At 39.9% G+C, this 144,179-nt stretch overlaps 8 protein-coding genes and 1 long non-coding RNA gene across 18 annotated transcripts; 5 read left to right on the top strand and 4 right to left on the bottom strand.

Annotated features, from left to right (window-relative positions):
• Positions 1-11,684: 11,684 nt before the first annotated feature.
• Positions 11,685-21,235, bottom strand: LOC129769327 (1,4-alpha-glucan-branching enzyme). Its single transcript, XM_055771529.1, has 4 exons — positions 20,928-21,235; positions 20,332-20,501; positions 13,049-13,739; positions 11,685-12,992 (listed from the first exon to the last, which is right to left on the bottom strand). Exons 1-4 carry the CDS (start codon positions 21,011-21,013, stop codon positions 11,888-11,890), a joined length of 2,052 nt encoding a protein of 683 aa, XP_055627504.1. The 5' UTR covers positions 21,014-21,235; the 3' UTR covers positions 11,685-11,887.
• Positions 21,236-32,962: 11,727 nt separating this feature from the next.
• LOC129771192 (uncharacterized) lies at positions 32,963-43,101 on the top strand. 3 transcript variants are annotated; one of them, XR_008742311.1, is made up of 4 exons: positions 32,963-33,182; positions 33,302-33,404; positions 33,463-33,646; positions 42,976-43,101. It is a non-coding gene; the product is annotated as an uncharacterized LOC129771192 (long non-coding RNA). The 3 variants fall into 3 exon arrangements; XR_008742310.1 differs by having other exon boundaries at positions 32,963-33,240; XR_008742309.1 differs by having other exon boundaries at positions 32,963-33,404.
• Positions 43,102-44,280: 1,179 nt separating this feature from the next.
• Positions 44,281-51,020, top strand: LOC129769856 (succinate dehydrogenase [ubiquinone] flavoprotein subunit, mitochondrial). Of its 2 annotated transcripts, XR_008741985.1 has the most exons (4): positions 44,281-44,521; positions 48,597-50,345; positions 50,406-50,729; positions 50,805-51,020. XR_008741985.1 is itself a non-coding variant. In XM_055772358.1 (3 exons), exons 1-3 carry the CDS (start codon positions 44,477-44,479, stop codon positions 50,583-50,585), a joined length of 1,974 nt encoding a protein of 657 aa, XP_055628333.1. In that variant the 5' UTR covers positions 44,281-44,476; the 3' UTR covers positions 50,586-51,020. The 2 variants fall into 2 exon arrangements, 1 of the variants encoding a protein (XP_055628333.1); XM_055772358.1 differs by having other exon boundaries at positions 50,406-51,020.
• A 4,291-nt stretch (positions 51,021-55,311) lies between these two features.
• Positions 55,312-56,880, bottom strand: LOC129767930 (acyl carrier protein, mitochondrial). 6 transcript variants are annotated; one of them, XR_008741597.1, is made up of 5 exons: positions 56,562-56,880; positions 56,434-56,484; positions 56,210-56,335; positions 55,676-55,908; positions 55,312-55,605 (listed from the first exon to the last, which is right to left on the bottom strand). XR_008741597.1 is itself a non-coding variant. In XM_055769224.1 (4 exons), exons 1-4 carry the CDS (start codon positions 56,718-56,720, stop codon positions 55,729-55,731), a joined length of 516 nt encoding a protein of 171 aa, XP_055625199.1. In that variant the 5' UTR covers positions 56,721-56,880; the 3' UTR covers positions 55,621-55,728. The 6 variants fall into 6 exon arrangements, 5 of the variants coding, with proteins under 5 accessions (XP_055625199.1, XP_055625201.1, XP_055625204.1 ...); XM_055769224.1 differs by lacking the exon at positions 55,312-55,605 and having other exon boundaries at positions 55,621-55,908; XM_055769226.1 differs by lacking the exon at positions 55,312-55,605 and having other exon boundaries at positions 55,621-55,908; positions 56,210-56,332.
• An 18,920-nt stretch (positions 56,881-75,800) lies between these two features.
• Positions 75,801-77,355, bottom strand: LOC129769331 (WD repeat-containing protein 74). Of its 2 annotated transcripts, none has more exons than XM_055771534.1 (4): positions 77,156-77,355; positions 76,862-77,093; positions 75,968-76,732; positions 75,801-75,921 (listed from the first exon to the last, which is right to left on the bottom strand). In XM_055771534.1, exons 1-4 carry the CDS (start codon positions 77,241-77,243, stop codon positions 75,816-75,818), a joined length of 1,191 nt encoding a protein of 396 aa, XP_055627509.1. In that variant the 5' UTR covers positions 77,244-77,355; the 3' UTR covers positions 75,801-75,815. The 2 variants fall into 2 exon arrangements, with proteins under 2 accessions (XP_055627509.1, XP_055627510.1); XM_055771535.1 differs by having other exon boundaries at positions 75,801-75,910; positions 77,156-77,353.
• A 7,161-nt stretch (positions 77,356-84,516) lies between these two features.
• On the top strand, positions 84,517-86,342 carry LOC129769330 (CXXC-type zinc finger protein 1). The gene is made up of 4 exons (XM_055771533.1): positions 84,517-84,638; positions 84,705-84,826; positions 84,891-85,949; positions 86,014-86,342. The coding sequence occupies exons 1-4, from the start codon at positions 84,606-84,608 to the stop codon at positions 86,237-86,239; spliced, it is 1,440 nt and encodes a 479-aa protein (XP_055627508.1). The 5' UTR covers positions 84,517-84,605; the 3' UTR covers positions 86,240-86,342.
• A 31,226-nt stretch (positions 86,343-117,568) lies between these two features.
• Positions 117,569-118,081, top strand: LOC129766163 (uncharacterized). Its single transcript, XM_055766632.1, has one exon. It carries the CDS (start codon positions 117,569-117,571, stop codon positions 118,079-118,081), a length of 513 nt encoding a protein of 170 aa, XP_055622607.1.
• Positions 118,082-118,170: 89 nt separating this feature from the next.
• Positions 118,171-120,033, top strand: LOC129766162 (uncharacterized). Its single transcript, XM_055766631.1, has one exon. The coding sequence runs from the start codon at positions 118,171-118,173 to the stop codon at positions 120,031-120,033; it is 1,863 nt and encodes a 620-aa protein (XP_055622606.1).
• Positions 120,034-128,929: 8,896 nt separating this feature from the next.
• On the bottom strand, positions 128,930-143,871 carry LOC129769618 (DNA-directed RNA polymerase III subunit RPC1). The gene is made up of 9 exons (XM_055771999.1): positions 143,690-143,871; positions 142,671-143,631; positions 142,400-142,606; positions 137,130-137,495; positions 136,172-137,069; positions 135,668-136,103; positions 135,076-135,603; positions 129,303-129,810; positions 128,930-129,243 (listed from the first exon to the last, which is right to left on the bottom strand). The coding sequence occupies exons 1-9, from the start codon at positions 143,731-143,733 to the stop codon at positions 129,055-129,057; spliced, it is 4,137 nt and encodes a 1,378-aa protein (XP_055627974.1). The 5' UTR covers positions 143,734-143,871; the 3' UTR covers positions 128,930-129,054.
• Positions 143,872-144,179: the final 308 nt, after the last annotated feature.

Raw genomic sequence — 144,179 nt, 5'->3', positions numbered from 1 at the left:
ATTTTTTTGACGTTTTGTTTTACTACTGATTCATTAAAAAAAATTAAGCTTTATTTTAAAATGTTTTCTTATCCTGAGACTGGCTCACCAAATTGCACTGCTACTAAAACCGTAGGCTAACCTCAAGGAGATTTTTTGACGTAGGACTACGTCTAACCTTTCAATATAGAGGCCCATTTCAATGTTTCGGTGTGAAAAAGTGCTCAGTTTTTGAACGCTAATACCTCCTCAATTAATGAATGGATTCCGGTTCCAAATACACACATTTATAAGAAATATCCTCAGCAATTGTTTATATGCTATACACTACGGTTTTTCAGCTCATATAAAATTCAAATTGATGAAAAATTGGAAGAAAGAATTCCCTACTTTCCCATACATTTTGTCTGCGCTCCCGCAGCAAACAGCTATTCATTACAAGCAACCACGGGTACGGGCGAAACGTATGGACAAGATGCAGGAGGGAGACGAAAAAGAGATTATTGCTACAACGTTAACTTATGGCTATATAAAGTGAGCGATGGTGGGGCTTGGCCACATTCTATCATCGGACGCCAAGCAGGAAAGACGCTATCTTGAAATTGATTTTCAGCATAAGAGATATCGCTGCGTTTGCCGGGGATGTATGCGGTGCGATACCGCAAGAGTGAAAGACAGGAGTTTCAATGGGATGTGGAGCAGGAGAGCCTATCGGAGTGTGTGGCTAATCGCGCTCGATTTGATAGAATGCTGGAGTTTTGAAACGGTTTTATTTAGCTGTGACATATTTGTATGTTTATATGTAACATGTTTGTCTATGGCGATGTACCACATTAATTGAAATTTGACACCTTTCCTGTTGACCGGTTGATCTGAAATTTGGAACACATCTTTATCTCTGCAGTCATTATAAAACTGGCGGATTACATATTTTCTTAAAGCCCCATCAATATGGGTATCAAATGAAAGGAATTGACTAGTAGTTATTTATGAAAAATGCAAATCCAAAATGGCCGCCACCACAAAATGGCGGATTACATATTTTCTCTAAACCCCATCAACATGGGTATCAAATGAAGGGCTTGACTAGTAGAACACAGTTATTCATGAGGAGTGCAAAGCCCAATTATATCACGATACCAGACGGTAAATTCCTATTACCATATGCTTGCCATCAAGTGTGTGTTCATTGCCGGCTGAACAATAACCCCTACAACATTTGCACCGCACGACAAATTTTGACTTTTTGGTATTTGAATCTAAACGTTTGAGTGTTTGCTGAGTGTTGAGATTTTATTTTACCCTTTGATTTTTTTCTGTAATTTTGTACATGAAACGTTGATCATTGTAGGATCCGTGCTCCATGATATTCGAATAATGGACACCCCTTGGTGTAGTTCTACGTCTCTCCCGTTATGTCCCCGGCATTACCCACCCGTCTTTTTATCCATTTTCGGCGAATAATCAATAGAGTACCGTGTTGTGAAACATCAGAACAATAGCAAAAACAACATCACGATCATAAGGTGTTGGTTCGGTTATTCCAGACGACATTGGAATATATTCCATCCGATCATCTTTAGTAATATTAACGACCTTCAAAGGATACATTTATCTTGGGAATATTAAATTGATGTTCATGACTTCCAGTCGGACGTTTATCCGCTCTAATAATAATTGTGTGGTCCTCACAAAGCATATATTCCAATGCCGTCAGTTCACTTAAATTCTTCGCATACCGTTTTATGATTAGGTAGAATGTTAATAATCATTTTCTGCGATACCGATTGTTCCAACAGTATTTATTCGACAAAATGGAGATTGAATACCTGAAATTAACCAGATTCAACCAAACAAATCTGCGGACAAAGCAGTATGTACACTCAAGAGATGCAACAAGTTTGAAGGGATATGACAAAAAAAAACAATCGTTCAATAAATCTATTGCCACATATATCGGAAGTCCACGATATATGAATAACATATGTCCATACTAATTCATTACATTTATTTGCAACTAAAAACGTAGCCACACAGAATTGAATTAATCAAATATGTGATCCGTTTTATCTACAAAATAAAAAAGGATCTTAAATTCCATTGAATTCGAAAAGTGTTTTGTGAAATCACTAATTGGATTATTATTATAAAATTTATTATGTTCAGAATTATTGGAATCTAAAAAACGATTTTGGGCGGGATGAGATTCGCCCAAATCTGCTGGCAATAAAATTAATTATTTGCATCCATTTTCCTGCTGTTTATCGGGCGGGAAACGACAGCAAAATAAAACCGACACGAGACTGAGTCAGCTACTTACTGCGGTCAGTGCAATAGAGAATTAGAAATCCCTCGACGAGTGTCGTGAGATTTCAGTTGATCGTCTCTTGTACACTTTCCGATCAAGAACTCAAGACGAACAGGGTGGGAAAGATGGACACCTAGGTATTTAAATTTTAATGATGTTTAAACTTGCAAAACAGTGCATCAATACCTTCGACACTTAATTTGTACACCTAGCTGGCCGGACACTCCGTCGAAGGGAAAGACGAACATTTTGTTTTGAAAACAAATTGATTATCTTTTTCTTCATTATCTTAACTAACTGCGTATGCAAGAGCAACCATAAGTTATGGACGAACCATCGAATGAAATAGGTTCTAAGGCGTCGTGCACAAAATTCATTCGTCGACAATTTTCAGTTAGCGGTAGGAACAAGCGTTACATTACGTTTTGACTTTCGAACTGGTGGAAAAAAACTGACTGAAGCATTTGTTCAATGAACCAACTCAGTTGGCTCAGATGGCTGAAATACCAGCTCAGATGGCGGTTTTTAAAACGTAATCCGAATCTGTCATTCTGGAAGCCGGAAGCTATTTTAGATTTGAAAAAATTACGTGGCCATTCTAGTTGATTTTAGTCAAGCCTTTTGTTCAATCATTTTTAAGGCCTATATGAAATCCTGTGCTCCCGTGGCCGAGTGGTTAGCGTCATAACTAACATGCCGGGTGTTCGGGTTCGATTCCCGTTCTGGTCGGGGGAATTTTTCGTCAAAGAAATTTCCTCCGACTTGCACTGTGATCACGCGTATTCTAGAGCTTGCCACTCAGAATGCATTCAAGGCGTGTTATTTGGCATAGAAATCTCAACTAAGTACTAATAAAAATGACGCAAGTAATACTACGTTGAGACGGCGAAGTTCCTCTAGGAACGTTAGTGCCATTGAAGAAGAAGAATGAAATCCTCCATTTATTGAGTACATCAACTTGAATTTCAAAATTCAGTTTGATTTGCTTTCAGTTAGTGTCCATCTTTCCCTTCAAGTGTACGTCATTCCGGACTCATTCTTAGTTTTTCAAGGATGCCGGACGTATTCATTTTGCAAAAATGTCTACCTCAAAAACAAATTTTATTATTAAAAGACTTAGAATATCAATTTGTTGTGAGACAGCTCTATACTTTTTGTAAAATTCATCGAAAAAATCAACTTTTATTTAGGGGCCCGTCTTCACAACCCTTTCCTTGTAGTTACCGAGCAAGTCGATAGCGTCGACCGAGTAATAGCTATCGATGCAACTGTCAGAATATTTCGAGTTGTTCGGTTTGCTTGTTGCATATCTTTAGAGTATTATTTTGTGTTGGTTTGCGTTCCTGATATTTTTCTTTGGGAACGTTTCAGAAACGCTTAAGGCTATTCTAGTCTAGAAATTTGAAAAAAAAATCATTATATTTTTCTTTCATATTTCTGTAGCTTAGGCATTCAGGAATATACCGTAAAAAGGACTTATCCAAAATCCTATTATTCACCGAATTAGAGACATTTTAGTGATGCGGTATCTAACCTGGTTCGGCCATAACAATGAACACAAAGTTAACTACCATAACTGAGAATGCGGTCGTCTACCACAAAGGTAGACGACCGCATTCTCAGTTATGGTAGTGTTTGTAAACACAACTCACTTGGTCTGAAGACCGAGCATTGCTGATCATTCTATTCTATACCTGCGTGCGAATCGGTTGTCAGCACAAGTGGCGACGAGTTAAAAACGGTTTGAAGTCGGCTCAGAAAGCTCGTTTATCGTTTTATTCGGTACTTCGTCCCGCCCAAAATTTATTTTTCGTTATCACATTCACGTTTTCTTGCTAAGCGCACGTTCAAGGGTTCAATCGCTGAACTGTTCATTGATTGATTTTTCAATCTACCTTTTAAAATTACCTTTTACTATAGAATACCTAGTACTTCTACCAAAACTCGTCATTATAATATCAGATTAATTTTCGGACACAATTCTCGTTCAAGATTTTCCAACCACTTGCGAGTAACATGTTTCTCTGTTACAGGGAATAAATGTTTGATACAGAAAATATGATATAAGAAATAAAAAAACCTCCCCCTCTCCATTTCAGAGGAGGGAGGGGTGTCATACCACAATAGAAACATTTCTCGTATTCATAAACCTTCACATGCCAAATTTGGCTCCATTTGATTGATAAGTTTTCGAGTTATTCAGAAATTTGTGTTTCATTTGTAAGATAACCTCCCCTTATAGAGGAGGGAGGAGTGTCGATCCACCATAGAAACGTTATCTATCTCTAAAACCTCTATATGCCAAGTTTGATTTATTTGCTTGATTAGTTCTGGAATTATTCACCCCCCCCCCTCCTCTTTTTAGAGAGAAGGGCCAAACCACCATAGAAACATTTTTTGCACCTTAAAACCTCTACATGCCAAATTTGGCTATATTTGCTTGTGTTATGCACAAATTTATGCTTCATTTGTATGGCAACACCTTCTTATAGAGGTGCCCCCTAAATCCTTCACATGCCAAATTTGGCTCTATTTGATTGATTAGTTTTCGAGTTATGCAGAAATTTGTGTTTCATTTGTATGGCAGCCCTCCTTAGAGAGGGAGGAAAACTGTCGATTCACCATAGAAACGTTTCGTGCCCCCTAAAACCTCTAAAGGCCAATTATGACTCAATTTGCTTGATTAGTTCACGAGTTATGCAGAAATTTGTGTTTCATTTGTATGGAAGCCGATCCCTAAAACCTCTATATGCTAAGTTTAATCCATTTGTTTGAATAGTTCTCGAGTTGTTCAGCACCCTCCCCCCTCCTTAGAGAGGGGAAAGAAGTGTCAAACCACCATAACCACATTTATCGCCCCTTAAAATCTCTATATGCCAAGTTTGGTTTGCTTCTCTTGATTAGTTCGAGTTGATTAGTCGAGTAATATAGAAATTTGTGTTTCATTTGTACTGCTTTTCTGGATTACTGTTCGTCCGGGTCTCAAGCGTCTCATTTAGCTCCTTGAATCCACTCGTTTTTATTCACTTATTTAGCTCACTCGTTATACGCGTCCTCGCACTCTCGAACACTTGTCTGTCATCACATTTTTTCCGTCCTCCTACAATCAAGGTTCTTTCATCATCAGGTCAATTCAATTCGAAAGTCAAAGTTATTTATACTCCAGGTACGCTTTATTCGGAATAGCCTACACTACAGTGAAATTTCGGATGCTAAAGAAGGATCAAAGCGACTCTGTGCAGCAATAAAAATGACCCAAGAGAGAAACTGAATATATTGAGGTTGTGCACTGCGATGATGTAGTGCTTTATGGATTTTCAGTGGAATTAATTCGGATGTAGGATAAAACAGCGAAATGAAAAGATAGCGTCGAATCCACCATATTCTTTTCAATCAGCCAGATAGCAGATAGAGTGCGTATGCGTGTGAGTATGCTACAGTGTGGTGTGCAATCTTATTGGATTGATTGATCTATTGATCTATTGTTGCTCAGGGACAGTGATGAAGATTATAATATACAACTGTAACAGCTTGAGCGACAGCTTTTCATATCTGTTGGTTCAATATAATGACGAAACCAATACCAACAAAGCAACAGACGGTACTCGGGAGAAATTGTAGATAAGATATGTATACAACCGTTTTGAAACAATTAACGATGTACATGGCGAAAACTCGACTATCGTGGCTGATCGAAATTCATTCAGAAATGCAAAAAAGGGATCGTTTTAAACAAATAAAGAGAGGTTTTTGGGTGAGGGTATGTGAGGTTGTCTTGATTATATTTAACTAAATTCCGCTCGTCATACATGTACGTTAGATGAAGGCAGCGATATTCAGAGTGCTAAAAAATTGACCAGTTTTATTGATAGATATTCGTTGTGTCGGAATTAAATTCCCTGGTTTGGGATTAAATTTCCTGGGTCGGGATTAAATTCTCTGTGACGGTATTAGATTCCCTGTGTCGGGATTGGATTCCTTGTGTTGGGATTTAATTCCCTGGATTGGGATTAAATTTCTTTGGGTGAAGATTAAATTCCCTGGGTTGGGATTGGATCGGGATTGAATTCCCTGGGCCGTGATTAAATTCCCTGGGTCGGGATTAATTTCCCTGTGTCGGGATTGAATTCTCTGGTTTGGGAATCAATTCAATGTGTTGGGATTAAATTCCCTGGGTTGGGATTAAATTCCCTGGGTAGGGATTAAATTCCCTGTTCCGGGATTGAATTCCCTGTACTGGGATTGAATTCTCTGGGTTGAGATTAAATTTCATGTGTAGAATTCCCTGTGGTGGGATTAAATTATCTGTGTCTATAAAATGTTACATACTTGTTTGTGAGACCTAGCATCGTACAACATACCTCAGATTGAGTTTTCACATTTACCTGCATCAGAAGTTATAAAAGCATGGACTGGATGGATTAGGTGGTTTGAAAACGTTAGAGTTATAACCAGAGATGCCAACCTTCCTGATTTTTCAGGATTTCTCAGACTTTTTGGCTCGTATCCTGACATCCTGACAAACACTCGATTTTGTCTGATTTTTCTAAAATGATCCTGATTTTTCCAGATTTTTTAGTTTTTTTTATTTTATCACAATGAAAAGGATCCGTATGATGTATACCGGAATTTCTGTCAAAAAATTACTGATTGGAAATGAGAGCTGTCAGAATAGCCTACAGAAAAAACTCTCTGGTTCTCCCTCGTATACTGATTGCTCTTTCTCTCGATTATCATTTATTATTACATAATAACATTTATTTGAATGCTTAAAAAACGTAGTGCGTTTAATCCATCTGAAAATCCATTATGTTTTTCGCTTACAATGACAGAAAATGAAACCGTCTACGCCAATTGAATGAATGAAAATTGAGAATATTTTTGCGAGATGTTGTGTCAAGGAAATGCCTAAAAAAGGACAAGTGAAAGTTTGCTGAGGTATTAAACAAAGTAATAAAAGTAATAAAACGAAGATTAATAATAGACGGGGTACGGAAATAATGGAAAGGTTCCCTTATGTTTTCGCAGCAAATTCGGCCGCCGTTGATGATGAATAAATCGAGACGTTAATCAAGAGCAATCCTTAGTATACGCCAAATGAATTAGCAAATTCAATACAGATATCTAAATCATTGCTGAGCATCTGCTGAAGCTTGTTTACGTATTTCGAGACCATATGTGTGTTGCACAAAATTTGAATGAAATGCCTTCAATGTATTGTATTTCAATTTGCGGCTCGATTTATAAATGTAACGAAAATGCCATTTTGAAACAAATCGTCTACGTGATAGACGTCACCTTTTCATCAGGCCAACGCCAAACTGCATGTCTCGATAAATGACACAATAAAATATATTGGAATCACAATAGGAAATTCTATATCATCAGCTCTCAAACCAACCGGTTATTACACCCTCAGATTATCACAGGTTGAGGTTTCTACAAAATTCATTCAAGGGCAAGAACTTCGATTCTTTGGATAGCATAAAAAATATCTTGAACAGTTTTCGACGAGAAAGTGAACATGATCTGGTAAGATAGAATTTTAAAGCTGTATGAAACATGGCGAAAGATTGTGGAACATAACTGAGCACATAAAATTGAATAAATGTATGTCTGTCTAAAAAATGATGCCTTTGTTCTCCTAAAAAACGGCACAAACATTCCGGACATACCAAAATGACCTATCCTGATTTTTATTTTCATTTTCCCTGGTTTTTGAAAATAACAGTTGGCAACCCTGGTTGCAACAAACATTCTGCATGACCACAATTAGAAAGCACAAATGTTAGCTATAAACTGTACCGAATTTCAATCAGGGATCTATGGAATATCACATGCCGATATCGACAGGTCAGATGGATTGGATCCTTATCAGAGAATGGAAGAGAAGCTTACAGTTCAATTTTCCCCAAAACAACACGAAGGCTTTGAAAGATATCAATTCTGGTCGATGACCCCAGGAAGTGAAGAACCTATTGAGAAGTTTATGCTTCATGCCTAACAAAGAGCAGAGAAATGTTCATATGGCCAGACCGCACTAGAATACCGTCAGATTGCTATAATTGATAAAATGATCCAGAATGTTCCTGAAGATCTACGTCGTAAACTCTTGGAGAAAGCTCATTTAATTTTGGATGACACTACGAAAATCGTGAACACGTATCAGTCAGTTGAGTATCAAGCAAAACAGATGAAACACTAGCTACTACTAACGAAGTTAACCTACACTGGGTGCCTGGTCACTGCGGTATAGAAGGTAATGAAAGAGCCGATCTCTTAGCAAGATTAGGATCTTCAACTAAATTCGTTGCGCCGGAGCCATTTGTGGATTATCTACATCATGCATGAAAGCTGAGCTCAAAACCTGGGAAATATCAATGATTGAAGCCAACTGGAGGGCTCTATCAACACCAAAACAATCCAAATTATTCATTACACCTTGTAACAGAATAACGTGCAACCTACTCAGCTTGAATAAGGCAGATTTGAGTACATTATACGGTCTACTGTCCGAGCAGGTATCACATTAAAAAAAATCGGAAAACTGGCAGATGATAACTGTCGTTTTTGCAATTTCGAAACTGAGACTTCGGAACATTTACTGTGTCAATGCAGTACACTAATTCAGCGAAGACTGCGAATTCTTGGAATGGGCATTCTTATGCCTAACGAGATTTGGTCTGCTGAACCAAAACAGGTAAGGAACTTCATAAAGGAAATCATACCTTCGTGGGGAGATATGCCAAGTCCTGGTGCGACTATCACTTATTCCCTGAGTGATAGAACGAACTGACACTGCATACATAACAAACTGGAGTGCACTGGATCAAACTAATGGTCGCAGTGGTACAATGCTCCTACAGAAGAAGAATCAGCCAACGCATTCCAAAGATCCGAGCGCAGGTTCGTATTGCCAGACGACAGTCGTCCGTTTCTCTTTCCGAAACGTCATAGCAGCGTGATGTTTTTGACTTATCCGAGGTTCATGCGATATCGGAATATTTACTGATTCAAAATCTATTCGAATTTTTTGTTTCTGATAATCAGAAGAGCTGGAATCGTGTACACCATGACACAACTTTTTCGTATCCCTTCATCTCATCAGCTTGCAACTATTCTAGTTATGATGATATGATTCAGTTCAATTTTAGTTTTATCGTTAAAAGATAGATGAACAAATATGATATAATGGATAGTAAAAATGTGTGCACCCGTGGCCGAGTGGTTATCGTCTCTCATTATCATGCCGGGTGTTCGATTCCCGTTCTGGCCGGGGGATTTTTCGTCAGAGAAATTTCCTTCGACTTGCACTGTGGTCACGCGTATTCTAGAGCTTGCATCTCGGAATACATTCAAGGCGTGTTATTTGGCTTAAGAATCTCAACTAAGTATTAACTCTCCTGTACTCGCGCGCAAAATCGTAACACGTATACTCGCGCACGGTGTCACAGACCGAAAATTGAACTTCTCTGTAATGTTGCCATCGTGCATTTTTCAGGCTTTAATGGCATTTATTTGAAGAAGAGGGTATGATGGAATGAAAAAACTCCAAAACTTTTTTTTCTTTGTCTTTATTATGTTTTAATAGTCATCTAATTCAGCCTCATCAAAATAGAGTAATTTTTGATACTCCAACACAAATAACGAAATTCGAATTTTTCACTGTTATTAATTAAAAGTAAGCAACTGAATATAATTCATGGAAATATAGAGAGCTATAAAATAACATAAAAACGTATTAATCGATTGTGGTTTCATTGGAGTAAGAATCAGAACATAGCATAACTGCATGCTCGAAACGAACATATTTTTTACATTTCATGCAGTTGTTGCGTGTTTTTCGGGTCTTTTATCGAAGAGAAGAATGTATAACGACCTTCTAGGTAATCAACAGATGATAAATGTTCTGGAATATAAAATTTGCATATTTCTAATATTCTTTGTCTCTGTTTTCTTGGTAAACTAAGAATTAATGCCTTTTTTTAGATTGGGCATAAAAAATGATATAAAAGGATTTCTAGAAACTTCCTTTTCTTTTTCTTGTTTTCTTGTCGATTATAAAAAAAAATATCCCCGAAAATGTAACTGTTAAACATTACCATAAGATACCGATTAGTTTATAGTTTACTGTTTACAATTCTTCCACAAGTGAAATTCAGTCACAAGTGTGTATATGTATGCCCTTTATATTTAGCGAATAACTCTACGAAAGTCAAACATTTATATTTTGCTTTTGAACGTGAATCTAGCGACGAATATATCGACGAATAGTTAATATATGGATCCGTTCAATCCTGTTACAAAAGGGACTGAAATCAAATAAGAATAGACCGGTAATGATCTTATGCATTATATTTAATAAATATTCCACGTCACTAACATTAGTTTAAACATTTCATTCAACAATATTTTAGAATATGAAAAAAGGCACTTGTCCAAAAAAGTTACTCCTATACTCGCGTCGGTGTGTCAGACCGTAAGTGTTAAAAAAGTGACATATGTCCCCTTTGTACCAACACATGCGATACGCTAAACGATGACGAACGACGAATAACGAAGCTAGAGAGAAACGCAAAGTCGAAGTGCTGATATTTTCTGAGAAATGAACGAATTATTGATTTCTCGGTCTGACAGACCAATGCGCGAGTATAGGAGTGTTAATGAATGACGTTAGTTAATGCATACGGTGAGACGCCAAAGGTTCCACAGGGAACGTTAACGCAATTCAAGAAGAACAAGAAGATGTAAGTGGTCCTCTCGGAAAATTAAAAATTTCGATATATTAATTACATTAGGTTGAGCATTTCGTCAGCTACATACCACAATTATCAGATTTGGAAAACAACGTCAACAGCAGGAATCGAGATTGTTTTGAATGATCACAAGAACCCCTTAACTTCAAGTTCGGTTTTCTCGAAATCTTGAAAATGTCTGACTTAACACCTACCTTTACCACTGATATAAAATCTACTTTTATCTGCTCAATATTTTTACCTCCACGCTTCAACGTACTTCTTTCTTCTTCCTTTTCTCTCCGTGCTGAAATTCTGATAAAGCTGTGCGATCTCATCGCTCCTGACAAGGGGTAGGTGACGTCCAAATAGAACCCCTATTGAACTGATAGAAGCCAACATATCGAGTTCCCCACTGACATTTTCCCTTTGTTTTGCACTGAATCGGGTTCCTCACTGACAGTGCTGCTAGAGGTTTTCCTAACGACCTTCCACCAATCATAGCACCCGGCTGGTATGACACCACACGACCATTTAAGAGCATCATATACGTCCAATCAATAATTTTTAGAGTATTCAATCGTTATATATTCTCTTAGATGAATGGAATAAGGGCACATCACGGTATTTCGATATGTTAATTTGAATTAAACAACTATGACTTGACCTACGTTTATTTATTTTTATTATTTCAATTTTTTTAACATGTTTGATAAAAATACATCTTTCCTAAACACAGAATAATAGAATAACCAGCAATATAATCCCCCTTTCACAAGCCTTCTAAAGCATACCCCCACGGGAGGTTGCGAACTTTATTACCATTTCATGAGGCAGATTTTCAGTTCATCAGCAGCTAGAACATTTAATGCACTGCTAATATCATAGCCACTCGCGTCGGAATATATAGCTGCAAATAATTTTTCCGACCAGCCCAACCCTCCGGGAATGTAAGATGCTCAGTATTCTTGTCGATTCTATCGTACCCACCAAACTCCTTATCGTCACTGCAGAGCACTACTTTGTACTTGCCAGCTAGATCCACTCCAATGCGATAATCGGTGAAACTTTTCGAGGAGTGGAAGTTGAACACAAACAATAAATTGTTCCGTTCGAATGCGATCACTTTATCATCTTCGTGTTTCCAGCTCACGTATCCTGGGAGGCAATCCAACCAGTGGAATTTTTCTTCAGTATGGTGCATGGCGCGATCGAATTCATTAAGGAATCGATACTTTAACATTTGATCATCAACCAAATGCCATTGACGACGCGCATAATGGAAAGATTCGTTATTTCCAACCCTTGGGAAATCTAACCACTCAGGATGGCCAAATTCATTGCCAATAAAATTCAAATATGCCTCACCTCCCAAACCGTGTGTTATCAACCGTATCATTTTGTGCAACGCTATTCCACGATCGATAATCAAGTTTGGCTCTGACATTGTAGACATGTGCGTATACATCTCCTTATCCATCAACCAGAAAGCGATCGTTTTGTCACCAACCAATGCTTGATCGTGCGATTCGGCATAGGCAACGGTGCCCTCCTTCCATCGGCGATTGGTCAAAGTGTGTACAATATTACCAATGTTCCAATCTTCGTCAGCTTTTGTCTTGAGAACCTCGATCCACTTGTCCGGTATGGCCATTCCAAGACGATAATCGAATCCCACCCCACCTTCCTCGCAGGGACGACACAATGTTGGCATACCGCTGACGTCTTCCGCGATAGTGATTATATTCGGATCCATCTTGTGTAAAAACTCATTTGCTATGGCTAAGTAAATTAGCGCCTCAGTGTCAACATTGAGACCGAAATACTCATTATAGTCCCCAGAGAAACCCTCTCCTATACCACGAGAGTGGTACAGCATTGATGTGACCCCGTCAAAACGATACCCATCAAAACAATACTCATCGTGCCACCATCGTAAATTCGACAGTAGAAATCGCAAGACTTCATATCTGTAAACAAATATTTCAAAAAGTTTAGAGTCAAACAGAAATAGACGATAACTTACTCAGAATAATTAAACAAGCGACTGTCCCACAAAGAATGTTCACCACGGGCCCCATCGTGGAAGTAGCACGCATTGGTGCCATCGAACTGATTCAAACCATCTTGTGTGTTCTTACTGGCATGTGAATGGACTACATCCAACAGAACATAGATGCCAGCTTCATGAGCTTTATCAACCATATACTTTAGCTCTTCGGGATTGCCCGATCGGCTGGAAGCCGCAAAGAAACTCGTGACCTGATATCCGAAACTCGCATAGTAAGCATGCTCCATTATTGCCATCACCTGAATCGTGTTGTAGCCAAGATGTTTGATGCGCGGTATAACATTGTCAGCAAAATTTCTATACGTGCCAACGCCAAGCTCTTCGGTCGCAATTCCTACGTGACATTCATAGATGCGCAGAGCACGCGGCTTGGCCGGTCTTTGATGGCGGAACATGTACTTCTCGTGCGCCGGTGGGTGCCACACGCGTTGCTGATAGTTCACACCCATCGTTTTCGGGGGAGGGACCACATACTTCGCCCACGGCGATAAACGGTCCACCAGTTGGCCGTCTTGTTTCCGTACGATGACTTTAATCTCCGAGTGATGGTGAATGACACAAGATCCATCCGCGTTGGGTGGAATGATCAGTTCCCACTTGCCGAAAGGTAGCTGTTTGTAGGGGGTGGCTTCCCATTGCCAATTATCTGGAAGCATAATGTGATAAAGAAGAGATTAGGTTACGCACACATATACATATAAAGATAAATGCATTTTTGGACAGTTTTTGAATTCTTACGACTTGCATATGATCAGGACCAAAAGTACCGGAACTTCGTTCAAATTCTACCGCACTTTGTTAAAATTCTCATAAAAATCACACATATCTAGAAAAGGTGCAGAAACACATTTAAATACGAATAAGAGTACTAGTGAACCTCCAAATCGTGGAAAACATTCAATGTTTCAAGATTTTTTTAGTACTTAATTTTTTTGATACTATATCTCGATACACCATCGTAAGATGCACTTTCAGTTTTTGACGTAGAACTACGTCTTTCATTAAGGGTGCCAAATCAGAAAACAGGTCACATTTTTATGAAATAAAGTTAACGTTAATAACTATTTTTGCCGCGAACGGATTTTGGCGAAATCGGAAATTCCCTAAGATTTGTTTAATATGATATACATTCGAATCCCCTGGTTTGTAAATTGTTAAAATTCATGAAAACTTTAGGCGTTTCCATTTATTCTGTCCATTTGTGTGCTTTCCCGAAGAGAGCTGTCAATAACGAGCAAATTATCGACGACCAACGAAGGGGAAATCGTAGGATTTGAAGTCTCCGTGAACAAAAGAAAAGTAGAAGAATGAAGGGGAATATTTGCCTAGAGTATAAACCATTTCAGAGATTATTTTGCTAAGCAGTTGTTTCTAAAATTTCACAGCATTATATCCGAAGGTATAAATAAGTGACTTATATAAAATAACAGCGTAGTTCTACGTCAACAATGCGGTCGTATCTTGAACACAACCTCCTATAATTTTTTTTCCAAATTTTTATCTCAAAGCTATCGAGAATAGCCTGCAAAACATTGAAATCTACGTTTTTACTATAGATCCTTATGTTGAACCTCATAGGGGTTCGAAAAAATGGTCAAAATTTCTTATTTAGTACTCTATACAATATTTTCCATAGAGCGGGTGATTTGGTTTGGGGGCACTTTTTATTTCCTTACCCGGCCAGACCGTTTGCAATCTTCTTGCAAATTTCTCTCAGGAAGTATATACAGTAAATTACATCTAATTCGACGCACCGAGGCACGACTCAGCGTCGCATTAGAGGCGAGTGTGGCCTTCAATTATACATCATCGAAGACAGTGATACAGTGTCGACGTCTGGTGGCGACTTTCAATTTGGGTTCTTCAAACTCGATGTTTACAAGAATGTCCAATTAGAAGCGAACATGTACGATTAATCGTGTTGCACGTCATCAATCAGCTAGATGTGTAATTAAATGCAACTTACTGTACCTTCTTATTCTTGGGTGGCACTAACGTTCTCAGTGGAACTTTTGCCTTCTCAACGTGGGTATTACTTGCGTAATTTAGTAGTACTTAGTTGAGATTCCTATGCCAAATAACACGCCTTGAATGTATTTTAGAGTGGCAAACTCTAGAATACGCGTGGGCTCAGTGCAAGTCGGAAGAAATTTCTTTTACGAAAAATCCCCCGACCAGGAATCGAGCCAGAACCCCCGGTATGATGATGTGTGAAGCCAACCACTTGGCCACGGTAGCAATTACTGTGCCACATTTTCCGAAGAAAATCGCGATCGGGGCTACTTTTCATTTCTATCGGAATATCCGAACTATCGATCAAATATCTTTCACAACAAGAAATATTCCATGAATTAAGAAAATAAACGAAACAAAGCAACCAGAACCTGACGGAATAGCACCCGTATTCCTGAAGAACCTGGCTGAGGAACTCCCCCTCCCCTTACATTGCATCTTCAACATGTCGCTATAAATTGGAAAACGTGTAAGCAATATGGCTTCTTCAAAGGCCGTTCAACTGCAACTAATCGGTTGACATTTGTGACTTTTATTTTTTTACATCGACTTCAGTAAAGCATTTGACCGCATCGACATTCCATTACCACTCTTCAATCTGCAGAAAAGCAGAATGGAACTAAGACTCCTAAAATGGCTCAAATCTTATAATTCAATTCAATCTAACCAATTGTGAATAAATTGTTCATTTTCGAAGTTCTCTCTAAAACCAGTAAATTTTACGCTTTAGAAGTCCCGCAAGGCTCTCATCTTGGTCCTAATTTTTCTGTACGTTAATGACATCTCTTTCGTTTCCAAGCGTGTCAATATACTTGTGTATGCCAACGACATGAAACTTTCCGCGGAAGTTGGAAATGAATACGACATCGAAGCATGTAACAAAAATTTAAAACTAAAATGGAATTAAAAATGCGATTCTATAACATTTAGCAGAAAAAAATCATGTATTAAATAATGTCTTAAAAATCTTAAAAATCAAAGTGAAGAAAAATGAGAAATAATTAGAGATCTAGGCGTCGTCCTGAACTTTAAACTCAAATTTATAGAACACACTAGCTATTTGTTTTTGAACTTCAAACATTCACGTTTTCTTACTAAGCGCAAGCTCATGGGTCCAATCGCAAAACTGTTCATTGATTCATCTTCTAATCGACCCCGTTGAATTTACCATTTACTATAAAATTCCTAGTACTGCTACCAAAACTCATCATTATAATATCAGATTATTTTCAGACACAATTCTCGTTCAAGATTTTTCAACCATTTGCAAATAACATGTTTCTCCGTTACATGGAAAAACATTTATTGCATCCAAAAACCTCCATATGCCTAATTTGGTTCCATTTGTATGGCAGCTCCCCCTTAGAGAAGGGGAGGGGTCTCAAACTAACCACTATAGAATAATAACCTAAAACCTCCACATGCTACATTTCGTTTCATTTACTTGATTAATTCACGAGTGATGCAGAAATTTGGGTTTCATTTGTATGGCAGCCCCCCTATAAGAGAAGAGGGAGGAGTATCTAACCACTATAGAATAATTTATTGCACCCTAAAATTTCCACATGCCAAGTTTTGTTTCATTACCGTGATTAAATCTCGAGTAATGTAGAAATTTGTTTCATTTGTATGGCAGCCTCCCCTTAGAGAGGAGGGGTCTCAAACTAACCACTATAGAATAATTTATTGCACCCTAAAACCTCCACATGCCAAATTTTGTTTCATTTGCGTGATTAAATCTCGAGTAATGTAGAAATTTGTTTCATTTGTATGGCAGCCTCCCCTTAGAGGCTTAGAGGGAGAGGGGTCTCAAACTATCATGAAAACCTTCCCCGGCCCCTAAAACCCCTATATACCAATTTTCACGTCGATCAGTTCAGTAGTTTCCGAGTCCATAAGAATCAGACAGACAGACATACAGAAATCCGTTTATATATATGTATATAGAATAGACTAGCTGACCCAGCAAACTTCGTCCCGCCCAAAATTTGTTTTTTTGTTATCAATACCTTCAAACATTCACGTTTTCTTACTATGAGCAAGTTCATGGGTCCAATCGCGGAACTGTTCATTGATTGATCTTCTAATCGACCCCGTTGAATTAATCTTTTACTATAAATTTCCTAGTATTTCTAACAAAACTCAACATCATAATATCAGATTATTTTCAGACACAACTCTCGTTCAAGATTTTTCAATCACTTGTAAATAACATGTTTCTCCGTTACATGGAATAAATGTTTTATACAGAAAATATGATAGAATAAAGCCAGCACTAAATCGGACAATTCCTTTCTTCGAGCTCTGCTCTTTTCAACACATTCGGCGATAATTTTCTATTGGTATAGATAGAAGAAGATATAGGAGTGCGTTTCATCACATTAAAATCCATTTCCAGTTTCGAACAAAGATCAATTTCGCTAGCGCAAACATCAAATGGACTAACAGCACTTGTCGCTATATAATTGTAGAACATATGGGAATTTAATTTGCCGAATCTTCCCTTTTTTCTTCAGAGTTTTCCGAAAATTTTCAATTGTCATGTTTGGTTTGAATATTTTTGGTTGAAATATGTGTAATATTTTTATGGGACCCCCCTCCCCATTCCAGAGGAAGGAGGAGTGTCATACCATCATAGAAACATTTCTCATACCCAAAAACCCTCACATCCCAAATTGTACTTGATTAGTTCTCGAGTTATGCAGAAATTTGTGTTTCGTTTGTATGGCAGCCCCCCTTAGAGAAGGGGGAAGAGTATCTAACCACCGTAAAAAGATTTATTGCACCCTAAAAACTCCTCATGCCAAATTTGGTTTCATTTGTTTGATTAATTCTCGAGTAATGCAGAAATTTGTGTTTCATTTGTATGGCAGCCCACCCTTAGAGAGGGGGGTGGAGAGTCTAACCACCATAGAAACAGTTATTGCACCCTAAAACTTTCACATGCCAAGTTTGGTTTCATTTGCTTGATTAATTCTCGAATAATGCCGAAATTTGTGTTTCATTTGTATGGCAGGCCACACACCCCCCCCTTAGTGAAGGGGGAGGAGTATCTAACCACTGTAAAAACATTTATTGCACCGTAAAATCTCCATATGCCAAATTTCGTTTCATTTGCTTGATTAATTCCCGAATAATTTGAAATTTGAGCTTAATTTGTGGCAGCCTCCCCTTAGAGAGGGGGAGGAGTATCTAACCACCGTAAAAACAACCTCCACATGCCAAATTTGGTTTCATTTGCTTGATAAATTCTCGAGTAATGCAGAAATTTGTGTTTCATTTGTATGGCAGCCCCCCCTTAGAGAGGGGGGTGGAGAGTCTAACCACCATAGAATCAATTATTGCACCCTAAAACATTGATATGCCAAGTTTCGTTCCATTTGCTTGATTAATTCTCGAGTAATGTAGAAATTTGTGTTTAATTTGTATAGCAGCCCCTCTTAGAGAGGGGGAGGGGTCTCAAACTATCACGAAAACCTTCCCCGGCCCCAAAAACCCCTACATACTAATTTTCATGCGTATCGGTTCAGTAGTTTCCGAGTGCATAAGAATCAGACAGACAGACACACAGAAATCCATTTTTATATATATAGATAGATTAACTCAGTAATGAATCAGGCAAATAGTGTGTCAAGTTTTGTCAAACGCAAACATAACTTCCAGGACCCATGCATAATAAAATTATTATAAATTACGCATGTGAGACCTATTCTTGAATACTGTAAAATAGCGTGGGACCCATATATGATGGTACACGAAGAACGTCAAACCAGAAACAGTTTCTTTTATTTGCACTTGATAAACCAAAGTGGAACTCAGTTTCACTTCTTTCGTATGAAGCACGCTGCATGCTCATAAACATTCAATCATTCAAGCGCCAAAACAACGCCGGGAATTACCTATTTTCACCAGAAATAACAAACTCGATGAGACCTCCACGATATTTTGCCCAGCCCTCAATTCGTAACTTTGTAGATGGTATCTTGATAGTTAGGGGAGAATTTTCTCAAAGAGGCCTGGCTCAAATAGCTTCTCCATCAACACGAATAAACAGTCAACAGTAAAACGAAGAAGCTCAGAATCTTTAACTACAGTTTTTGCGCCAAACCCACCGTGATTATTGGGTATTCCAACAGCATAACGTATCAGTTCATAAAAGTCGGAGAACCATGGCATTGTTCATTGAAAATGGGCTTCAGATTCTAGACAGGGCAACTTGTTTGCCACAACAAAACACAACTAAAATCGTTATTAAATTAAAATTGAAAAACTTTCTTATTTCACAAGTTCAATTTATGTTCTATCATACAGTTATTCTGGGACACTGCGTTTTTTTTCGGGTTCGACTGAGTACGAAAATTAGTGAAGCATCATGCTACTGTGTATAGTTCTTAAAGCAATCCTGAATTGGACATTGAAGGAAATCGACACGTATCTAAGGCAGCAACAGCATATCGCGATGATTTGGTCCAAACACAAAAATGAACGTAAAATGACTTCAATTTGATTCAATCAGAGTATTATTCATTGATGAATAACATTCTTTTTCATCAATGAATGTTATTTCGACTGACTTAAATTTGCCACTCAAAATACAATCAAGGCGTATCATTCGACATAGGAATCCAAACCAATTATTTTTAATTCAAATACACAAGTAAGTTTATCTAAGAATGAACAATTTTGGAAGAAGTGCTGCTCTGATGAGCCCATGAAAAGTATGGAGATCTAACCCGACAAAACCACACATCGAACATCAACTTAAATGTAATGTCTGTTGTGGATAAAAACAAGGCGAGATATTTCAGATATTTATTTCTTGCCTCACAACTGGATCTCAAACGATGTGCCTTTCATTAGAAATCAATATGCACAGAGACTCGAGAACGTAAGAGAAAAAGAGATCACGCTGCAAGTGTTAAACTAAAACCTGGAAGCATAGCAATAAAGTCAGATCGGCTAACTCGTAAATCTCAACAAAGTACTAAAAGAAGTCGTTAGAATTGTGACAATGGTCATATTAAGGTAAAAACCAACAACCGTTCAGTATGAAAATATTTCACATCGGCACACGTCATGCGAGAGTCACGTTGCATAATGCTGTAGAATTCAATATACCGACAACAAATATGATCGAACAAGGATCACGGAATAAAACGACATGATGCGGGAAATAAACACAAAAAAAACTAATAAAAGAAATCATTGGTATAGATAACACTTACTGAAATCACCGGTCAAGTATAACTGTCTTGCACCCGGTGCCCACTCTCGTGCAATTACGCTGTTATCAGGCGCGATGTGCAGCCCATAGTACTTGTAACCCTGAGTGAACTCGTCCAAGCCACCTTCCAGCTGGTTTAGTTTGTTAATCCAGTTGCGCAGCTCATTATTTCTAAAAATAAACATTTATGTTAGTTATTGGTTTGTTTTTCATTCGCGTTGCTTTTTATGAAAATATGCTTCTTATTGCAGGAGATGATAACAGTTACATGCATTCTCAGTAAGCACTTGATCTTATCATTGATCACCCAGGAAACCGCGTTCAAAGTGAAACATTGCGACCGTTTTCAATTATCTAACCGGCAATGACCTTGAGTTGACATTCATTCCCATTGTCATTCAACAATTCTTAAAATTACTAATTTTATTCCGTACTCCACCGTTATTTAATTAATTCCAGCATGAGGTCTACAAATTCCGTTTATTTTGCCCTGAGTTCAGGTGAAAGTGAGATCAACTCTCAAATTACATAAACGAAATTCGAAACTTGTGGTTTAGCGGCTTCCTACTTAACATACGATAAAAGTTATAAATCTACCTCCGCCTGATTTCTTTCTCGTGCAGCTTGAGGTATGGGTCCAGTTCGAATAACTTTTCGATTTTTGGGTTTATTTCGTTGGCCATTATTCCACAGAGCGTGAAGACAAAACTTCCGACAAACTAAACAGACCGAAATCACCGCAAACACTGAAGCGGGGGAATGACGTTGTACGTTGATATATTCTGTGGGCACCGTAAAAGTTCTGGTGGTATTTAAGCTTTGCGTGACGTTTTTCGCCCATCAATCCAAGGAAGAGTCTGTGATCAGTTTATATAGAAAACCATAAAGAAATGTTTACATTTTTCCTGCTGCCGGCAAACTCACACAATGAAAGTGGTGATAGAAACAAAACACAAAACAAATCAGTACTAAAAAAACAAAGTAGTACTAAAAACAAATGTATCTGCAAATATCAGGTGCGAAAGAGCTAAGCAATTTATTAACTGTTAGGCCATCTACACATTGGGCAACCGCAACCCGATCTTTGTTGGCGATGCCAATCAGATCTCCAACTCAGCTCTGCACATTGAGGCAACTCAAACGTAATGAATTCGTTAAGTTTTCATCTGTCAACTGTATAATCGCTGGCAGAGATGTCATTTCTTCAAATAGCAAAATAAATCATATGAAGAGCGAATTATCTAACTCTAGCGAAAAGAGGAAAACAAAAGTACTCAATTTATGCAAACGACATCAAATTGAAAATGTGCGCAATATTTGTAAGCTACAATGAAATCAAAACGAGCAGTTTTATAATACACTATATGTACCCTCAACTGCATGAAACAGATAACCAGCACCATTAAAATTTTTTTTTGATTGCATGGAAAAGAAAAAAAAAATGACGCGCTGCCATTCGACAGTAGACTTTATTTAGGTTCCGCATCAATCTAAAACAATTGAAAAAATGGATCATTCTAGTAAACATATTCATGTCCAATATTCCGTCGGTCACGAGTTCGAATTTCTGCTAAATTCTCACAGTAATGTTGTATTGTTCTCTAGTGTTCCGTTATGATTCCGGCAATGTTTAAAGCAACATCAATTCAAGCATCACCCGGATTGTACTCAGTGGTCATTCCATTCTCTCTCTATTTCTGAGTATTAATTATTTATAACGTAACCGGCTCGCACGAATCCTTGACCACAATATGAACAAGTGTGAAGAGTCACTGCGTCTAGCTCCGGAATACGTGTCACATTGGTAATGTATGTCTGCTTGGAATAATGTGTCTCCCCACTGGTACCGGACCAACATATATCGTGTCAAGAACCTGATTGTACTCTTCCGATTCGGCTGATCCTACATAGACTGTTTATGAGTAGTAGCAGCTCCCCCAAATACAGGGCTGGTACACACGATTACATAATCGAGACGGCTGCCTGCTGGAGAACAATGAACTGCAAGGTCTACATCAGCTGATCATATACAGCAGGAATTGTGTATCCCACATGTGCGATAGGAGAACGGAAAAAACAATGTGATTTGCCGTTCTCTCCTTCTGGGATCTCATCACGAACGAAGCGGTCACGTTGGTGAATTATTCATCACTTCATCGTAGATTGGAGATCGTGAAATATGACACAGAGTAGGATCAACATCAACAACAACGCACAACAAAAATTGTAAATAGCGGAGCGAAAGTAGTCCGAGATGGTCCGCCAGTGGTGACATATAATTTAATAGATGTAATTTGTGAGGTGAAATACCTGTAACTGTAAATATAATGTAAAATCTAAACGTTGTGATATGTAAATATAAATTGAGTTTTTACATGTGAATTGTAATTAATGTGAAATGGAATTACACGGATGTTATATGTTTGTTTGTGAAGGAATGTCGTTAGCATATGTGATTGCACTTTGAGTGTTTACGCATTTGGATTGTCGTCGAAATTTGAGTGGATGTGTACTTTTTGTTTTTGCCGACGGTAGCGGAGTTTGTGTCTTATGTGGGGGAAAGGAAATTTTCCCTTCGATGTTGGGGCCTGGAAATGAAGCTATCGGAGTTTGAGAATTTGACGGCTCAATTTGGCTCCCCAACATAGGTCATTCTCCATTCGAAATCCTCTTTCAGTTTGTTCCACCTGATACAATATAAACCATATATAAAATTATATATCAAAATAAAAAATGCCTACGTTTCGTTCGTATTATTATAAACTGGGCAAATCTTGAAAACACTGTTTGTTATTACTACTGACAAACATTGAAACTCAACGAACGCAGAATTAAAAATGTCAACAGAAATTGAACGAAAAAGTTGCCAACATATATCGCGCGTGACTCGACATGCTAGGTTGAATCGAAAAAGTTGGTCCGACCTAAGTTGCCAGTTGCCTAGTGTGTATGCTCCCATTTGATTACACATGCTCTAAACTTTTTTGACATATTCGTTAAGTTGCTTTCCAACTTAGGTTGCCTAGTGTGTAGACGGCCTTAGGCCATCTACACACTAGGCAACCTTAAGGTTGATTTAGACGATGCCAGTCAGCGCTCTAGTTGAAGTATCCAGTGAATAGAGAACAGACACTCTGTTCAAGTTCGAGGCCAATTACATGTTCGATACTGGTACAAGTAACTTGAACAGAGTGTCTGTTCTCTGTTCACTGGATACTTCAACTAGAGCGCTGACTGGCATCGTCTTAATCAGCCTTTAGTTGGAAAGCAACTTAACGAATATGTCAAAAATGTTGAAAGCATTTGTAATCAAATAGGAGCATACACATTAGGCAACTGGCAACTTAGGTCGGTTCAACTTTTTCGATTCAATCTAGCATCAGGGGATAGTAACTTCAAGCAAAAAAGTGGGACCGATTCGAGATTGCTTTTATGTAAACAGTGAACTTTTTCTACACTCTAAAAATCGAACCGACTTGCACTGACAACTGAATGATATTGTCAATTTGTGCGAGATACCTCAAAACAGCTGGGAATAAATATTGTTTATATACAGTAAGTTACATTTAATGCGACGTTTAGATTATTGAACAGACCTGTAGTGTGACACGTTTAATTGGACATTTTTGTAAACATCGAGTTCGGGGACCAAATAATGGCGCCACATTAAAGTTGCCACCAGACGTCGACACTGTACCACTCACATCGCCAATGTTCAATTACAGGCCAAAATCGCCTCCAAAGCGACACTGAATGGTGCCTCGGCATGAAGTATTAAATTTAAATTACTGTATTATGTTGTTATTTATGTCATTTATGTTATAATGTCATAAGCAATGAACACACATTTATTTTCCACTTGCAACTAGTATCCCTTCGCATTAGAGGTGATTGGTCTGTAATTGGACATTCACAATGATAGTGGTACAATGTCGACGTCTTGTGGTGACTTCCAATCTGGGGCCATACTTCGGGTACGAAACTCGATGTTTTCACAAAATATCCAATTAGAGATGAAAAAGTCCTATTATTTGTATCCCATTACAGGTCTGTCCAATTAACTAAATGTCGAATTAGAGGTAACTTTCTGTACATGCAAGGTTATTAGGCAATACCTAATAACATAATAAGTCTGTTGTCATACGAATATACGTTTCATCACTGCCATAAAAAATGGCGGAATATAATAATGTAAATTGTTCGGCCCGGGGAATCACCATTTTTGTATGTATATAGAACCTTTATAAACATTATGTTTGTATAAATAGGAATTAATCAATTGACTTTCAGGGATATAAATGTTTGATATAAGTGGGGCCACGCTTATAAAATTGCTCCGATGGGATTTGAACTCCGGTTGTTTGGATTATCAAGCCGCAGCTATCTCGTACGGCTACCTGAAATATGATTCTAGGGCAATTAAAGTTCTTACATATGATACGAAAGAGTTGCACTCGGATACTTCATTCCTGATTGTTTATTGTGCTTTAGTGGAAATATCGCCAAATTTATATAGAAATAGTTAAATAAAATTCAGTACTACATGTTTCAAGTAATCAAATAACATGAAGTAAAAAATTTCATTCATATTTTAACAATTTAAAACTGCCTTCGGGCCTGCCCAGCAAACATTAAATCGTAAAAAAAAATCGAGGGATTGTATCAGAGACATGAACGCTTAGAACGTAGGACTACTCAATCTTTTTTCTTTTGAAATTTGATGGTTTATCATTTCGAATATTATTTGCGAATACGTCGAAATTTCATAAATAACTCTTTAGTAAAAAGTTCCGGGGAACCTGAAAATGTTTAATGGCTTGCGTAGTTTTGTAGACTCATTTCGAGAAGCAACGATCATTTTTTGCCCTTGCGAGAACAATACGCTATAATCATGTGACGCAATTCGTTTCTTTATATCAATGCACGCATTGAACTGAATATTAACGAGTGGCATCTTCCGTGCATCGCCATCGAAGACGAATGAACTCTCTGAGTATCAAGTGTCTATAATTCAAAAAAAGAAGAAGAAGAAGAAGTGCATCGCCATTCAACAAGCATCAAACACGCGTCTAACAGATACATACAGTTGCAGTGCCAAAAATGAAACATCGCAAGAATGACCGTTTATGAAAAATCGTTTCTCGACTCTCGGTCGATACCGTCAACAAAGTTTCTAAGTTGTATGTTTTGCGCAAGCTACACACAAAAAAAACAAACACTGATGTTTGGAAGCGACCTAAAATCATTTGTACTCTTCTCTTTTTTCTCCTGCTTTGCCATGCCTCGGATGGTTATGTTAATTGCAATACCAGATGCACTTCAAGTGAAATATTCACTAGCGTTCACAGCTCGAAGGGATACATTAAACACAAAACGAGCAGAATAAGTGACCTTTGTTGTTTCGGGCACAGAAATATTCTGAGAATTTTCCTCAGAGGAGATGCAATACTTATACGCTAGCGACAGCTTACATACTATGCAAGGGTGGAGTTTACTTCGCAATTTTTTTCTTTTCGATCCCCCTTCGTTGTTTCTGTTCTAGCGGCTGCATAAGTTACCCGTTATTGACAGCTCTGTTCGGGAAAGCACACAAATGGACAGAACAAATGTATGGAAAAATGGGAATGCTTCCATTTTTAATCAATTTAAACCATATACCATATACGGGATTGTAATGTATAGCATATCAAACAAAAAAAATCTTAGAAAAATTTCCAATTCGATTGGTATATAAAACGTTTAAGTCCGTTCGTAGCAAAAAATAGTTTTTAACGTTAACTTTATTTCATAAAAAAGTTACCTGTTTTCTAATTTGGCACCCTTAATGTAAGACGTAGTCCTACGTTAAAAATCTAAAATTGGAGGCGATATACATACATCTAATACCAGGGACAGACATACAGCTGTACTTGCGTTGTACGTGTACAGCGTTGTACATGTACCATCGTACCATGACAGACATACTTTGGTTGTACATTGTACCGTATGTCAAACTGACAATCAGATATTTTTCCTATTTTCACCACATATTTCAATGAAAAAGGTTTTTATTTAGTGTCTAAACTATCAAACACAACAAAAAAGTTTCCAATCTGAGTTATTAACTTAAAAGAAAGTCAATGAAAAGAACGTTTATCAAGTGATTTGATTCTGCTTGTTCATGCTACCCACCACTAACCGTCTATGGCGCTGCGCACAGTACAACTGTAGCCATGTACAGCGGTAAAACAGGTCGGTACAGGTACAGCGATTGTACCGAGTTGCTTGCATGGTTCTAGCGCTGTACATGGTGACAGACATACAATTTGCGAAGTACAACGGTAGTACAGCTGTATGTCTGTCATAAGTATAATACCATGGACAGACATACAACTGTACTAGCGCTGTTTAATGCTTGTTGAATGACGATGCACTTCTTCTTTATTTTTTGAATTATAGACACTTGAAACTCAGACAGTTCATTCGACTTTGATGGCGATGCACGGAAGATGCCTCTCGTTAATATTCAGTGCAATGCGTGCATTGATATAAAGAAACAAATTGCGACATATGACCAATTAGTGTATTCTTCTCGCAAAGGGAAAAAATGATCGTTGCTTCTCGAAATGATTCTACAAAACAACGCAAGCCATTAAACCTTTTCAAAGTCCCCGGAAGTCAATTGATTAATTCCTTTTTGTACAAACATAAAAGTTTATAAAGGTTCTATATACATACAAAAGTGGTGATTCCCCAGGCCGAACATTTTACTTTAATATTTTCCGCCATTTTTTTTATGGCAGTGATGAATCGTATACTCGTATGACAACAGACTTATTATGTTATTAGGTATTGCCTAATAACCTTGCATGTACAGTAGTGGGACACAAATAATTGGACATTTTCATCTCTAATTGGATATTTTGTAAACATCGAGATTGGTACCCAAAGTATGGCCCCAGATCGAAAGTCGCCACCAGATGTCGACATTGTACCACTATCATCGTGAATGTCCAATTACAGGCCAATCACCTCTAATGCGACACTGAGTAGTGCCTCGGTATGTCGAGGATTAGAGGTAACTTACTGTATATGCTATTTGGGCGCATCATATATCACACAAAATATCAGATATTCGATGCTCTATATACGATTTAATGTTTGCTGGGTTGGCATACTTGGCAGCTTGGTTTGTCAAGTTCATAATCTCATGTTTACAGTTTTGAGTTAAGTGCAATTGAATGACGAAGTTGAACTAATTTATTTTTGTCACTATGTTTATCAGAACGCAAAAGACCGGCAAACAGATAAACTTTCGTTCTTAAAAGTTAAAAATAAAAAAAGCAACTTTAACTTTCACTTTTCTTGAAACTGGAAATATTCGGACTTAAAAATAATTTTTAATGTAATATTCCAAACATGTATTTACAAAAATCTATAACAATTATTATAATTATCAAGAACGTTTTCCGCCATCGTTTTTTGATTGTCTGTAGTAAATCGTATATAAGCATGACAATAGTCGTACTAGATGCATGTATAAGTCGAATATTCATCCATCCAATCATCGTGAATACCCAGCAAACATTAAATCGCATAACAAGCGTGTATATAACATCATATGCCCTAAAATTTGGTTGGCATATAATGCGCCTAACTGGCATATGCCAATTTGGTTGGCATACATGGCAAATGCTTACCGAATTTGTTTGGATGAATATGCAACTTTGACCGGCTATAATAGCGATTATGTTGAAATTTAATTGCGATCTAATATGAATATATTCATGAATTGTCAAAGCACCAAATACGACTTTTGCCATACTCATATACGATTTATTACAGATATAGAAAAAAAACAAATGGCGCAAAATATTTTCGTGAAATGTTTATTATAGCCTCATGAATCGCCATTTTTATATATGAGTATTTATGTTTGTAGAAATAATAATTGTTTGATTGACTTGTGTTGGGAGTGGAATATGAATGTTTAAAATGGCACAGATTGGTGTTTGGTGAAAACTGCTCCGATGTGGGTTCGAACTCCGGTCGTCTGGATTATCATCCATCAACTATCTCGCGCGGCTATCTGAAATTTAATTCAACAGCAGTTAAAACTTTCGAGTGCATCAGCATTTCATTGACATTTCAATATGATGTAATATGTTTTTTATTATGATCTAATATGATTTACTGTTTCATGATTTTCTTCAGCATGCAACACGATTTACTACAGTACTGAATCGATTTAAATTATACGCTTATACGACACACAAACTGTATCAGCGTAATATACGCATATGATGCGGATTAAATATATTTTACGACAATGTACATCATAAAATTGATGTTTATTATACCGAATTGCGACTTAATTTTATAATGGTATATAAACTCGAGTTTTTACATTTTATGCGATTTCAAATATACACGACACATACTTTGATTGATATTATATGCGATTATGATTTATTCAGATTTCTTGTAAGACTTGGCACGTGCAAAATTATACGATTTAATGTTTGCTGGGTACTGTTGCAAGTGGAAAATAATTGTGTGCGTTGCTTAGGGTGCTCATACACTGTTTGACCGAAGCCAAATATTTGACTCTTTTTGACAGATAAAATTTGGTCAACGTGTACTGATCAAATATATTCTACACAAAACACGACAAGCAAATATTCAATTATTGGATGCCTAAAATATTTTTCAGTCTGTTCTTCAATTCTGTCGGTACATGGTTAGGTTACCTTGAATATTTCAGTTGATTTTTTCCATGTTCGGTGTTTGATATTGTTAACTACTGTTGAAAATTGAAGAGTGGCAAACAAGTGGTTTGTACAAATATCAAATCAAACCTTATCTGTCAAAAAATATCAAATATTTGACCTCCGGGCAAACAGTGTACGGCCACCTTTATGATGCGAACATAAATAAAAATATAATACAGTAATTTAAATTTAATACGACATGCCGAGGCACCACTCAGGGTCGCTTTGGAGGCGATTTTGGCCTGTAATTTGGCCAGTGTCTACGTCTGCCTTTAATGTGGCGCCATAATTTGGGCCCCGAACTCGATGTTTACAAAAATGTCCAATTAAACGTGTCACATTACAGGTTTGTCCAACAATATAAACGTCGCCTTAAATGTAACTTACTGTATATAAACAATATTTATTCCCAGCTGTTTTGAGGCATCTCGCACAAATTGATAATATCATTCAGTTGTCAGTGCAAGTCGGAGCAATTTTTAGAGTGTAATGGGCACCTTATGGGCACCTTAGGCGGCGGTGACACTGGATGCAGAGAAGTGATCGTACGAATTGTATGCAATAGTGAAAGTAAACAACCACATTGAGTTGTATTGGTGTGGTTACATTGCTTCCCCCTTGCTTCGTTCGAATTCGTCTGTTTCTATCGAACAAAATTGTTTGTTTCTATTCGTACAATCAAATTTTCGTGCGTACTCCTATCCAAAGTAACCTTAGCCTTAGGCCGATTACACATTATCCGGTTTCTGCCGGACCGGTTTGAAACCCAAATGGCAAATTTCGATCGGACCAACCTTTTCACGGCGCCGTGATGCAGCCGTCTACAGCGACTGCAATGTCCGGTGACCGGACAAGCATTATACGCGATGACCGTAGAATAGTGTCGACGTCTGGTGGAGACATCGGTTTGGGAAAGCAAATCATTCTCTATAAGATTATCACACCTCAAGACAGTTTTAAGTTGTTTAAATTTTTAATGAAAACTTTTACTTCATATTATTTGATTGCTCAGAACCTGTGGTATTGATTCTTCCTTAACCATTTTTGTATAGTTTTCTTGATATTTTAACTAAAACTCATCATTGTAATATACAATCATTATCAGACACAATTATTGTTCAGGAGGTTTCCCAACTTGCAAAAGAACGTATTACTTTATTACATAAAGAACACATTTCATGAGAAGAAGTTAATTTTCATTCATAGTTTTTATTTTAAGATATGTGTTTAATGCACCTGAAAATCCATTATCACTATCATTTCCCAAAAGCGGAGCACGAAACTCCATGCCATGAAAGCGAATTGACAGTTGTTTGTCATGTCTGTTAGTATTAGTACAATTCAGGCAATTTTTCGTCTAATGTAATAGTATGTGTGCACTATTGACGTTTATTTGTTGATTTTGAAACCAGTTAATAATAGGGCGCTTGCAGCGTGCATATGTATTAGTGATCTGTTGGGCAGGCAAAAGTGATCGCTCCATAGGAATTATATGGAGCGACAAGATTGAGCTTTGTTTAAATAATTATTTTAGCGAAATAGTTATAAAGATTACGCGCTAATCTATATGAATAACATGCGAATATATGTTTCTTCACATAAAAATATTTACTTTTAGCGTCAAAGCCATACACACGGGGAAAAATAGAAATTTCTGTTTTGGCCATGATTCATATCAATGGAAGCAGATTGATTATTCAAAAATTTTCACAGAAATAGTGCAAACTGCACATTGCGATTGTATAGCCGGATTAGGTGAAGTGTGCTCCCATTTAGGTTTTAAGCTTTTTGCTGGTCTCGTGAAAGAATAAACTATAATGAATATTCGTGTGCAGATATCCTTAATCGGCGGCTAGTTCCGCCAAAAAAGCAGTTGATTATGTTGAAATTAAGGACATTTTCAGCCTGAAATATCAACCAACTCTCAGATATGATTTCCGAGTACCCGAATGCTCTGCGGAGAAGCTAAATACGTTTATAAGAAAATTTATCGGAAACGGAAAAAATCCATCGATTGACCAATTCATGGAAATACAAGGAAGCATTCAAACGTGAGCTCGAGACTCTGTGACTTTGATCTAGGTGCGAAAATGTTGATAATCCTTTTTCTGCCAATTTTTCGATTCCAATCTAATGGGAGAGTCGCTCAATGAACATCGCGAAATAGGTGCTAGTAAACTAAATAATATGCGTTACACAAAAACTCTTGTTCATAAAATAGCTTGCCTAACTGTTTCACAAAGTTCATGTTAGCTCTATGCACTATTAGAATGACCGTAACTCTATTTAAATCATCTACAAGAACGCCGATTGATAAAAATCCGCTTCTGCTGCATAGACACTACGAATGTAAACAAGCGAATGTGTGCCCAACACATGCTCTGCATGTATGTGTAGCAAGAGCCCTATTTGCAAGTGATATGGATGCTGAAATTTTTATTTCACTTCTTCAACAACTACCAGTGTTGTGGAACTAATTCTGTGATGCAAGTTTCTGCTCAAAAAGAAGCAATGGTCACAGGTGCACGATGTCATCATTTAGCATATTGCCACGGACTGTGTTATTAACGGTGAGTGATGTCTTTTGACAAGCAGATCGAGTTATTTAATTGACTTCTATTTTTTGTTCACAGGCATCATCCCTTATCTGAAATAATTATTGAACGAGTTCGGGGATGTCAAACAAATCTTCAATCGGTTCATGGAGGGGCCAAAGCATCGGTTCTGTCAGAACGAAATTCCAGCTTATCTGATTCGGTCATTCTTTGCCCCGGATCCGCGTATTGATAGCTGTGATGCGAATTGGGCTCGAGAAGCTGCCCCTGCCCCAGGATTACGTGCTCGAGGAATTGCGGCATATGTTGAGCTCGTTCTTCGACGAGGATCAGCGGAAGCAGCAATGGAATAGTGTTTGAATGAATTATGTTATTTTATTCGTAATTTGTTTACTGTATTAATGAAATAAAAAAAAACTCTAGAATGAATGGATGTGTATACATTCTCTTGTAGGTAAATTCCAAAATAATCACAGGAAGTGAACACATTATACATATAAATAAATAGTGCCTCTGGCTTGTAACGGAATGTTATTATTATTGGTTCATCAAATTGCACTTTTATCTAACCGTGTTTCTGAGACTGTTGAAAAATTATGTGGCAACAGAGCGTGTGATATAATCATACTATTCGTGTATGCTTGGAAACGAAATAATTATGCGTATGAATGAATAATTAGCGTGCACCCGTGGCCGAGTGGTTAGCGTCTCACATTATCATGCCGGGTGTTCGGGTTCGATTCCCGTTCTGGCCGGGGGATTTTTCGTCAAAGAAATTTCCTTCGACTTTGCACTGTGGTTCACGCGTATTCAAGAGCTTGCCCTTCGGAATACATTTAAGGCGTGTTATCTGGCTTAAGAAATCTCAACTAGGTATTAATAAACGACGCTAGTTAATACATACGTTGAGACGGCAAAAGTTCCACAGAGAACGTTAACGCAATTCAAGAAGAAGAAGATGAATGAATAAACCGCAGCTGGACTAAAGTTAGTTTTTTAAACGTATTCTGAAGTGGGGCGGAAGTATTCATAGGTACGGTAAGAACGCCGTTATGATGCAGGATGTGTGTAATGTCCGTGAGGCCTGGTCTCACTTTGATCATGCTCATGGTGTGCTACACTCCAACATTCGGCCTTATGTGATTTCCAAGGAACATACATATGAGAACGCTCGTGGTTGCCGCAGCAGCTGTGGGTTTAAGGTTTTCCGTCTGCACTCAGCTGCATGTAACCGGAATATTTGAAGCAATGTTTACCTGTCAAATCCACATATAAATAAATGCATATATGTACTTGTGAGAGATGTACGGTTTTGTGTAGCGCGAGGTATCTTTCACATTGTTGTCCGGTTTTCCGTCCAAACCCAGCGGCGCTTTTTGAAACCGGTCCGGCAGAAACCGGATAATGTGTAATCGCCCTTACACGATCAACCGGATTGACAATAAGTGTCTTCAATATCGTGACAGCTAGGCTTTCAACATCTGATCTAACCTCAATCAATATTTTTCCACCTTACACGGTCAATATCAAAGTACGTAGAATAGAAGGTAAGGGATATCTCCTGTATATACACACGGAGAGCGCATGTGTTACACACACAACGAAGTTAGTAATAACAAATCCTCAATTAGTTCGAAGTACTGAAGTTTTTTCAATATTTTAAAAGTTCCAAAAATCTTGATTTTAAAAGTTCCAAAAATCCTGAAAAGAGACAAAATCGCAAGTCGTGCCGACGGTAAACACGATAATATACCGCTTTTTCAGTGCAAGTAAGTTTTTATGTGGTTTTTTATCGATTTCATACTGAACAGGTTTTGTTTACTTCAGCGAAATGTTGAAGTACCACGTCCCGCGATGCCGGAACAGAATAATTTCGAATGAGATAAACTAATCGGAGACGTTTTCAGTTATCCCATGCATTCGCTCCATGGATCGGGAACGGGAACGACACTGCTGCGATATAACCTCTCAACACATTTGTTTATCGGATTGCATTATTTTTATAGTACAGGTGCGATAATTTTACAGTTTTAAATTTTAAAATAATTAAGTAAACTGCTATTTCATCATTTCGAAACATTTTTGGAGACAGTTCTTGTATTATAATTTGAAAAAATGTTTAAATTTATATGGATTCGATCGATGGTTTATTACTATTTCTTGCTTTTTTCCTTTGCCTACCACACTTGAACAAAGCAGGGAGTAGACTACCTTCTTATTCTACGTACTTTGGGTCAATATCGCCCTCAACCCGAGACCAAAGTTCGTAGAATAAGAAGGTAGTCTTCTCCCTGCTTTGTTCAAGTGTGGTAATTTACATTCGGTTTTTCTTCTCAAAAATACATCATAATACTCGTTTCACAAATACAGACTGTTTCTTTCAGTTTCAGAAATGCCAGATTATTTTAGTTTGCGAAAATATATGCAAGTTATTTTATCTGCAAGCAAATGTTTTTATTCCATAAATGAGACTATGACAGTAGAAACCCGATTATCCGCGAGCGGGTGATCCGCCCTGCGGATTATTCATGACTGCGAGTTCCATAGTAAATCAATAGGCCTTTCCGGAATTTGTTAGTGAGTGGTTGTTGAAGATCACAGCAACCGATGATAATCCGAGGCTTTGACGTTCTGAATTTTTCAATAAAGATTCATTCCACTGTTAACTGTTACTAAAGACAGACGTGTTTGATTTTCACTCTACAAGTGGTTATGGGCCCAGAGCACGGAAATTTTTCAAGGTTATTTTAATTTGAAGCAAAAAAAAGATGTCCACGGCCAGAAGTTCGGTTCCCGGTGCTGGATCTGGAGCTGGAGATGGCAACGGAAGAGGCAGGACTGAAGCTGGAAACGTTCGAGTCGGTAGAAGTTCCGTTGCGCTGCCGGCAATTGAAAAGCTCAGAGGGAGGGAGAACTATTCGACGTGGTCTTTTGCTATGCGGATGATTTTAATCCGCGAAGGAAGTTGGTCTGCAGTTGATGGCGATGATGAAGGCGTTCCCGAGGACGTGAAGTTACAGGCTTTGGCCACGATTTGTTTAAGTCTGGAGAGCTATAACTACAGCCTGGTACAGGACGCAGTGGACGCGAAGGAAGCATGGAGGAAACTGGCATCCGCTTTCCAGGACAGCGGGTTGACCAGAAAGATCGGACTGCTCCGGAAGTTCATCTGCTTCATGGCTGATCAACTGCACTAGCGTTAAGGCATACGTGGACGAATTGATGACCACGAGCCACAACCTAGCATCCGTTGGTTTTAAGGTGGACGACTCCTGGCTTGCGGCTATTTTTCTGATGGGTCTTCCTGAGCAGTACGAGTCCATGATCATGGGCCTCGAGACCTCTGGAACGGCTTTGACGGCGGACGCAGTTAAGGCGAAAATTTTACAGGACGTAAAACTTGACCGCGGTCCGGTCAGCAGCAGCAGAGAAGGTGCTCCGTACAGCAGGGCAAGTCGGAAGAAGCCCACAGAACCAAAGGACGGTGGAAAAGGTGAGAAATTGTGTTACAATTGCGAAAAACCCGGGCATTTTGCAGCCAAATGTCCCAATGCCAAGAAGTCGACGGTGAAGGCAGGAAAGTCGAAAGGTTTGTGCAGTGTCTTCGCTATGGGAGATGTTAGGACCGACAAGTGGTATCTCGATTCCGGTGCCACCATGCATATGGCGCGGGCGGACCAGATTTGAAGTCTGGGATGAAAGCGGAGAGCTTATCATCACCGGAATAGAAGAAGGTGGTCTCTATCGTGTGAGCCGGTCGGAGAAATCGTTTTTGGTCAACAGCGTGGAGCTATGGCACAGACGTCTCGTCCATTTGAATGTCGGAAGCTTGAAGAAACTCAAGGAAGTGGCAGATGGAATCGACTTCAATAATGAAGCCCTCGCTGCTGCGAATCGTGTCTCACGGGTAAGCAGGCACGATTTCCGTTTCCTTCCAGTGACTCAAGATCGGAGGAATTGCTGGAACTGGTGCACTCCGATCTGTGCGGCCCGGTAGAGGTGTCATCGTTTGGAGGCAGTCGCTACTTCATTACCTTCGTGGACGATGCCAGTAAGAAGGTAGGCGTGTACTTTCTCGAACGGAAGGACCAGGCCTTAGGTGCGTTCCGGAAATTCAAAGCTAAAATTGAGAGACAAAGCGGAAAAAAGTTGAAGATTCTGCGTACAGATAATGGGACGGGTACATCAACCGAGGTTTCCGTGATCTCCTGGAAAGTGAAGGTATCCGGCATCAAACCACATGTCCATATACGCCCGAACAGAATGGGGTTGCGGAAAGTATGAACCGGACATTGGTGGATTGGTGGAGCACGATGTATGCTTAACGATGCCAAGCTTAGTAAGCAGTTTTGGGCGGAAGCAATCTCAACAGCTGCCTATCTGGTGAATCGTTGCCCGACACGATCGTTGGGTAACAAAACGCCGGAGGAAGCGTTGACCGGAAGCAAGCCAAATTTACAGCACCTGAAGGTATTTGGTTATCAGGTAATGAAGCACGTGCCGAAAGTAAAGCGGAGGAAGTTCGACCCCAAAGCAAGAAAGGTTATCTTCGTCGGCTATTGTGAGGACACCAAAGGCTACCGTCTCTATAATCCGGAGAATGGTGAGTTCGAAATCAGTCGAGATATTGTGGTCCTTGCAGAAGGTGCGATGGATGCGAGAGCAGCGTGTGACCAAGATCTACAGCCGGTGGAGTTCATGGAGCTTCAGTTTGAAGACCTGCTGGTACCACGAAGCACTGTGGGTGTAGCCGATGAAGGTCAGCAAGAAGTACAAGACCAGCAAAAAGCACCAGTTGGTGGAATTTCGGACGATGAATACCAGGACGCCGACGATACTATCCACAACGAAGAGGTTGCAGATGCAGCTGAAAATGCGCTTCCGCCGCAACTCGAAAGGCCAGCTGATTTGCAGCAAGGGCCAAGGCACAGCGGTCGGAAGCGCTGTTATCCAGGCAAGTACAATGATTTTATTAGCTATGGAGCATATTCTGGTGATAGCCTTTCCCCCCAGTTGCCTCCTGATCCAACCGACGGGGAACTTGAGATGGACGACCCGAAATCCTACGACGAAGTTCTGCAAAGGCCTGACAGGGACCATTGGATTCAAGCGATGAACGATGAGTTGGGGTCACTGAGCGATAACAACACGTGGGTTTTGGCGGATCTACCGGAAGGGCGAAAAGCTATTCGAAACAATTGGGTGTTCAAGACGAAGCGTGGTCCTGATAGGACCATTCAACGGTACAAAGCTCGTCTCGTCGTGAAAAAATGCTCGCAGAGGTCAGGTATGGATTACGACGAGGTGTACTCTCCCGTGATGCGATATGCGACGATTCGTTACCTCATGGCGCTGGCGGTCAGATACGATCTGGACATCGATCAGATGGACGCCGTTACGGCATTTTTGCAAGGAGAATTGAATGATGAGGAGATCTACATGATGCAGCCGCAGGGGATCGACCAACGAAATGGAAAGGTGTGCCGTTTGAAGAAAGCGCTCTATGGCTTGAAGCAGTCAAGCCGAGTATGGAATACGCAGCTGGATAGCGTGCTCCAGAAGTTCGGGCTGAATCGTTCTTCAGTTGACCGTTGCTTGTACTGGACGATTCGTGGAAACAAACTGATGTTCGTTACCATTTACGTTGACGATTTTCTGATCTTCACCAACGATCGGAATCTGAAACGGAAACTGAAGAAGTATTTCTGCCAGCAGTTCAAAATGAAGGATCTTGGTGAAGCCAAGTTCTGTTTGGGTATTCGAATTACGAGAGATCAAGCAGAAGAAAAGCTAGGGCTCAATCAGCAAGCGTACGTTGAGGAAATCATCGAACGGTTTGACATGAGCGAAGCGCACCCTGTTTTAACGCCTGCAGATCCAAGCGTACGACTGGACAAATCGATGGGACCAAAGAATCCGCTGGATGTCGAGGAGATGAAGAAAATTCCATTCAAGGAGGCCGTTGGATGTCTGACTTTCGTGGCTCAGGTGAATCGTCCGGACATTGCTTTTGCGGTGAATGCTGTTAGTCAGTTCAGTGCCTGTCCAGGTCGTCAACATTGGGAAGCCGTAAAGAAGATAATTCGCTACTTGAAGGGAACGTCGACGAAGAAGTTGGAGTATTCCAAGCAAGGATCTACCGAGCTAGTTGGCTACAGCGATGCCAATTGGGGAGGAGATACAAATACCCGGAAATCGACGACGGGCTACGTTTTCACGCTACAAGGAGGAGCTATACCGTGGAATGTTAAAAAGCAGCCAACCGTCGCTTTGTCATCCTGTGAAGCAGAATATATGGCCCTGTCGCGTACAATTCAGGAGGCCATGTGGTGGAACAACTTGAAGTCGCAGATATTCGAGGAACAGCATCCGATACCTCTTAATTGCGACAACCAATCTGCAATCAGCATCGCGATAAATGGATCATACAACTCTCGCACGAAACACGTGAGCATTCGCTATCACTTCGTGCACGATAGCCTACAGGAAGGAGTGGCGCAGCTGTCCTACGTATCGACGACCGAGCAGCCAGCTGATGGTTTTACGAAGCCCTTGGCCGTCCAGAAGCAGCATCGTTTTTGCGAACTCGGATTACTCGTTTTGGGTGTCTCGGATTAGGGAGGAGTGTTGAAGATCACAGCAACCGATGATAATCCGAGGCTTTGACGTTCTGAATTTTTCAATAAAGATTCATAGAACATAGTTTTTATGTTAAAACATCTCTTTTCGTGTTTGCATTTTTTTGTCCTTTAATGGGTCATCCCCGATTTTCGTTAATCGCGGTGAGTTTGCCCGACTATTCCGCGGATAATCGGGATTCTACTGTAGCTTGAATTAACACATAATGTTTTTTCATCTGTGATTTTCCCAGATCTTCTCATTTTCCAAATTTTATAGCGGAGTGTGAAGAAACACACAACCCGCTCACTAGCGCAAAGAATGACCGAGTTCAACGTTAAAAAATTCCTAAAACGTTGTTAAGTTTCATCCATTCTCTCACCATCACATTGTCAGTTTACTTTGAAGTTTTGATTTGTATCGTGAAAAGTACCGTATTTTGCTATTCAAAGTATCGGTTTTCCAAACCAAAAGCTTCCATTTATGATTCCTACAATTTCAGTAGTTTATAAATTTTTAATTTTAACAAAAATTAAATGTGCTTGCATATCTGGCAACTCAGTCTGGAAGTCCGTGAGGTAAAACGTGAACATCATGCATCCATATGAAATGTCACGATATTGATGCTCGAAAATCAGAAAATCCGGATTTCTGCGTCGTCGGCCATGTTCAGCTGTCATTATGCTCTCAAATGTCATCATATTGTCAATAAAGTTGACCGTGTAAGGTCCGCTTTATGTAAACAGTGAACTTTTTTTAAGCGGACCTTACACCAGGGGATAGTAACTTCAAGCAAAAAAGTGGGACCGATTCGAGATTGCTTTTATGTAAACAGTGAACTTTTTTTACACTCTAATGGGCACCTTACACGATCAAACTGATTGACAATAAGTGTCTTCAATATCGTGACAGCTAGGCTTTCGACATCCGATCTAACCTCAATCAATATTTTGCCACCTTACACGGTCAATATCGCCCTCAACCCGAGACAACGAAAATATCCGGGATGGCTAGTGGCGACATTCGTGTTTGGGATCCAAACTATTCTCCATCATATTAGAAGGCTAAAAGGCAATTTTCAATTGGTAAAATTTGAATGAAAATATCTACTTGGTATTATTTAATTAGTTGAAGCGCGTAGTCCTAACTCTAACTTAACCTATTTTCTATGAATTTTCAGATATTCCTACTAAAATTTATTATTATTATATAACGTCAGTTTCAGATACAATTTTTGTATGGGATTTTCTCACCACTTGCAGAAAAAAAGTGATTTGCATTCACATAGAATACTAAATTGATTTGGAAAAGTTAATTTTCATTAATAATTTACACTTTAAAACTCGTTTTTCCTTCTCAAAAACACATCATAATACTCGCTTCACAAATACAGACTGATCCTTTCAGTTTCAGGGATGCCAGATTATTTTAGATTGCGAAAATATAAAATATATTATCTGCAAGCAAATGTTTTTATTCGATAAATAAGACTATGACAGTAGAACCCTGATTATCTGTATCTGTATCTGTATCTATTTCTGTATTGATAAAATATAGTTTCTATGTTTAAACATCATCCCGACTATTCGTGGATAATCGGGATTCTACTGTAACTTCAATTAACACGTGATTTTTTTTCACCTGTGATTTTCCCAGATCTTCTCATTCTCCAAATTTTATAGCGGAGTGTGAAGAAACACACAACTTAGACCCCGCTCGCTATCGCAAAAAATGACATTCACTCTCTCACCATCACATTGTCAGTTTACTTTGAGGTTTCGATTTTTATCGCGAAAAGTACTGTATTTTGCTATTTTAGGTACAGTAATTTACATTTAATGCGACATTTTTCTAATTGGGCAGACCTGTATGCGACACGTTTAGTTAGACATTTTTGTAAACATCGAGTTCGGGCCCAAATTATGGCCCCACATTGAAATTCGCCGCCAGACGTCGACGCTGTACCACTCTCATCTTCAATGTCCAATTACAGTTCAAATCGCCTCCAATGCGACACTGAGTGGTTCCTCGGCATGTCGCATTAAATGTAAATTACTGTATCAGTTTTCCAAACCAAAAGCTTTCATTTATGATTCCTACAATTTCAGTTTATGAATTTTAATTGCAATCGCAAAAAAGACTAACAAACATTAAATGTCCGCTTGCAAATCTGGCAACTCAGTCTGGAAGTCCGTGAGGTAAAACGTCATCATCATGCATCCATATGAAATGTCACGATATTGATGCCCGAAAATCAGAAAATCCGGATTTCTGCGTCGTCGGCCATGTTCAGCTGTCATTATGCTCTCAAATGTCATCATATTGTCAATAAAGTTGACCGTGTAATGGGCACCTTACACGATCAACCGGATTGACAATAAGTGTCTTCAATATCGTGACAGCTAGGCTTTCAACATCTGATCTAACCTCAATCAATATTTTTCCACCTTACACGGTCAATATCGCCCTCAACCCGAGACAACGAAAATATCCGCGATGGCTAGTGGCGACATTTGAGTTTGGGATCCAAACTATTCTCTATCAGATTAGAAGGCTAAAAGGCGATTTTCAATTGGTAAAATTTGAATGAAAATATCTACTTGGTATTATTTAATTAGTTGAAGCGCGTAGTCCTAACTCTAACTTAACCTATTTTCTATGAATTTTCAGATATTCCTACTAAAATTTATTATTATTATATAACGTCAGTTTCAGATACAATTTTTGTATGGGATTTTCTCACCACTTGCAGAAAAAAAGTGATTTGCATTCACATAGAATACTAATTTGATTTGGAAAAGTTAATTTTCATTCATAATTTACACTTTAGAATTCGGTTTTTCTTCTAAAAAATACATCATAATACTCGTTTCACAAATATAGACTGTTCCTTTCAGTTTCAGAGATGCCAGATTATTTTAGTTTGCGAAAATATATGCAAGTTATTTTATCTGCAAGCAAATGTTTTTATTCCATAAATGAGACTATGACAGTAGAACCCCGATTATCCGCGAGCGGGTGATCCGCCCTGCGGATTATTCGTGACTGCGAGTTCCATAGTAAATCAATAGGCCTTTCCGGAATTTGTTAGTGAGTGGTAGGCCCATGCTCTTTTGTTGTGGTCATGGCTTTTACATTATTTAGCCACTGGTGTACACGACCTTATAGATGAATAGTTGATTGATTTCTGTATTGATAGAACATAGTTTTTATGTTGAAACATCTCTTTTCGTGTTTGCATTTTTTGTCCTTTAATGGGTCATCCTCGATTTTCGTTAATCGCGGTGAGTTTGCCCGACTATTCCGCGGATAATCGGGATTCTACTGTAGCTTGAATTAACACATGATGTTTTTTCATCTGTGATTTTCCCAGATCTTCTCATTCTCCAAATTTTATAGCGGAGTGTGAAGAAACACACAACCCGCTCACAAGCGCAGAGAATGACCGAGTTCAACGTTAAAAAATTCCTAAAACGTTGTTAAGTTTCATCCACTCTCTCACCATCACATTGTCAGTTTACTTTGAAGTTTTGATTTGTATCGTGAAAAGTATCGTATTTTGCTATTCAAAGTATCGGTTTTCCAAACCAAAAGCTTCCATTTATGATTCCTACAATTTCAGTAGTTTATAAATTTTAATTGCAATCGCAAAAAAGACTAACAAAAATTAAATGTGCGCTTGCATATCTGGCAACTCAGTCTGGAAGTCCGTGAGGTAAAACGTCAACATCATGCATCCATATGAAATGTCACGATATTGATGCTCGAAAATCAGAAAATCCGGATTTCTGCGTTGTCGGCCATGTTCAGCTGTCATTATGCTTTCAAATGTCATCATATTGTCAATAAAGTTGACCGTGTAAGGTCCGCTTAAGGTCCGCTTAAAAATTGCACCGACTTGCACTGACAACAAAATGATATTGTCAATTTGTGCGAGATGCCTCAAAACAGCTGGGAATAAATATTGTTTATATACAGTAAGCTACATTTAATGTGACGTTTAGATCTGTAATGTGACACGTTTAATTGGATATTTTTATAAACATTGAGTTAGGGGGCCAAATTATGGCGCCACATTAAAGTTGCCACCAGACGTAGACACTGTACCAATCACATCGCCAATGTTCAGTTACAAGCCAAAATCGCCTCCAAAGCGACCCTGTGTGGTGCCTCGGCATGTCGTATTAAATTTAAATTACTGTATTATATTTTTATTTATGTTCGCATCATGAGCAACGACCACACATTTATTTTCCACTTGCAACAGTATTCACGATGATTCCCAGCAAACATTAAATCGTATAATTTTGCACGTGCCAAGTCTTACAAGAAATCCGAATCAATCATAATCGCATAAAATATCAATCAAAGTATGTATCGTGTATATTTGAAATCGCATAAAAAGTAAAAACTCGATTCTATATACCATTATCAAATTAAGTCGCAATTCGGTATAATAAACATCAATTTTATTATGTGCATTGTCGTAAAATATATTTAATCCGCATCATATGCGTATATTACGCTGATGCAGTTTGTGTGTCGTATAAGCGTATAATTTAAATCGATTCAGTACTATAGTAAATCGTGTTGCATGCTGAAGAAAATCATGAAACAGTAAATCATATTAGATCCTAATAAAGAACATATTACATTACATTGAAATGTCAATGAAATACTGATGCACTCGAAAGTTTTAACTGCTGTTGAATTAAATTTCAGATAGCCGCGCGAGATAGTTGGTGGATGATAATCCAGACGACCGGAGTTCGAACCCACATCGGAGCAGTTTTCACCAAACACCAATCTGTGCCATTTTAAACATTCATATTCCACTCCCAACACAAGTCAATCAAACAATTATTATTTCTACAAACATAAATACTCATATATAAAAATGGCGATTCGTGGGACTTTAATAAACATTTCACGAAAATATTTTGCGCCATTTGTTTTTTTCTATGTCTGTAATAAATCGTATATGAGTATGGCAAAAGTCATATTAGGTGCGTTGACAATTCATAAATATATTCATATTAGATCGCAATTCAATTTCAACATAATCGCTATTATAGTCGGTCAAAGTTGCATATTCATCCAAACTAATTCGGTAAGCATTTGCCATGTATGTATATGGCCTCCACTTTTGCATGCATATGCCAGTTAGGCGCATTATATGCCAACCAAATTTTAGGGCATATGATGTTATATATACGCTTGTTATGCGATTCAAGGTTTGCTGGGAAAGTCCAGATAATTAATAATTGAAAAACTAACAAATTGAATTGAATATTAACAAAAATGTGTAAAAATAATTATGATTATGCAGCAACACGCTTGCAATAGATGATCGACTCGGCTCTCACTTCATGAAGCGTTTCATATGTATAAAGCTGAACATTTATTTCGATATATCGATTCTCCCATCTAGCATATATTGTATGTACGTATGTATGTAGTATCTCCTGTCAAAGCAACGCGATTTTCACAGTCAAAGCTTGAAGAGTTCTATATTTTTTCTCACTGTCATGGGTGATTTCGCGCTTTGCTCTGATTGGTTGACGAAGAAAAATCGCGCTCATTGTGGAGGATTGTAAATCCGGCATTACACACTGGCGACTATTTTTTCGAGATTTGCCTCTTGATAACAAAACACGTGCCATCAATGCGCGAAAACTTTGAGAAATTTAAGAAAAACTACCTGGCATCTCTGGCACTGGCACTCACCGTTGACAGTTGCATTGCCCACCCAAACCAAGACGGGTCTATGGTACTAGGTGAGGCCGTTTCGTCACTAAGTTTGGTAGGGGAGCGGTATATGAAAACAGCAGGGAAGAAAGCAGAAGGGGAATTATTTGCTTGTAGCGTGAAAGAGACTGATCACGAGCGAGCTTCGGCAATAGCGTATTGTGTTTTGTTTACAAACAAAACACAGTAGACTTCCAAGATGGCTGAAGAGTGGTTTTAGCAAGTTAGCCCACCTTAGTATATACTTCTAGGCGCCTTGACCCAAACATTCTGCCAGACGGCGGTTCTCTTTTCTCATTCATTGTCGTGGTCTCTTCGGGCTTGAATTGTATACACACACGCGTTTTGCTGCCTTTCGCGAGTTGGACTACGCGGTAGCGGATGATAATTTTAATTTTAAGAAGTATCGCGTGAAAAACGAAAATCGTCAATTGTTGTGTTTTGTACTTACGAACGAGTGAATACCACGAGCGGGATGTTACGATTACCCTCTTTGTTGACCAAGACCGCACTGTCCACGGTAAGTACCGAGATTCAACGCAGTGCTAGACAGATGAAAAATATCTGCAAATCTTATTTTCTCACGGCCTGCCGCGAGTCAAGTGATAAAAGTTACACAACGTCAGCCAATTGCTCTCGTTTGCGGTAGCTGCCTGTGCATTTTGGTTACATAATTCAGGATTATTTTTCTTGAGCATTTATGCTCAGATAATTGTAATAAGAAAAATTTGTTTCTCTTGATGGTTTATATGTCTGTGGCGAATACCATCGGATTGAAGACCAGATGAGTGAACAGTGAATAGCTTTGAATTGTTTTCTAGAGGAATTACCATATAAACAATACTCGCAGATAAAGGTAGCATAGATAATTTTATCACGTGGTTCCCATTTAAACAGATTCTGAAGGTATCAAAGATTTTTCTCGCATCTGAATCGACTACTATCTTACTACGTATTAGTGAGGTTTTATCCTTTCGAGAACACTAAGCGAATAACGAAATGTTGGGAGCCACTGCGGCGGAAAGCGAAACTGTTTCATGTTCTGCATTCAATCCAGCATCTAATCTATTTTCGTATATGTTGATCATATGATATTTCATATCAACAAAGGCATGTATCTATCACATGCCTGCGGCGTATCAAAATATCAGTGTACCAATAATTGAAATTTTGATATAGATAACGATAATATAGAGACGGAGGTGTGGTTTCATTGACACGTAGCTTAGATGACGATTAGGAGGATTAATTTCTTAGACGGTTTCATGCATTTATTGCAATATTTTTACGAACATAAAAACGCAGATAACGATAAGGAAATAATCAGCAAATGCAGTTCAGCTGCAATTTAAATGGTTTAGTCGGAAATTTTTTTAAAATCGATACTTCTTGTGGGCTTCATTTATTTTAGATAAGTGTTCAGTTTATTCTGTGAGTCAGTGGGTGGCTCTGTTTTTTATAGATGCTCAAAACTTTTGTTTTGAAATTTAAAGCCCATTCGGGTTGAAACTGGCACTTTAAGGTGGTATTCTAGTGTAGAGGCGCGAATTTCGGACCTACATTGAAATAATGCTGCCCAAGTTCAACATGGCAAACTAGCAAACTAGAAATCGGTCAAGACACCGATAACTGACGAGCTGAACAAGGAGATGTCACCAAAAACCCCTGACGAGACGAAGCGGAAGGCCAACATCCCGTATCAGGAAGCAGTCGGTAATCTGATGTATTTAGCCCAATATACCCGACCGGGCATTTTGTTTACCGTGAATCAGCTGAGTCGATATAATTCCAATCCTGGAATGCAGCGATGGAGTGCTGTGAAGCACCTGTTCCGTTACCTCCGTGGAACCGCGACAGTGGAGCTGACAATTGCGTAGTCAACATGTGAAGATTCCCATGATCGTTCGCATAGTAGCGGACACGCAACCCCCTTCTGAAAAACGTTGATTCCCACGAAAACTACACTGTGCAAAATATCAGCTCATTCGGATTTCATTTACTAGTGTCGCAAATGTCAAAATTTGAGTTTTTGATGCATGCAGTATTAAGACATTTGGCATTAATTTTTTGTTGAAACCCCGATTTCTTGTATTCCCATCTAGGGTGATTTTTCGGTTTAAAATAAAACTCAAATTATGACGTTTGCGACACTAGGGAATGAAGTCCGATTGAGCCAATAATTTGCATAGAGTGTTTTATTGTGTGAATCAACATTTCGCAGGAAGTCCAGTAAAAAAACGAGATGACTTTTTTCATTGGCATCCTAATCCATACATTTTACCTCATATTCCTAAAAAGCCAAAGAGATGAATTTTGAAAAAAAAATTCGAGATGACAGTACATTTTGACGTTTCATGTAGTTTGAAGACAATTTTTTTTTTTATTCCGTTTATTTTTACAGGCTCAGTTACATAAGTTTAATGGAGCCAAACTCTTAACTATATTTCAACTAGCATATATCAACATGTTGTTTCCTTAATTCTATGGTTAATGAAATAGGAAACCGATTACTCGCGGTCGACTCGAGTTTAGAAGGGTGACACATTTTCATTAGGAAAAGGATGGGATGTAAGGAGATGTGTGTTTACACTCGCACTCACATTCACATTCACATTCTCATTCACACTGACACTTCACACTCAATTCTTAAAACTATCCTTACAACTAATATGTATTTACAATTTAACTTATTCTAATGTTAGTAGGAAGGGAACCGATAGCTCGCGAAGGACGAAAAGGAGGGGAAAAGGATGTATGAACAATCACACTCGAAGATCGATAGCTTTAAGGAAAACATATATTTGGGACATGTAATTAAGGTCTAACCGAGCCAACACATCTCTCACTGGCACATTGGACTGCTTTCCTCCAGCCCGAAGGGAGTTTTCTAAATTTGATCTGGCGACAAGATACAACTCGCACGACCAAACAACGTGTTCGATGTCGTGGTAACCATGGCCACAACCGCAGAGATTGATGTCGGCAAGATTAAAACGAAAAAGCAGCGCGTCTAACGAACAGTGATTGGACATGAGTCGGGAGAAGGTGCGAATAAAGTCCCGATTCAAGTCCAGACTTTTGAACCATGGATTGAGGCTAACCTTAGGGATAATTGAGTGGAGCCACCGGCCTAATTCATCTTCGTTCCATTTGCGTTGCCAGTTAACGATGGTATTTTTACGAACTAAAGAATAAAATTCATTGAAGGCGATTTGACGCTGATAAATTTCGCCTTCAATTGCACCTACCTTTGCTAATGAGTCAGCCCTCTCATTACCCGGAATTGAGCAATGTGAAGGGACCCAGACAAAGGTAATGACATAACAGCGTCTGGATAAAGCACTCAAAATGTCTCGTATTCTCTCAAGGAAGTACGGCGAGTGCTTTTCCGGCCTCACTGAACGGATAGCTTCGACAGAGCTCAGACTATCCGTTACAATGTAATAGTGTTCAACAGGTCGTGAGGCGACGCTGTCCAGCGCCCAGTGTATTGCTGCCAATTCAGCAATATACACTGAGCAAGGATACTGAAGACTGTGTGAGGTGCTAAGAAGAAGACAACTGGCATCAACAATTTTTGTGACGATAATCCCAGCTCCTTACCGCCCACATTACGATCTGCTGCATCGGTAATTGTCACTATTAATAACACAACAATGGAAGCCTCATATCATAAGTCCAACTGTGAACATTTGAATAATATGAATATTCTCCGAAAAAGGGCGGCATGTAATGTATATGGATAGAATTGGAATACTCTTAGGCCTAAACAGCTACTGTGTAATAGATAAAAACAAATGTTTATCGATGAATAGGAATCTTACGCCTAAAAAATGGCTACAGTGTAATATACATCAATAGTTATCTTAAGATAATAAATATATACGAATAAATTCGGCTTTGTTACAGCTGAATTGCTGAATGAGCCTAATAAATAGATGGAATAAAAAAAAAGTTTTTGAGAAAGTTCCGTTTGAAAATTCGAGATGACCATTTTCATTGGTACTCTAGTGTACAAGTACATGTTTATCTTGTGTCGACACTTATCTATTGAGCAATTAGTTACCCCTTATTTTTTATTCTAGGTCCATTATTTCGGAACTTAGAAGATATATAGAGACGCTTAGAAGAAAACGGACGCGCAATCCATTTTTTCACAATTATTTGGTGGATTTCAATCCGTTCGATTTATCCGCTTTCTTTAACACTTTCGTCGCCCCGTCACCCACATATGGGTGAAACTTTCCTCTTTCAATTTGGATAGGATTTTTAAAAGGAATTTTATAGAATTATCACCTAATTGTAACTATAGCATATGTAGAAAAAAAAGAAAATTATAACAATATTATTATAATGATTATACTATTCTTTTTATTAGTTTATAGTACGGATGATTTGTACTGCAGTTTTTTGTGAAACCCATATAATATGACTTTGGCTTGTGTTATTGTTGTCAATTCATCTTCAAATTAAAGAAAATATTGCTAGAACATGTAAAAGTTGTCTACAAACCAAGCTTCGCATGAAACTCAGAAACGTCGAACGTGTTAATACCTGTCTGAAAAGTCCTCTAATACAAGCCTTCAATATTTCAGGTTCGCGGAATTTCGGCAAACACGTCCCAGCGGGGACTGCATTTCACCGTGGGTCAAAACAATGCTAGAGCAAGCCACGATGCCATTTCCAACGAATACCCAGTGGTTGACCATACATATGACGCGGTCGTTGTCGGAGCTGGTGGAGCAGGGCTACGAGCAGCCTTCGGTTTGGTTGCAGAAGGGTTCAAAACTGCCGTAATCACAAAATTATTCCCAACACGTTCGCACACTGTTGCAGCTCAGGGAGGAATTAATGCTGCACTCGGCAATATGGAGGAAGATGACTGGAAGTGGCACATGTACGATACGGTTAAGGGATCCGATTGGTTGGGAGATCAAGATGCTATCCACTACATGACTCGAGAAGCACCGAAGGCTGTCATTGAATTGGAAAATTACGGTATGCCATTCTCTCGCACTCCCGACGGTAAAATCTATCAACGCGCCTTCGGGGGTCAAAGTTTGAAGTTTGGAAAAGGTGGACAGGCGCATCGATGCTGTTGCGTTGCCGATCGTACGGGACACTCCCTGTTACACACGCTTTACGGACAATCTCTCAGCTACGACTGCAATTATTTCATTGAATATTTCGCACTGGACTTGCTGATGGAAAATGGACAATGCGTAGGTGTGATCGCGCTGAATTTGGAAGACGGCAGTATTCACCGTTTCCGGGCTAAAAATACAGTTTTGGCTACCGGAGGTTATGGTCGTGCATACTTCTCTTGCACTTCTGCTCACACGTGCACTGGCGATGGCACAGCGATGGTTGCACGCGCAGGCTTGCCTTCTGAAGATTTGGAATTCGTACAGTTTCATCCTACCGGTATTTATGGTGCTGGCTGTCTAATTACTGAAGGATGTCGTGGCGAGGGTGGTTACCTGATCAACTCTCAAGGTGAACGTTTCATGGAACGTTATGCTCCGGTGGCTAAGGATCTCGCGTCTCGTGATGTTGTTTCCCGTTCGATGACTATAGAAATCCGCGAAGGTCGTGGCTGCGGACCCGAAAAGGATCATGTGTACCTGCAGCTCCATCATCTGCCCCCAGAGCAGCTTGCTCAGCGCTTGCCAGGAATTTCGGAAACCGCAATGATTTTTGCTGGCGTGGATGTAACTCGTGAGCCAATCCCTGTGCTGCCGACAGTCCATTACAACATGGGTGGAGTCCCAACTAACTATAAGGGACAGGTCCTAACTATCGATTCGTCAGGAAATGACCAAGTCGTTCCAGGATTGTATGCTTGCGGTGAGTCGGCGTGTTCTTCCGTTCATGGAGCCAATCGTCTTGGAGCGAACTCATTGCTGGATTTGGTCGTGTTTGGCCGTGCCTGCGCCAAAACTATTGCCGCAGAAAATCGGCCCGGAGAGAAAATTCCTGACATCAAACCAAACGCCGGTGAAGCGTCTGTTGCAAATCTCGACTGGGTTCGTAATGCCAACGGTTCGTTGCCCACTTCGGCGCTGCGATTGAACATGCAAAAGACTATGCAAACGCATGCTGCCGTATTCCGCGAGGAGAAGAGCTTGCAGGAAGGTGTTCGTAAGATGGCTGATATCTACAAAACCATAAAAGATGTAAAAGTTTCTGACCGCTCCCTTGTGTGGAACTCGGATCTAGTGGAAACGCTGGAACTTCAGAACCTGCTGCTGAACGCAAACATGACTATTGTCGCTGCCGAAAATAGGAAAGAATCGCGAGGTGCGCATGCCCGAGAAGATTATAAGCAACGAATGGATGAATACGTAAGTATTGGTGTTCTCTGTGCCATGTACTCTTTTGTTATCAACACTTTTTTTCAACAGGACTTCAGCAAACCTCTAGAGGGACAACAGAAGAAGCCAATTACGGAACACTGGCGAAAGCATTCACTCCTTTGGGTTGATCCAGCTACTGGCAGCGTAAAAATCGATTATCGCCCAGTCATCGATCATACCCTCAACGAGGAATGTACCACCGTTCCACCGGCTATCCGTTCATACTAAAAAAAATCCTGCTAGTAACAATTTCTGTTACACCCGCAAAAGGGATACAAAATATTTGAATGTACACCCGCTAAAATTATGACATCTCATTTCATCGTTGTGGATTATCCACTCAGCCAATTGGTAAAAATTTGCTTCCGATTTGTAACTATCATGAGATGATTATACATGAGACTTAATTTGTCGCTGGATAGCTAAGTTTTCGATTCTCGTTTCTAGATCTCATACACATTTTTGCAAACGAATTGCTTTTACGTAAGAATTAAATTATCTACGAACTATGTAATGTTTGGCTTGGCGGTGGTCTGAGAAAAGAAAAATCGAGCAGATAATGAATCCTCAGAAGTAACGAATACCATCTGAAAGAGACAAATGGAGTTCAATGTTTATTATTTATTGTAAAAATAAAACAAAAAAGCACTTCTCAAAACGTAACATGGAACAGATTTTTTTTTCTTTGCTTTCATTGCACCTTCTGATTAGAATTAGAATTAGACTATAGAGAAGGACGGGGCTGTGGACCCGAAAAGGATCATGTGTACCTGCAGCTTCATCTGCCCCCAGAGCAGCTTGGCTAGCACTTGCCACGAATTTCGGAAACCGAAATGATCTTTGCTGGCGTGGATGTAACTCGTAAGTCAATCCCTGTGTTGCCGACAGTCCATTATAATATGGGTGGAGTCCCAACTAACTATTGCACCTTTGAATTAACTCAATTGTTTTGTCGCACTTGTTTACACGAATCTATGAGTCAAGGCATCTTGGATAGCATAAATACTTCCCATTATGGATGATAGGATTTGGATAGTTCACTTTGTAAATTTGATATTGACATTTATGCCATAGAGATTGTAGCTTTGAGGCTACTGGACATAACGCAGTAAAGGCAAATCAATCGCAATCACTGAAACACATACTCTAAGGTAGCATTGGGTCCGCTGGACACGAGGTATATACTCTTATTATCTGAACCACGGGTTGTGTTGAAACCTGAACCGTAATGTGGGTGGTAATTGAGGCTCTAAGGGCAGGACGGTTGTCTATTGTGCCGGTAGTAGGACATGTGGCCTTGGAGCTTTAGCTAGGACAAATTCTGAACCGCATGCCGCAATCGAACATTTCATTTCAGATCTGCGGCCTAGTTCGACCACAAATGAAATAAGATAGTCATTCGATATCACTCTGGTCACACGTTGAACCAAACCGTTGTTTTATTACGATTTATTTGTTGTGGACCAGTTGTAAATATATAAACATGTTTGAGTCACTGTGAGGTGCGTGGAAGAAAGATCAAATGCACAATACCCTACCCCTCGCAGCTGACAGTATAACAGTGATGTTGGTGTTATATCATAGCAGCAGTAGTAGCATACATTTCCACTTCATTTCCTTCTTCAGCAGACAACGGTGGAATAGGTAAGCCACGCTTAATATTTCCTCTCTGTATCGGGTGATTTCACTGTAGGATTATACAAACAGCATTGAGGAACCCGTGCAGTGAATATCAGAAGTTTTACAGTCAAGAATAGATATGAGTGTCATGGATTAGAGAGGTATGCCATCGGAGTCTATTAAAAAAAAGCAATTACCGATCCCTAATGTAATGCGTATTTTGAAATTGCCATGGCGTGATTAACTGGAAGTTATTAGATACAGACAAGACAGTAGATCACCACCAGTACCAGCCTTAACATAAGGCAGATCTAATATCTCAGTTATTAAGAAACCGACGCCTCTATTGCATGATAATGCGCCCCCACTCTAACACCTGAGAATTTAATTCCGGGGCCATCGCTACTGTCTCTCACGCTTTGTCATAGTTTTACGATTCATTTAAAGCGCGACACAAACATTGTCAAGGATTAAAAATGGGTGAGGTCAGAGATGCCAAATATGGAGACATGTCTCCAATTCATTTGAGTTACTGTAGTCATTTCAAAATATGTGAAAAACAAACAAAAGCATCATTGTTTCTAAATTTAAAAAAAATATTTCGTTTAGCGATCGGTTGAGTTTTATATTTCATATATGGATGCGGACATTTGAAGATTTTTTTTCGCTTCATGTGAAGACTTTACATGGGCTTTTCAAACGACCCTCATATAATATCGGGACTTATAAAAGATCTCTGGGGAACGGTTGGGAAAACGGTCAGTCGTTTACCATGGAGCGCACCATCGGTGCTTCGTGTACCTATAGGCATAAAAAAGACCCTATTCGTGGGTCTTAACTTCTTGTCTAGTAACTCCTATTCCTACCTTACTGCCGACCGGGGTACGAGTAACCATAGTGAAGATCAGGTCGTATACTGATAGGGAAGGGGGCGTATCTGAGCGTCTATTCTTCATGGATACGCGGCTTAAAACAGCGTCTGTTCCACATGTTAGCTGATCATCGTCCTCGTGTCACAGTTGTGCACGAAGGTCCTCGGGCGAGACGGGCTTGATACAGGCCCTGCAAGCCATTCGTAGAAATCAAACGCACATGAAAATTCACAAAGAAACTCGAGACATGACAATCGGACTAGACCCATGCAAAGATCACGCAATAGAGACGCAATATCGACTTCGCTGTCTCCAAGAACATGGCCAAACGTAACATCTTCTTCTAGCACAACTTCCAATGCCGTTACATCTGGAGATGACCTCAGCAAACTGAAACACTAATTGACCACGTTTCGATCGATGGTCGACACTTCACATATATCATCGACGTCAGAATCTATCGTGGCGCTAACATCGATTCAGGCCACTACCTGGCAATGGTTTTACTGCGTTCTAAACCGTCGGTCGTCAATAACATAAAAAAAAGTTTTAAAAAAACTTTTCGAGTTAAACGGTATAATGTACTAAAAGCTAGAAAATAATTAGGCAAGTAGCAGTTAGTAGTTATCACATTTCTGCCTTCATTAATATATTTCAATGATGAGACTAAAATAAAATCGTGGGGCATATGATGAAACAACTAACTGTGGATACTGGAATTCCGAGAAAAAATGTATATTTTCTCGAAAAAACGTAAGGTGATCTAAAGGTGGAAGCAGCACTACGATGAACACCTAAACAGGACGGACATGACGTTGAAAAGGACTCCACCGGTGCAGTGAACAACGACTGTGTACCACTTCCTACGGTAGCTGAAGTTAAGGAGGCCATCAATCAGCTGAAGAACTACAAAGCAGCTGGTAAGGATCGCCTCGCAGCGGAGCTCTTCAAGGGCGGCCCATCCAAACTTTATGGTGTATGCAACAGTTGATAGTCAGGATCAGGGACACAGAACAGCTGCCGGAGGAGTGGAAAAAAGGACTCCATTGCTGCAGACAACACTGAAATAGTCTGTGCGATATAGTTGTGTTATGGTAACGTATTGGCGAATCGTCAAACACAATGAAAAATAAAATCCAAAACCATTTCGACTGTTCGTAGAACTAAATAATACAATATAGCCATGTATAACCTAAATATAACAAACAAATTGTATAATCAGTGCACTGGATTTGTAAATTCTAAATAACGAGTTGAATTGTAAACTTACTGTACAAATCCTGTTTTTAGTTTTAAGCATTGCGTCAAAGAAACGAATCTTTTTATTCTCGTTCCCGAACACCATCTATAAGGTGACAAGCTGGATAGTGAGAACTATCGTGCATCCTGATCCAGAATGGTGCTTAAAGAATACTGTTTCAGATCTTCTTTCGCCGCTTGTATGCCAATAGTTAGCAGATTTGGGGAAAGTTATCAAGCCGTATTCATGTCCGTTTGCTCGATGATGCACTGCGTCAGATCCTCCCAAAGTGCCGCGAGTGTCAAGTCCTTACGCACCACATCTTCGTCGATTTCAAAGCCGCATGATACAATGGACCGACGAGAGCTATGGAAATCATGGACGAACACGGTTTTCATCGGAAGCTTACAGCAACGATGAACGATGTGCGGTGCAATGTGTAGATCTCAGACAACTTGTCAGAATCGTTTGAGACGTGAGTCTTCGCCAGATGATGGGCTCTCCTATCTGCTCTTCAACGTGGCGTTAATGTTATGCGGAGAGCGGGCTTCAACATGCGGCGCACGGTTTTTAATAAGTCTAGTCTGTTTATCTGCTCTACTGATCGATAATCGGAAGAACACATGCGAGGCACATCCGACTGAAACACGAAGCAGAGCTGATTGGGCTTGCATCTAAAAATTAATACATCTAGTGGGGACAAGAAGAGGTATGAACAAGTATGGCTCGGATTTGGAGAAACAGTGTTGTGAACAAGATCCAGTCTCTTCTTGGTATGTAGAATTGTAAATAAATGAACTATTATCGCCATTTTCAAGCAATAAAATAGAGAAGTTGTCCCAGTTGGCTTGTTTCGTTGTCCAACGACATCCTGGATCGACATTTCGTTCTGAATTCAATTTTCGAGAATATGTCGAGTGGTCAAGAATTCGCACTAACATGATTACATCGCTTACCACAGCGAATTCTGATCCCTACCCCTCCTCACCAACAACTGTCTCATCAATGAGAACAGCAGATGAAGGACACTATGGAGGTAACTCCACTGTCCGCGAACTTTGATTTCTTTGTTTTAATGAGGCTTGAAGCTTTACAGTTCATTTGCCTATAAGGCGCACTACCTACATTCGCCAATCCCGCAATTCCAACACTTTTGATTTGTAAAGAAGATGCACCATGAGAGTGGAATGTAAATTCGTTTTAAATAAAAGTTACACACAGATCTGAATTAAAACAACATTTGGGTTTTATTTGAAATGCTCTGCATAAATTTAAACCTCGTTTCAAAGGTGTTTCAAACCCTGTATTTCGTTATACACGTTCTTGGTTTAGATAATTTCTGGGAAATTTATTTGACGTGCACATCAAGAAATAGATGATACAACATGTTAATCTGTTCGCGGTCCATTGCGCTTTACACTTGTATTCCATGTTATAGGACAAGGAACCCAACGGTCAATGGTTGCTAGAATGTATTTCTTTTACAAAAGCAGCATTTTTCTGGGAACATATAGAGCTAAAAGTATTTGAGTCATTTTACAGAATCAAAGTTTTATTTCTCTTTTATGTTTCAACTATATATCTACCGAGTGTTATCATTAATGCAGCATCCAGGCAGCAAATGTTTCAGTATTAAAGCTTACTCGTAGATATCCTCCTTGTCGGCAATGTACTGTACAATATCTGCAGGTCTAAAAAGTTTTTCTGCATCGCCGTCCGGAATTTCGAAACCGAACTCATCTTCCATGGCCATTATAACTTCGACATGATCTAACGAATCCAAACCAAGATCATTGATGAAATGCGATTCAAGAGACAGCTGTAGAATACACAAAAAAAACTGTATTAGAATTCGATATCGACGGCTATTTCCAAAGCAGATCGGTTCTATCGAAAAATAGACAGAAGGTAGAATGTGCCATTTCTAACTGATGTATATAATTTATCGCTGATAGGTCTGATAGATAATCTTTGCCCAGGTCTGTTTGCGTAGATTCACTCTAACTGAAGCCTTTCATGAATAGATTTGACTCTAGATTTTTTTATGAGCAATGACACCAATATCATCCTCAGCTAAGATGCCAAGAAGTTTATTTGGATATACATCAGTACGAACGTACCTTCTCTGGGTTGACTTTGTCGTACAGCTTGAGTACTAGCAGGACACGTTCCTTGATCAGCTGCAGCGTCAAAGGTTCCTTGGCGCTGTAGCTCCTAGTAAATTGCAGTTGCAACCGACCAATCTGCTTTGTATCAGAGACAAAAGAGAAAAATGACATTAGCGCACCTTATCAGCAGTAACTTTGTCGTAAGCCGCAACAACTTTCAAAACTCGCTCCCGTACCTCGGCTAGTTTCGGTTTCGAGGAATAATACCGAACCAAACTAGTGTTTAGCTAACATGTTTAGATTGTTAAAAAAAATTGTCGTCTATTACATAAACTGTTTTGGTACTCGTAATATATATTCTAACCTTAAAGATTGGCAGAGGCACTTGAGGCTCCGCTAGAACCCTTTGATTTTGTTTCGGTTGCTGCAAAGCGACTGAAGAGATAGAGCGGACAGTAAGTGTACGTATCAGTTGTGATTGTCGGCAAACTAAGCCGCGAACAGAATGAGCAAGCGATGCCATTGTATGTAATGGAAGTTCCGTTTAGTTACGGAGGTTTCCTCTATAGATCACGACCAATATACCGTATTTCACGGATTCACGAGTGTGAAAAATCGCGACTTGCGAAGAAATAGTACTTATCAAAGTGCATATAAAACCGATCTAGACAAGTTATATAATTTTGACAGTCTCGATGAGTTGGCTGAATACTGTACATTCATTCACACAGTAATTCATTATTATGCGTTTTTGAATTTACCATGAAAAGTAATGGTTGCGTTCGATAGTATGAGAACGCCAAAAAATACTGGTGCAATATCACTTCTCTCCCTCAGCTCACATTTCTCTCTTATACTCCCCCAGAGCATATAACGGCAATTAGTGCTTGTGACGGAACTTAGCGCTTATGAAGGAAATTAGTGAAAAAAATATATTACGTGGATTTTAGGTGTTGGGTAACGGGGAGCTCACCGGGCGGTACAACGGGACGGGGTTTTTACGGACAGCGATTCGTGAATGTCTTTCTTAGCTATGAACGGTCCAACAGTGGTACTACACGTGCATCGGCAGTAGAGTGTACAAATTGTAGGGTTCATTATTATATACATTCTTTTTATATCCTCACAATTTCTATGAATCTTGATAATCGATAAGATTCATACCTGCGAGTGTAGACCCTTGGTTGAATAGACTAGAGATTTGACAGGTCAGAAATACGGGAAGGATAGAGAAAATTGGAGACTGAAGGAGAAGCCGTAAATAGTGGTGAGAACCAGGAATGATTGAGAAATAGCCTGTTGTGACGGTAGCGGATCACCTGTCGATTGTCTGATGGTCACGATTCATGACTGTGGCGGATAGCCGACCATGACCTCCAAAGTCATTTGCTTAAATGCAGTATTTGTGGACGTGGCGGGATGCCAGTCGTTTACTTAAATGCAGTATTTGTGGAAGTGGCGGGGTGCCAGTCGTTTGCTTAAATGCAGTATTTGTTAACGTGGCGGGATGCCAGTCATTTGCTTAAATGCAGTATTTGTGGACGTGGCGGGATGCCAGTCGTTTGCTTAAATGCAGTATTAGTTGACGTGGCGGGATGCCAGTCGTTTGCTTAAATGCAGTATTTGTGGACGTGGCGGGATGCCAGTCGTTTGCTTAAATGCAGTATTTGTGGAAGTGGCGGGGTGCCAGTCGTTTGCTTAAATGCAGTATTTGTTAACGTGGCGGGATGCCAGTCATTTGCTTAAATGCAGTATTTGTGGACGTGGCGGGATGCCAGTCATTTGCTTAAATGCAGTATTTGTGAACGTGGCGGGATGCCAGTCATTTGTTTAAATGCAGTAGTTGTAGTAGTTGTAGACGTGGCGGGATGCCAGTCGTTTGCTTAAATGCAGTATTTGTGGAAGTGGCGGGGTGCCAGTCGTTTGCTTAAATGCAGTATTTGTGGAAGTGGCGGGATGCCAGTCATTTGCTTAAATGCAGTATTTGTGGACGTGGCGGGATGCCAGTCATTTGCTTAAATGCAGTATTTGTGAACGTGGCGGGATGCCAGTCATTTGTTTAAATGCAGTAGTTGTAGACGTGGCAAGTTTCCGGACGATTGCTTGAATGCAGTGGTGTGGTGTTTGTACTAGTTTCGGGTTGCCGGTGGATGCTGTTTTGTAACGATTACATAGATTCTATTTTGTGACACTGTCCGAGGAGAAGTGATTTTCGTAATGGTTGGAGTCCTTGAAAGGACGGTTTGGTTCTAGAGCATGCCACTCTTGAAACGTTAGTGTCTTTGAAGAAGAAGAAGGAGTATAGCACGACGTGGTCTTGTTCGTTATGTAACATGATGTATGTTAAGAATTAACTTGGTAGAGCGAACGGTACTGCGTAAGTATCTGTGAATGTTTCACGTTTTCAATCACACAACAACGGGAAAATCATCATCTCAGTTGAAACTTCAGTACCATACTTCGACTCCCCCAGTCAAAATTGAAGATCAAATCAATACAAATCAAGATCAAATGAGGAAAGGTAAGGAGAGGCAGTATGCGGACATCAGGGAACCGACAAGACCAAGTGGGATACAAGTCGATTATTCAGGTATTAGGGAAATGAAGACCATTGTATTAGTGAAGACAGACAATAATGTAGGATCTGTAAGAAATAAGAGAGCTGGAGTCGATATTTTATAGAAGGCCTTGTAACTAATGGAAAACGTTCTGTTTACTAAAGAAACAGTTTATTTATTGATATTATTCGTGATTTTCTGTTTAAAGAAAGGGTGGGGTGTAGGGTTCATTATTATATACATTCTTTTTATATCCTCACAATTTCTATGAATCTTGATAATCGATAAGATTCATACCTGCGAGTGTAGATCCTTGGTTGAAAAGACTAGAGATTTGACAGGTCAGAAATACGGGAAGGATGGAGAAAATTGGAGACTGAAGGAGAAGCCGTAAATAGTGGTGAGAACCAGGAATGATTGAGAAATAGCTGCGATAAACTCTACACAAATCACAAGGGAATCTTCTAGCAACAGCAGATCATTCGTGAAGAAAACTGAACTATAGCTACCAGTAACCAACGAAATTGCAAGAAAAAACTACGGGTTTTCGGAAGCGAGCAACACTCAACTTTTTACTTCCGTTTTACGTAAGGATAGTTCCATTTGATATCTATCATTAGGTGACATGGTTTTTTACGCGGATTTTCCAATTAACGTGGTTTTTTACGAGGTACGTATCCTCCGCGTAAAGAAAACCTGTGCGTATAGTGGGCACTCGGTTTATTCTGAAATCATCCAAGTAAACGGGCATGTGAGCACTCGCTCGATTGGCCAGGAACTGGGTATAGACCATAAAACCGTTTGGTATCATTTGCAGAAGATTGGATTCCAAAAAAAGCTAGATGTATGGGTGCCACACGAAATAACGCAAAAAAATCTTTTAGACCGAATCAACGCCTGCGATGCACTGCTGAAACGGAACGAACTCGACCCATTTTTGAAGAAGATGGTGACTGGTGATGAAAAGTGGATCACGTACGACAACCTGAAGCGAAAAAAGTCGTGGTCGAAGTGCGGTGAGCCGGCCCGAGCCATCGCCAAGCCGGGATTGACGGCCATGAAGGTTTTGCTGTGTGTTTGGTGGGATCGGAAGGGAATCATGGCCAAAACCCTCAACTCGATTCTCTACTGTGAGCAGCTTGACCGTTTGAAGCAGTCGATTGACCAGAAGCGGCCAGAAATGATCAATAGGAATTGGTGTTGTTTTCCACCAGGACAACGCTCGGCATCACACATCTTTGATGACCCGCCAGAAGCTACGGGAGCTCGGATGGGATGTCCTATTGCACCCACCATATAGTCCGGACCTGGCTCCAAGTGATTATCATCTCTTCCGGTCCATGCAAAACGCTCTTGGTGATACTAAGTTGGCCTCAAAAGTGTAGAGTTGATGAATGTACGTTTGGCAACCATGGCCGGTCAAGAGCGAGCGAGATAATCAGAGAGGCAAAGAGGTGAAATAGGCGACGGCGCGTAGTGAGTGGTTAAACAAGAGAAGTTATCGGGGCAGAAGTCGATTAATCATCGGTGTGAGCGGTCGCTATAAAACGATAGCATTTGAGAGCGTGTGAAGATCTCTACAATTTGGCGCAGTCGAACGGATTAAAAAAGGAAAAACGAGTATTTTTTTTTTTATTGCGCTCCGGAGTTGTTCTATTTATGCATACTCAAACAGAGTGATAGCGGCAGCGTTTTGATAGCTTAGCGATGATGTGTATATCAATTTATTTATTTTGTAAAGTGCGGGAGTGAACATATCAAAGCAGGGAGTGAAAGGAATTGTGCTGTTGTTGTGTTGTGAAAACGATGCCAACCCGAAGCCAAGTTGGGGTGGGAAAGATGGGAAAGAGTCCGGTAGAAGACCGAAGCGTACACCAGCACCCACAAAAGATGCGAGTCCGGCAGAAGACCGAAGCACACATTAACATAATTGAAGATGCGAGTCCGGTTGATGGCCGAGGCGCACACCAACACTGGTAAAAAATGCGAGTCCGGCTGAAGACCGAAGCGCACATTGACAAAATAAAAGATGCGAGTCCGGTTGAAGGCCGAAGCACACACTAACACTGGTAAAAGATGCGAGTCCGGCAAAAGACCGAAGCACACATTAACATAATTGAAGATGCGAGTCCGGTTGAAGGCCGAAGCGCACACCAACACTGGTAAAAGATACGAGTCCGGCTGAAGACCGAAGCGCACATTGACAAAACAAAAGGTGCGAGTTCAGTTCGAAGGCCGAAACACAAAAATATGCGAACCTGACTAAAGAACGAAGCTCTCACAAGCGATAATCCGCCTGGCAGGAAGAATGGAAGTAGACAATCGTGTGTGGAGGAACACTAGAATGAAAATGATGCACGAGGAATTATAAATATATGTAGAAATACACAGAGTATTGCGGTAGTAAATAATCACGCTAATTAAAAATACCAATAAAAGGAGTTTTGATCAAAGTTTATGGAATCACTGAAAAGCTTGAATCATCATGTTTGTACGGATTTTAATCTGGTACTAGTACTGTGTTTTTAGATGTTGATTTTCATTGCTTTTATAACAATTGGAGGTAATGGTAAAGAAATACATTTTGCAGAAATTTTAGAGATGAACCAGCCTTTGGCTGAAAATCTTTTTAATAAAGAAAAAAAATTGCAGAAATTGGAAATGAGATCAACTGATATTGTTGTTTGCATTGAAAAGCTTTGAGTTTTTAGCATTAGTGGAAAGTAGGATTCAGTCCTCTCTAACTATATTCTCATTTGTACTCGATCAAGCTAGTTGCATGAAACACGACACCATCAATGAAAAATATTAAGGAATGTTTCCCCCCGAAGAAACTTCATACTTGAGGATGGTAACAATGGAAGAAAAGTGATTGAAAATATCCCAGCAAACATTAAATCGTATAACTTTGCACATGATAAGTCACATATAATTTCGTATCAAATCACAATCGCATAAAATATCAATCAAAATATCGATCATATATATCTAAAATCGCATAAAATGCAAAAACACGATTTTCCATGTCATCGATGGATTGAGTGGTAACGTTGTCGTATCAAATCGCATATCAGTCCAAAAAGCATCGCATATCGTTATATACGGCTTTATATGCGTACAAAATATGGCATATACGTATATCGCCTCCACTTTTGTGTGTATATGCTAGTTATCTGCATCATATATCATACAAATGTGTCTTGGTTGTATGTATATCGCCTCCAATTATAGCTATTCATACGACTTAATGTTTGCTGGGATGGTGGAAATTTTGCACAACGATGTGATCCAACCAGTTGTGGAACCTCCGGTGTGGATATCGCTTTTCAATGAAGTGCCAAAAAGGATGGGTGCTATTAGGTTTTGCATCAAGATGAAGTATTCTAATGAAGGGATACAGCGTGAACACAGTCCACCACCAATGATTGATACCTTCCTGAATAAGCTACGAGAACTAACTAACTTTTCGGAAGTTAACATTACGTCTGTATTTCACCATTTTGATTGATGTTTAGAATCAATTGAGCGCCGAATATTTTCCAGCGAGTTTTGTCAGAGATGTCATTCTGAATGAAAGCAAATGTTTGAATGAAGTACCTGAGCTTGAGATCTTAGGGTTTCAAGCGAGTGTTGTAGAAATAAGATCATCGGATGAAAATTATCTATTCATTCGAAACTTCCGGATACTAAGGAAGAAGCTCGTAGTTTTAAAGAGCTTGTAACTTCGCCGGCCAATTTATCCACTCAAACTGAGGTGTCCAAAACTCATCAGAGGCGATGTTGAAGTGTTCGGCGAGAGCCACATGAAGACTTTTGAGGAATGCGTTGTCAAACCCGACCCAAACGACGAAACAGAGCTGTCAATAGATGCGTTCCCCGAAGGCTAGGGGGCAGTTCTCACCCAGCGAAACAGTGAAAAAGTTCGCATAGGTTTTTTATAGGAACAATACATGTGTATGCGAGGGTCCCACGGCTAGAGTATGCGAAAAAAATAAGAAGCAAAACTATGCGAGATGCTGAGTGCAGTGATAAAAGAAATTCACAAACCTGGATTGTCTATCAGTTCTTTCCGTAACCAAGCTTTTATTTTAAAGAGAATAGGGAGTAAGAGACGATATCGAGTTCAGAAACGAAAGGATTATCGACGGATCTTCGCAGGCGAGCACGAAAACTAGCGTCTTTTGAACACCAAGAAGTAGTTACCATGCGGCGGATCCTTAGCGAGAAGTGTTGTGGACGAACATGGATCGCGATATCGGGGACTACATTCATTTGTGTGCAAAATGTGAAGCAGTTCGCTCACGAGGTTCACCGGAGCAAATGGCGCGAAAGGAAATGCCAGATCGAACTATGCAAAATATTGCCATTGATTTTACACGTCAAAACAAATTACGCAACGTTCCCATCGATTACAACAGCCACTTTATCAACGTTTTTGAAATAAATGGTGCTACCACCGATAAAATAATTCAAGCCTTCGAAATCATCACAGTTAACTTTTAACAACGAAGAGTTTTGTACTTATAAGTACGATTCCATATTAGCCCCATATGAATGGCCTAGTGGAAGGATGGAGTTAGCACATTTTGCGAACCTTGTGCATTGCCAAATCAACTAATAGATTGGTGCGAGGAAATCCTATGCATATGCAAAAAACGCGTGCGGTGACGAGTAGGGTAGGGATAAAACACCAACGGAACTGTTGACCGATGTATCATGCTGGAGCACCGAGTCATGTTGGTGACGTAATGAAAAAACTGAAGGATGCCAACATGATCATAAATGTAAAGTTATACGCAAACCAGCTAAGATACACAAAGCCACCAGAAGTCGATGTTGGAAATCATGCTCAGTAATTATGAAACTGGAATGTTCGAGACAAAGTTTAAATTGGGGAAGTTCGCCTTGGCTAGAAAGTGCGAATAATGATATAGTCACAAATAGGAAAGGCTTCCTGTACCATCGTCCTGCATTTCTCATGAAAGAAACTGCTGACCATTCTAATCCACCTCAGATGGGAACATCAGACGCATACTGTGGTTCTACAATTGAAACAAAGTATCTGAAGAATTCTTCTGGGGTATCGTCAGATGAGTACGACAGCCAACAAGAGACGCAGGGTGCATTCCAGGAACCCAGCATTCCGAAACGTCACATGCGCGATAGTAGGTAGCCGGCACGATGTGGATTATAGCTTGTACATGTAGTGCAACAGAGAATGCCGATTTAACTCCACTTTTGTTTGCTGTTTATTTGATGGAGCTGGGAAGGGATGTAGAGTTGATGAATGTACGTTTGGCAACCATGGCCGGTCAAGAGCGAGCGAGATAATCAGAGAGGCAAAGAGGTGAAATAGGCGACGGTGCGTAGTGAGTGGTTAAACAAGAGAAGTTATCGGGGCAGAAGTCGATTAATCATCAGTGTCAGCGGTCGCTAATAAACGATAGCATTTGAGAGCGTGTGAAGATCTCTACAAAAAGAGGCTTGGGAAAACTGGCTGTCTGAGTTTTTTGCAAATAAGGAGGGGATAATGAAGTTGCCATCTAAATGGCAACAGAGCGGCGCATATTTGACTTAAATTGGATTATTTTAAGTATATTAAATAGAGCGTCAAATTTCGATCAGAAATACGACATTTCTTTTTCCCCAACCCTATATATACACACATTCTTAATCTAAAATATGAGGAATATCTCCTCTCTCTATCATGAAACCGATAACACCTCGGTTTCATTTTTAGATCACTCACGTGGGTAATCTTCCTATGTATCTACTAGTGACGACCACGTGGTCGACATCGTGAGCCTTTTCTTTTTTTCAAGTTGATTCTTTCCATCCTTCGCCTAAGCGGTAGGCCGTGTAAACATGCATTATGTTTTATTTCACCCTGTTGGTAGATTCACCGTTGGCGGATGCTTGCGCGCGCAGCGAAGGATGGGAAGGGTAATAAATTGCATCATTAAATTGTTTACAAGACGCAATCTAAATATTGCGCTTCGTCCTAACTAAGCGACTATTTCCCATTTGGGTTTTATGATAAGCAAATACGTGAGTTTGCCTTGCTCTTACACAATTTCCTTCGCTCAGCTGGGGTCTTGTTTAAATATAATTTTAAGTTTTGCTTTTTTGACAACAAGCCCTATCTGTCCGCGACACGAGCTTTATATAGTCAATAACGACGCCGGCCACGTTCTTACAGTACCCAGGGACGGGAAGGAATTTAAGTATGATATTTACGACCAGAAGGGTCGCTACTACAGTTTGGTTCCCTAGCAATTATCATAGGAAGGATAATTGTTCGTGGGTAGGGTAAAGAATCAGGATTCACTGCGGTAAGTGATGAATTTCTGTAAACGCAGGATTTCGACCACTCAACGAAACGAAATTCGATTACTCGGCGGCCGGTCCGACGATATTTTTTTGGGATTCATTGTTGTCGTATCTGCTAGGCTGCATTTTTTACGTGTTTATGAATCAAGAATCGTATACTGAATGATGCGAGAAAATCAACTTCAATCATAGAACGCATTAAAATTAGCCTTCTCTTTTCTTTGCAAGCCCTGTCGGATTCGTTCTCTCTTTTGTTCATGTATGATTTAATCACTTGATTTTTATTGTTTTCTTGCATGCCAGCACACACGACAACTTTTTTTGACGTGGGACTACGTCTAACCGGAGTATATGGGGGGTAAAATGAAAACCTAAACACAGAACATGCAGGAAAAAATGAAAGATTCCGAATGCTTATAACTAGAACATTTCTTACTGGATCGAAAAGATGTTTGCATCAATTGATAGGGAATGTTTCTACACTTCTATCGCAATTAATAAAATGATATTTTTCATTAGATAAACAATTGAATAACTGTAAAATGTTAAGCGTTATCTAAACGCCCTAACTTCTTCATTTTGATTGGCTCGATCTACGGCTTCCCTAACACAGCCATCAAAACCAAGCAGCCTTGGGGAAATCGGCATTGCAAATACATGAAAGTATGGGAACTTTTGTTCTCACCGAAATGTGTTCCCTAACACAGACTTCAAAACCAAGCAGCGTTGGAGAGATCGGGATTGCAAATACATGAAAGTCGGGGGCTTCTTTGTTCCGACTGAAATGTGTTTTCCTAACACAGACTTCAAATTCATGGAGCGTGGGGAAATCGGCATTGCAAATACATGAAAGTCGGGGGTATTTTTGTTCAGACTGCAATGTGTTTCCCCAACACAGACTTTTGAACCAAAGTGTCTGAGGAAATTGACATTGCAAATTCATGCAAGTCGGGGGCATTTTTGTTCCGACTGAAATGTGTTTGCAAATACATGAAAGTCGGGGGTATTTTTGTTCCGACTGAAATGTGTTTCCCCAACACAAACTTCGAAACCAAGATGTCTGGGGAAATCGGCTCTGCAAACTAATGCAAAAACTTTTGTACTCGCTTGCCTTTGTGCAAACTAGAATATGTTTCCTTAACACTGTCTTTCGGGAGTACTTCTGCACTCGCATGTTTTTTGGCACTTCGAAAAATGTTTTGCTAACACGGATTACAAAAGCGGGTACGAACACCACGCTTTGGCTCGGTTATTCAAGATTGCCTTCAAGGATATGCCTTCATATCTTCTGCTCACTGAATTCCTACGCATACCATTTGATGATTAGGCAAGATGTTGATAAGCAATTGCTGCGATGACGCCTATTGATTAAACAATATGCGTTCAACGTATATATCAAAATCGAAACTGAGTGCCTGAAGTTCATCAAATCAAGCAAATTTGCGGTTCGAGAAGTACGTACACTTGAGAGATGCAAACTTTAGAAGGAAACGTAAAATGAAATAATCGTTTGATAATTCTTCCGTTCACATATTTTGTCCTAGGCATCATACCAAATGTAAAAGGACTGTCATTAAATTTACTTGTAACGAAGATTATAATCTATTACAATGCATGAATTGACCTTATATCACGGCAGTGGAACTTCATACAAATCACTCGTCGAAAAGTGTCTCCTTTTTCACCGCTTGTTTACATCGACGAATATATTTTTTTCCACTATGTTTCGTAGGAGAGTGTATGCATACTGACAGATTTCTACTACGAGGTGTTTAATGAAGGATGAAAGGTGGGATTGTTTATGTTTATATATGATTTATCGTACGATTTAATTGAATGCATAAAAGATGTTAACAAAACTGGAGTTCAGCACCTTTTTAAATTTGAACAAATATTGATAAGAGATTCCCAGCAATTCTTGATGTTTATTGCGTGATTTGGTTTCTGTAAAAGTTGTTTGAAACGAAGGTTTAGTGTAATGATTTTATTTTGAGGATTATATTCACAAACATACAAGTATGAATAATATAAATTGCATGTATATGATGCGCCGCTAGCCCATACATGCAAACGTGGAGACGATATACATACATCCTAGAAAAACTTAAATCGTATAATTATCGTTTATATTACATCATATACCTCATATACAAATTCATATGCATATTCCAGTTATACACATCATACAAGTGATGTGTCCTAAATGTATATATATCGTCTCCAATTTTAGATTTTTGACGTAGGACTACGTCTTACATTAAGGGTGCCAAATCAGAAAACAGGTCACGTTTTTATGAAATAAAGTCAACGCTAATAACAATTTTTTCTACGAACGGATTTAAACGATTTGCATACCAATCGAATTGGAAATTTTCTTAGATTTTTTTGTTTGATATGCTATACATTACAATCCCATAGTCTGTATATGGTTTAAACTGATGAAAATTGGAAGCATTCCCATTTTTCCATACATTTGTTCTATCCATTTGTGTGCTTTTCCGAACAGAGCTGTCAATAATGGGTATCTTATGCAGCCGCTAGAACAGAAACAACGAAGGGGGATAGCGGAAAAAGAAAACTTGCGAAGTAAACTCCACCCTTGCATAATAAGTAAGCTGTCGCTAGCGTATAAGTATTGCATCTCCTCTGAGGAAAATTCACAGAATCTTTCTGTGCCCGAAACAACAAAGATCGCTTATTCTGTTCGTTTTGTGTTTAATGTTTCGCTAGCGAATATTTCACTTGAAGTGCATCTGGCATTGCAATTAACATAACCATCCGAGTCATGGCAAAGAAGGCGAAAAAAGAGAAGAGTGCAAATGATTATAGGTCGCTTCTAAACATCGATGTTTGGTTTTTTTGTGTATTGCTTGTTTTCGTTGCGCGAAACATAGAAACTTAGAGAAACTTTGTTGACAGTTTTGACCGAGAGTCGAGAAACGATTTTTCATAAACGGTCATTCTCGCAATGTTTCATTTTTAGCACTGCAACTGTGCGCATCTGTTAGACGCGTGTCTGTTAAATGCTTGTTGAATGACGATGCACTTCTTCTTTTTCTTTTGAGTTATATACACTTGAAACTCAGACAGTGCGTTCGTCTTTGATGGCGATGCACGGAAGATGCCTCTTGTTAATATTCAGTGCAATGCGTGCATTGATATAAAGAAACAAATTGCAACATATGACCAATTAGTGTATTGTTCTCGCAAAGGCAAAAAATTATCGTTGCTTCTCGAAATGACAAAACTAAACTAGCCATTAAACCTTTTCAGGGTCCCCGGAACTTTTTATTAAAGAGTTATTTATGAAATTTCGACGTATTCGCAAAATAATATTCGAAATGATAAACCATCAAATTTCAAAAGAAAAAAGATTGCGTAGTCCTACGTTCTAAGCGGTCGTATCTCGAATACAACACCTCGAATTTTTTACGATTTAATGTTTGCTAGGCAGGCCCGAAGGCAGTTTTAAATTGTTAAAATATGAATGATTTTTTTTTATTTGATTACTCGAAACATGTAGTACTGAACTTTATTTAACCATTTCTATATAAATTTTGCGATATTTCCACTAAAGCACAATAAACAAACAGTAATGACGTATCCGATTGCAACTCTTTCGTATCATATGTAAGATCTTTAATTGCCCTAAAATCATATTTCAGATAGCCATACGAGATAGCTGTGGCTTGATAATCCAAACAACCGGAGTTCAAATCCCATCGGAGCAATTTTACAACCGTCGACACCACTCATATCAAACATTTATATCCCTAAAAGTCAATTGATTAATTCCTTTTTGTACAAACATAAATGTTTATAAAGGGTCTATATACATACAAAAATGGTGATTCCCCAGGCCGAACATTTTACTTTAATATTTTCCGCCAATTTTTTATGGCAGTGATGAATCGTATATTCGTATGACAACAGACTTATTATGTTATTAGGTATTGCCTAATAACCTTGCATGTACAGTAGTGGGACACAAATAATTGGTCATTTTCATCTCTAATTGGATATTTTGTAAACATCGAGTTTGGTACCCAAAGTATGGCCCCAGATTGAAAGTCGCCACCAGATGTCGACATTGTACCACTATCATCATGAATGTCCAATTACAGGCCAATCACATCAATGCGACACTGAGTAGTGCCTCGGTATGTCGAGGATTAGATGTAACTTACTGTATATGCTATTTGGGCGCATCATATACCACCCAAAATATCAGATATTCGATGCTCTATATATGATTTAATGTTTGCTGGGTTGGCATACTTGGCAGCTTGGTTTGCCAAGTTCATAATCTCATGTTTACAGTTTTGAGTTAAGTGCAATTGAATGACGAACTTGAACTAATTTATTTTTGTCACTATGTTTATCAGAACGCAAAAGACTGGCAAGGGGCTGTCCACATACCACGTGGACAATTTTAGGGGGGGTAGGGGGTATGAAAATGTCCACGCTTGTCCACGGAGAGGGGGCAGAGGGTATAGGCTATGTCCACGTGGACAAGAAAAATGAATATTTTTTCTAATATAATCACAACTTTCCGCCTAACTTAAGTATTCCGTATTTATGAAGAAACGAATTGAGCTGCCTGAGAGTGCTTCATATATCATTGAACTTCTGTAATATCATTGTAATATCATCCTTCACTGAAATCCATATTCTAAGATAACTCGCGTAAACTGTGAGCGACCGAGATATTTTGTATGATCCTATAACTATTATAGTTGCGGGCTATACATAGACGTTCCTAGCTCAAACCTACAAAAATAAACGATTCCATAATGGTTAAGTTTCCATGATATTACACATATGGTTTTTTTTATCAAATACAATTTTCTATAGAGCATGTATAGAGCTCTCGAGAACAATTAGTCTTAGGATAATAATGTATGTATAGTTTGTCATGCAGAATTTCGTGTAAAATCATTTTTTCTCGAAAAGTTAGAATTTTTCAAAGTACAGCGCGGACTCGATTATATACAGTTTTTGATTTCTTTTCGTATATAATCGAATCCTGTATATAATCGAGTCAAAAATTTTTTTTTTATTCGTTTTTTTACGCATGTATTTTTTGTTTTTTGAATATTTTTATTCAATTTGGTTTTTGATTCATCTCCTTTTAAGGTAAGTGAAAAACTTAAAAGTAATTTTTATAATTTTTAATATTTTATTATTAATTTCATCGTAAAAATTTATATTGAACTAGATTGTTTCTATCGATTAAATCGAAGCTCTTCTACCACCCTACAATTTTTTCTTTGACACCCAACTTCTATCTTTCTTAATTAGACTGCAATATCGATATAAACTATTCTTGGTAAAAATTCAAGCAAAATCTTCAAAAATCACGATTTTTACCCCACTGTTTACCCCACATGTAATAGCCACTTAAATTGCATTTTAACGTTGAAAGGTTACATTTCTTCTTGAAATAAGTCATATTTGAAATATAAAAAAAAAATATTTTTTTCCAAACTGTATATAATCAGGTCCATAATTGTATATAATCGAATCACATATAATCGAGTCCGTATATAATCGAGTCTGTATATAATCGAGTCCTACCTGTATTGTAATCCCGTCAATTTCTAGGAATTAATATTTCATTTGCTTGAAACGATCCATGCACCACTAGTCGTCAAACTTGAATCAATTGACCCAGTATTCTATTTTTTTCAGAAAATTTTGCATAGATTGCAGTTGTGAAACATTTGAATTGATTGATTGAAGTGCCTTTTAGAAGTCGAAAAATACTTAAAATTTTTCGTTTTTTAAGGGTTTTATTATTTTTTGATGATAAACTCGATTGTTTCTATCAACAAAATTAAAGCTCTCCAATCCTTCTACAATTCCTTCCTCGACACCACAATGTTATTCCTATTGTTATCTATCACTATTTAAAATGTTCTACAACAGAATATTATGGAAAATTTTCTCATCTTTCAAATGAATTCAATTAAATTTTTTTTTATCTGTATTATAGTGACTTTCAACTCATTTGGCTGGTTCGTCACTTTTACTTCCATTTTTGGAAGAATGTCGGGAGTGAGAATTGATTGTTCTATGTAGCGTACTTTTGAATTGGGATCAATTTCATGCAAAAACTGGTCTCAAGAAATGTTCAACTTTCATAGTTGAGATTTGAGCTCGATTTCATAGTTGGGAATCAATGAATCGTGAGTTTTCTGATGTAATGCTTCCACGCGAGCACTTTTGGAAGCCATCTAGACACTCAATGCAGAATGGTCTATAAGGATTTGAAAAATAATAAAATATCTTAATACGCTATTAATACCCTCTGAAAATTCTCCGAACTATGGCGGAAAAGATTTTGAATTGCGCTACCGAGTAAAGGTGAATCGGAAATCCATAGATTAGCAGTGATCAATCATATTCCGGAGTGGGCAAAGATTTTTTTCATCTAAAATTTTGAGTAACACTGTAACTCTGCCATAAAACAATGCAAAACAATGCATCTCTGTAGTAAAATGTTCTACTGGAATTACATGTGAATCAAATGGAAGCAAATTAATCAAGTTGATTGGATTATTACTGGCGTCTATGTGATATCAACGTATTTTTTTTTGCAAGTGTTTAGAAAATCGTTTCCATTTATCCATTTATTTTTATTCGATTGGCGATTGGCAATTCAGATGTGAATTGTTCCTCATCTGGTCAACTGTAAATTGCGTGTTTCCGTGTTAGCAAAACCAGATAGCCTTCATATATTCGCTTATAATGGAAAAACAAAAAATATCATATAATCAAAAGTATTTCCAAATTAACCTCATATGAAGCATGTGCTTTGTTATTCTACCCATTTCTCTACCATACAAAAAAATGGGCCACAACTGGTACAGGGTACAACTAGTGAAATTTGAAATAAAAACAACCTAAGGGGGGACCCCGGTCTGGAAAATCAAAAAAATCGAATTTTTGTTTGTTTTTGCATTTTTGGGAAGCTTATGCCCCTTTTAGATATTTGATTTCGTTGGAAAGTTACAGCTAAATGTATGACCTCACCTGTACGAATTTTGAAACGCGTTTTTCTCGATACCGTGTTTTTTCAACTGGTGGTATCAATATCTTAGCATCTATTCGACCGATTTAGTTGAAATTTTTTGTCAGCCTTTAAAAATGGATTATATAAAGCGTTACATAGCCGTTTTTTGATTTTTTGATCTCATTTTTTCGATTTTTTATGTGCTTCTAAACAGCGATTTTTTTTAAAAAATAACTCATTTTTAACAAAAATGGCCGCCATTTCGGCAATTTTTCGAATTTTTAAAAACCCCTATGTAACGCTTTAGGTATTGTCCTAATGTTTCAAAATATTCAATGCAATTTGTTCTACGACACCCCGTTGCTTCGGAACCGATACCACCAGCAAGGTACCAATTTTCAGACAGCATCTACGCATCCAGCTGTCAACAGCGTAATAATCATTATTCGTACACTTAAAAAATGAAAAATACATCTACACATATACCTTAAACAATAACTAAAATACCCGAGCTCTTCACTTTATTCGTAACATTCGAAAAAAATCCAAGAAAATTAATTATTTTCCGACCTTCCAGACAGGAAAAAAATGGAATTTAGGTGCAAATCAGTTCTTTCCTTAATTATTTTGATTATAAAAGGAAAAATGTACACGTGGACAAAGGGGGGTAGGGGTATGAAAATGTCCACGCTTGTCCACGGAGGGGGAGGGGGGAGTCTAAAACCGTGCTTTTTCTGTCCACGTGGTATGTGGACAGCCCCCAAACAGATAATCTTTCGTTCTTAAAAGTTAAAAATAAAAAAAGCAACTTTAACTTTCACTTTTATTGAAACCGGAAATATTCGGACTTAAAAATAATTTTTAACGTAATATTCCAAACATACATGTATTTACAAAAATCTATAACAATTATTATAATTATCAAGAACGTTTTCCGCCATTCGTTTTTTGATTGTCTGTAGTAAATCGTATATACGCATGACAATAGTCGTACTAGATGCATGTATAAGTCGTGTATTCATCCATCCAATCATCGTGAATACTGTTGCAAGTGGAAAATTTTTTGGCCTGTAATTGAACGATTTTGGCCTGTAATTGAACATTGGCGATGTGAGTGGTACAGTGTCTACGTCTGGTGGCAACTTTAATGTGGCGCCTTAATTTGGGCCCCGAACTCGTTGTTTACAAAAATGTCCAATTAAACGTGTCACATTAAAGATCTGTCCAATAATATAAACGTCGCATTAAATGTAACTTACTGTATATAAACAATATTTATTCCCAGCTGTTTTGAGGCATCTCGCACAAATTGACAATATCATTCAGTTGTCAGTGCAAGTCGGAGCAATTTTAAGAGTGTAAAAAAAGTTCACTGTTTACATAAAAGCAATCTCGAATCGGTCCCACTTTTTTGCTTGAAGTTACTATCCCCTGCTTATATGGAATTATACAATCTTTTTACTCATAAAGCAAATATAATGAATTCAATTGAATTCGAGAATTGTTTCATTCAACCAAAAATTTAATCAATACAAACAAGTGATTGATACGATAAGGTAGTCCCACGTCAACCTTGCGGTTATATCATAGATATAACCCACCCATTTTTTTCTCTATTAAGTGCGATTCACATACAGCATCCACGTCACGTTCACGTTCCGTCACGTCACGTTGCGTCAATTATTCTTCCATGCAATTCCTGTTGAAGCATTCACATACACCAGCAACGGCAAGTCGAAGTTGTCGTTACCGGTGTATGTGAATGTTTGCATAAGAACTGCTTGGATAGATAATTGACGCAACGTGACGGGACGGAACGTTGAACGTGACGTGGATGTTGTATGTGAATCGCACTTTATAGTGACTTTCAACACATTTCGGCTGGTTCGTCACTTTTACTTCCATTTTTGGAAGAATGTCGGGAGTGAGAATTGAACTCGTGATCTCTGCGTGAGAGGTATGGATGTTACCACTACGCCAGATCGGCTCCCCACGCGACAACTTGCGTTTGTCAATCGCATATGATTTTGCGTTTCTCTACACTGACACATATATTTACAAATTTTTGTGTGTTATTCCATCCACACACACACACACAATCATCCAAATAGAGACTCGAATGACATTTAAATTGATAGTGTCGAACGAACTTCTCCAAAATTAATAAAATTTAAACAGGTTCCTCAAATTACCCACAATTGTGTGCCGAACTTTTCAATTCTTCATATATTTTGACACTCGACGACGGAGGTTATCCATGAGAAATATATGAAGGATTCCAAGAAACACCACCTCTACAAAAAATTGAATCTACAATATTCCATTACTTTCTAATTTTTGAAATATTTTTATACCCGAAGGTGAAAGATCCACGAGAAATCTGAGAAGGTCATCGAGGAAAACCTCTACATATAAAGCTAACTTACAATATATTTTGTGCACACTTACATGATAAACCTGAAAAGGTCATCGGGAAACATCTACTTTCTATTTTTTGGGATATTTTTACACTCGACGACGGATGATCCATGAGAAATCTGAAAAGATCACCGGGGAACACCTGACAATAAAAGCGAACGTCGAATACTTTTTTATTTATAGAATTTTGTGTTATACCCGACGATTTTGGATCCAAAGGAACCTGAGAAGATCATCGGGAAACACATCAATATTCCTATACTTTCTAATTTTTGAAATGTTTTCATACCTGACGACGGAGGACCCATCAGAAACCTGGAAAGGTCACGTTTGTCTACCTTGGCCCAATAGTAATGTTTGACAATGATACGGAGTCTATGAACGAGTGTGTTAACCTGTGTTAACCACCTCCGGCGGTGTGCATACGGCTTAGGGAGGTGAAGAAGTATCCACGAGTTTACACAATTCACCGGTAAACCCAGTATTTATTAAGTGACCGAAGTTGGAAGAATACGCAGAGTATTCCTGCAAAAAAGATGTTCATTGGTTGTTGTTTTTAAAACCTGGTTAGCACGGGGTCCTCACGGTATCGGAGAAAGATACTCACGAATCGAGCTAATTGGAGCTTTTTGTGAATCAGGTCATGTTGTATAGACGTCAGGCAAAAACAAATAAACACGAAGGATTGTCGCTACCCACATTATCCGATCATCCCTCTCAGAAAATCTCGAAAGCTAAATCCTGAAGCCGGACTCAGAATCAAAGAGAAACAAGCCGATTGGTCTAACGAATTGATATGCCTTGGCCACAGTACCTTGGTGAAGTCCTGGATTCACGAAATATCGATACAGTGAAGGAATGGATATAAAACTTATTTCAAGTTGTGAAAATGTATCAACAGTGATGATGGTAGTCACCACCCAAAAATAATACATGTTTGTGAAGCTATGTCCGAACTTGATCATTCTGTTCTTTCTTTCCCTCTTAGCACATTATTACTTACAACCAATCTTCGTGTACATATCTTTATCAATAGTTCAGGATGCTCTTTTAACTCATTGTGAATCAAAATTCAATTTGATTAAAGCTACAAACAAACGATAAATATAAATATCCAAATAAGATTCTTGGAGTTAATTGTAATCAACTAAGAGCAACCTAATAAATGTAGGTTTTTTATCGTATCTGCGTAAGTCAGTAATATTCTTCGCATATAACAGAAAGTTTGTAACTCAATTTTGTTTCTTATAGTTCTAGTATATATAGGTATACAACAGCAAGATTTTATTTATAATCATTATTTATTTAACTTTCTTGGTTTTCCTTTTCGCTGATTTAGTTTTGTCGCCACCATCCTGCTCATCTTTAAATTTGCGTTTCGGTGCTTTATCTCTGAAAATGAACTGTTGATTACTACATACAAAAACTTTGTGCGACCCACAAACTTACTTCACGGTTTGCATTTTGGCAAACATGTCTTCATACTCGGAATCTACATCATTTTCGATCTGTCCAACAAACACAAGATCATCGTCCTCCTCTTTATCTGCGGATTTCTCATTATAGTCGGTACACAAAATTTGTGTGGGCTTCGATTTTACGTAGCACTGGTACACCATGGCTGTCTTGTTGATGTTATGTACGCGAATATATCTATCCAAACTTGCCGAGAAGAGGTAATTTCCGGAGGACTCGACTGCTAAGCTTGTTACTGTGCCAGTAAATCCCTTATAGACATGAATATGATTTTTCATTTTCCTGCTATCAAATGCACGTGTTCCTTCTGTGGTGGTACCAGCGTACAGATACTTATCATGTTTCGCTAAACAGGTGAAGGATAATTGTTCGTCAGGTGGCGTGTATCCTTGAACCGGACGACGTTGCGGTCCTCGAAGATCGTAAACGCGCACATAGCCATATCGTGAGCAAGAAGCTATAGTATTCTTATCTATAAACAGAACATCATTTTCCCAAACGGGCTGCTCCAAATCTAGCATATCCTTCTTAACATTTTTTGCTGTGAATGTGACTTTTTGGGCCTCCAAATCCCAAACTTTTATAATCTGCTTTAGATTTTTACCACCAGTAACCATAAGATTCTGATCTTCTTGACAAATTCGCAGCTTGGATAGATTTTCTCCAGCAGAAAATTTAACCGTATCTGGATACTTATTGATTGTAATGGTGCCCTGGTCCGTGCCAGCAATAATGCATCTGTATACAAGACCATAAGGAAATAGATCAAACATTCTAATGGAAAACTATTGATCTCATGATCGTTTTAAATAACTTGTATCATACTTCAACTTCTGATGTTGTGATGAATTTACTATTGTTACTCACCCATTAGATCGGCCCAAACCTACGACTGATCCATCACCAACCTCAAAACATGATGTATTCTCCTCGTTGATGCAGTCGAATACCTTTACAAAGTGGTTTGCTCTACCGAGCAATATTTCAGAATGTTTATCATTTCCAAATTCCATACAAGTAACTTTAGACGATTTATCCAGTACCTCGATCTGTTGGAAGTTTACTTGGCTATATGGATCATTTTCGAATGGTTGCAGTTCTACAAATAAACACAACTGTCAGTCCATGCACGTGCTCGGATTTACACCTCACTTTACTTACTTTTGAATGATCCGGTGTGGGTTCCGATATAGATTACATGCTTCCCACAATAGGAGGAACATTTTGCATTAGTCGTAGAAAATTTCATTGTAATTAAGGCACTTAACAATATATTAAAACAAGAAACGATTTACTTTATTGGCAAACAACGTGTCGTATTAGTAAACAGAAATTGATATTTGATGAAAATTGTCAAATTGTGTCGAGGGATACACCGATTGACAATCCATGATATCAATTACAGTAGAGGCTCTTGATATTATTTTGCCAGCAATATTTGACATATCAATCTATTCATTTATACTGATGAGACTTTTCAAAAGAGACTGTACCCAGCGAACATTAAATCGTATAATTTTGCACGTGCCAAGTCTTACAAGAAATCCGAATAAATCATAATCGCATATAATATCAATCAAAGTATGTATCGTGTATATTTGAAATCGCATAAAATGTAAAAACTCTATTTTATATACCATTATCAAATTAAGTCGCAATTCGGTATAATAAACATCAATTTTATGATGTACATCCTGGAGGAGGCGATCTGGCGTAGTGGTAACATCCATGCCTCTCACGCTGAAGGTCACGAGTTCAATTCTCACTCCCGACATTCTTCCAAAAATGGAAGTAAAAGTGACGAACCAGCCAAATGAGTTGAAAATCACTATAATACAGATATAAAAAAAAAAAAAAAAAAAAATTATGTACATTGTCGTAAAATATATTTAATCCGCATCATATGCGTATATTACGCTGATGCAGTTTGTGTGTCGTATAAACGTATAATTTCAATCGATTCAGTATTTTAGTAAATCGTGTTGCATGCTGAAGAAAATCATGAAACAGTAAATCATATTAAATCTTAATGAAGAACATATTACATCATATTGAAATATCATTGAAATGCTGATGCACTCGAAAGTTTTAACCGCTGTTGAATTAAATTTCAGATAGCCGCGCGAGATAGCTGGTGGATGATAATCCAGACGACCGGAGTTCGAACCCACATCGGAGCAGTTTTCACCAAACATCAATCTGTGACATTTTAAACATTCATATTCCACTCCCAACACAAGTCAATCAAACAATTATTATTTCTACGAACATAAATACTCATATATAAAAATGGCGATTCGTGAGGTTGTAATAAACATTTCACGAAAATATTTTGCGCCATTTTTGTTTTTCTATGTCTGTAATAAATCGTATATAAGTATGGCAAAAGTCGTATTTGGTGCTTTGGCAATTCATGAATATATTCATATTAGATCGCAATTCAATTCCAACATAATCGCTATTATAGCCGGTCAAAGTTGCATATTCATCCAAACAAATTCGGTAAGCATTTGCCATGTATGTATATGGCCTCCACTTTTGCATGCATATGCCAGTTAGGCGCATTATATGCCAACCAAATTTTAGGGCATATGATGTTATATATACGCTTGTTATGCGATTTAATGTTTGCTGGGTGTATTGGCAAGCAAAATATCATGTAATTATTTGCATTCAATATGGAATGTATATGGATGAAACAAAACAATGTTTGAAGTACTCACGGTTGCATGATAATTTGTGCCAAAATTCTCATGAAATACTTCAACTGGTTGTTTTTTAACAGATGACAATTATATCGTGGCTTATTTGGATTATTCATGTGGTAGAAAGGTCCAGAGAGCAGTCATATGCTTAGTTCTCGAAAGCAGTAACATTTTCGGTGAAATTTTGATTAATTGGCGATTATAATCTCACAACACACACACCGACACTGAGAGCCTTCGAAAGATCAACTTCATAACGATAAAATAATGAAACTTCGTTTGTTTCTATGAACTTGGGGGAGTGAAAATGGCACATGGAAATATCACTTTTATCCGTCTTCTTCGATGTGATTTCACAAATATCCACTCCACGCTATCACATTAGCCCCACATTAGGCGGGAGCTCTACAAAAATGTACGTTTTTCATTGATGAATTGCTTCCTGAAAATAGCATTTTTACATGGATGCGGTGGGCAATCAAAGATAAACACAACGACTGACGTCACTATTTGCGAAATAGTTATGGCAGCGCATGCTATGTCGCTCGAAAATCGACCATCTTCATTACTTTTTAACGGGACATTGCGATTGTCTACAATTCGTGCAGCTACATTTTCGTACAAAACTACACGCAAAACTAAGAGCTCTGAAAGCCCTTCCGGTATTTTCCAGTTTCAAGTTCATGTGGAGTCAATGAGATCTGGTTTACAATTGCATTTTGCTTGAAAAAAAATCTTGCAAAGTTTTCCCCCATGTTGTCAAGTGTTTCTCCTATAAAAGTAGCAAACGTTTTCGTGACTCGTGCTTTGTTTATTTACATTTTAACCGCACCAGCAGTGACATAAACGTTGCAACTTGTGTAATTCGTATTTTTCAGTTGTTTTAATGAAAAAAAGTTCAAATAATATAATTCTAGCGTTCAGAATTGTAACGTTAGCATTAATTGATAAAAAAAAAATTAAGTTCGTTCTTTTTTATTAATTCGATATTTTTTGCCTTTAACATAAAAACTACCAACCGGTCAAATTGATCGGTCGTATCATTTGCTCACAAGAATTTCTCTCGAAATTTATTCACTGTTTTCTAATAATGTTATAACTTGGAAAAGATAAAAGTAATCCATTATTTTTGAGTGAAATTCAAAACTATTTTTAATATGCTTCAGATTGTTCGATTTGGTTCAAATATGCTCCGTTTTGTTGTAAAATTTGTTGCCATTCCACAAGTAGCTTCATAATGTCTACCATAGAGGTATTGGTTCTTATTGGCGAAAAACTCTAGCAATAGATATATACAACCTTCTCTTGATCCCAGTTTCTTATCACTCTCAATGCGAGAAAAAGGTGGTAATCGCTTGGTGCCAGGTCTGGACTATATAGTGGATGTATTAAAACAACCCAATCAAGCTCTCGGAATTGTGTGGCCTTGCGTTGTCCTGATGGAACACAACACAATGAAAATTTTTGGAAAATAAAATAGGTTTCACGTATTTTACTGTTGTAGTATCGACACCATAAACGCTATTCACAATTTCAGTGGCCTGGCTTGCATTTTCGCATTTATAAAAGAAAAACTGTTAAGTTTGCTGTATTTTCTCTTTGTTGACCTCCATTCTTAACACCCTGTAACTCACAACTGAACGGAACAAAAAAAAACTGCAAAATAATTATTTTTAGTGTGAAATGTTTGAAGGTGACATTTCACATTTGACATTTCAACAAGCCTCAAATTGTATGATCGATATTACCCGAGATATTGATCACTAAAGCCAGCTAACGAGAAAATAATGGATAACTTTTTTCCCAACCTAATATTTTGACAACTAAATATCATACTGAACAAAATGATCGGTTTGGTTGAAGTAGGTATATAAAAACTGTTCTAGTGTTGATAACAATACCTTCTTTTTTTTTCTTGGATGGCACTAACGTTCCCAGTGGAACTTTCACCTTACTTCCGTCATTTTCATTAGTAGTACTTAGTTAAGATTTCTATGCCGAAAACACGCTTTGAATATATTCTGGAGTGAAAATGTCTAGAACACGCGTGACCACAGTGCAAGGTGGAAGAAATTTCTCTGAGGCTAAGCGCAAATTGAGAAGCGTATAGCGCGAGTAACTTGGCGCGATATAGCGCCTGTTTTTGTGGCTAATGAAAACAGATAGAACGGCGCAAATTGGCCAGGTGACGCGAAATGGTGCAGCGCTCGTGAGACATGAGTCGCGTGACGCTGTGGCTAAACCACAGTTTCTCGTGCTGGTCGTGCCGGTTGTGGTGGTTGTGCTGGTTAACAATCATGCAGCGCCTGGAGTCTGACACTATATGGTTGTGCCGGTCGGGTGGTTGTGTTAGTAAACAAATATATCGCGCAACTCTGTGTGGATCAGACATTGTATGCGAATTGCACGTTATTTACACCAAACTGCGACTCAATATGCGCACCCCCACGCTACATTTGTGGCACGCATGAGTCGTGTTGGTAGTCTCGTGTTCGCTTACGAGCGCTATACGCTTTTCAATTTGCGCCTAGCCTGACGGAAGGTTCCCCGGATAGAACGGGAATCAAAACCGAACCCCCGGCATGATAATGTGTGATGCTTACCACTCGGCCACGGGAGTACATTATTTCTTTATGTAGTGGGTTATTTTTTCTTTTTTGATTATTGGATCTCTTTTGACATTTTTATTGGATACCTCTTGACAACCAATTTGAGTCTATTCGCATGAAGGAATAAATATTGTAATTAGTGTGATTTGTATTTTCAGTTGGTGTGATGAAAGAAAAAAGTTCAAATAATATAATACTAGCGTTGAGAATCATAAAAACATAACATTTGGCGAGAAGTAAAATTAATTATATTTAAGTTTAGAGAAACTTAGAAGTCAGTAATACTGACATTTCAGTATCTGTCAAAATGTCAGTCGGGCTCTTATGATTTTAAACGCTGGCAATCATTGATGAAACAATGTAGTGCATTCTTTTTAGTAAATTCGATTAGTTTTGGCGTTAAACAAACAATACTTTTTCTATGTAGATGATTATTATAAGAAAAGTTGCTGTGCGGAAGAACTTGTTAATACCAAAAGAGCCCCAATTTGCATGCATTATAAATTTGCTCATGTTACGCTCACTGTCGTCGGCCACTGAGCGATACTATGCTCACGACATCACTGCGGTGCGACCTATTTTGCGCACGTAACCACTGCGGTGACACCGGCAGTTAGGCGCTAGTTTGTGCACGTAACCACTGTGGTTACGCCGGACGACAAAGTGTTAATGAATGACTCAAAAAATAGGTCCAACGTCTTGTGTATTGAGATAAACTAAATATTAAAACTTTTTGTGTATTAAAACTGTGGAAAAATGTCATACGGTGAGTCAAGTATTTTCGATGTGATGAATGGAGCCTCTCATTTTTCAAAAACCTGTGATATATTGTAATATCTAAAGTCCGCAACAAAAATAAAAAGTATTTTACATGTCTGTATATTTACAAACATATCTGTAAATCTGGCATCTCTGGTGGTATGAGAATTTATTGCAAGAAATCGCTTGAAAACATGCATGAATTTGCTTGAAAATGAAGTGGATTGAGTCCGCACCACTTAGATAAACAGCAATCAGGTCCGAATTTGGCAGATAATTGTCAGTTTTCGTCTGAGGCTTTCAGTTGCATTCATTTTTAGACAATTTGATCAGGAAATACACGCTGACCATAATTCATACCGTATACAATGTTGTCGAGAAAAACACGGCTGACCGTAGTTCGTACCGTAACAAAAACGGTTACAAAAATATTTTGTGCAGAATTTCTTCAAACTGAAGGTAAAATCCGAAAAAGGCAGAATGGCAAAAGGATTTGGGCCAGGAATTGAATGCAAAGAAAAGGAGAAACAAATACTCTATGGAACTCTATGATGATGATCCCCGAGAGTACAGAGCAGTGTTGAGAATAATGCCTGAACAAGTAAAAACACTGTTGGATTTAATTGCTCCAAAAATACAACGCCGAGATACACTCATGAGGGATGCTATATCTGCAAGAGTAAAATTAGAAATGACATTGATTTGCTTCTCTTCTGGAATATCGTTCAGATTATTTTCGATATTTTTTAGAATCTCGAAGGCATCCATAGCTAAGATAATTCCGGAAGTATGTGATGCTAATCTTCGACAATAATCGATTTACAGGTGGAATAAATACGCGTCAAAAACTAAAATAATGAATGAAAATAAACTTCGGATTCAAATCGGATATGTAATCTGTTTCTTGGAACAATACTTTTTTGCAAGTGATGAGTGAAGCATTTCTTTACATTTGGCATCCCTGATACGTACGCTAAATGCAAAGTACACAGAATAAGAAGGTAGTCTACTCCCTGCTTTGTTCAAGTAGTGGTAGGCAAAGAAAAAAAGCAAAAAATAGTAATAAACCATCGATCGAATCCATATAAATTCAAAAATTTTTTTTTTTAATTTCTAACACAAGAACTGTCTAAAAATATGTTTCGAAATGATGAAATAGCAGTTTACTTAATTATTTTAAAATTTAAAACAGTAAAATTATCGCACATGTACTATAAAAATGATGCAAAATCGATAAACAATTGTGTGGAGAGGTCATATCGAAGCAGTGTTGTTCCAGTTCCCGATCCAAAGAGCGAATGCATGGGATAGATGAAAATATCTCCGATCAGTTTCTCGTTCGAAATTATTTGTTTTGTTTAATAGTTCAGATGCTAAATAAAAACCTTTTTCATTGAAATATGGGATGAAAATTGGTCAAATTTCTGATTGTCAGTTTCACATGCGGTACAATGTAGAACCAAAGTATGTGTATCATACTACCGTGGCACCTGTACAACACTGTACACGTACAACGCTAGTACAGCTCTATGTCTGTCCCTGGCACTAGATCCACATTTCCCAAGTTGGGAGGGATACCTTGATTTTTCTTATTGCTAATAAAAAAACATCTTCCCACTTTGGATAAATCGTGTTTTTTTTTTCAAAGTATGTTTGACATTCTTTGCACGTCACTGTCAGAGCCCTGGCAACCCTATCCCAACCGTCCCTGTTGAGTAGCGAGATGGAAAATGAAAGGTGGGAAGATTTTTTAAATCTGTGACGTCACATATTTTGTTTATGTATGTTACTTTTCTTATAATAGTCCACTACATAGGAAAAGTGTTGTTATTAAAAGTAAAAATAAACAAATGAAATGAACTACTTTTTTCCTAAATCAATGCTAGCGTTCAAAATCACAAGGGCCCGACATTTTAACAGAAACTGAAATTTCAGTGTTTTTGAAGTGTTCTAAACATAATTTCAATTCAATTTTACTTCTCGTTACGTCGACCAAAAACGTAAACGAACAAAGTCAGAGTCATACAATCTTTTGTTCCTTTGACGGATAAACATTTGAGACGAAAAACTTTCCGCTTGCGTCTTAGTTTTAGACGACTGAAATTTTTAGCACCTTAATTGTGAAAAAGTAATTACAATTGCTGACAAATGTCAAACTTCCATGAAGTTGCTCTAGAATCCAAACGTAGTAGACATTAGAATACTATATCTGAAATCAAAGAAATAATTAAACATTTAATTCGTGATATGTTTCGTTTTTTTTCATGATGCGAAAAATATGATTTGGAAATCTGTAATTAGCTTCTGTATATCCTCTTTCAACGTTATTCGTTGACACATTCAATTTTGTACCATTTGAGTAACTGGTATGTGAACTTCCTATCTTCCTGGCTACTAACACAATCAAAGTTCAACACAACCAAAACCCGTGAATCTTCCCACCTTCTATTCTTCATCTCGGTTGAGTAGTACATATTATTTTGTAAACACGAACAAGAAAATAATTCCTGCTGTCTGTGCGTTTTCGATAATAAAAAAATGTCGGAACCTAAGAGAAAAAGCAAGAAATCCGTAAGTCGCTTATTTTATCGTTCTGCTAAGTTCTGGTTGACAACTCGCCATATTTTTTCATTGTAGAAGGAAGAAATTGCGAAGGAGTTCGACCTTCCGGAACGTAAAAGTAAAATCGCAACGATTCTCAAACAAGACGGACAAGCATATTGCATTTGCCGTTCGTCTGATTCTTCTCGTTTTATGATGTGCGTATTTGAGGAAGCGAAATATGAAATATTTGAATATTAATATTTTTCGACTTATTCTTAGATGCTGCGACGCATGTGAGGAATGGTATCATGGAGATTGCATAAACGTATCGGAGAAGGAAGCTAAGCACATCAAACATTACTACTGCCAGCGTTGCAAGGAAGATGATCCATCCCTTCAAACGGTGTTTCGTTTGGTTCCGGCACAAGGTCCGGTCCCGAATCCCGAAGAGAAGAAACAGAAGAAGACTAAAGAAAAAGGAACTAGCAAGTCGGAGAAACGTTGCGGTCAATGCGAGGGTTGCAAGGCACAGAATTGTGGTAGCTGTGACGCCTGCTTAGGATATCAGGGCAATGGGAGAAAACAACGATGTGAAATGAGAATATGTCAGAATACGGTCAGTAGGAAGAAAGATCGCGAGCTCAAAGCTGTAACAAGGGCGAAAAAGAGAAAACGTTCTCTATCTCCGGAAATCGTTTTGAATCCAGCTTTGGAGGGTGACCGACAGTGTTATGGTCCGGGATGTATTATGACGGCTAGACCACAATCGAAATATTGTTCTGATAATTGCGGTATGAAGTTGGCCACCAGCAGAATCTACCAGGTTCTGCCACAAAGAATACAGGAATGGTCGCTTAGCCCTGCCATTTGTGAGGAACAGAACAAAAAAGCGCTGGAAGCGATCCGAACGAAGCAAACCATTGTTCGGGCGACATTGGCCGAATTAGATAAACGACACGCGGAGCTAGATTTGCTCGTAGATCGCGCTAAAAGATGTACTCTGGATCCCAACGCATTAGACAACAATGACGTAGAGGATGAAATGTCCATGTATTGTATTACTTGTGGACATGAGATTCATTCCAAAACTGCTATTCGGCACATGGAGAAATGTTTCAATAAATACGAAAGCCAAGCAAGTTTTGGCAGTATTTTCAAAACCAGAATCGAGGGAAACTCGATGTTTTGCGACTTTTATAATCCGGCGAGCAACACTTACTGCAAACGGCTAAGGGTGCTTTGTCCGGAACATTGTAAGGATCCTAAGATAAGTGATGCGGATGTTTGTGGTTGTCCGCTCGTGAAAAATGTGTTCCAGCTGACGGGAGAATTCTGTCGGTAAGCATTGCCCTTGTGAAGACTTTTGTACGTTACTAACTAAATAAATGGCTAACACTTCCAGCGCACCCAAAAAGTCTTGTTTCAAGCATTACGTTTGGGAGAAGATACGCCGAGCGGAGATTGATTTGGAACGCGTCCGACAATGGTTGAAAATGGATGAACTGGTCGATCAAGAGCGCCAAATTCGCCTGGCCATGGCGTCACGTGCGGGTGTGCTTGGATTGATGTTGCATTCTACCTACAATCATGAAATTATGGAAAAACTGTGCAAATCTCAATTGCAATGAGACCATTTTATTTGATGATTTTTGCTTGCTTTTTTACTGACACTAATTTGATTGAAACAAATGCGCAATGAAGAATAAAGACCAAAAGAAATTGAATTCTTAAAGACATGTTTCTAAATGTCCACACCGATGAACAGTTACGGATATAGCACATTTCTCCTCATTCATCAAGAATGAGTTAACATATCCGAAATTCTTATCCTGCACCGTATTCCACCTATAGTAGCTTTGAAGGCCACTACGCGTCCAATCCGATTCAAGTAAAAGTATTGAACTTTTCTTGAGTTCAAACCTTAGACTGATTCTCATTCAAAAATACGCTATTTAGAAGATTCAGTTGCTTTCATTTGAAAGACGGCCTCAAAATATTTGCAATGAGTAACCTAAAGTCACAATTCCATCGAGGCAACGCTGAATTCAAAACATTTGATATACTTATTGAAATTAGCGCAAATGGTCAGTTCTTCAATATCAGCATCATCAACGTCCACAGACCCAACTAGGTAGCACTGATGACGATCGAATACGAATATCAAAAACGTCATCGGTGATTTCAACGAAATTGGCAGGTTTAGCGTCAAATCGCGAACCAACGAAAATGATCTGAGCCTTATCGACTTCGCTGTCTTCAAGAGCATGGCCGCACATAGCACTTTATTCCAGCACAGCCTCCCTTACCGTTACATCTGGAAATCACCTGAGCAACACAATACGCAAAACTACCACGTTGTCAGTGACGGACGGTACTTCTCAGATATCATCGACATCAGAACCTACCGTGACTCTAACATTGATTCGGACCACCACATGATAATAGTAAAACTGTGTTCTAAACTATATGAATGTAGCTGCGCCCTTTGGTAGAGAAAGATTGTGATGATTTATGGATAGTTTTGGATAGTTTCATTAACAACGAAGATTATGTGAAATTGAAGTGCTGGAGAAAATATCTAAACAGGCTATTTCGAACTTTGTGGAGAGAAGCCTGGATTTTCCATTCGAGATTAGTAACTTAGATGAATCTACAGCTGTTCTAACTAACGTCTTGAAAACGTGTACAAATCAGCTAGTTGATCAAAAGTTTGTATCTATGAAAAACTCGAACAGCTGGTACAATTTGGATCTTTTCGTCTTAAACGTGAGAGGGACAGATGGTACAAAAAGTTTTGTAGAACGAATAGTGATATTCATTGGAACAAGTACACTCGTTGTGAATATTTTCAGAGGAAAATTGGTCAGCATCAAAACAACAGCAAAAGGGGGTCTCCGTAGCCACATTGGTTGCGCATTCGCTTAGTAAGCGATCGATCGTGAGTTCAAAACTCAGGGCCCTCATTGACCATCTTTGTGTTGTTACAGAATAGCTACGTCCACGCAACAATCAACAGTGATGGAGATCGATCCACGGTCGAAATTAGATCGATTCATCCATACAACTGCTCTGCTCTGCAAGACACATCGGGCTGCTGTTCTATGAATAACTCAACAATGATCAATCAACTGTCTCCGCTGTCCGGTGGTCTAACTGGATAATGGAAGAACGGAAAGAATACTCTTACGCCTAAATGGCTACTGTGTAAATGTACCATATGCAATGGTATAGAAGGAATACTGGCGAATGGCAACTGTGTAATATAATGTGCTATAATTATAGATATGATAACCGTGTGACATGTACACGATTAAAATTCGGCTCTGTTACAGCTAAAAATGCTAATGAGCCTAAAATAAATAAATGGGATAAAAAAAACAACAGCAAAAAGCTATGGAAAATTTTAAAATCTTTATTGAAGCCAAGTAATTGCAAACTGCGGTCCATAACCTTTGATGGCACACTAGAACAATCCGAGCAAGTAATAGCATCTAAGTTTAACGATTATTTTGTCGATACTGTTTCATTGATCAATCAATCTATTGGAGTGGTCGATGAACCCGATGAAATAAAACAGCCGGTTAATAGTAATTGTAGATTTGAAGATTTCCACCCAATTACATTAGGTCAGTTGAAAACTATTTGCTTTTCTTTAGAAAAAAAACGGCTGGAGTAGACAATGTTAATGCTAGAGTTGTTCAAGACTGCTTTCATATAATTTCTCACATCTTGCTAGACCTTATAAATACATCATTACAAACTGGGCATGTGCCTCAAGTGTGGAAAGAATCTTTAGTTGTTCCGATCCAAAAGGTTGCTGGAACCATTAAATCCGAGGAGTTTCGTCCCTTCAACATGTTGCACACCTTAGAGAAAATATTGGAACTTGTTGTTAAAGGCCAGCTGTTGGAATATTTAGATTGTAACTCTCGTTCTGTCCCAGATTCAATAATATTCGAAGCAGCTTTACTTTTGATGGTCCTCCCGCTGCGAATAATCGTTGTTTACGTTTATATTGTTTATCGTTGTATTTCATTGTACGTGTAAACCTCACGGGGCACTGAACAATTGTTTACGTCTGTTGTGTATCTAGCGCCGGTGCGGTTACAGCGCCGCACACAAGTTTTTGAACGTTTCGTTTGTGTTAACTTGTTTTGTGGATAAATTGTATTATTTTTTAATTGTGTAAAATAAACAATTTTATTGCTCTTTGTGGACATAGACGCCGTACCGGTCGTCGGGTGTGGGTCAGGCTTACCCTGTAGTGCGCGCTAACGAAAACATCTAGTGGTGTCTGCCAGAGTTTGAGTAGCCGTTGGATCGCCGTCATGGCGGGCGAACCCGGCCCCGCATGCACGGTGTGGGGCCATGAAGGCGGTGGAAACCACCGCAAGATTGGAGGCAGTTGTTCGGGGGCAACACTACCAAGATATATGGATCCGACTGGTGAACACGCTGAGCTTATCATATTGCGTATTACTGGTGTAGGCGATGATGGTGAAGATAAAGACCTTCCCCCCGCTCCCTTTCTCATTCGCAAATCTGTTGAGAACTGTGTTGGCGAAATAGAGGGTGCTTTTCCTGAGAGCAATGGTGCGGCTTATGCTCTTAAAGCTAGAAATAAAAAAAGCGGAGGCTCTGTTACAATTGACACAACTTTCAGACGGAACAAACGTTAAGGTCACCTACCATAAACACTTGAACAGTACCAAGTATGTGGTCAGCTGCACACAGACAACAAATATGTCGGAGAAGGACATTGTGGACTACATCAAAGATCAAAAAGTGACAGCGGCTAGAAGACTCAAGCGGCGGACCGGTCCAGACCAGGGGTACGACTAAAACGTCAAATCCCTCATATTGCCAGTGTACCCAATATTGCTGCGGTTTACTGACATTTTGGTTCAATCAATTACTGTTGTTTACAACTCGGTCCGGTTATATAGTCGAATAGTGGCTAACTTTAAACTCCATGTTAAATGTGAACACCTCCATGTGAAACCGAAATATGAAAATCGCTCATGCAGTTAGAATAAAGCAGCGCATTTTTCGATTTCAATCCTCGTAAATGATATGTTGATAAACAAATGACGCCATATTGATTTTGATTTTGGGTAGCCTATATTCAATTGATGTCTAACCCCTGGTCCAGACACGGTAGAAAACACCCCTGCGTTAATTCTGACAGTAAATGGCACATGAACACCTGAATTTATTTATTTCGGATATCTTCGAGTCAGAGCAAGGCCGTATTACCCGTCGCCCATGCAGTGCTTCCAATGCTGGGCGTTCGGTCACACAAAAACAAGGTGCAGACAAAACACGCCAACCTGTGGAAATTGTTCCGTTAACCATGTGATCCCGGCTGAAGGCCCCAAATGTCAGCAGCCTTCGTTCTGCAGCCGATGCAAATCCGCAGACCACAACCTTGCCTTCAACATTCGTTCGCTCACTTGCAAGCTTATCGGACGCATTCTTCAGTTGATCCGAAAGAGGTGTTTTTTTCACATCGATTCTATTGTGTTTTTTTCATCCGGCGCGCTTGCAAGCGTGGTGAATCTCAACCAAATAAGTGGTGTACGATCGAGACACTGAGGATCCATTCAACAGATCACATACGTCACACCGCAGCGGCAAGTAGAAGTTTATTTCTTTTTTTTTCTCCTTTCTATCATTTCTTCCACTTTCTGTGCATAACAAATACCATTGTTTCGCTGTGTGTTTACGTAATCATCAAGCGTTGGCATTAGGGTGACCATCTTCATATATATTGCACTTGAACATTTGTTGGAACTTTTTTCATTTTTGAATTTAATTTAATAAAAATTAATTTTAATAACTATAATTTTCTACTGTAACTAAAATAGAAGTTTATCTTATTATATTTTTATTTTTTATTTTTTTTTATTACCAATAAATTCTGTTCATATCGAACAGTTGACGAAATTTATTACTATGGCTGAAGGCGGGGAGGATCCCGCAACGACGCCAACGTATATCTCTGATACGGAACCCCCTGAAGAACCGGAAGGTGAAGTAGAAATTGGAATAGAAAACGTAATTTCTGATGATGAGGAGGATGAAGAAAAACTGGATTTTGGTCAAAAAGTATACCCTGAGGGATCCAAAGGCCCATTCATTGTGTACTTTAGGCGAAAATCCAAACCCCTCAATGTTATTCGCATATCTAAAGAGCTGACAAAAAACTTCTCAGATGTTACCGAGATTACTCGGATAGGGCCAGACAAATTACGAGTTGTCGTCTCCAGCCGGACCCAAGCAAATGATATAACCCGTTGCGATATCTTTGCGATTGAGTATCGCGTATACGTGCCCTGTCGTAACGTAGAAATCGACGGCGTAATCACCGAAAAGGGTTTGACCCGAAATGATATACTCAAGGATGGAGTCGGTCGCTTCAAGAACTCTTCGCTTAAAACTGTGAAGATTCTTGCATGCGACCAACTGAAATCCGTATCTATTATAAATAATAAGAGACTTCTCAGTTCGACAAATTCTTTTCGAGTAACCTTTGAGGGCTCCGCCCTTCCAAACTTCGTTTCGATAGATGCGCTTCGTTTACCTGTTCGATTGTTTGTACCCCGGGTAATGAGTTGCAACAACTGCAAGCAACTTGGTCACACGGCCGTCTACTGTTGCAACAAAAAGCGTTGCGCAGATTGTGGAGAGAGTCATGATGGGACTTCTTGAAATGGGGAAAAAATCAAGCGTTCCTTAAAGGAATTTTCAAAACGGACTTATGCAGAAATGCTTAAGAATTCCGTGCCAACGACGCAGGACAATCCCTACTCCCTCCTGCAGAACGACGAGCCTGTCGCTGACGCTCCCAATGCGGGAAGTTCTGGTACATCGCAGGGTGCCATCAGGGAAAGGAAAATTACTACTTTTCCATCACTCCCCAGTAAGAAGTCCGAAATTTCCCAAGTTGGATTGAAACTTCGAACCGAACGTGCTGAAAATAGACCGAAGCAAGTACCTCCTGGTTTACACGGTTCTTCTACTAACCAGGGGTCCTCAGCACGTTCCGGAACAACACCCAATACGTCTGTTCCTTTTTCGCGGTCAAAGCAACAGTCACAACCTGGCTTGTTTGCGCTTTCTGACCTGGTGGACAACATTTTGAATGCTTTGAATATTAATGACTCTCTTAAAAGCATAGTATTATGTTTGCTTCCGGTAGTGGGAACATTCTTGAAAGAAAAATGTGCCTTTTTAGCAGCGTTCATTTCCCTCGATGCCTGAGTCAGTGCAAGAGGTCAAGGAATTGACCACTGTAATACAGTGGAATTGCACAAGCATCATCCCTAAACTAGATCAATTTAAATTTTTAGTTCATAACTCTAACTGTGATGTATTTTTCCTGTGTGAAACATGGCTTTCTTCAGCCGACGAGCTGAATTTCCACGATTTCAACATTATTCGCCTCGATCGAAATGACTCGTTTGGTGGCGTACTATTGGGGATTAAAAAATGTCACTCCTTCTATAGGGTCACTCTCCCATCGATGATAGACATTGAAGTTGTTGCTTGCCAGACACAAATCAATGGCAAAGAACTCTGCATTGCTTCGATATATATCCCTCCCAGAACTACGGTAGGCCGCCATCAGTTCTTTGATACTATCGAGGCAATGCCGGAGCCGCGGTTAATCTTAGGTGATTTCAACTCCCATGGAACAGCATGGGGATCACTCTACGATGACAACCGTGCCACTTTGATTTATGATCTGTGCGACAACTTCAAATTGACAGTTTTGAATACTGGGGAAGCAACCAGAATAGCCAATCCTCCTGCACGGGCAAGCATGCTAGACATATCTTTATGCTCTTCTTCGTTATCCCTGGATTGCATGTGGAAGGTAATCCAAGATCCCCACGGTAGTGATCACCTACCAATAATTTTATCGATCGCTAATGAATCAAGCTCTCGTGAGTCAGTCAATATTTCGTATGACCTCACGAAGAATATTGACTGGAGAACATTTGCGGAAATAATATCTGAAGCAATTGTTTCAATGCATGAACTTCCTCCACTCGAAGAGTATAACTTTATATCGAGTTTGATTTACGAAAGCGCACTTCAAGCTCAAAAGAAACGTGTACCGGCTACCACTTTCCGACGTCGTCCTCCATCACTTTGGTGGGACAAGGAATGTTCAAAGGTCTACCTTGAAAAATCATCCGCTTTCAAAAAATTCAGGAAAACTGGATTAGTGGAATGGTTTCTAAAGTACCAAGCTCTAGAAGCCAAACTAAAAGGTTTGATTAAAGCAAAAAAGCGTGGATATTGGCGGAAGTTCGTCAATGGTTTGTCAAGGGAGACCGCTATGAGCACTCTTTGGAATACGGCTAGGAAAATGCGTGGCTGGAACCATACAAACGAAAGTGAGGAATACTCTGACCGTTGGATTTTTAACTTTGCAAGGAAGGTTTGCCCCGACACCGTTCCTGCACAAAACGTCGTACGCGACATTCTACTTCAAAGCAATTATGAGAATTTTTCGATGGTGGAATTCTCAATTGCCCTTCTCTCATGTAACAATTCAGCTCCGGGGTCGGACAAGATTAAATTCAACTTGTTGAAGAATCTTCCCGACTTGGCAAAACAGCGTTTGCTGAACTTGTTTAACAAGTTTCTGGAGCTGAATTTTGTCCCGCATGACTGGAGACAAGTGAGAGTGATAGCCATACGGAAACACAACAAGCCGGCTAGCGATCACAACTCGTATAGGCCGATTTCAATGTTATCCTGTATTCGTAAATTGTTAGAGAAAATGATTCTACTTCGTTTGGACAAGTGGGTCGAAACGAACAATTTGCTGTCAAATACGCAGTTTGGCTTCCGCCGAGGTAAAGGGACAAATGATTGTCTCGCGCTGCTATCTTCTGAAATTCAAATCGCATTTGCTCGCAAAGAACAAATGGCTTCCGTTTTTCTCGATATCAAAGGGGCATTTGATTCAGTTTCCATGGAAATTCTCTCAGAGAAGCTTCATAATCGTGGACTTTCACCAATTCTCAACAATTCTGTACAATTTACTGTCAGAAAAGCACATGATTTTCTCTCATGGCAGCTCGAAATCTTCTCGTTACAGTTTTATGGGCCTACCACAAGGCTCCTGCCTAAGCCCCCTCTTGTACAGTTTTCACGTCAATGATATGGATGATTGTCTAACTAGAGACTGCACGCTGAGACAACTTGCAGACGATGGAGTTATTTCCATCACGGGTACTAATCCCGTCGTTCTGCAAAAGTCGTTGCAAGATACCCTGAACAATCTGTTCACGTGGGCCCTCAAGCTGGGTATCGAATTCTCTACGGAGAAAACTGAAATGGTCGTTTTTTCTAGGAAGCACGAACCCGCCCAATTCCAGCTTCACCTATCCGGCAAAACGATCCAACACTCTATGGGATCCAACAAATACCTGGGTGTATATTTTGATTCTAAGTGTACCTGGGGGAGAAACATTGCGTATTTGAAACAGAAATGCCAGCAAAGAATAAATTTTCTCCAAACAATAACCGGAACATGGTGGGGTGCCCATCCAGGAGACCTCATTCAGTTGTACAAAACAACGATATTATCAGTGTTAGAATATGGCAGTTTTTGCTTCCGATCAGCTGCCAGGATTCATATTCTCAAGCTGGAGAGAATACAATATCGTTGCTTGCGTATAGCCATGGGGTGTTTGCATTCGACACATACGATGAGTCTCGATGTTTTGGCAGGAGTACCCCCGCTTACTCTTCGGTTCACAGAATTATCCTACAGATTTCTCATCCGTTGCAAGATCATGAATCCATTGGTGATTGATAACTTCGAAAATCTACTCCAACTGACTCCTCAGTCAAGTTTTATGTCTTTATACCATGAGTACCTTACCCACGACGTGCACCCTTCACCAGGCATCTCCAACCAAGTTTGCTTCCCATACTTCTGCAATTCCTCTGTGATTTTTGATCTGTCCATGCGACAAAAAATCCATGGAATCTCAGATCACTTACGCTCCGATTCTATTCCGCCGATATTTTCGGCAGAATATGGGAAAGTTGGATCTGATAAAATGTTCTTTACTGACGGTTCATTCATAAACGGGTCCACTGGCTTCGGCATCTTCAATGAAAATTCCAGTGCCTCTTTCAAACTCAAAGATCCTTGTTCCGTGTATGTCGCTGAACTGGGTGCGATATATTACGCATTAGGGATCATTGAAACATTGCCCATCGACCACTATTTTATTTTTTCAGACAGTCTCAGCTCAATAGAGGCAATCCGCTCAATGAAAGTTGATGAACGCTCATCTTATTTCCTAACAAGAATAAGACAACTATTGAGTGTTTTGGTCGAAAAATTATTCAAGATTACCTTAGCATGGGTTCCCTCTCATTGCTCGATTCCGGGGAATGAGAAAGCGGACTCGCTAGCTAAGGTGGGCGCTTTAGAAGGCACACTTTTTGAAAGGCAAATTGCTTATAATGAATTTTTCCACATTCCTCGTCAGTATACGCTCGTAAGTTGGCAGCGCATGTGGAGTGGTGATGAGTTCGGTCGTTGGTTACACACGATTATCCGTAAGGTCTCGACGAGTGCATGGTTCAAGGGATTGAATGTAGGTCGTGATTTCATTCGCGTGATATCTCGGCTTATGTCCAATCACTACAACCTAAACGCGCATCTCTATCGCATTGGGCTCGCAGCAAACAATCTTTGTGATTGTGGCGATGGCTACCACGACATCGAGCATGTTGTCTGGTCGTGTATCCGGTTCCATGCTGCTCGCTCTCAGCTCTCTAGAGCACTGAGAGCACAAGGCAGACAATCGGATTTCCCCGTCCGGGATATCTTAGGTAGCCGGGATCCTGATCTTCTGCTTCATCTATACCTGTTCCTCAGAAACGCCGATGTCAACGTTTAATGATGTTTCCTTCGTTGTGCCCCCGTTTCATATCCCTCCTATCCAAACGATAAACTTTTACTTAGTCGCGGCAATACATACACACACTCTTTACAGATGCACGGGCCGAAGGTTGTGCAGTCCACTGATCATTCAACAAGAGCCAAAGGTTGTACCGCTCATGACAACTCTACACGAGCTGATGATTGCGCCGGCTAGTGACCATTCTATCCTGGATTCCTCGAGTCGAGAAAGACGCACCACGCTAATATGGGGTACAGACTAGGGGGGCGCTGCTGATTAATGGTCAGCTGCATCCCAATAGGAAGTATCCCGTGTCGGGCACACGTACAGAGCATCGAAGACTGCAACATATCAATTATGAGAACACTTGTAATACTAACCTCGAGCCAACCGCGAGTAATCGGTTACATATTACTAACATAGTTGTAAGACAAAAATTGTCAAAATATTGGACTCCCGGCCCCGTCAGGCTAACGCCACATGTGCCTTAATAAAATATATATTTTGGAAAAAAAACCTTGCCTCCCGTTCCTGTCCAGAATACCGAAAGGAGAATACAATCCAAAAGATTAAAGTAGACCGGGACGTCGACTATAAAATGGCAAGATTGATCTTTGAGGCAGGAAATGGTCGGTCAGTAAGCTATGCCCAAGCTGTCAGAGATGACCGAGCTCCTGACCACACACCAAACAAGGAGGCAGCCCCGGACCGAAGGCTAAATGACCTGGTAAAAAAAATAGGCGAAAAAGACCTTACCATCGCGAACATGGCCGCGTCTATGAAGTTACAACGCGTCGAGGCGTTGAATAACACGCAAATGATCAAGTCTCTGGTGGATAAAATCGACCAGATGGCCAACACACTAGCGGCCATGGAGCAACGACTAGCCCAGAAGGATAAAATCATAAATCTTCAACAGAAAGAAATATCTAAAGCCAGGTCATCATTGCCACAAACAAAAAGTGTTGAAACATCCGAGGTAACACAAGTCACTCATTCCAGCCACTCCTCCTTGATAAATACTCCTACATCCTCCCGACCGGTCAAATTCACATTATCTCCAAAAACACCGAAGGAAAAAACCAATTTATCACCACAAAATTCCAGCTTGGTCATTTCCTCCGACTCCGACATAGAATCCAACGAACTATACGACACATTTGCGAAAACATCCTCTCCGTCTACACCAGTACCACATACCGTCCAGCCCGAAAATCGAACCACTACAAATGCAACGGCCTCGAATAAAAGAAAACCCGAATCTCCATCATCCATCAGAGATCGCTGACAGTAGGCAAGCAAACCGCATTGCCTCTAGATACCCCTCGACCCAATCAGCGATCAGACTCTCCATACCCGCTGCCGATCAATGGAAAGGATCGTCAGCCCAAATAGTGTCTCGTCCAAATCCAACCTCACCTGTCGCCAGCCACCACTCCACCAATCAGCTCTCCGGTAGGGATAGCCGGGGCACCGTAGATGCGGACGCTACAGCCCCACCGGAATCGACGGACAACCTCCGGCATCCCTCGCCGCGAACTGTCGCTGACCGAAGCAGTAGCGCCCCAGGTATGCAGGGCCCCAGCAGTGCGGACGTTACACCCCCACCGGAACTGCTGGACAACTTCTGCAGCCTGCGGACGAAGAAACAAACCAACGTCGATGAAGAACGGAACCCAGTGATATTCCCTGGTAGTCGAGGCCCCGTCAGTGCGGACGCTATACCCCCACCGGTACTAGCGGACTACCCCCGGCACCAGGGAGATGCAGCATTCAACGATCCAGCTTTCGGGACGCACAAGGGTGGCAACACCTGTTCCCCGACGAACTATGTAGGAATTGTACCTGAACTCGAGACGCACAAGGATGGCAGCACCTGTTCCCCAAAGGACCACGTGGGACCAGTGACAGAAATCGGGACGCACAAGGACGGTAACGTCTGTTCCCCGAAGGACTGCGTGGGAACTACATCAGATCTCGGGACGCACAAGAGTGGAAACACTCGTTCCCCGATCGATCTCACTGGAGTTCCTTCTACCGACATTTTTCGACTCCCGCTACCCTGTATTGTCATCACCGAAGTATTCACCACCAAGCCACAAAATAGCACAGAGGATTGCAGTGACGCCGAACCGTTTTTTCCCGCCGTCGGGTCAAGTGAGCGAACGCTGGTTGAGACTTCTACTCCCAGTTGCCGCGTACCGCTGTCTCGTTAGACAACACCGCCCATCGGAGCCACTGCGGTCCTTCAAGCTGCTGACCCAGCACCATCCACAGTTGACGTCTCAATCCGCCGAAGATCCGCTCGCCTCGCCGTCAGGGCTAAGTCGGTCGTTACAACAATTCCACTGGAAGCCCATGCCAGACCTGCTTCGCCCATGCCAGTCGAAGCACAGTGCAATGCCGATATCTACGATGCATGGATACGTAGTCGAGGAGATTTCACGCAAGCTATGGCCGGGAGTTCCAACTCCCCAACGAACCCTCCGATGGAGATCTCCGATAATGAATCCCATTTAAGATCTGGGAAAAAACATAAACGAGTCCCTCAAAAAGAAGATAATTCTTCTGGGGACGAATCTGCTCATCCTTCCAAGCCCCCCTCTAAGAAAATAGCAAGCCTCCCTTCTGAACCGACTGTTACTTCCACTCCCCCTCTCCCATCATCGATTTCGCTTCCCCCTTCTGATGTTTCCGATCCAACCCAATCCTCGTCCTCGTCCTCGTCCTCGTCTTCTCCCTCTGTTGTTTCCGCTCCACGTGTCAGAGTTTATCCAGAAGATGCACCTGCAACTGGCCCGTGGGTTGTTTTCCTCCGGCCAAAACCAAAAGGAAAAAGCCTTAACGTGATTCAGATCATGAAAGATCTGGCCAGATACACTTCTGTATCTGAAATTCGCAGGGTTAGACCGAACAAATTGCGGGTTGTCGTGAATGAACGGAAACACGCAAACGAGATTGTTGCTGACCAACACTTCACTCTCGAATATAGAACATTTATACCCTCCCATAACGTAGAAATTGAGGGGGTGATAACTGAAACGGGTCTGACGAGCGAACAAATAAAAAAAGAAGGAAAAGGCAAGTTCAAGAAGCTTCCTTCAATGGAAGTAAAGATCTTGGACTGTCGCCAACTCGGGAAACTCTCCCATGATGGGGACCAAACTAAATTTACGCCGTCAGACTCGTTTCGAGTCACCTTTGCTGGTGCCGCCCTCCCTGACTACGTTATGGTGGACAAATTGAGACTACCTGTGCGACTCTTCGTGCCAAAGCCCATGACTTGCAACAAATGCAAGTCAGTTGGTCACACTTCAGATTATTGTGCCAACAAGGAGCGCTGTGCCACTTGCGGAGAGCAACATGAGGGGAAATCCTGCAGTGCGACTGAGCATAAGTGTCCATATTGCGGAGGATCCCCACACGCGCTCTCAGCTTGTGAAACTTACAAGAGTCGCTGGGAGAAACAGAAGCGCTCTTTAAAGGAACGCTCGAAGCGCACTTTTGCGGAAATTTTAAAGGGCGCTTCTCCACTGGCCCAACAACAACAACAACCAATCTCAACACACAATAGCTTTTCCACGTTGCCAGTTGATGAAATGGAAGCGGACACAGCTAGCGGGGACACACCGTTTATTTTCAAAGGGAATCCATGGCGCAAAAATGTGACCACTCCCAAAGTTCAAGAACAAGTCCCCCCGGTGATACCCCCAGTTAGCTTGCCTAAAAAATCGAGTGCAGCGGACAAGCAAAATCAGGTTCCTCCTGGCTTCCGTGGGAATAGTTCACCTTCGAACGACCCAGCACTCGAGGGGACATCAAAAACCCCAACTGTCCCTGTTTTTCCGTCCAGCTCAACTTCCCAATCGGGATTTATAAAGTTGTCTGACCTTTTGGATCAAATCTTCAAGTGTTTTAATGTTTCCGACTCCATCAGAACCCTTGTCATCTCAATGCTTCCAGTATTAAAGACAATTTTACAGCAATTGATGCAAACATGGCCCCTCCTTGCAATGATTATCTCTCTTGATGTCTAATTTAGATAGAGAGGTCGGAGATATCACTGTTTTTCAGTGGAATTGTCGTAGTCTTATCCCTAAATTGGATACATTCAAATTTTTAATTCATAACTTCAATTGTGATGTTTTTGCTCTGTCCGAAACTTGGCTTTCTTCGCGAGATGATATCTCTTTCCACGATTTTAATATTATACGCTTGGACCGTGATGACAGATACGGAGGGGTACTATTGGGGATCAATAAGTGCCACTCATTTTTTCGAATTGACCTTCCACCTATTGGAGGGATCGAAGCTGTTGCTTGTCATGCAAACATCAGAGGCAAAGACCTCTGTATTGTCAGCTTGTATTGGCCTCCGAGAGCTGCGGTTAGCCGCAAACAACTTGATGACATGTGCTCACTCCTTCCTGAGCCACGATTGATCTTGGGAGACTTCAACTCTCACGGAACTGCCTGGGGGGAACAGTACGACGACAATCGTTCATTGTTGATATATGACCTTTGTAACAACTTCAATATGACCGTTTTGAACACTGGGGAAACAACACGTGTGCCTAAACCTCCTGCTAAACCAAGTGCTCTTGACCTCTCGCTTTGCTCGAATTCACTATCGTTAGATTGCAAGTGGAATGTAATCCAGGACCCCAACGGTAGTGATCACTTGCCAATCAAAATTTCCATCACCATTGGGTCGAATTCTTCTGAATCTATAAACATGGCATATGACCTCACAAGACACATTACCTGGAAAAAATATGCGGACGCGATTGCTCTAGCCATCAATTCCAGAGATGGTTTACCTCCATTGGAGGAGTATAACTTCCTTTCTCGTTTGATCTATGACAGCGCGGTTCGCGCTCAAACGAAACCCATCCCAGGTTCCACTATTCGCCGAAGGCCTCCCAATCTATGGTGGGATAGCCAGTGTTCCAAGCTTTATCAGGATAAATCGAATGCATTTAAAGCTTTTCGGAAACGTGGAACCCCTGAAAATTTTCAAACGTATTTAGCCCTTGAAGATCAATTTAAAAACTTAATCAAAGGGAAAAAACGTGCTTATTGGCGAAATTTCGTGGGAGGTTTGTCACGAGAAACGTCAATGAAAAAATTATGGAAAGCGGCTCGAAACATGAGAAATCGCTCTTCAACGAATGAAAGCGAAGAATATTCACATCGATGGATTTTGAATTTTGCACGGAAGGTTTGTCCTGATTCCGCTCCTGTGCAAAAATTTGTTCGAGATATACCACAAGATAGGTGCGATCTTGATTCCGAGTTTTCGATGGTAGAATTCTCTCTTGCTCTCCTTTCATGTAACAATTCTGCTCCGGGATCGGATAGAATTAAGTTCAACTTGCTGAAAAATCTCCCTGATGTGGCGAAACATCGCTTGTTGAACTTATTCAATCGGTTTCTGGAGCATAATATTGTTCCAGATGATTGGAGACAAGTACGAGTTATAGCTATTCAAAAACCCGGAAAACCCGCGTCCGACTTCAATTCGTACCGCCCAATAGCAATGCTGTCATGTATACGGAAATTGTTGGAGAAAATGATCTTGTTTCGCCTTGATCGATGGGTTGAAACGAATGGCCTACTCTCAGATACACAATATGGGTTCCGCAGGGGCAAGGGGACGAATGATTGTCTTGCGTTGCTTTCTTCAGAAATTCAAATGGCTTACGCCGAAAAAAAAACAAATGGCTTCAGTATTCTTGGACATAAAGGGGGCCTTTGATTCTGTTTCAATAGAGGTTTTGTCAGACAAATTACATTCTCGGGGTCTGCCGCCTCTATTGAATAATATGTTATATAACTTGCTTTGTGAGAAACATTTGAACTTTTCTCACGGAGATTCGGCAGTAAGTCGGTTCTCTTACATGGGCCTCCCCCAGGGCTCATGTTTAAGCCCCCTTTTGTACAACTTCTATGTAAGCGACATCGACAATTGCCTTACACAAAATTGCAGCCTAAGACAACTTGTAGATGATGGAGTGGTGTCTGTCGTAGGATCAAACGAATCCGACCTGCAAGGACCCTTACAAGATACTTTGAACAATTTTCAACCTGGGCCATTTTGCTAGGGATCGAATTCTCCACGGAGAAAACAGAGATGGTGGTTTTTTCTAGGAAGCATAGACCAGCAAAACCATAGCTTCAACTTTTGGGTAAACCGATCACTCATGCTATGTCATTCAAGTATCTTGGGGTCTGGTTCGACTCCAAATGTACTTGGGGGGCCCATATTAGGTATCTGAGTAAAAAATGCCAACAAAGAATAAACTTTCTCCGTACAATTACCGGCACATGGTGGGGAGCCCATCCCGAAGATCTTATTATGTTGTATCGAACAACTATTCTCTCAGTGATGGAGTATGGCAGTTTCTGTTTTCAATCAGCTGCCAAGACACACCTCATTAAACTCGAGCGAATTCAGTATCTTTGTCTCCGTATCGCGTTGGGATGTATGCCCTCAACGCATACCATGAGTCTCGAGGTTTTGGCAGGCGTACTCCCACTAAAAGATCGCTTCAATTTATTATCACTTCGGTTCCTCATCCGGTGTAAGGTTATGAATCCATTGGTGATCGGAAATTTTGAGCAATTGATCGAGCTAAATTTTCATTCTAGATTCATGAGTTCATATCATGAATTCACCTCTATGCAGGTTGTTCCTTCTTCGTATATTCCCAACCGTGTTTGTTTTCCTGACTACATCAATTCCTCTGTACATTTCGATCTGTTCATGAAGGAGAAAATCCATGAAAATCCAGATTATCTTAGATTGGGGTTCGTTCCTACAATCTTCAATGCAAAGTATGGGCGTATCAATTGTGATAATATATACTTTACTGATGGGTCCTCTATGAATGAGTCCACAGGATTTGGAGTGTTCAACGTATTTTTTAGCACCTCACACAGTCTTCAGAATCCTTGCTCGGTATATATTGCTGAATTGGCAGCGATATACTGGGCGCTGGACAGCGTCGCCTCACGACCTGTTGAACACTATTACATTGTAACGGATAGTCTTAGCTCTGTCGAAGCTATCCGTTCAGTGAGGCCGGAAAAGCACTCGCCGTACTTCCTTGAGAGAATACGAGAAATTTTGAGTGCTTTATCCAGACGCTGTTATGTCATTACCTTTGTCTGGGTCCCTTCACATTGCTCAATTCCGGGTAATGAGAGGGCTGACTCATTGGCAAAGGTAGGTGCAATTGAAGGCGATATATATCAGCGTCAAATCGCCTTCAATGAATTTTATTCTTTAGTTCGCAAAAATACCATCGCTAACTGGCAACGCAAGTGGAATGAAGATGAATTGGGCCGGTGGTTTCACTCGATTATCCCAAAGGTTAGCCTCAAACCGTGGTTCAAAAGTCTGGATTTGAGTCGGGACTTTATTCGCACCTTCTCCCGACTCATGTCCAATCACTGTTCGTTAGATGCACTACTCTTCCGTTTCAATCTTGCCAGCAGCAATCTCTGCGTTTGTGGCCAAGGTTATCACGACATCGAGCACGTTGTTTGGTCGTGCGAGGTGTATCTGGTCGCCAGATCGAATTTAGAAAACTCCCTTCGGGCCCGAGGAAGACAGCCCAATGAGCCGGTGAGAGATGTGTTGGCTCGGTTAGACCTTGATTACATGTCCCATATATATGTTTTCCTTAAAGCTATAGATCTTCGTGTGTGATTGTCCCTACATCCTTATACCCTCCTTTCCTTCCTTTGCGGGTAATTCGTCCCCTTGCTATAAATAGTAGAATAAGTTGAAATGTAAATAAACTATAGATATACGAATAGATTTAAGAATTGAGTGCTCATCAACATTGTTACAATTTCCTTATATCCCATCCTTCTCCTAAAAATATGTCACCCTTTCAAACTCGAGTACACCGCGAGTAATCGGTTTTCCACCTTACTAACCATAGATGTAAGAAAATTGTTTATATATATATATAGTTTTAAAAATATATTTAAGAATTCGGCTCCTTTAATACATAACTGAGCCTGTAAAAATAAACGAATTAATAAAAAAAAAAACGCTCATCACCGCAATTGGGGAATGCAAACACCAGACGTCAGGGGGAATATCATTGCCGACCTCCTGGAGGAGCAGGAGCTCTCGGTATTAAACGTTTCGTTTTCTTGAGTCCATCAACGAGAACCAGTCCTCGGCGGATCTTTGGCGCAGAGTTAACGCGCTGAATGGAAAGAGGAGACTGCACAACCCTATTCTTCAAGTGGACGGTAAAACCCTCAGCGACCCGGTAGATACTTCGGACACGCTCGGAGAATATTTTGCGCGACTGTCCTCCATCTTCGAATATGACCCCGATTTTATCCGTCGACAGGGAGCGGGAATCACTTCGGTCAGCAACTTAATAGTCCCTATGAGTCGTCCTGATAATCCTCTCAACTGTGGAGTACACACGAATATCCCGATGGTTGGAGACACAGCCTAGTAATACCCATACCTAAGGTCGGCCAAAGCAGCAACAACGTCATAGGCTACCGTCTAATTTCCCTAACCTCCTGTGTATCCAAGATCCTGGAAAGAATGGCGAACAGACGCCTGGTTACCTTTCTGTCCGAAAACAGGAAATTGGACTATCGGCAGTTCGCCTTCCGGCCAGGTATGGGCACCAACATCTACTTCGCGACCCTCGTGATAGCCGAAGCCAACAGGAACCGTCAGCACATGGAGATGGTAGTACTGGACCTGGAAAAGGCGTACAACAGAACATGGATCCCGTTACTGCTGAAAACTCTGGCAGACAGGGGTGTTGACGGTAAACTACTTCAATTCATCAAGAACTTCGCCACACGCCGAACCTTTGAGGTCAAAATTGGGAACACCAGCTCCCGAGTTTTCCACGAGGAGACAGGAGTACCTCAAGCCGTCACCCTCTTTCTCGTCGCCATGAATAACCTGTTCCAGGTCCTGCCTAGGGGTGTCTTCGCGTTCGTCTACGCGGACGACATTCTTCTGATAGTAGTGGGTGTTACCCACAGGATTTCACGCATCAGGATACAGGCAGCTACCAACGCCATCGGCCGGTAGGCAGCCGAGAGAGGATTCAAACTTTCAGCGCAGAAGAGCGGCCATATGGTGATATGCAGCCACAGACATCAGGATCCCACTTCCAGGATCCATCAAAGAATACATTCCTCGTCGAAAAACATTAAAGATCCTTGGAGTGCTGGTCGACCACAAACTTAGCTTCCTCCGCCATTTCGAGGAAGTTAAGAAGAGCTGTGCCACCCGGTTGAACCTTTTGAAAACCATTTCCAAACCGCACCGGAGCAACAACAGGAAGATCCGGTTACGGGTGGCCAAAGCTATCATCAGCAGCCGCCTCACCTATGGCCTCGAGCTGACGTGTTTGGCCGGAGACAAGCTCCCAAAAACTCTGGCACCGATTTATAATAAGGCACTACGGACTGTCTCCGGCCTCTTGCCATCAACACCAGCTGCCTCTGTCTGTGTTGAAATTGGGGAACCCTCTTTCGACCTAATCATCGACTTGGCCATCGTATCTAGGACTGCCAGTTCTTTGTCGAAAACCAGCGGTAGGGGGGAGACCCACCTGACCGCCCTTAGCAACACGATCCTGCAGCGGGTGGTGCATTCCAACCTTCCCCCGGTGGCAAAACAATACTGGTTTGGGGCGAACGATTGGAGGTTCCCAACGACTCTCGTGGAGAACGGTATCAGGAACAACTTCCGAGCCGGGGTGAGCTCAGCCGGTCTGCCAGAACATTTCAAGGCCATCATAGCAGAAAAATACCGCCTCCACGAAATCAGGTATACGGACGGCTCAAAAGGACCATCAGGAGTTGGATTTGGAGTAAGCGACGGTAATAACAGACTGATTTCCGCAAAAAAGTGGCGGACATCTGCCAGGTCTTCTCGGCAGAGGTGGCCGGCATTTTAGAGGCAACCACAATCCCGTCCTCTAAGCCGCTGCTGGTCGTCTCCGATTCGGCAAGTGCCATTGATGTCATCGGTGCGGCTAAGTCCAAATACCCATGGGTACAGGCCGTCAGGAAGTACCTATTGCCCGACAATGTGGGTACCTATTGTGCTCATGTGGGTTCCCGGACACAGCGGCATCGCAGGGAATGAAGCGGCCGATCGATTTGCCGGTATTGGTCACACCAGACCGTTTTTCACTCCGGAGGTGCCACTTGACGACACGAAGTTGTGGATCACTAATCTTTCCGCTCCTTTTGGTCTGAAAGGTGGCTGGCAGAGAGGGCTGTTCCTCAGAAAGGTAAAGGGTTCGATTGCAGGGTTCGAGGACGTAAAAAGGACGCGAGAACAACGTATCCTGTCTAGACTGAGGACCGGTCATTGCTCGGTTTCGCACGGCTTCAAAGGAGGACATTTCCGACTACTCTGCGATCACTGCCAAATCCACAACACTGTCGAACATTTCCTGTGTGGTTGCCCAAAATACGACGATCTGCGAAATCTTTATGGAATCAACGGGAGCGTGCGAGATATCTTAAGCGACGAACCAGCGAAAGTAGCAGCGCTTTTCTGCTACTTAAAAGATTCCGAACTATTCTTCAGAGTCTAACGCGTGAACAATGGGTCAGCCACGAAGATCCTTGTTCCTTCCCCTTGACGATGAAGGGAAATAAGTACTTCTCGACATCTTCAATGGTACGGCTTCCTCTGCACTGGCCTGGAGCCATGGTCCGAGGTGCTGGACATCCTTACCATCTGGTCCAGCAAGCAAGCAGCAAGTATTTTTTATTCAATTTTTTAAAAATGTTTTAATGCGTTTCTTTTGTCGTCATTACAAGGTCCAGTCTATGTAGTCATTTCACGTTAATGTTTTATGTACATTTTATGTAAGTTATTGTACCTTGCGGCAATATTTACTGCCGTCACTACAGAGGCGAACCAGCCCAGGAGGCTTGGTATTAGCAAAATGGAATGAAAAATTAGAAGATAAAGAAACCATTATTGCTGTTCTTGGATCTAAAACGCGCTTTCGAGACAATTTCTAGGCCCTTGTTGTTGAACACAATTAAGCGCATTGGAATTACGAGTACTGCATATAAATTGTTTGCAAGCTATTTGTATGACATAACTCACCGGACTGCTTTTAGCGATTTCATTTCCAGTCCTGTAGGGAATAAAGGGCAGTATATGAGGGTCTCTTTTATTTATTATGTATATCAATGACATGCGGAGGATCTTACGATTTTGCGATATTAATCTTTTTGCAGATGACACTGTGTTATTAATTGCAGCTAAATATGTATATCAGGCCGTTTTGCACTTGAATGAAGATTTGTGTTTTCTAAGTAGACGGTTGAAGTATAAGCAATTGAAATTGAACATAAGTAAAACAAAATACATGATAATCTCGCTAAATCGAATAAATGAGAACGTCACTATTGTTATTGATTATGAGACTATTGACCGCGTTCGGGAGATTCAATATCTTGGCGTGATTATTGATGACAAACTTAAGTTCAATACTCATATTGACAATGTCATCAAGAAAATTGCTAAGAAGAATGGAATCTTATGCCGATTAAAAAACGATTTAACTATTTGCAGCAAAATACAGCTATACAAATCAATCATCTCTCCTCATTTGGGCTTTTGTTCTTCCATTTTATTTCTAGCCAATGGAACACAAATATCGAGATTACAGCGTTTGCAGAATAAATAATGCGATTAATACTAAAATGTAATAGGTTCACTTCCTCATCTTTGATGCTGGACGCTTTACAATGGTTATCCGTGAAGCAAAGAATTGTTTATTTAACTATGGTATTCATTTTTAAAGTAATTAACGGTTTACAACCTCGATATTTGTGTGATCGAGTTGAAAGAGGAAGTGACTTTATAACACTAAAAACGTGAATGAATTAAGAACACCCCATTTCTTGACACGTGCTTCACAAAATTCGTTGTATTTCAAAGGAATAAATGTTTTCAACTCGATGCCAAGACATATTAAATGAGCAACAACATTAGCAGAGTTTAAGAGAACCTTTGTTTCACACGTGAAAGCTGTGTTTTCATAACAGCTGAATGTTTTTTTTTACTTTATGACGAAAATTTTAACTGACGAAGTTTTAATACGAACGGATAATTTATGTGAAAAGTTTTATGTAGTCTTTTTTATTTTATTTTTTTCATTGAATATTGTATCTGACGAAGTTCCTATTGAACGGATTATAATGTGTAGACGATTTAATTTTTGACGTAGGACTACGTCTTTCATTTCTATACCGGGGTGTAAAATCAAAGTTTCGAAAACGAAAGCGTTACGCCGGAGACCGAGATTTTGAGCGTTAATAGCTCCTAAACAACTGAACGAAATGGTATGATAAACACTTCATTCGAAAGATAAAATGTCTACGCGTTCTATACTTGTTACTTTCTGATCCAAAAACTTGTTTCAATAGTCTTAAAATTGCTTTCAAAACAGGCTATTGAAATCACCAATCGGTATATAAGCGAGCGCCGCTCGGAAATCCACTCAGTTCTAATTGAACAGTGATTGGAGCATGTTGTCGCTGTTGTGGTGAAGCTCTTCGTTTATCATGAAAGCGCGAATGAACGGTGTCACCAAGAGCCTGTTTGTACACCGTAGGCCAGAAGGGAATCCATCAGGAGGAGAGTGATGCCACAAACGGTTCCCCGAGAAGATCTCGAAGCAGCCGCTACACACACACACACACACATACACACGCGGAATTCTTTCCGTTTGGATGCCATTCAGCATCGAGAAAGATCCGGAAAATAATCTGCCAGTTCCTCTGGGAATTTAAAAATACATTCATGTGAAAGGGTTTATTTGAATGTTTTCTATCCATGTAACACTGTGACCAAATATGTTTCAATCAAGTGCTATTAACAGATGGTTATCGAGTTAGCATTAACCACTGGTGGGCTTCCAGTATCGAGGAAAATGTGGAAATATCTAATCTTTACTGAAAATAATCTGCCAGTTCCTCTGGGAATTTAAAATTACATTCATGTGAAAGAGTTTATTTGAATGTTTTCTATCCATGTAACACTATGACCAAATACATTTTGTTTTGTGATTTTTCAATCAATCGCAATTAAGAGGATAGCTTCTGAAGATTATTCTTCCCCATCAGTAGGATATTTCCATATCCAATATTGTATGCGCCCGCAATCGATTATTGCTCAGTCGCCGAAAGTTCCGAGCTCAGAGAGTTCATTCCCCTCTAGTTTGCCTTCCAAATTGCCATCGTAAACCACGCCTTCTTTCGATTCAATCACGCACAAAAAGCATGCTTAAGCGATATTCTGGTGGTGAGACGCATTCATTTTACGTGAGGACATCGACAAGACAACATTGTTGCTGGACGGCGAAGGATCGAGATCTGCCCTGAAACGCAAGCAGTTTGTTTGAAACTGTGAGGGAGCACAGAGAAGCCGATCCTTCAGGAGAAGAGAAGTTGACCATCGAAGCAGCCGCTACACACACACATACACGCACGGAATTCTTTCCGTTTGGATGCCATTCAGCATCGAGAAAGATCCGGAAAATAATCTGTCAGTTCCTCTGGGAATTTAAAATTACATTCATGTGAAAGAGTTTATTTTGATGTTTTCTATTCATGTAACACTGTGACCAAATATTTTTCAATCAAGTGCTATTAACAGGTGGTTATCGAAATAGCATTAACCACTGGTGGGTTCCCAGTATCGAGGAAAATGTGCAAATATCTAATCGTTACTGAAAATAATCTTTCAGTTTCTCTGGGAATTTAAAAATACATTCATGTGAAAGAGTTTATTTTAATGTTTTCTATCCATGTAACACTGTGACCAAATATGTTTCAATCAAGTGCTATTAACAGATGGTTATCGAGTTAGTATAAACCACTGGTGGGCTTCCAGTATCGAGGAAAATGTGGAAATATCTAATCGTTACTGAAAATAATCTGCCAGTTCCTCTGGGAATTTAAAAATACATTCATGTGAAAGAGTTTATTTGAATGTTTTCTATCCATGTAATACTTATGACAGACATACAGCTGTACTTGCGTTGTACTTCGAAAATTGTATGTCTGTCACCATGTACAGCGCTAGAACCATGCAAGCAACTCGGTACAATCGCTGTACCTGTACCGCTGTACATGGCTACAGTTGTACTGTGCGCAGCGCCATAGACGGTTAGTGGTGGGTAGCATGAACAAGCAGAATCAAATCACTTGATAAACGTTCTTTTCATTGACTTTCTTTTAAGTTAATAACTCAGATTGGAAACTTTTTTGTTGTGTTGGATAGTTTAGACACTAAATAAAAACCTTTTTCATTGAAATATGTGGTGAAAATTGGAAAAATATCTGATTGTCAGTTTGACATACGGTACAATGTACAACCAAAGTATGTCTGTCATGGTACGATGGTACCTGTACAACGCTGTACACGTACAACGCAATTACAGCTGTATGTCTGTCCCTGGTAGAACACTATGACCAAATACATTTAGTTTTGTGATTTTTCTATTAATCGCAATTAACAGGATAGCTTTTGAAGATTATTCTTCCCCATCAGTAGGATATTTTCGTATCCAATATTGGATGCATAAAACCTTGTACCTCCAACGTAACGCTCTCGTTTTCGAAGTCCCCTAAATATTCATTTATTCATTCATTCAGAATGGATTCAGATTCAACTTCAAACAAAGGATCACTGAATCAACGATAGTCCTACGTCACCACTGCGGTTATACCATAGATATAACCCACTTTCTGTTTTTTACATTATTTTTTTTTCTATTTTGTATTAATCTCTGTTATGTCTGTCATGATTTTGGTGATGATGGACTATTTATATTTTTATTTTGATGTTTTTATATTGTAGTAGTTGAAAAAATAAATAAAAGTAGTCTACAAAAGTTTGAGCGTCGCGCGCGTAGTGCAGATATGAAAGAGACAAATTTAAAAATTTTGTAAGAGCCGGTCTATTTCTCTGGATTGGGTATTCTAGTTAATCCAAAACAAGGCTGGCGGTTGGACTTGTGTCTTGGTGGACCATTTGGCTGCAAGGGCCTTGTCGAGACCGTGTCGGCTCTGTGGTGGACAAGACTGAGTATTGGCTTGTCTTTTGACATTGAAATTTTTTTGAACTTATATCTGTAAATAAAATCAGCTCTTTTTTTTTGCTAAACTGATTTCAATGCTGAGAAAAAAAAATCTTTTAGATAACTCGTCTTGCTCAAATCGATGGAATCGATGGAATTGTGGCTTCAGCATCGCTGGGTCAAGCTAAAAGAAGACTATGTTGAGAAATAAATCGCCATTTTTCCCAAATTTTTGTTTTTTTTTTGTAGGCTAAGTACTTATCGGACTGCCCTCGTATGTTTTTATGTAGAAAAATAATTTCCCCAAATATCATACCTGTTGTCGCATTCAATGGAAAACTTACAATGAAAACCTTCTGTTTATCTAATTTCACGATCAACGCAAATCAAACAATTTATTGTAGTTCCCCCCGATTTAATTTGACGTTTTGTATGCCGGTCCAGTTAAACAGCGAATGTCGATAACTGAGCTTCCTTTCTGGCTCAGTTACCGAATGATTACTGTATTACGTAACGCAAACATTTTTTGACGTAGAACTACGTCTTTCATTAAGGGTGCCAAATCAGAAAACAGGTCACGTTTTTATGAAATAAAGTTAACGTTAATAACTATTTTTACCGCGAACGGATTTTGGCGATTTATATACCAAACGAATCGGAAATTTCCTAAGATTTGTTTGATATGCTATACATTAAATTCACATAGTCGGTATATGGTTTAAATTGATGAAAATTGGAAGCATTCCCATTTCCTCATACATTTGTTCTGTCCATTTGTGTGTTTTCCCGAAAAGAGCTGTCAATAACGAGCAACTTATCGACGAGCAACGAAGGGGAAATCGTAAGATGTAAGATGTAAGAAGAACGAAGTGGCAAACTTTCATTCCTCGTGAGGACACCGACTGAACAACATCGTTGCTAGGCGAGCTGGACGGTGAGGGATCGAATGCCTTTCTCAAGGCAATGAGGGTGGAGGAGTAATATGATGGACAAAGTAAAGTTTTCCAAGAGCCTTTTTGAAGGTTAGAGACGAATGAACTGAAGAAGTTGAAGGTTTCTCTAATTCAACAAGCAGGGAAAGAAGGCACACTTTCAGTCTCATTATGTATTCAAAACAATGAATATCGCTTGTTCTTCCTTGTTTCGGATTAAGCTGTGGACGCGATCAAATTACTCACTTGCTGTTGTCTCTGGCATTGCAATCATTGCATCAAACTGACGCCATTGCATTAGAGTTCTGAGTTACACAATTGTGTGGGGAATCATAAAGCTAGGCTATCGTCAGCCAAAAAGAAAATAAATGTTCTGGAATTTTGTCAGTAATATGGTGGATGACGGTAGAAAAAATCTCTCCACAAAGGATGACAACTAAGCTAATCTAGACTGGCAAGATTAACAGAAAGCCCTTCTGTTGAGAAGAGCGCAAAACGGAGTCGCAGTCGTAATGACAAATGTAAACAAGGAGGGAAGATAGCGGGAGGAAAATATTTACGCTAGGGTATTAGTAATGAATCACTGCTGAGGCAAATATTCAGCCTTTTTCCAACCAGTTAACATTGTTTGTTTTCTGTCATCAATGCATTGAACTGACGCTATGGTGAAGTAGATGTTAAGGTTGTGCACCAAAAAATTATTTGGGGAATACCAAGTTATTCAATAATTTATATTAAGTTATTAAGCCCACGTGTCAGTCGCAAAGCTGCTTCCAACTAGTATTGCATTTGCGCTAATCTTGATCATAATGAAGCAGTGCTACTCTTTTCGAGGTTGTTGAGATTGACAGATGGAGTTTATTTCGTTTATTTAGTCACCAAGAAAGTAAATGTCGTTCTGTAGTTTTGTATGCGATTTGGTATCGCTTGCCAGTAGCTTTCTCCACTAAGGATGACAGCTGCGCTTATTTCGAGCAAAGAATTGTTCTGCGAGTACAAGAATGAATCATCAAACAATTATCGTCAAATGATTCTACAATAGAAAAAAAACATTTTAGAGCGACCAAACTGGTGGAATGGTTATTTCAATTTTTCGTTGCATTATAAAATAATATCCGCAGTTATGAACAAGCGACTTGAATTAACCCACAGCGTAGTTCTACGTCAACAATGCGGTCGTGTCTTGAAATCAACCTTCTATAATTTTTTTTAATATTCTCTATTTCTCTCCATAACGTATTTTTGTATTCCTTATGTACTAAGAATCAAACTAATAATACTTATTCGACCCACCTTATCCTCCCCCCCTTTAATGCAGAACATAACTTAAGAACAGCCCCACTTTTTGAAAATTTTCACTTTTCTTCATAAAACGATGTGTTTATGCCTAGTCCAGAAAATCACAAAAAAACTCATTGTTTGTTCCCAGTTTTTCAAAAAACAACTTCAAGCTCAATTGTCCCATGGTGATATTCTTAAGGCGGCATTCCATCTATTCGACTTGCAACATGCTACAAGTCAATTTTAAACAACAATGGATATGATACTTGCGCAATTTCTTATTTTTTTTCCACCTCAGCCACTTAATGAATGCGAACGCTTACTGCTCCAACATATCTGTTCTGATGTTATTGTTTTTACGATCAAATATTTTCTTGTTCGATTATTGTGGCGAGTTTTGGTAATTGTCAATATATGACGTAGTTGCTCCAATATTGTCGAACATATTGTGCTACACACGTCGCACCGATCCGCAGGGCATTGGATAAGGCCAACATTGCTCGACAAGACCAATTATGTCGAAAAAAGATACACACTAACAAGCAAGAACCATTGACTTGTAGCATGTAGCAAGTTGAATAGATGGAATTCCGCCTTTACATAACTGTCCCATCATGTATTTTTGTAGATCAATAATAAATGAATCGGTTCAAGTACAAGAATATTATGTCACGCCTTCAGCAGGGCTAATGCACTCATTTCTGGTTCGGAAAAACGAACTATTTCTCAAACAAATAAAAAAAAAGTTTAACAGAAAACGTGTAGACCTTGCTAGCGAATGACTAATTTATACTCTGCAAAGATGTTGCAGATCATTCTTTTCTTCATAAAACGATGTTTTTATGCATAATCTTTCGGAAAAAAAAACAAAAAAAAACTTATTATTTGTTCCCAGTATTTCAAAAAACAACACCAAGTTCAATTGTCCAATGTTGTTATTCTAGGTATAACTGTCCCGCCATGTATTTTTAAACCGTAATCAAGCTTGATTGATTCAAGCGAGGGGAACTTTTCACATTTCATTAAAAAATAGTTTACTGCTTATAAAAAACTCGGTGTATTACCAAACTGAAATGCTTATATTGGGTTTTGGATATCAATCGAATTCTTTATTCATGTGAAACGAACGAACGTGATGAATTATAGAGGTTTTAAACTTTTCAGTTCATTCACCTCTAACATGTGAAAGTACATTTGACGCTTGCAGAAGTCCAGATTCTGAACCCAATTTTCAACGGGTTGCAAACATAAATCGGCCGATACTGCTGCAATTTCACGTTCGATATTCGTACGAAGTTCAACAATCATCGCTGGCTTGTTGGCATAGACCATAGACTTGATTGTTAAATTCGCTGTGTGGCTTGAAACCACATATTGTCCAAGTCCATATCATCCAATTCGGGCCAGAAATATTCGGTTAACATTGAGCGGTGGCGATTCCCATTCACAGTAACGTGTCGGTCTTGATCATCACGAAAGAAGTACGGCCTAATGACGCCGCCGGACCATAAACCGCACCAAACCGTAATTTTTTCGGGATGCAATGGTGATTCATGGAGTACGTGTGGATTACTGTCTAACCACGAATTGACGAAGCCTGTTCGGTATGCCACCGAAGCGCAACGGAAAATAGGAAGAAAACATGTAACATTTATGTTCATCCAATGACGGGTATAAAAAGGCAGCATCGTCAGCTAAGAAAGTTATACACGGAATAATCCAAAATCTGTATGATTATGCTACCTGACTTTCTAGTCGTTACCTTTCAATGTAACGGCTTTGGATTAAGGTAGATATATTTATTTCCAGTTAGATAAGTAGTTTAAGTTGAGACAATGTAAATAATTTGGGGAGGGTATCTTATAAGCTAGATTTAGGTATAAAAATAGGTAACAAAAAACTAGAAAAGTTTTGGGCATGATTTTACAATAGGAATATGAAATAAACGGATAATGTGTATGATGAAAATCTTTACAGAACTTGACAATGCAATTTAAAGATGTAGAACCCTAGGTTGATCACTTGAAAGGTAGTATTATATTATAATGTAAACCAAATAGAGAAATAAAAAGAATTTAAGTGAAAAAAAAAGCTAAGAAGTCAGTTTCATTCCAACCATTGTACCGGTAACATCGAGGAAATAAATATATAAACCTATCCGAACAGTGTTAATCTATTTAGACCAAGTGTGTAGATCCACATAAGAACCCCACCCGTGGTAATTCTGTGTGGACACCTACATGCAACCTAAGGTCTATTGAAACCGAAGTTACAGTCCACCGGTCCAACTATCCTGCGTCCGATTCAGGATAGAACATATGGTCCAGAATAACCGGATTTGGAGAACCAGTATACCAGAAACCTGATACGAGATTCCCGAGATACCTGTGTTTTGTTTTGCTGTGATACACTACGCGTTGTTGCATGAACAAACGTGTTTAGGCACGATCATTCGAATTGTCGCGTGGGTTGTTTGTATAAGGCAAGGCGCAAATTGAGACGCATATAGCGCGAGTAACTTGGCGCGATATAGCGCCTGTTTTTGTGGCTAATGAAAACAGATAGAACGGCGCAAATTGGCCAGATAGCGCGAGATGGTGGAGCGCTCGTGAGACACGACTCGCGCGACGCTGTGGCTGAACCACAGTTTCTCGTGCTGGTCATGCCGGTTGTGGTTGTTGTGTTGGTGAACAATCATATAGCGCCGTGGGTTTGACACTGTATGGCTGTACTGGTCGGGTGATTGTGTTAGTAAATAAATATATCGCGCAACTCTGTGTTAATCAGTCATTGTATGCGAGTGGCATGTTATTTACACCAAACTGCGAATCAATATGCGCTCCACCACGCTACGTTTGTCGCACGTATGAGTCGTGTTGGTAGTCTCGCGTTCGCTTACGAGCGCTATACGCTTCTCAATTTGCGCCTAGCCTGCGTGCGTGCGTGTCGTTGTGTGCGCAAACGCGTTGTAACAAGTTTGTTCGAGTACATTCTAAAACGCTTTCGCGCGGGTTGATCTCGTTTGTTGAGTAAATCGGACAAAACGTAGAAAACATTCGCGAAGTTATAGTGCGCGGAAACATATAAAGAAAAATGCCGCTTGATCGATCGCCGCCTCCGGGGAAACAAACCCCTCCAGATGAACAGCAACCAGTTCCAACAGATCCTCAGCGTGGCTCTTCTGAAAACAGCGAATCATTTCACGGGTTCCATGATTGGGAAGCCGAATTAGATACAACAACCGTCAAAGAATTGACAGGAATTTTTCGTCAACGAGCCCAAGTGCAAAATAAAGTGATGCGAATCTGCAACTCAGTTTGGCACAATTGAATGTGATGTCGAAAAATTTATCCGCGACCTATGCTGAGTTTAGTACGTTCCATAGCAAAGCGATGCCACTTAATCCGAATGAAGCAATTGATCAACAATAGGAAGTGTATGCTGAATTTGAAGAACTTCACAATTACGTTTCCACAACTGTAGAAGAGTTAATTCTGACAATGAAAAACACAGTCCCCCAAGCCAAACAAGCACCGCAAATTATTGTGCAACAGCAGCCTTGAAGGCGCCGATCCCGACGTTTGATGGCAGTTACTCCAACTGGCCAAAATTAAAGCGGTCTTCCAAGACCTAATGACGTGCTCTGGCGATTCAGAAGCTTTGAAGCTGTATCACCTCGATAAAGCCCTTGTCGGTGACGCAGCCGGAGTTTTGGGTGCCAGAATATTGAGCGAAGGAAACTATCAGCATGCTTGGAATGTATTATCTGAGCGGTTCGAAAACAAACGGGTGATAGTCGAGTCTCATCTCCACGGATTACTGTCACTCAAGCCTATGCATCTTGAATCCCACAAGGAATTACGTGCCCTCCTGAATGGAGTCAGCCATCATGTAGAGAGTTTACGCTTCTTGGATCAGGATATCACCGGTGTTTCGGAACACTTCATTGTATATTTGATTAACATTGCCCTCGATAAGTCCACACGAAAGACTTGGGAATCGACGCAACGGAAAGGAGAGCTCCCAAAATATGAGCATACCATAAATTTTCTGAAATCGCAATGTCAAATACTCGAAAGCTGCGAGACTGCATTCCAGCGTCAAGTGCCAGATGTACCTAAGGCGAAGCAGTTTTTATCACCTCCAAAGTACCCATTGCAAAAATGTCATGCGGCTTCCAACAGCCCATCTGAAAACGTGTACGAAATCGGTGCACATCGTAACTTCCAGTGTACAGCTCTGAACAACCTCACTGCAGTCCAGAAGAATAATATGATCCGAACGACTGGCTTGTGCTTCAATTGCCTGCGGAAGGGACATCGCTCCAAGGACTGTCCTTCTGATAAAACATGTCGTAAGTGTCAGCGACGACATCATACTTTGCTACATGAAGTAGAAGTATATCATGCGCCGCCGAATATAACACCGAATGTCTATATTCCCATCAAAGCAGAAATTGAGCAGCCATTGCGAATTCCTGAGATGTACAATCCAACGACTGCAAAACAAAATAGCTCAGTCTTGCAAGATTTTTCGATTTCCACACCATGTTCCTGTTACGTTGGGGAACCAACCAAAACCGTACTACTACTTACTGCGGTGGTGCATGCTCGCGACCAGAACAACCGACCTCATTCATGCTGAGTACTATTGGATAGCGGCTCTCAGGTGAATTTTGTGACAGAGGAAATGGCCAATCGACTTGGAGTACCGAAGAAACGTGCGAATGTTCCAATCACCGGCATCAATGCTCTGCGATCCTTAGCTCGTGAGAAGGTCAACATTAGTTTTCGATCCCGTGTATCTAGCTTTCGTGCAGGCCTCGATTGTTTAGTCACAAAGCAAGCCACTGGAACTATCCCTACATCGAATCTGGACATTGACTCTTGGAATATCCCAACTGGTCTGATACTAGCTGATCCCCAGTTCCACATACCCGCAAAGATCGATATGCTAATAGGAGCAGAAATATTCTTTGACATCTTTAAACCAAGTCAGCTTCTTCTAGAAGATCACCTACCTCATTTGCGCGACACCTACCTTGGATGGATCGTATCTGATGTTATTCACGAACCGTACTCTCCAACAGTAAACCTCCAACACTCCAATATAGCTTCAATTGAAGAAGTTGAAACCATGATGCAACAATTCTGGCAAATTGAGAAAGTGTCAGATGTTCCCAAATTTTCTGCTGAAGAATAGGCGCGTAAGGCGCATTTCGTGTCCACGTATAAGCGAGACCAAAACGGACGATTCATTGTAAAGCTACCTCTAAGAAGAATGTTGACAAGATGAATGATTGTCGAGCCCTAGCACTGAAGCGATTTCTGATGTTGGAAAAGAAGTTGGTACGCAACCCTGAGTTACAGATGCAGTATATTCAGTTCATCCGAGAGAGTGAGACTCTTGGTCACTGTCACGAAATCAACGAAGCCAATGACCTGCCTAATCAACGCAATTTTTACATGCCACATCATGCTGTTCTGCGGCCCTCGAGTTCCAGCACAAAATGTCGTGTAGTCTTCGATGCCAGTGCGAAGCCCACTCCTGATAGTTTATCATTAAACGATGTTCTCCACGTCGGGTCTGTAGTACAAAGCGAATTATTCTCCATTGTACTAAGATTCCAGAAACACCAAATTACAATATCGGCAGACATAGCAAAAATGTACCGCCAGATATCAATGGCAGCGGAAGACCAACGAATATTCTGGAGAGAACATCCGGCACATCCGCTGCGAATACTGGAATTGAAAACCGTGACGTATGGAACAGCTTCCGCCCCTTACCAGGCCACACGATGTTTTGTGCAGCTGGCAGAAGAAGAAGGACGTGATTTCTCCGTTGCCGCGCGCTTAGTAAAGGAGGATATATATGTAGATGACATACTCACTGGAGCTGAAAGTGTGACTGATGCTATCAAAGTTTATCGTCAATTAAAGCAGCTTCTTGGTCGAGGCGGTTTTCCCATACATAAGTGGTGTTCGAATTCGAAAGAGCTACTGGATACCATACCGCCGCAAGAGTGTGAGAAACAAATACCTATGGAGCATTGTGAAGCAAACCAGGTAATCAAAATTTTAGGATTGCTGTGGGATTCCCACGAACATGCCCTTTATATCGCCAATCAACCTAAGCAACCAACGATACAACCACAATCAATTACAAAGAGGATTATCTATGCTGAAGTAGCTAAGTTTTACGATCCACTTTGTTTGTTCTCGCCGGTAATCGTCCTGGCAAAATTACTTGTGCAACAAATTTGGAGAACTAAAGCAGGATGGGACGAATCAGTAGACACCGAACTGGCCCAGAAGTGGCATCTATTACAGTGTTCGTTATCACACCTCAACCGAACAAATGTTCCGAGATGTGTGACTTTTAACAATGCAATTGCTCACGAATTACATGGATTTGCCGACGCCTCAACTGTAGCCTACGGAGCATGTATTTATCTACGAAGCATATTCAGCGATGGAACAGCCAAACTTCGCATGTTATGCAGCAAGTCCAAACTTGCTCCCTTACACGACCTTTCCATACCCAGAAAAGAACTTTGTGCAGCTCTCTTACTTACGCGACTTCTCCAGAAGGTGATACCAGCCCTTGGAATGACGTTCCAGGACATAGTTTTGTGGAGTGATAGTACGATTGTTTTAGCTTGGATAAAGAAACCTCTAAACCTACTTCAGTTGTTCGTACGGAAGCGTATCGCCGTCATCCAAGAATATACGAGTGAGTACCGATGGCATTATATTCGCTCTCAGCAGGATCCTGCCGACCTCATATCACGTGGTCTGCTGCCAGAACTTCTGGAAGAAAACATGCTTTGGTGGGACGGCCCCGAATTCCTCACAAAGCCACAATACCAAACAGAAAATGTTGAAGATGTTCCCAATGATGTGCTACCAGAAATGAAATCCGCTATAGCTACAGCAGCCGTGAGTAGTCCTCATTTCGCATTTTTGTATAAATTCAGCAGCTTCCGTAAAATGCAAAGAATAATGGGATACGTCCTGTGGTTTGTTGCGAATTGCAAAAAGATTGCTTCTGAACGAGAACGATCCCACTTGACGATTCGTGAGCTGTATCAATCGTCAGAAACTATCATCCGCATAATGCAACTAACTCACTTAGAGGCCGATGTACAGTAACGGTCTACTGCGAGTTGGCGGTCGCCTGAGTCATTCCAAATTGTCGTTCAACAATCGACACCAAATAATTTTACCAGTCAAAGACCCTATAGTTCGACTGATGATCCGAGAAATGCACATCGAATTACTTCATATCGAACAGACTGGCTTGATGAACGCCTTTCGTCAGCGATATTGGTTGTTGAATGCCCGATCTACTATTCGACAAGTCACTCGATGCTGTGTTAAATGTTTCCGTACGAATCCATCTAAGGGTGGGTTTAGACTAGTGATATATTCATGTGAAGAAATATGATGAGATTTATAGAAATCGCATCAACCGTTTACACTAGGTGAACTTCTATAATGAATATATTCATATTTTCGGTGAATTTATTCACCTGAAGTAGAACTGCATCCAACTTTAGTGATTTCTCACCAGTGAGAAATTCACAAGCGTTTACATATGCTGAATTTATTCAAGTTATATATACCTCGAATAAGTGTATCATATTTATTCTCACCCGTTTACACCTATTTTCACGTGAATAAATCCATCTATAGCTATAGATCTCCCTAATGTAAACCCGCCATAAGACGACGCAGCTTATGGGAAGTTTGCCGCCAGTAATACTTATGACAGACATACAGCTGTACTTGCGTTGTACTTCGAAAATTGTATGTCTGTCACCATGTACAGCGCTAGAACCATGCAAGCAACTCGGTACAATCGCTGTACCTGTACCGACCTGTTTTACCGCTGTACATGGCTACAGTTGTACTGTGCGCAGCACCATAGACGGTTAGTGGTGGGTAGCATGAACAAGCAGAATCAAATCACTTGATAAACGTTCTTTTCATTGACTTTCTCTTAAGTTAATAACTCAGATTGGAAACTTGTTTGTTGTGTTTGATAGTTTAGACACTAAATAAAAACCTTTGGAAACCGATGGAACAACTCTTATACCTTTGTCCCTGGTATAAGAGTTGTTCCATCGCCTCCATTCGCGGGACTGGAGTAGACTACGCTTGTCCATGTTAGATCAGGCATGGAACTCGCCGCACGACATTAACAAAGGCCTATATAGCAGTGTATGTGTGCATGACTACTAAAGCCATTCATTTGGAAGCTGTCTCCGACCTCAGTACCGATGCCTTTTTGACATCCCTTAAACGTTTTGTGAGCCGAAGAGGATTGGTTCAACAGCTACATTCAGACAACGGGACCAATTTTCGCGGTGCCCAGCATGAATTACATGAGTTATATCATCAATTCCGGAATCAACAAGTTACGTTGAACTGATTCAGCAGTACTGCCAGCAGTCTTCAGAAAATCTACGCTGTGTTGCGCTCGAATTCAATTTTCATCAGCGTGCGCTGAAAACAAACGCACGCTGAAAACAAACTTCATTCTTGGCACGAAGCGCACCGAACTCAAAACAAGTGAGCCAAAAATCAACACGGTGCAGAATTCACATACTAAATTCCCCCTCATTCTATACCCACACACACATAAAATTCTAGCGCCCGTTTTGTCTTCGCTTGTTCTAAGCTAAGCAACAGCGCACCCTCATACAATCCGCATCAACAGAGAAAGCAACGCAGAAAGACTAGATTCGAGCTCGGTTTAAAATTGGGAATATAAGCCGGTGTATAGAAACGGTGCAGTGAGGATGTTCGAACTCAAAAGCGAACCGTGTTGACAACAGAACATTTGAACTTTGTTTCGGTGTGCGTTGATTCGTCCGGGCGCAGGTGTGCGCATGGAGAGAGAGTTCAACTGGGTGCAAAAAAAAGTGTTGCACATCAGAACTGCGTTCAATTCCGAAGACTGTCTGCCAGACTAAAGAAATCGAATGGCACTTCATTCTAACAGATGCCCCAGAGTTTGGAGGGTTATTGGGAGCAGCAGTCAAGTCCGCCAAAACCCACTTGCAGGGTATCGTTGGTCCTGTTAAGCTAACCTACGAAGAATTTGCCACAGTTCTGACTGAGATTGAAGCAGTGTTGAATTCTCGCCCACTTTACAGTATTTCGAACGATCCTGCCGATCCGCTGGTTATTACGCCTGCTCATTATTTAATTGGACGTCCTCTCATCGCTCCAGCCGAACCATCGCTTGAAGATATCAAAGCAAACCGCTAAGATCGCTGGCAACATATTAAGCTAATGCGCGAGCACTTCTGGCGTGCTTGGAACCAGGACTATCTCAACACGCTGCAACCACGGAAGAAAAATTTACAAGTGATGCCCAACGTTCGTGAAGATATGATTGTTCTTCTACACAACCGGACCCAGCCCCCTCTCCACTGGAAATTAGGTCGAATCTCCGCAGTGTATCCAGGAAGTGACGGTGATGTATCCGTGGATGGTTCGACTTTCCGGAGACCTATCAACAAGGTTTCAATTCTGCCCATCGAAGACAACAATTCCAGTCGAAGTTCATCACATCCAAGCAGATCGTAAGTTGTACCGATCGGGGGGAGTACGTTCGGTATGCCACCGAAGCGCAACGGAAAATAGGAAGAAAACATGTAACATTTATGTTCACCCAATGACGGGTATAAAGAGGCAGCATGGTCAGCTAAGAAAGTCTTTTTTTCAGCATTCTTTGTAGAGATGGGCAAAACAGTTCATTTTGATGAACGGTTCACTCATTAACCGTTCATCTAAGTGAATCAGTTCTTTTGAACCGTTCTTTCGCCAAGATTTTTTTTTGATAATCAGGAAATATATGAATGTTACGCGGAATTGAAAGAATATATGAAATTGAAAATATATAGTTTTGCTTTTAAAACTACGGAAATCTATTTAATTTTTAACCCAAAATTGAGTATACATTAACAAAATAAACCCTGCGTTAGATGAGTTTTGCTCATAAATGACAATATCGTTTTATTTTCCTTACAAGCGTTCTCGTTATATTTATCCATTCCGTCCAACGCAAATCAGTTCAGCTGCACTAGTTCGTTCGCAAACAGTTCGCCCGCCAACATTTCGTTCTCAAACAGTTCGTCCCCAAACAGTTCACTCTCAATCAGTTCTTTCCCGTACAGTTCACTCGCAATCAGTTCGTTCTCAACCAATTCGTTCACAAACAGTTCACTCGCAAACCGTTCATTCGGATTCAGTTCGTTCACAAACCGTTCGCTCGCAATCAGTTCGTGGGGAGAACTACCGTTCTTCGAAAAAGAACGACCGTTCGTTCACTCTTTTCGGCGAACTAGTTCTTTCGTACCGTTCGTGAACGGTTTGCCCACCTCTAATTCTTTGTGTGGACACCGACTGGACAACATCGTTGCTGGACGAGCTGGACGGCGAGGGATCGAGTGCCTTTCTCAAGGCAAGAGGGCGGAGGTGGTAGCGCTGGAGTAGAGTAATAGAGTAGAGTAGAGTTTTCAAAGGGCCTTTCTCAAGGCTAGAGACGAATGAACTGCAAAAGTTTAAAGTCTCTATAATACAAGACCTTCCTTCCTTCCTAAGAAAGTCATTCTTTGTGTGGACACCGACTGGACAACATCGTTGCTGGACGAGCTGGACGGCGAGGGATCGAGTGCCTTTCTCAAGGCAAGAGGGCGGAGGTGGTAGCGCTGGAGTAAAGTAGAGTAGAGTTTTCAAAGGGCCTTTCTCAAGGCTAGAGACAAATGAACTGCAAAAGTTTAAAGTCTCTATAATACAATACCTTCCTTCCTTCCTAAGAAAGTCAGTTTCATTCCAACCATTGTACCGGTAACATCGAGGAAATAAATATATAAACCTATCCGAACAGTGTTAATCTATTTAAACCAAGTGTGTAGATCCACATTAGAACCCCACCCGTGGTAATTCTGTGTGGACACCTACATGCAACCTAAGGTCTATTGAAACCTATTGGTCTATTGAAGTTACAGTCCACCGGTCCAATTATCCTGCGTCCGATTCAGGATAGAACAAAGCCAATCAGCCAAAAATGGACCTCATCGCTGAAGATGATTTTTCGATGAAAATCCGGATCATTTTCAAGTTGTTGCTCAGCCCAATTCACGAACATACGACGCTTCTGGTGTTCAAGCGGCTTCAGTTCTTGCATTAATTTGATCTTGTAAGCAAAATTCGCCACAACGAAGTCACATAGATGCCCAACGCTTGAGAACGATGCGTGAGAGACTGATTTGGGCCTTCTTCAATTGATGCGCTAGCGGCAGCAATATTCTAGACACTACGGGCACTTCTTTGTCTCACTGGCACGGGAACATTTTGTACTGTGCCTGTGGATTCAATTTTTCCACTAGACGCTCAATTATTAATCTGGCAGGACGATTATGACGACCATAAATTGGACGTAGCGCTCTTAAAGTTGAGGCAATTGACTGCGAATTTCGGTAGTAAATTTTAAAAATCTCGACTCGTTATCTCGTATATCGTATATTCGTATATCTTTCCATTATGAAATGGCAAACTTTACTGAAGAGAAATGTCAAGAGAGCGAGAAAAAATATGGCGTCTAATACAAATTGGAGGACCAGGTCAAAACTTTGAGAAAAACAATTTTTTTCGTTTTCTCACAAGTGCGTCAAATGGACTTATGGGGTTTCTCGAACAAATTACTCAATAAGCACCTGACTTTATCTCCGGGAGAACAACGTTTCCTAGAGTAAAGAATGTTCATTTCAAATCCGCGAACTTCTCTCAAGCCCACGGTTTGAAACAGGTCAAAGAAACGATTATACGCTCTCATGAGTTAGGTTGAGTCAGCATTCTCGCGAGTTTCGGAACCGCCTCTCAAAACCTGACAAAGTGACCCAATTGTGAGGTACAGACAAACCTTTTTTTTTGTGCGGGGGATGAGGCCGGACAAAAAAAAATCGAGCAAAACTTCACCAGTAGCATTAAAAAATTGTGTTCGGTGCACAATTAAAAAAAATAAAATTGTGCGATAGATAGGGACCGCATAAAAAAAAGTTTCCCCCAAGAAAATAACTCAAATCTACGCCGTTCACTGTTCGATTTCCTTGTTTCCCTGCGATGGGACAGTTTGCCTTTTCGGTTGCACGTGGCTATGTTGTGCTTTTAGTTGCATGTCGAAACTTGTTGCTGTTAGAAATCATGTCATGCGCAACTTAGAGCATTTGATGGAACGATGGGAATGATTTGAGAAATGGATAATTTGGACACAAATATGCTTTTTTCTTCGTACTGAAATGCACATTAACCATCGAAAAAAATTAAATTGATGATAACTTTGTCGAATACCGCATATACCGCACAAAAAAACAGCACAAAAAAATCGCACAAAAACAGGTTTTTCTGTACTTCGTCCACTGGACCTTGAAAGGTTTTAGTGTGACGGAATAATGATCGCTGCGCTTGCGCCCATCCTCACAACGATTGTATTCAACTTATGTATCTTGTTGTGCGCAAGATGTTCTAAAAAGTAGCGCGTATTATTTGTACTGTTACCCTAATAATTATTTCTATACAACCTGCAACATGACTGCCAAGGCGCATGGAAGTATATCCTAAGGTGGGCCAATATGCTAAAACTACTCTACAGCCATCTTGGAAGTCTACTTTGTTTGTAAACAAAACACAATACGCTTGTGGCCAAGCTCGCTCGTGATCAGTCTGTTTCTTTCACGCTTCGAGCCAATGATTCCCCTTCTGCTTTCTTCCGTACTGTTTTCATATACCGCTCCCCTAACCAACTTAGTGACGAAACGGCCTCACCTAGTACCATAGACCCGTCTTGATGACTGCACAGCGAGCGCGGCTGTTGGACCAGGTGGAGCAAGACTTGAGGAAGGATTGGTATGGTGCAGGAGAGCTACAGCCTTGGACCGTGTTTATTGAGGAAACATTTCGAGAACATCTTATGGGTTGCAGTAGGAAACGGAAATTTACTTGGAATTTTTTGGATGTAAATTTGGATGTAAATCATGCAATTATCGGAGCAGACTTTTTGGCGCAGTTCGGGCTTTTGGTCGATTTAACAAACAAAGTTCTAATTGATTCGAAAACAATGATGCAATCTTCTGGCAACGTGATGATTACACGAATTCACAGCATTAATTTGAATCACCCGTTCCATCAGCTTCTATCTGAGTATTGTCAAATTACACTTCCGGGAAGTCTGCGTACTTAGGTTCAGCATGACGTCACGCATCATATTCTTACCAAAGGTCCACCAAAAGCAAGCAAAATGAGAAGAATGCACCCAGACAAATTTAACGGCTGCAAAAGAGGAATTTGCCTTAATGAATGAACTGAGTATTTGCCGCCCGTCATGCAACATCTGGGCTAGTCCTCTACACTGCGTTCCCAAAAATAATGGTCAATGGAGATTCGTCGGCGACTATCAGCAGCTAAATCAAGTAACGATTCCGGACCGTTATCCAGTGCCTGATGTTCACGATCTACTCAAGTCTCTACAAGGTAAGAATATTTTCACAACGCTCGACTTGGAGAGAGCGTATCATCCGATACCAGTTGAAGAAGCAGACATTCCAAAAACAGGCGTAATTACACCATTCGGCTTGTTCGAATTTACAGGAATGCAGCTTGGTTTGTGCGACTCGAACCGAACGTTTCAACGTTTCATTCACAAAGTTTTTGGAGATCTCGATTTTGTAATTATATTCATCGATGATATCTGCATTGTGTCAACTTCACATGAAGAACACATGGAACATGTACGTGTTGTTTTTAAACGGCTGAAAGAAAATGACCTGGTAATCAATGTAGATAAAAGCAAATTCGCATAGCAACAAGTTGAATTTTTAGGATATTTAGTAGATCAAGAGTGCTCCCTTGGCCGAGTGGTTAGCGTCATAACTAACATGCCGGGTGTTCGGGTTCGATTCCCGTTCTGGTCGGGGGAATTTTGGTCAAAGAAATTTCCTCCGACTTGCACTGTGATCACGCGTATTCTAGAGCTTGCCACTCAGAATGCATTCAAGGCGTGTTAATTGGCATAGAAATCTCAACTAAGTACTAAAAAAATGACGCAAGTAATACTACGTTGAGACGGCGGAGTTCCTCTAGGAACGTTAGTGCCATTGAAGAAGAAGAAGTAGATCAAGAAGAGATGAAACCATTACCATCCCGTGTACAAGCTGTCATTGACTATCCACATCCGACAACTGTGAAGGAGTTTCGAAGATTCTTAGCATTGATTAACGTTTACAAAAAAATCATTCCTAAAGCTGTCGATGTTCAACTTGAACTTCGTAAATTGATTAAAGACATTCCAAATTGATTCCAGTACCGCAGCAGGAGCGATGCTTCAACAGCTTTCCGGTGCGTCATGGCAGCCGCTTGGCTTTTATTCTGAGAAATTTGGAGACTCGCAGAAAAAAATACTCAACATTCGGGCGTGAATTAACATCTATGAAAATGGCTCTCAAATATTTTCGGAACTTCCTAGAAGGCCGCAATTTCATAATATTCACTGATCGTAAGCCACTCACAAATGCATTGACTAGTAATTCAGCCAGCAGGTTGCCCCACGAAGAACGATATCTGCGATATATTTCGCAATTTACTACAAATATACGTCACATCAGTGGTGTCGACAATACTGTTGCTGTCCAGAGTCGAGGATGTGTCGGCAATGGAGTTACATGCTATTGCAAACGATCAATAAACAGATATAGAGCTAAAAGGACTTATGTCGTCTCCGTCATTGAAATTTGAACAAATACGTATTCCGAATTTGTCTCAGCCAATCTACTGTGATGTTTCAATAAAAAATCGAATTCGAAAAAGAAATCTCATTTCCGAGAGGTTTATATGGTCTGCAATGAATAGCGATATCAATCATTTTGTTCGAGAATGCATAAGCTGTCAGCGTTTCAAAGTAAATCGACACACTGTGTCACCGTTCGGTTCATTCGACCTACCTAAATCCAGGTTTCGACACGTACACAACGATTTAGTGGATCCCTTACCTCCGTCTGATGGACATCGATACCTTCTGACAGTTGTTGATCGGTTCTTATATTTTGAATCACACCACATTCGTACTACTACATATCACCCACAAGCAAACGGAATGTTGGAGAGATTTCATCGTACATTGAAGGCATGCTTGATGGTAGAAGCGGAAATCATTGATGCAACGAATTACCAATTGCACTTTTGGGGTTGAGAATTGCATATCGCGACGAGTTAAAATGTTCTGCAGCTGAACTAGTTTATGGTCAGTCACTACGTGTTCCAGGGGAATTTTTCTACTCATCCGTTACAAGCGTTGACCGTTCAGAATTTGCTAAGCAATTGCATAATGCATTGTCTAAACTGCATCCTCCTGAAACTATTCATCATGCCAAGCAATCCGTATTTGTGCAAAGTAAATTGAACACATGCTCTCATGTCTTTTTACGCATCGATGCTGTCAAGCGATCGCTACAACAGTCTTATGAAGGACCATATGAAATCGTGAGACGAAGCGTCAAATATTTCGATATCGTCATAGCAGGAAGAGAGCAAAGAATACCTATAGACCGACTCAAACCAGCGTTTGGATGCGACAATATCAGAAATCATCCAACTGAGGATAGCCAAACGTTAGTTACACAATCCGGTCATCGGGTCCGATTCTTAGTGTAACTGGAGGAGGCCCTATGGGTTGCCGTCTAGGCACAACCTTTTAACTTCCCAGAGAGAGAATCACTCTATGTCGAGAAACGAAGAAGAGAGAGAACGCTGTTGCTTCAGCGGTTTCCAACACAGGAAACAGAGAAACTCCAAATCGGCAACGCACATAGATATCAAGTACGGTAGCCAAGTGCAATCGCGTCCATACCAACTTCAAGCACGTCCATGTGTGGCTTTCTACAGCCGTCACTTCGAGTGTGGAGTTCACGGTCACTAAAACACTTTCGTCAGTAGTCTTATTACTATCATCAGCATTCCTTTCCCAACAAAAAACTACATAATTGTAGTCGAACAATTGGTGAGGAGCGGACATGAGTCTAATCTTAATCTATGCTTATATTTCAACAAAAAGGATTTATCTTTACAATAATTTATCGTATATCCAATTTAAGATTTTTTTGATCTGTGTCATGCGAGATTGAAAATTGGCTCCACAATGTCATCCAGTTTTGTATCGGTATGATTGTGAATAAGTTTGAACAGTCCAGTGCCGATAGAAGCTGGCATACCAAGAATAATTCTTTCAGAAACGCCATCTATCGAATCGGTCTGTCCATAGTAAGCAGCATCAAACAAATGATCGGCGGTTTTTTCGAACTGAAATAGATTAAATCATTTTAGTATTATATGTCTCGAAATGTACCCTATATTCCTACCGATGCCAAATTGAACACCGATTCTCTCATTTTCGCCAACCCGTGGCGTGTGATACCGAGCACTTCCCCTCTTGAGGTCATCTGACTTGCCAGCAGCATAATGTGACGGTGATCTACACTCATTCCGTGGCCTTCCATAACGTCGGTAATTTCATTCATGATGGTCGTTCGGGCAGCCTCGATCCCTAGTGTACCGTACACCTCTAGAATGTTATTGCTCTTTGTCTTAGCACCTACAACCCCATAGGTGGCCATTACATCTCTCAAGCCATACCCTTCGACGCAGAGTTTGTAAGTGGGTGCGCCCCGAGAGTCGTCAACGGCAATGACAGCACGCGATACCTGAGGAAGGCCCGCAACCACAACGTTGGGAACGGCCGACAGAAGCCGTTGCAGTTCCGCGTTCAGCGCGTGGCTGTGCTTCGAGGGATCCGGCCGGATCGTTATGAGGGATGGGCCGTACACTTCTATATTCTCGTGTTTTATTTTCAATTTAGAGATGCAAATACTGAAAAAATATATGAATGTTATTGCTACAAATTTTATTTCCTAACTCAGAGATTGTCTATCTGAAAACATATTTAATTGGCATGTTTCTGAAGATTTATCGCTCTCCGATCACAAACACATAATGTTTGGTAGCCAAGTAATTTGTAATTTGTGTAATTTGAAATGTTATGTTGATTAAATAACAGAAAAATAATCTCCTCAAATTATATTTCATACCTGTTGTAGCACTCGAAGCGAAACTTCCATTGGAAAACTTTTGTTTATCCAATTTAATGATCAACGCGAATCAAACAATTAATTGAAGTTCCCCTCGATTTCATTTGACATTTTACATGCCGGACAAGTTAAAACGCGAATATCGATAACTGGTCTTCCCTTTTTGCCCAGTTAACGAATGTTTACTGTATAATGAACACTCTTATGTAGATATCCTTAATCGGTGGTTAGTTCCGCCAAAAAAGCGGTTGATTATGTTGAAATTAAGAACATATTCAGCCATAAAGATCAACCAACTCTCAGATATGAATTCCGGGTACCTGAATACTCTCTGTAGAGAAGGTAAATATGTTTATAAGAAAATTGATCGGAAACGGAGAAAATTCATCGATTAGCCAATTCCTGGGCAATACAAGGAAACATTCGAACGTGAGCTCGAGCCCCTGTGACTTTCATCTAGGTGCGAAAATTTTCGATTCAAATCTAGTGGGAAAGTCGTTCAATGAACATCGCATTCGCAATCGCATCGCAATGAACAGGGGCATTCCCCTCATAGCAAATCTTCTATTTGTATATGGCGTCGTTTGTTCATAAGTTCTGCTTTTCATCTGGTCCAAGGAACAGTTAACGTTCACCTAGTTATAAGGCAGACCAGTTAAACCAGGACCAGTTAGCGAACGATTACTGTATATTAGTTTACTTCTTCACGAGACCAGCTTTCCCGGGCAAAAAACACAAAGCCTAAATTGGAACACACTTCACCTAATTCGGTTATACAATCGCAATGTGCAACTTGCACTGTTTCTGTGAAACTTTTCGAATAATCAATCTGCTTCCATTGATATGAAAAAATAATAAGTAACAGAAATTTCTATTTTTCTTCGTGCATATGGCTTTGACGCTAAAAGTAAATATTTCTATGTAAAGACATATGTTCGCATGTCATCAATATAGATTAGCGGGTAATTTTTGTAACTATTTCGCTAAAATAATGATTTAAACAAAGCTCAATCTTGTCGATCCATATATATCTTATGCAGTGATCACTGTTGTCTGCCCAACAGGTGGATTGAAGTCAGTTGATTGAAGAGACAGATTTGTTTTCATTAGTCGCGTCAGTTAGAATAACCACTGACTGGACTAGTTAATCAGTCATCCTCGCTAGTCAACGAAGCTACTGAGAGTAGACTTAGTCTACATTTTTCACCTTCGAAGATTTCGGGCCCTACTGGCAACTTCACTATTCTTATCTAGTAGTGGAGGGGAGGTGTAGCCTCCCGGAAAAAATGTTAACGCGAGTGAGGAAATAACCTCTATTTATGCTACAAACAGAATAATTGAAGCTTACAGCAAGCGTTGCCCATTTAAGGTCTGATCAACAAACAGGGATGTACCATGGTGGAATGCTAGGCCAAAAAATCTAAAAAATAATTAACCGAGCAAAGCATACTTTACAGCGGTTTGAATATGGGAAAGCATTCACTTTGTATTATGAATAGATCAGAAGATCTAAACATAAACAGTGGATGATGTTGTAGTTGTGGTTCGTGGAAAATATGAGCATGTAATCAGAGATATACTGTAATATGCTCTAAACATAACTATAACATGAGGGGTCTTCGTAGCCTAATTGGTTGCGTGTCCGCTACTATGCGAACGATCATGAGCTCATAACTTAGGGCCCTCAACTGACCATCTTAGTGTGTTATTCTAGCTACTACGTCCATGCATCAATCATCATGTGATGGTGATCCCAGCCTCTCACTCCACATACGATCTGCTGCATCGGTAATTGGTGCTATTTATAACACAACAATGGAAGCCTCATATCAACAGTTCCGCTGTGTATATAGTCCAACTGTGAACATTCGAACAATAGGAATATTCTTACGCCGAAAAAAAAGGCGACATGTGTTGTGTATCGATAGAATAGGAATACTCTTACGCCTAAATGGCTATTGTTTAATATATGTTCCGTCCGCGAAGCAGCCAACGAACCGTTGCACGAGTGGCAACACCAATACCATCATCGCAGGAGTGCGGCAACATTGGCATCGAACGAGTTTTCATCGAACCATATAGTAGCTTCAGTACAACAGCAACAATATCAATAATACCATCAGCAGCGTTTAGCAAAAACAAATCAGTAAATATTTTGTAAATAAGCAGTGAAAATCAATAAAGTATAAATAGAAGAAAACACCATGCGCTTACTTTGCACTACTCAAAGCCCAAATCTAACATTTCATCAAGCCAATCCGAAAGAGATTTATAGCACAGAGCGAAGCCATAAGGGCTCCCACCCGTCCCAGCCTCCACGAGGGGAGCAACCAGCCCATACAGTCCACCCCACAGTTCCCAGCAGACGGAACAATATACAACATGAGAAAAAATGTACTCGATAAATTCGGCTCTGTTGCAGCTGAATTACTAAATGAGCCTAATAAAAATAAACAGATGGGAGAAAAAAAAAATAAGTATAGCATGGTGTAAGAATGAGGGTTCAACTAAAAATCCTCATAAAACTACTGTTCCTTGTACATCTAGATTGTTGGTAACTAAACTAATGTTTACTCCAAAGATGAAATATTTAGAAGTGACTTTAGACTTGACTCTTGAATGCAGAATGCTACAAATGACGAATTTTATGCCAACTTGATTGGCCGTTGGCAGTACCATCTCGAATAGCAGTGAAACGTTGTGGGTGAAAAGACATGGGTCATTTAAGCAACTTTGCATACTTGAAATATTCGAAAAATAATTGGACAACTTTTTGGAAAAAGGAATTTTTTTTATTAAATTTTTACAAAAAATTATGACTTCAAAACTATGATACCTACAAAATTCATGTCAAAGGATGAAATGTAGGAAATTGTTTAAATTTTTCGACGAAGTTTTAGATCTTATTAAAATGTGAACTTTTGTCGAAGACGTCAACTTTCTATCTGTTATAGTTTTTGGAATATAAGTCATTTTTGTATGAAAACTCCTGAAAAAAAATGATTTGTTCGTAACATTTTTGTATGTAAATTATCACGTTTGACATGTTCTTGACATATTTCTAATTGGAGAAAAATTAGCAGAGCATGTAAATTGCGATAATTTATCCATAAAAATGTACGAATTAAACGTTATTAGTTTTTTTTCAAAGAAAAAAATGAAAAAGTTGTTGTTCGAAAAAATTTTTGCATGTAAATGTGCCCATCGTCCGATATATGAAAAACTTGTTGGAAATTCTAAGGGCTATTTATATCTATTTTTTCAGAATTTTAAAAGCATATGTTTTCAAGAAAAATGAATTTTTATTTTTAAAATATTTTTTTCCAATGAATTTTTTTTCCAAAAAATTCTTTGATAATTTTTAATAAAAACCTAAGTAATTTTTTACATTTCATTAATATCTTTTTTAATATTTTTCGAAAAAAGTTGAAATAACTCGACCATCTTTTTGTAGATGTTATAGTTTTTTAAATTAATATCGAAAAAAAGTTGAAATAACTCAAAATTAAAAAAAAAATATCAGACCTACAAAATTTTAGTCAAAGAATGGAATCTAAGAAATTATTCTGGTTTTCATTATAAATTATCAATCAATTTTTTGGAAAAAAAATTTATTGAAAAACAAATATTTTGAAAATTAAAATTCATTTTTCTCGAAAACATATGCTTTCAAAATTCTGAAAGAAATAGATATAAATAGCTCTTAAAACTTCCAACAAGTTTTCCATACATCGGACGATGGGCACATTTACATGGAAGAAGTTTTTCGAACAACAACTTTTTCATGTTTTTCTTTGAAAAAATACTAATAACGTTTAATTCGTACATGTGTACTCCAAAAACTATAAAAGATAGAAAGTTGATGTCTTCGACAAAAGTTCATATTTTAACAAGATCTAAAACTTTGTCGAATACGCTATATCGCCATCTTGACTTTAAACAAAATAAGGATAAGCCGTATTTTTTTCAAAGAAAACATGAAAAAGTTGTTGTTCGAAAAACTTTTTCCCTGTAAAAGTGCCCATCTTCCGATGTATGGACGACTTGTTGGAAATTGTAAGGACTATTCATATATATATTTTTGGGAATTTTTAAAACAATAAGTTTTTGAGAAAAATGGATTTTAATTTTTAGAATAACTTTTTTGTCAGCGAAATTTTTTTCCAAAATTTTTTTTGGTTATTTTTTTGGGAAATTTCCTACATTTCATCTTTTGACAAGAATTTTGTAAGTATCATAGTTTTTAAATTATAAATTTTTGTAAAAAAATAGAAAAAACAATTTGGCTTTTTCCAAAAAATAGTCTAATTATTTTTCGAACATTTCAAGTATGCAAAGCTGCTTAAATGACCCATGTCTTTACACCCACAACGTTTCACTACTATCTGAGAAAGTTCTGCTAACTCCTAAGACGAGTTGGCATGAAATTCGTCAAATGCATTATGGATTAGTAAAAGAACAGGGTTTGCCGATTGACCGTTTTACTGAATATCTCGATTTCGTTTGTTCAAATATGATCTTTCTGAAGTCATTTCCCCCAGTCCGTCATGAACGGAGTCGGTGCAGAAAGTTTATATTTTCCATTGCCTCAAACTCATTACATATCGAATTTCTCCATGAAGCATCATGAAGCAGCAGAATCATACGGACTACGCAAAACGAATGATTAATATTCAGTTACTGCAACAGATCCTGACTCATAATTGTGAGCAAGTGCAACACTATGTGAAATGTAATTGTTAAGCACTTGTTATGTTGTAATTGCGAAGCACTTTCCATAGAAGGCGCAATTTCTTTGATAATGGTTTAATGCAACCCTCAGATGTAATGTGTGGATAGCTTCCCCCCATCATGACAATAAAATTCATTCGTGCTATAATACCTTATTGGGATCATGTCTACAGTCAGCAAGTGATATCACTCCAAATAATAGCTATACACACCTTGATACGGCTTACAACAAATAGGGGCCCCATGAGAGATCAAATAACTGGTCGCAGTGAAAAATATACCCAACAAGAAAAATATGTGAAAGGAAAACACTTACGAATAACGGATTGTATCTGCATTGACTTCCAGCCCCAGCACCCTGATTCGGTCCAGATCAAGTTTTATAAGCAGAAAACAATCATCTGACTTATACACCTCTTCGATGTAAGATGAAATCTCGCCCAACGTGGTTTTCTCGATTCTTGCCTTCACCTTACGTGCAAATTCCATACTAGTGTTATCCTCTATCTCTGCCGTGATGATGGGTGTTGAAATAGCCTTCGTCGCATTGATAATTTCCACAATACGCGGCACACCCTGGGTGATGTTCATAGAAGCGACACCCGCAAAATGGAAAGTTTTCAGAGTCATCTGCGTTCCCGGTTCGCCGATACTTTGAGCGGCCAGCGCCCCAACGGCAGTACCAGGTTCCGTAATTGCTTTGTTATACTTGTTGCGCACCTGCTTGAGGAATCTTCCCAACTGTCCTTCGGTAGTTCGCTCTATTTCCAGAGCCACATTGGAACAGTTACTATAGCTGTTCTGAATTTGTGCCAACTTTTGCCCAAAACTTGCCAAGTATTTCCTAAAAAAAAATAAAAAGCGATCATTAGTAACACTGCTTCTGCGTTCTATCTTTTGAATCTTACAAGCTCTCCTTTCTGAAATCCTCTCTGCATCCATCAAATTCCGGTGTTTTGAGAATTTTCTCTCCCACAGACAGAATTTCTTCTCCCTTCAGTGGATGCTCATCTCGACAAGGGTGCATATTTCGGACATGCATAAACTGGCGATCTATATCAACAGGTTTGTTCTTTACCTCCATGAAAACAGGATCGAGTCCGTCACCACCATAAGTAAATTCAACAACTTCGCCGATGGCATTCCGTACAGTTCCGTCGTACTGCACAACAAGATCTTCCAAGCATTTGACCAATCGTCGCTGCAGATAACCGGTTTCAGCCGTCTTTACAGCCGTATCGACGAGACCCTCTCGACCGGCCATCGTGTGGAAAAAGAATTCCGTTGGCGTTAAGCCTGAATAAAAGCTGTTCTGAACGAAACCACGTGCCGCTGGAATTTTAGCTGAAAACGAGGACAAATTTCGATTATAGGCATCGATGAATGATTCTGAAATGTGTTGCTATACTAACAAAATTTCTCAAAATGGGGCAACGCTCGATCTTCAAACCCATTCGGGACTCGTTTGCCATTAATAGCCTGCTGACCGACGCAAGCGATCATCTGCGAAATGTTAATATTTGAACCTTTTGAGCCAGACTGTGCCATAATCAGAGCGCTATTCGTTGGATGCAACTCTCGGAAGCATGCTTTAGCCGCCAGTTCTCGAATACTAGACAGCTCCTTCAGCATTACGGCTTCCAACGTTTGTTCTGCCGTACAACCAGGTTGACATTGGAGGGTTCCTTTCTTCATTTCAGCGATGTACTCATCACAACGTCGGTACCCATTTTCCAAAAGCTTCTGTTTCTCATTCAGCAACTGTCTGCTTGGTGTTACATCGCCAATGCCGAACGAGAATCCGTGATTCATCATAAAATATGAAGCCATTCTTGCCAACCGCCACATCGAACGGATCGCGTGATCTTCGCCGAAATCTCTCAGAATCACATAGAAGACACAATTTTTCGTACCAGAACCCATCGTTCCCTTGTCCATCGCTCCACACATCAGCTGCGAATTCCGGATAACAACCCATGAATCCTTCACACACATATCCTTCCCGGAGGTGTAGTTACGACCTTTTGTTGAAAGGTTGGCATTCACGGTAGACTCTTTGTTGGGTTTCAGGATAAGACTGAAAATTTGTTTCCCCGTCCACATTTTACGCGGTTTTATAATCGCTGGTTTCGGTAAATCAATTTCCATATTAGCATCCGGACCCGACAGCATACAAGCTGCCAACTGCATTACTTGTTCGCGTGTGAGAAATTGATCTTTCTGTGTTAAAAGGTATCCGCCAGTGATGAAATCTTGAGTAGCTGCGATCAGTAGCTCACCGTTACGGGGCGTTACCAAATTCGATTTGTTCTGGAAACGGTACCACATTGAAGATTACTGTACATATGAAATTAAGAAACACAAACTTACTCCCATCAACACCAAAGCTTCTGCGCGCGCCTCTTCCGTTTGGGGTAAATGTAAATTCATTTCGTCCCCATCGAAATCGGCATTGTATGGTGTACAGGCGCACTCATTGAAACGGAACGTTCGCTGGGGTTGCACTTTTGCCACGTGACACATAATACTGAGTTTGTGCAAGCTGGGCTGTCGGTTAAACAAAACTACATCCCCATCCATTAGATGACGTTCCACAATGTCACCACATTTCAAATCCTGAGCAACTTTGTCACGATTGCCGTAAGCAAGGTACTTTTTGAATGCACTTCCTTTTTGCTGAACGTAATTCGCCCCCGGATGCTTCTCAGTTCCGTTCTTTATAAGTTGACGCATTACCTGAAATCGATAATTTCCACGTTAATACCATGCACTCATCTGGTTCAAATTTTTACTTCCAAATTATGACTGTGATATATTCGCCCTTTCTGAAACATGGCTTTCTTCTGACACAGAAGTCATCTTCCACGATTTTAAGATTATTCACCTGAATAGAAATGATTCTTATGGAGGAGTACTTTTAGGGATTAAAAAGTGCTACTCTTTCTATACAATTCCTCTCCCAGCTCTATCAGACGTCGGAATCGTCGCGTGTCAAATAACTGCAAAGAATAAAGAACTTTGCATACTAACATTAGCCGTAGTCAACTTTGGAGTCTAGTCTCGATTCTCTCATCCACAGTTCTAATTTTAGGTGACATGAACACCCATGGAACTGCGTGGGGTGGTCCTTATGATGGCGATAGAGCGGCCATTTTTTACGATTTATATGACGATTTCAACTTGACTATCTTGAACACTGGTGAAGCGACACGAATTCCGAAACCCCCTGCTCGAGAAAGTCGACTCGACCTATCTTTTTGCTCGAGCTCGCTATCATTAGATTGTCAATGGAACGTCATCAATGATTCCCATGGTAGTGATCACTTGCCAATAAATATATCAATGGAGTGTAGCCCACAATCCACTGAACCTTCTCGAGTTCCATTTGACCTAACGAAGAACACCGACTGGCCAAAATTTGCAACTGCCTACTAGACCCCTACTAGAAAACAACATTGTGCCACCCGAATGGAGACAGGTCAAAGTAATAGCAATTCAAAAGCCTGGCAAACCAGCGTCTGACCATAACCCATACCGGCTCACGTGCATTAGACAATTGTTGGAGAAAATGATCCTTCGAAGACTCGATCAATGGTTCGAGACAAATAATTTGCTATCAAGTACACAATTTGGGTTTCGCAAGAGCAAAGGAACAAACGATCGTCTGGCTTCAGTATTCTTGGATATTAAGTGAGCTTTTGATTCGGTTTCCATAGAAAATCTGTCAGACAATCTGGACAGATGTGTACTTCCTGGAATTTCGAATAACTTCTTGTACAATTTGTTGCGGTACAAGAGGGTTGCGGTTGCGGGAATCGGGTCTACCCCGATGAGGTACATATGAGGTGGAGCAGTATGCAGAGTATATTTGGATTGGTAAACAAAATATGGTGTCGTCGTTAGTTGCATTCAATATGGAATGTATAAGGAAGAAACGAAACAATGTTGAAATAACTCACGTTTTGATGATGTCATGAGCCAATATGCGCATGCAATCTTGTAACGGGTTGTTTTTTAAAAGATGACAATTGCATTGTGATCATCATTTAAGGATCAAAAAGGTCCAGAGAACAGTCGTATTCTTAGTTCTCGGGAATAACAACATTTTCAATGAAAATTGGTTTGTTTCTATGAAGGTGAGAGAGTGAGAATGACACACAAATCTATCACATTTATTCATCTTTTCCGACATCATTTCACAAATATCCACTACACACTGTCACATTATACTCATATTTAGTGGGAATTCCAAGAAAATATCTGTTTTTAATTGATAAAAAAAGCTTGCCGAAAACCAAAGTACGTAGAATAGAAGGTAAGTGATATTTTCTGTGCATACACACGGAGCGCGCATGTGATACACACACAAAGAAATTAGGAATAAACTATCCTCAATTTGTTCGATGTTCGGAAGTTTTTTCAATATTTCTTGTTTTTAAAAGTTCAAAAAATCGTACAAAGTGACAAAATCGTAAGTCGACCCGACGATAAACACGATAGTGTACCGCATTTTCACTGCAGGTAAGGTTTGATGTGATTTTTTTTAATGATTTCATACTGAACAGTGTTTGTTTACTTCAGCAATATGTCGAAGTGCCACGTCCCGCGATGCCAGGGGCAGAAAAATTTTAAAACTTGGGGATACTGTTTTAACCTATAATCAGCAAAGAAGACATCTTTGTACTGGAGGTAAGTGTGTTTTATATAAATTGTGATGCGATAAACTAATCGGAGATGTTTTCAGCTATCCAATGCATTCGCTTCTTGGATCTTCCTAAACGTTCCGTTCCAATGGTTTCACACAAAATTCCAAATTTATACATTAACTTCTTGCGAAAGTGCAAAATATTTATTTGCAATCAATTCGGAAGATGACCCGGCGCGGAGGAAATGTTTTTCTCGTTTTTCAGAAACGCCAATTTGGTCCCGGCTGAACGGCTGAACACTCCAAACCGAAACCATTGAAAGCGTCGCGATGATTCTTGATAGCTGCTTCAATAAAAGAGAAAAAAAATCAGCAGTGTGGGAGTTAATCTTTCATCATACTATCAACGACACGAAACGAAACTGCTTCGATATAACCTCTCCACACATTTGTTCATCGGTTATTTTTGGGTTATTTTCATAACACAGGTGCGATAATTCCACTTTTTTCTATTTTAAAATGATAAAGTAAATTGCTATTTCATCATTTAGAAACATATTTTGAGACAGTTCTTTTGTTACAATTTAAAAAAAAATCAAAAATGTTCGAATTTATATGGATTCGATGGATGGTTTATTACAATTTTTTGCTTTTTTCCTTTGCCTACCACTACTTGAACAAAGCAGGGAGGAGACTACCTTCTATTCTACGTACTTTGGCATTTTTACAAGGATGTGGAAGGCAATTGAATGTAAACACAAATATTGACGTCACGATGTGAAAAATAGCTATGGCAGCGTATGCTATCACGCACATCACGCACACTATGCTCGCAAACTCTGCCATCTGCTCCACCTAATAATCCTGCTCATGGGGTCTACTCCAAGGCTCATGTCTCAGCCCCCTTTTTTATAATTTTTATGTGAAAGATATTCACAGTTGTTTGGCAGAACAATGCACGCTAAGACAGCTTGCAGATGATGGTGTGGTTTTCGTCAGAAGCCCTCAGGCCGAAAACTTGCAAAGACCATTGCAAAATTCCCTAGATAACTTGTCTTCCTGGGCGCCGCAGAAAACCGAACTGGTAGTGTTTACTCGAAAGCGGTTCCCAGCCCAATTGCAACTTAAGCTTTTGGGCAGAAGCATTACCCAATCATTGACCTTCAAGTACCTTGGTGTCTGGTTTGATTCAAAATGCACTTGGGATACCCACATTACGTATTTGAAGCAAAAATGTCAAAAGAGGGTCAACTTTCTCCGCTCGATTTGTAGCACGTGGTTAGGAGCTCATCCGGGAGATCTCATAACGCTTTATAAAACAACTATTCTATCCATTCTAGAGTATGGCGCTTTCTGCTTTCTTTCAGCAGCCAAAAGTCACCTCCTAGAATTGGAACTAATTCAATATCATTGTCTGCGTATAGCTCTCGGTTGTATGCATTCAACGTATAACATGAGTCTCGAGGTTCTGGCAAGAGTAACTCCTCTACAGAACCGATTCTGGGAACATTCTCTTAGAATATTGGGGAAATGCGGAGTCACAAACACACTTGTGATTGAAAACTTTGAAAAAAAAATCTTCATCTGAATATACAATCTCGGTTTATGAGAATTTATCACCACTATATTTCGTTCGATATTTGTCTTCCATCGTTTACTCCAGACCGTGCTCATATTACCATCAGCAGTTCCTCAATTGAATACAATCCGTCGATGAAACAAGCAATACTTGCGATTTCCGATCAACTTCGACCAACTTTTATTTCTCATATTTTTACCGAAAGTACGAAAAAGTCAATTGCATGAAAAAATACTTCAATGTATCCACTGGCTTCGGTGTTTTCAATGAAAACTCGAGCGCCTTTCGTAAACTGCAGGAACCTTGTTCCGTTTATGTTGCTGAGCTGGCAGCAATCGACTTCGTATTGGGTATGATCTCCAACAAGTCTGCAGACCATTGCTTCATTTTCTCGGATAGTCTCAGCTTGAGGCTCTCCAGTCGATGAAATCTAGCAGGCACCCATTTTATTTGCTCAAAAAAGTGAGGCAGCAGCAGATGAGTGCACTGATGAGAGATCTTATAAGATTACCTTTGTATGGATCCCCTCTCTTTGCTCAATTCCTGGCAATGAGAAGGCGGACACTTTCGCAAAGGTGGGTCGGCCCATGAAACCGATTTGTTTGATAGACAGATTTCAAACGATGATTTTTTCCAATTACTGCGTCAGAGTTTCCTCTTGGGACACTGGAAGTCTTGGGCGGTGGTTATATTCAATTATTTCAAATGTTTCTTCGAGAGCGTGGTTCAAAAGTTTGGACGTAAGTCGTGACTCCATTCGTGTAATGAGTAGACTTATGTCCAACCACTACTCGCTAGATGTGCATCTCCACAGAATAAATTTTGTTCAAAGCAATGTCTGTCGGTGAGGAAACGGTTACGACGGCGTCGATCACGCAGTTTGAAAATGTACGGATAATTAGGCAGCCAGAGAGTACCTTTTGAATGCCCTTGATGCTCAAGGAAGACAACCCTATGTTCCTCTTAGAGACGTGTTGGGAACTCGCGACATCTGCTATATGCAGTTGATCTATGTTCGTGAAACGGTTTAGTATAAGAATTTTATGCTTTTGTGTTTTTTTTCTTTTTCGTTATTAGTTTGTTTGTCTTGTCCCCTCATCTCACCGTCGCCCACCCACGACAGATAGTCGGACACCTGATGCTATCCCTGGTCATTATGATCAATGCTATAGTGCGTGCGGCAACCCTCGGTTGAGACAACGATACCTCATATCCATATCCCTAATCTGACCAATCCCACAATTGTTGGCCCTATAACCTCGAGTAAACCGCGAGTAATCGGTCGAAACCTACTGAACATAGATTTAAGTTGAAATTTTGTATAAACAAATCTTGAATTAGCGGCCCCGCGAAGCTTATGCTATTACAAATAAATGAATTGGGAAAAAAGGTAATTATCGATAACAGTTTACTCACTTTGATGTTCGCCGAGTTTACTCGCTCGGGAAAGGTTAAGATTTTCGCAACACGATCGGGTACTCCCACCTGATGGATCATTAGATTGGGATCCGGTGAAATGACGGTACGAGCGGAAAAATCTACACGTTTTCCGGATAGATTACCACGAAAACGACCCTGCTTACCTTTCAAACGCTGTACGATACCTCTTGATGGCTTTTTAGGCTACAAATAGTATTAAAACAGATATTAATGCTACCAACTCGATGATTCATTATCTGATACCTACCATCAGCGCAAGCGGAATGCCCGACAGTTCGCTGTTGAAGTACAACGCACAGTGAAGTTGCAGATAGTCCCAGTCTTCTTGGATGAGCTCAATCTTTCCTCCGGACATCGTATGTTTCGCTATAACATCGCTGATAAGCAAAATCTCACTTTGCTTCATAGTCAAATCATCCTCAGTAGTGCCCGCCTTCACCTCGGACACCACTGATGGTCGGATGCACACGGGAGGAACGAACACTCGAGTGAGGATCAAATTCGCCGGATCAGAGTCAGGAGAGGTCATGCCTAGCAGCGGAACGTCGCACTTGGGAATGTTTTTGAATAAGTCCAGCACCTCGACAGGGTTGAGTTCCTTGGACAACGAGGAAGGCCCTATCGTCTGGGAGAGTTCCCGATTACCTTCGATGGCATTCAACATTTCCTCCAGAGCATTAGTTATGATCGGATCTGTGGCTTTTTTACCACGGTATGGCTCGTGGACAATTTTCATTAGGCCTGCTCCCTTCTTAACCGGCCCATTGAGACTGCCACAATAAGGACATTTGGTATTTTTCTTGGCCTTTTTGAGAACCAGACTGTGGATGGATTTCTTCGCCAGATAGGACAAATTAGGATTCATGAGGCGAGCACTGAATTGTTTCTTTTCATCCTCCTTCAACATAACTCGTGAGCAAACCTTGCAGATTGACTGCAATATTGTTATGGTGGCACGAAAATGACCGACGTGAAACACCGGTAGTGCAAGATCGATGTAACCAAAGTGTCCAACACAATCGTTCAAACCCTTTTTACATGTATCGCATGTAGCATCCTTTTGGCTAACTCCCATTCGTCGATCCAGCACACCAAACGATACCGGAGTTCGGTTAGCATCTTGATTGTATAAATTCTTCGCTACAACATGAAGATGAGATTCCTGCTGAATCAGTTCAGGCTTGTCGATGCCGAATGAGACGTGTGAGCTAAAATAACACAATATCTTAGAATGAACCTTTTGCTTAAATATATGTCATTTCTCACATCTTTTTGATAACGTCCGCTTCACGGAATTGTTCTTTTGGCATTTTGTAAAATTATCTCTCAATCTGGAAGTATATTGGGAAATCAAAACAAGTACCAAAACAACAAATTCGCGATGTAAATAGCACTACTTGAACCACACCGGTCGATTGTCATTCTATCGCCATGCGTATCATTATAATCGGAGAGTGGGAACGAAACTTTACCCCGATGCGTGAAGCAAGCTCAAGATATTTATATTATAGTGGGAGTAGTAGTTTTAAGTGCGATTCACATACAACATACACGTCACGTTCACGTCCCGTCACGTCACGATACGTCAATGATTCTACCATGCAATTCCCATGAAAACATTCACATACACCAGCAACGTAACGACCCGTCAGCATACGTTCAACGAAAACGACCGGCAGGATTTGTAGAAAAGAATAATTGACGGAGACGGACGGTTTTTGTCTGGGCTTTGTGTCTCGGCTTTTGTTTTGATTTG

Source organism: Toxorhynchites rutilus, chromosome 2 (assembly GCF_029784135.1).
Source record: "Toxorhynchites rutilus septentrionalis strain SRP chromosome 2, ASM2978413v1, whole genome shotgun sequence".
NCBI classification, from domain to species: domain Eukaryota; kingdom Metazoa; phylum Arthropoda; class Insecta; order Diptera; family Culicidae; genus Toxorhynchites; species Toxorhynchites rutilus.
Note: the sequence above shows the minus strand (reverse complement) of the source record. Positions and strands in the feature narration are given on the sequence as shown.

Excerpts from the sequence above, each read along its gene's own strand:
- LOC129766162 (XM_055766631.1), top strand. The coding sequence starts at position 118,171 with ATGAATGATTGTCGAGCCCTAGCACTGAAGCGATTTCTGATGTTGGAA.
- LOC129769618 (XM_055771999.1), bottom strand. The coding sequence starts at position 143,733 with ATGCCAAAAGAACAATTCCGTGAAGCGGACGTTATCAAAAAGAT. Across the intron at positions 142,607-142,670 it reads GCATTCCGCTTGCGCTGATG|CCTAAAAAGCCATCAAGAGG; the intron begins GTAGGTATCAGA and ends TACTATTTGTAG. Across the intron at positions 137,070-137,129 it reads AAGCTTTGGTGTTGATGGGA|AACAAATCGAATTTGGTAAC; the intron begins GTAAGTTTGTGT and ends TACCGTTTCCAG.
- LOC129769327 (XM_055771529.1), bottom strand. The coding sequence starts at position 21,013 with ATGGCCAACGAAATAAACCCAAAAATCGAAAAGTTATTCGAACTGGAC. Across the intron at positions 20,502-20,927 it reads GAGAAAGAAATCAGGCGGAG|AAATAATGAGCTGCGCAACT; the intron begins GTAGATTTATAA and ends GTTTATTTTTAG. Across the intron at positions 12,993-13,048 it reads CGCTTGTTTAATTATTCTGA|ATATGAAGTCTTGCGATTTC; the intron begins GTAAGTTATCGT and ends ATTTGTTTACAG.
- LOC129769856 (XM_055772358.1), top strand. The coding sequence starts at position 44,477 with ATGTTACGATTACCCTCTTTGTTGACCAAGACCGCACTGTCCACG. Across the intron at positions 44,522-48,596 it reads CCAAGACCGCACTGTCCACG|GTTCGCGGAATTTCGGCAAA; the intron begins GTAAGTACCGAG and ends TCAATATTTCAG. Across the intron at positions 50,346-50,405 it reads AGCAACGAATGGATGAATAC|GACTTCAGCAAACCTCTAGA; the intron begins GTAAGTATTGGT and ends TTTTTTCAACAG.
- LOC129769331 (XM_055771534.1), bottom strand. The coding sequence starts at position 77,243 with ATGAAATTTTCTACGACTAATGCAAAATGTTCCTCCTATTGTGGGAAG. Across the intron at positions 77,094-77,155 it reads CCACACCGGATCATTCAAAA|AACTGCAACCATTCGAAAAT; the intron begins GTAAGTAAAGTG and ends GTTTATTTGTAG. Across the intron at positions 76,733-76,861 it reads GGTTTGGGCCGATCTAATGG|ATGCATTATTGCTGGCACGG; the intron begins GTGAGTAACAAT and ends TCTTGTATACAG.
- LOC129767930 (XM_055769224.1), bottom strand. The coding sequence starts at position 56,720 with ATGGCATCGCTTGCTCATTCTGTTCGCGGCTTAGTTTGCCGACAATCA. Across the intron at positions 56,336-56,433 it reads CGAAACCGAAACTAGCCGAG|CAGATTGGTCGGTTGCAACT; the intron begins GTACGGGAGCGA and ends TCTGATACAAAG. Across the intron at positions 55,909-56,209 it reads ACAAAGTCAACCCAGAGAAG|CTGTCTCTTGAATCGCATTT; the intron begins GTACGTTCGTAC and ends TGTATTCTACAG.
- LOC129766163 (XM_055766632.1), top strand. The coding sequence starts at position 117,569 with ATGGCCAATCGACTTGGAGTACCGAAGAAACGTGCGAATGTTCCAATC.
- LOC129769330 (XM_055771533.1), top strand. The coding sequence starts at position 84,606 with ATGTCGGAACCTAAGAGAAAAAGCAAGAAATCC. Across the intron at positions 84,639-84,704 it reads AGAGAAAAAGCAAGAAATCC|AAGGAAGAAATTGCGAAGGA; the intron begins GTAAGTCGCTTA and ends TTTTCATTGTAG. Across the intron at positions 84,827-84,890 it reads GATTCTTCTCGTTTTATGAT|ATGCTGCGACGCATGTGAGG; the intron begins GTGCGTATTTGA and ends ACTTATTCTTAG.